This window comes from Coregonus clupeaformis, chromosome 17, assembly GCF_020615455.1.
Source record: "Coregonus clupeaformis isolate EN_2021a chromosome 17, ASM2061545v1, whole genome shotgun sequence".
Taxonomy (NCBI): Eukaryota; Metazoa; Chordata; class Actinopteri; order Salmoniformes; family Salmonidae; genus Coregonus; species Coregonus clupeaformis.
Window position 1 is genome coordinate 70306503 of NC_059208.1, and position 143488 is coordinate 70449990.

General features: G+C 45.0%; 4 protein-coding genes, 1 long non-coding RNA gene and 1 pseudogene across 10 annotated transcripts in view; 1 reads left to right on the plus strand and 5 right to left on the minus strand.

Annotated features, from left to right (window-relative positions):
* Positions 1 to 15051: 15051 nt before the first annotated feature.
* Positions 15052 to 17202, plus strand: LOC121542928. Its single transcript, XR_005995971.1, has 3 exons — positions 15052 to 15429; positions 16975 to 17013; positions 17113 to 17202. It is a non-coding gene; the product is annotated as an uncharacterized LOC121542928 (long non-coding RNA).
* An 11189-nt stretch (positions 17203 to 28391) lies between these two features.
* LOC121542926 lies at positions 28392 to 32005 on the minus strand (annotated as a pseudogene).
* Positions 32006 to 41943: 9938 nt separating this feature from the next.
* On the minus strand, positions 41944 to 47418 carry LOC121542925 (L-rhamnose-binding lectin CSL2). Its single transcript, XM_041852555.2, has 10 exons — positions 47331 to 47418; positions 43880 to 43982; positions 43589 to 43624; positions 43460 to 43513; positions 43242 to 43377; positions 42900 to 43009; positions 42726 to 42770; positions 42426 to 42564; positions 42219 to 42326; positions 41944 to 42158 (listed from the first exon to the last, which is right to left on the minus strand). Exons 2-9 carry the CDS (start codon positions 43908 to 43910, stop codon positions 42221 to 42223), a joined length of 657 nt encoding a protein of 218 aa, XP_041708489.1. The 5' UTR covers positions 43911 to 43982; positions 47331 to 47418; the 3' UTR covers positions 41944 to 42158; positions 42219 to 42220.
* A 4020-nt stretch (positions 47419 to 51438) lies between these two features.
* LOC121542923 (myocardin-like) lies at positions 51439 to 115724 on the minus strand. Of its 2 annotated transcripts, none has more exons than XM_045226486.1 (15): positions 115391 to 115724; positions 113899 to 114071; positions 110200 to 110247; positions 103851 to 103876; positions 103435 to 103501; positions 100833 to 100958; positions 100518 to 100714; positions 100121 to 100261; positions 96543 to 96711; positions 96214 to 96385; positions 95896 to 96040; positions 95058 to 95702; positions 52991 to 53128; positions 52805 to 52859; positions 51439 to 52634 (listed from the first exon to the last, which is right to left on the minus strand). In XM_045226486.1, exons 2-15 carry the CDS (start codon positions 113951 to 113953, stop codon positions 52207 to 52209), a joined length of 2412 nt encoding a protein of 803 aa, XP_045082421.1. In that variant the 5' UTR covers positions 113954 to 114071; positions 115391 to 115724; the 3' UTR covers positions 51439 to 52206. The 2 variants fall into 2 exon arrangements, with proteins under 2 accessions (XP_045082421.1, XP_041708486.2); XM_041852552.2 differs by having other exon boundaries at positions 52985 to 53128.
* A 15188-nt stretch (positions 115725 to 130912) lies between these two features.
* Positions 130913 to 138239, minus strand: LOC121542920 (zinc finger protein 581). Of its 5 annotated transcripts, none has more exons than XM_045226490.1 (4): positions 138034 to 138239; positions 134906 to 135062; positions 132285 to 132992; positions 130913 to 132058 (listed from the first exon to the last, which is right to left on the minus strand). In XM_045226490.1, the coding sequence occupies exons 3-4, from the start codon at positions 132708 to 132710 to the stop codon at positions 131711 to 131713; spliced, it is 774 nt and encodes a 257-aa protein (XP_045082425.1). In that variant the 5' UTR covers positions 132711 to 132992; positions 134906 to 135062; positions 138034 to 138239; the 3' UTR covers positions 130913 to 131710. The 5 variants fall into 5 exon arrangements, with proteins under 5 accessions (XP_045082425.1, XP_045082422.1, XP_045082423.1 ...); XM_045226487.1 differs by having other exon boundaries at positions 132285 to 133190; XM_045226488.1 differs by having other exon boundaries at positions 132285 to 133190; positions 138011 to 138239.
* A 320-nt stretch (positions 138240 to 138559) lies between these two features.
* The window catches only part of LOC121542922 (beta-2-glycoprotein 1-like), an 18791-nt gene continuing 13862 nt past the window's right edge, over positions 138560 to 143488 (minus strand). Inside the window, exons 4-9 of the mRNA XM_045226599.1 lie at positions 141907 to 142018; positions 141188 to 141261; positions 140607 to 140786; positions 139375 to 139572; positions 139119 to 139197; positions 138560 to 138690 (exon numbers count right to left, since the gene is read on the minus strand). Coding sequence (XP_045082534.1) covers positions 138603 to 138690; positions 139119 to 139197; positions 139375 to 139572; positions 140607 to 140786; positions 141188 to 141261; positions 141907 to 142018 — 731 coding nt within the window. The 3' untranslated portion in view covers positions 138560 to 138602. The remainder of the gene's footprint in view (positions 138691 to 139118; positions 139198 to 139374; positions 139573 to 140606; positions 140787 to 141187; positions 141262 to 141906; positions 142019 to 143488) is intronic.

A 143488-nucleotide genomic window follows, 5' to 3' on the forward strand; every position in this document is an offset into this window, starting at 1 on the left:
ATATCCCGTCGGATAAAAGATGAGCAGTAACCACAATCAAATAAATTCCATCAACCCGAGTCCCCAGAACCCCTTAGAACCCACCTAATACACATCTAACGCGCAGAAGGTTTTTCGGCCCATCCTGGATGGCCCCCCTGGGGTCTTTACACGATGCAATGCCCTAATGTATACGTATATCTGCCTTTAATATCTGCCTTGTATCTGCCTTGTATCTGCCTTGTATCTGCCTTGTATCTGCCTTGTATCTGCGCCGTATTCACTACCATCGATTGCTCTAAAATTTTAGAATAATTATGACAGAACCTTAGTCGACAGCAATAACACCACTTCAGCACACACCCAAGTAATTTTACATGGTACACCTTCACCAGCGCACATCCATAAGCCAAACAACTAACGGCCAAACTTTGTGAGGAATCTCACCTTATAGCGGGAGTCACCTCGTGGCTCATGAATGAAACAAAAGGAAGTTGCAGACCAATCCCGGACGAGCCCCCATTTGTAGTGTATCTTGTCGCTGCTGGTGCTCCTTGCTGTCAAACAAAGGAGTCCGCTCATACTGAACCTTTGATCATAAGTTTTATTCATATCACAAGATTTCAGCATAAGTGACGGATGTCATGACCACCCGGAGAGCGACTTCCCAGATTGCAATGGTCGCTCTAACCTCTTCTTCGCTTTTTACCCAGTATATATAATCTTCCCAAGATGTGGGTGGCTCCCTCTACTGTCCAATCCCCTGTCTACAACACACAGACTTCTCTGTCCTATCCGGGGTGTCACATTAAAACCATTCCCTCTGACACTAAAATAAACGTCCTCTCCGGTTCCACTTAAAAACATTAACAACGTCATAATCTTCATATACGACAATAGCCCTATTTGGTAAAAGACCAAGTCCATATTATGGCAAGAACAGCTCAAATAAGCAAAGCGAAATGACAGTCCATCATTACTTTAAGACATGAAGGTCAGTCAATATGGAACATTTCAAGAACTTTTAAAGTTTCTTCAAATGCAGTCGGAAAAACCATCAAGCGCTATGATGAAGCTGGCTCTCATGAGGACCGCCACAAGAAAGGAAGACCCAGAGTTACCTCTTCTGCAGAGCATAAGTTCATTAGAGTTACCAGCCTCAGAAATTGCAGCCCAAATAAATGCTTCACAGAGTTCAAGTAACAGACACATCTCAACATCAACTGTTCAGAGGAGACTGCGTGAATCAGGCCTTCATTGTCAAATTGCTGCAAAGAAACCACTACGAAAGGACACCAAGAAGAAGAAGAGACTTGCTTGGGCCAAGAAACACGAGCAATAGACATTAGACCGGTGGAAATCTGTCCTTTGGTCTGAGGAGTCCAAATTTGAGATTTTGGGTTCCAACCGCCGTGTCTTTGTGAGACGCAGAGTAGGTGAACGGATGATCTCCGCATGTGTGGTTCCCACCGTGAAGCATGGAGGAGGAGGTGTGATGGTGTGGGGGTGCTTTGCTGGTGACACTGTCTGTGATTTATTTAGAATTCAAGGCACTCTTAACCAGCATGGCTACCACAGCATTCTGCAGCGATACGCCATCTCATCTGGTTTGCGCTTAGCAGCACTATCATTTGTTTTTCAACAGGACAATGACCCAACACACCTCCAGGCTGTGTAAGGGTTATTTGACCAAGAAGGAGAGTGATGGAATGCTGCATCAGATGACCTGGCCTCCATAATCACCCGACCTCAACCCAATTGAGATGGTTTGGGATGAGTTGGACCGCAGAGTGAAGGAAAAGCAGCCAACAAGTGCTCAGCATATGTGGGAACTCCTTCAAGACCATTGGAAAAGCATTCCAGGTGAAGCTGGTTGAGAGAATGCCAAGAGTGTACAAAGCTGTCATCATGGCAAAGGGTGGCTACTTTGAAGAATCTAAAATCTAAAATCTATTTTCATTTGTTTAACACTTTTTTGGTTACTACATGATTCCATATGTGTTATTTCATAGTTTTGATGTCTTCAATATTATTCTACAATGTAGAAAATAGTAAAAATAGAAAAACCCTGGAACAAGTAGGTGTGTCCAAACTGTTGACTGGTACTGTATGTTCGAACTGTTTCAACAATGAAGCATGCGACAGGCATAATGCTTTCACCTCATGTACATGGTGAGGTACAGGGGTGTGACTGACAGTGCAGTATCAAACACACACACACATACACACATGCACACGCACACTCTCCTGCTCTCACCCTCTATACACACACACGCACACATCTACCTGCTGAAGTCAATCTCATCTCTCTCTGTCCATGGTCGTATAGAGAGAGCATACAGGATAAGGATGCAGGGGGTAGTTAGTTCATCCCGATAGGACAGAGTGACCTTGTAGAGACAGGATAGGCTTTGTACATTAACATGTATGAAGGGCTGAAGGAGGGCCAGAGGCACACACACACAGCATCTATTTTTCCTTGTTACAAAGCATTCAGCTGGAGGCAAGGTTACTTCATTACTAGTCTGAGGGTGGTGGTGGTGAGGTGGGCTACCTGACTAGGCCTCGGACACTAACTATGGCCTGTAGGCTGGCTCTTGTCCTGACTGAGAAATATAGCTTACACAGTATTACTTACAGTAAACCAACCAATCCGCTTACTAAAAGTCTACATCCAGTATAGCCAATACAGACAGATTTCTATAAGGAAACTTTATGAGGATGCCGACTTGAGCATTTCCTCGTAGGCCCAGGCATATTTTTTGTTAAGCATGTAATTAAAGTTGCCTATTTATTCATGCTCAGATGAGAACTTGCATGTTTAGGACTATGTCTTAGCGATTGTGCTTCTTTAAATTCATGCTTAGACAAAGTAATTATCTTGCTTATCCCCCCAAAAAAAAACGGTCAAAATAAGGTGCCTGTCTCATACACGACTTTACCTCTGCAGTGCGCGCACAATGTTTGGGATAATCCATTCTAAAATGCCAGTGACATAATATTACGTTTTGTGCTACTTAAAATTAAAATTAGAATATTTCCAATTACCTTGAAATGTGTTAGTTTCAAATAAATGTGTATTGTATCTTATTTTGAGGTGTAGGCTATTTTTGTTTAATGTGTGGATCCCATTGATTTCCACCTGTCATGGGTATGGGACCATTTCCGGTTTCAGGCAGTTTGCTCGTTAATCAGGAGGTCTGGTGGTGTGTAAACAGCATGCTGTTCATGTAGCTCTCATGTATTAGCCAGAATTGTGCCAGTCTTTCATTTTTGGGGGAGTTTGGGTGTTTTGGCTTGTAGCTGTTAAGTTACTGAAGTAGCCTACTTTAGATCCTGTTTTTCCTGTGCTGTTTTTTCAATAGAAACCTCTTTGAAGTACAACTATACTTTGCCCTTGAATTACTGGACTGTGCATTTGTAAATACCTTCATCATCACTGCTGCACTGTGGGCCTAAAACACTGTAAATCAAACCATATGTTGTCCAACTATGTGCCCAAAATCCAAAGAACTATGCTGCTGGATCCGCCATTCCACTATTGAACTGAGTAGCAGGTTAGATTCTCCCATGGCCTTAAACAACCCCAGGCCTCATTTGAATGACTTAGCATGGAGTAATATTTTACCTGTGTTCTGTTATAGCACACAGTCCTTGGCTATGTTATCAAAATATTCCACGAGGACACCTGTTACATTCCCATGTATTGGTTCAAGAACAGCAGTGTGTATATAAAGACGGGGACTGAGCCCAGTAGACTACATTAGTTCTGAAGAGACATTGTTTCAGAATGAGGGGTGCTGTAGCTCTGCTGGTGTTGCTGTTCTGTCTGTCTGGGACATGGGGTCAGGGAGAGAGAGGAGGGGTCAGAGAGAATGATATCACTGAACAGGGTCACAGTGAAGGATGAAAGAGTGATGCTGAACAGTTGACCACCTAGCCTGACATCTGGACTGAGCTGAAGGTGCTGACAGACATGGTGGTGGAGCAGAGAGTGGAGCTGAGGAACATGGGGGCCAGAGAGACAGCTAGTGTGAGCCAGGTGGACAAGTTGAAAGGAGAGGTGGAGGGGCTGAAGAGAGAGTATGCAGGTAAAGTTGCTGTACTAAATGACTGCATAAAGGTATTTTATTTTTCTTACCTGGTCCATTTAAGTGTTGGCATCTGAACATGAAAGAGCATTTCCTGTAATTCCAGCCCACGCAGCTGAACTGTCAGCCATGGGGGCTACACTCTAAGAATTAGGGGTTCAACAAGGGTTCTTCTAAGATCCTCAAAGTTATTTGAAGAACCTTAGGGTTCTTGGCACTGAAAATTGCCCCCAAAAGGTTCTTCCAAGAACCCCATAGGAGATGGGGTTCATCGAGGAACCTCCTTAGTTGGTGGGGGTTCTTGCAGGAACCTAACTGCCCAATTGAAACATTTTGGATTAGAATTTGAAAGGACAGCAGATGCAGGCACTTAACTGAAAAATGTAAAGATCTCCTCAATTTAAGATAAGGTTTGTCCCTTATATGATTTAAATTGATATTGTTTTGTGATGATACCATTTATCTTTTCAAATTTGTGCAAATCTTTCTAAAACATAAAATGAACACAATTGAATGGATATCAATCAACAAAGAGGTAAGAATATGTACTGTATGCTATAAGAACATGTTGAAGGCTAGCTGTATTGGGTGCAGATGACTGAACTGCTCACTTTTGTGTCTGTGTCTGCAGGTTTACAGACGAGGAGGCATACAAAGGTATGTCAATTGGTATTGGTATGTTATGCAGATCACATGTACCATCCTCCCCCCTTACCTCTTCAATGAATATCCCATAGGCCTCTACATTATGGACAAGGTACGTGTATGAAAACCATCAACAAAACAGTTTTTTCCATTCACATTTACCACAAAAACCAAGGTATGAATACTGTTGTGTGCATGTTTTGTTAAACATCTGTATAATTACTATTTTTTGGATTCACAGACTTCACACTCCCTACACCTCTGATGAATATAACAGGAAACCTGTTCAATCACCATGCACTGCAAAATCATTCTGGCTATGGATACGGAGAACATCAACACATCAACATTAACATGCCAGACTTGGGGCTCTGCTGGGAGTTTACCTCATATTTTGATTTTTTTATTCTGCTTTGCCACTAAAATCATAATAAACATTGACAACTAAAATATTGGGTTATTGTTATGCGTATTATTAATAATAACAATAATAATGGGGGGGGGTAGTTAAAAAATTTACGACAAAAGGTTATTCGAGGATCCATTAAAAGGGGTTCACCACAGTTTCAGTTTGAAGAACCCCTAAAGGATACTCCAGGAACCTTTTATTTTTAGAGTGTAGACTGAGCGCCAGTGAGAACCAGGTGGAGGAGCTGCAGAAAGATGTGGTGAACCAGAGAGTGGAGATGAGTGTCACTAAGACTGAACTGCAGTTCCACAAGAACAAGGTGGAGGAACTGGAGAGAGAGAAGACATGTAAAGCCCAGAAGTCACATCTAGCCTTATTACTTTGATGTAGAAAGAAACTGTGTGTTTAAATTCATCAACACTAATTTCTATTTTCTTTACATGACATTTTAGCACTAGAGGCCAGATTGACAGCCAGTGAGAGCCAGGTGGAGGAGCTGAAGACAGAGAACAAGGGTAAAGTAAGACAGCTACATGTCATTTGATTACTTTGATCAACAAAGACCTGATTTGTTGAAGTCCTCAACAGTTTATTTGTATTGTTACATGATATCCTAGGAATGGGGACCAGAGTGACAGTCAGTGGAGGAGCTGAAGAGAGAGAATACAGATAAGACATGGATATTGATATACTTATAAAGGGATTTGAAGGCTGTTTATTTGAACAATTTACAACAAGTTTTTGTGTTTCATTCAATATGGGCAGAGTGACAGCCAGTGAGAGAGAGGTGGAGGAACTGAAAACAGTACATTCAGGTAAGACGAACACAGTCTTGCAGAACAAGTGGTGTTACTATTTTCTGTTATTTTCTTCATCATTTTATTAACAATGTTGTCATTTTTTATGTAATATTTTTGTGTATGATGGTGAAAATCATTAACACGTTCCTGTGTTCAAAGAGAGACCAAAGGTGCATTCTCTGCTGCTTTAGGTAGTACACTCTAAAAAGAAAAGGTTCCTGGAGTATCCTTTAGGGGTTCTTCAAATTGAAACTGTGGGGGAACCCCTATATTTTCAAAGAACCCCTTTTAATGGATCCTCAAAGAACATTTTGAAGAACCTTTTGGGGTTCATTTTTGATCTACCCCCCATCCCCTATTAATATTATTATTATTAATAATAATAATAATAATAATAATAATAATAATAATATGCATAACAATAACACAATATTTTAGTTAGTGCATAACAATAACACTCAGTGTTTATTATGATTTTAGTGGCAAAGCAGAATTAAAAAATCTAAATATGAGGTAAACTCCCAGCAGAGCCCCAAGTCCAATGGGTATATCCTCTGGCATGTTGATGTTAATGTTGTCACACCCTGATCTGTTTCACATGTCTTTGTGCTTGTCTCCACCCCCCTCCAGGTGTTGCCCATCTTCCCCAGGGTATCCCCTGTGTTCTCTGTTTGTCTGTTGCCAGTTTGTCTTGTCTCGCCAAGCCTAACAGCGGTTTTCCCGTACGCCTGTTTTTCTGTAGTTACTGGTTTCCTGGCTTTGTCCATTCTGCTTGCCCTGACCCTGCCTGCCATTCTGTACTTTCTGGACTCTGTTCTGGATTACTGACCTCTGCCTGCCCTGAGCCTGCCTGCCGATCTGTACCTTCTGGACTCTGTTCTGGATTACTGACCTCTGCCTGCCCTTTACCTGTCGTTTGCCTACCCCCCTGTTTTTGTAATAAACTTTTGTTACTTCGAAACTGTCTGCATCTAGGTCTTCTCCTGAGCCATGATAAATGTGTTGATGTTCTCCTTATCAATAGTCAGAATGATTTTGCAGTGCATGGTGATCAAACCGGTTTCCTGTTATATTCATCAGAGGTGTAGGGAGGGTGAAGTCTGTGATTCCCAAAAATAGTAATTATACAGATAATTAACAAAACATGCACACGACAGTGTTTAAACCTTGGTTTTTGTGGTGAATGTGAATGAAAAAAACTGTTTTGATAATGGTTTTCATACACGTACCTTGTCTATAATGTAGAGGCCTATGGGATATTCATTGAAGAGGTAAGGGAGGAGGATGGTAAATGGGATCTGCATAACATACCAATAAGAATAGCTTTGTATGCCTCCTCATCTGTATACCTGTAGACACAGACACAAAAGTGAGCAGTTCAGCCATCTGCACGCAATACAGCTAGCCTTCAACATATTCTTATAGCATACATATTCTTACCTCTTTGTTGATTGATATCCATTGAATTGTGTCCATTTTCTGTTTTAGAAAGATTGGCACAAATATGAAAAGATAGATGGTATCATCATAAAACAATATCAATGTAGATCATACAAGAGACAAACCTTACCTTAAATTGAAGAGATCTTTAGATGTTTCAGTTAAGTGCCTGCACCTGCTGTCCTTTCAAATTGAAATGTTTCAGTTGGGCAGTTTATGTTCCTGCTAGAACCCCCACCAACTAAGGAGGTTCCTCGATGAACCCCACCTCCTATGGGGTTCTTGGAAGAACCTTTTGGGGGCCATTTTCAGTGCCAAGAACCCTAAGGTTCTTCGAAGAACTTTGAGGATCTTAGAATATCCCTTGTTGAACCCTTCATTTTTAGAGTGTAGGCCTACATTATGCTCAAATAGCCACAATAGCCTGTAAGGGTACAGCCTCGGTGTTCACTGTAAACTAAATTCTCACAATGTTCAGGTTTCCGCTCACAATACCTAAACTTAGCTCAGTGCCCCAAAAGGGATCATTGGTAATTAGTAATGAAATATAAATTACTTAATTGAGCCATGATACTGTGTGAGATACTGTGTATTCAGCCACTCTTGGAGGACAATGGAGGTTAAATAGAAAATGCCTCTTTGTTATTATAAACTAACCCGTGTCCTTGTTGCAGTATATTAGGGTATTTTCTGCTCTGTCATTCAATCTTTATTGAATTAATTCCCATCAACACAGAATAAATCAACTGTTCTGTTGTGTGATTCCGTCAGAGGGAAGACTGTTTCTCTGAACACCTTCCCTTGGGTTTGTTCACACACAATCAGCAGGCTAAGTGAAATGGATATGTATGCCTGTATAAACCACACGCACGCACACACACGCACACACACACATACACACACATACACGCACACACGCACGCACGCACCCACACACACACACACACACACCAATCCACCCAGGCAGGAGAGGACACTGCAGTCACAGATGGTATAGAGTGTGTGCTATGAATCTCAATCAGCTGAGGTTGGTACCTATAGGGACAGTAAGGGGTTACATTTATCAGAATCGCATTAGGGGAAAGAGAGATCTTCAAGCAATTGAATATAAAACTGCCAATTAAAATCGGCATTAGAATCTCAAGCATATTAGAAGGCCGCTCCAACAACCTGCATCCCAATTCAACCTAGGTTACATACATTTACTCCTAATGAGAAGCTGTTTCATTATGTTAATCCCAGTGGACTAGTTTAACAGGAAATAATACATTGAAAAAAGGTTATAAAACATAAGTCAGGCCTACTTAAAAGAAGGTGTCATAACAAACCATTTAAAATTATGCCATAACAAATGTCTGGCAATTTGGATATAGAACTTGTGGAAAATGTGAAGTTTTTCGTAGCTCTAAGAACTAGCCAATCACAAAAATAAGAAGATTGTCAGTGCCAGAACTTCCCATTCCACTGTCTGTGTGTCACGGTTTCGGCCGAGGCGGCTCCTCCTCCTTGTTCGGGCAGGTTTCGCCGGTCGTCGTCTCCGGAGTTCTAGCTGCCACCGCTCGATGTTTCTTGTTTGTTTGGTTTTGTCTGTTAGTCACACCTGTTTTGTGTTAGGTCTCATTTAGCACCCTATTTAGTTTCCTTGTTGTTAGGTTTGTGTTGTGTGTAATTGTTCGTGTCGTGGTTGCGCTACCCGTGTCGGTACGCTATTTTTCCTGAGCTTCCTCCTTGTTGTGTGAGGAGAGATTTACGCACCTGTGTGTGCGCTTGTAGTGACGCCTGTGTGCGTCTTTTTGCCTCCGGGCTGTTTTGGATTACTTTTCGTGCTCAGTAAAGTATTGTTGGACTTACCCTCTGCTGCCTGCGCCTGATTCTACACCACACCCATACACAGCACCGTGACAGAATTACACACCATAGAATGGAATCAGCAGGAGCACCCGTCGACCCCATGGAGGAGCGTCTCCTTGGACACGAGCACCGGATCAACCGTATCGGGCACGCCTTGGAGGGCGTCATGGACACCCCTTCGTCGATGGGAGACCAGCGGGGTTCCCATAGCCCCACCTATCGCACCATCACCTTCACCACCGGACAACCAGCCCGTCCATCGACCGGAACCCAGTGGGATTCGGCTCTCGCTCCCGAGGGCGTACGACGGCACCGCTGCCGGGTGTCAGGGGTTCCTCCTACAAGTGGAGCTCTACATTGCCACCATACACCCGGCGCCCTCGGGATACGAGAGCGTTTCCGCCCTCATCTCCTGTCTCACCGGCAAGGCGTTGGAGTGGGCCAACGCCGAGTGGAGGGGAATAGACGCCGCCACAGTCACCTATGCGGAGTTCTCCCGTCGCTTCCGTGCGGTCTTCGACCATCCACCAGAGGGGAGAGCGGCGGGGGAACGTCTATTCCACCTCCGACAGGGGATGAGGAGCGCTCAGGCGTTTGCGCTGGAGTTCCGGACTCTAGCGGCTGATGCGGGGTGGAATGAGAGGGCCCTCATAGACCACTTCAGATGTAGCCTTCGGGAGGACGTCCGCAGGGGAGTTAGCCTGCAGGGACACTACACTAACATTTGACCAGCTGGTGGACATGGCCATTCGACTGGACAACCTGCTGGCGACCCGCGGGACGTCCCCAGGTGGGGGCCTCCCATTCCACCCTCCAGCGCCTCCGAGCAGTGTCCGATGGAGCTTGGAGGTGCTGGCGCTAGAGGGAGAAGAGGTAGGAGCCCGAGGGGGGCAGTCTCCTGCACCAAGTGTGGGCGCGGAGGGCACACCGCGGCTAGGTGCTGGGGAGGGTCCCCTGGTGAGGGAGAGAGCAGGTCATACAGTGGGGAGTCCACCCAGGTGAGTAGGCGCCCTACTTACCCAGAGCTTTCTGTCGTTCACATTACCTTACCTGTTTGTTTCCCACAGGTTGCACCTCGGTCCCAGCATAAGGCGCTAGTCGATTCAGGCGCAGCTGGGAATTTTGTAGACCGGAGATTCTGTGTTAAGTTAGGGATTCCCCTCCTTCCAGTCGAAAAACCCTTTCCTGTACATGCCCTAGATAGTCGTCCGTTAGGGATCTGGGTTGATTGGGGAGGTCACAGCGCCACTTAGGATGATGACGCAGGGGGGTCATGAGGAGACGATTCAACTCTATCTTATCGACTCTCCTGCGTATCCGGTGGTACTGGGGCTTCCCTGGTTGATGACCCATGATCCTACTATTTCGTGGCGAGAGAAAGCTCTTAAAGGGTGGTCTGCTCAGTGTGAGGGGTTATGTCTGGGTGTTTCCGTAGGGGCGACCTCGGTGGAGAGTCCGAACCAGATGCCAGCACTGCACATTCCTCCTGAGTATGAGGATTTGGCGCTCGTGTTCAGTAAGACCAGAGCGGCACAGTTGCCACCTCATAGACAAGGGGATTGTGCGATAGACCTCCAGGCAGGAGCAGCGCTTCCGCGGAGCCATGTGTATTCTTTGTCACAGGAGGAGAAAAGGGCAATGGAGACTTACATTGCCGAGTCTCTGAGACAGGGATACATACGGGCCTCCACTTCTCCCGCGTCCTCGAGCTTCTTTTTTGTGAAGAAAAAGGATGGAGGTTTGCGTCCGTGTATTGATTACCGCGGTCTCAATCAGGTGACGGTGAAGTACAGCTATCCACTTCCTCTGATTGGGACCATGACGGAGTCCTTACACGGGGCAAGGTTCTTCACAAAATTGGATCTCAGGAGCGCATATAACTTGGTGCGCATTAGGGAGGGCGATGAGTGGAAGACAGCATTTAGTACTACATCCGGCCATTACGAGTATCTCGTCATGCCATATGGGTTAATGAATGCTCCATCAGTCTTCCAATCGTTTGTAGACAAACTTTTCCGGGACATGCAGGCGCAGGGAGTAGTGGTGTACATAGATGATATTCTTGTGTACAGTGCTACTCGGGCCGAGCATGTAGCCCTGGTGCGCAGGGTATTGAGGAGACTGTTGGAGCATGACCTGTATGTCAAAGCTGAGAAATGTCTGTTCTTCCAGGAGTCAGTTTCCTTTTTGGGTTACCAGTTGTCTGCGTCAGGGGTGAGAATGGAGGTGGACCGAGTGTCCGCCGTGCGTAATTGGCAAACCCCAACTACGATTAAAGAGGTGCAGCGGTTCTTGGGTTTTGCGAATTACTACCGGAGGTTTATCCGGGGTTTTGGACAGGTGGCAGCTCCCATAACGTCTCTTCTGAAGGGGGTCCGGTGCGCTTGCAGTGGTCAGCTGAGGCGGACAGGGCCTTTGGGAGACTGAAGGACCTGTTTACCTCGGCCCCGGTGTTGGCGCACCCGGATCCCACTTTACCCTTCCAAGTTGAGGTGGACGCGTCTGAGGCCGGTATCGGGGCAGTTCTTTCTCAACGATCCGGTACACCACCTAAGCTCCGCCCCTGTGCTTTTTATTCTAAGAAGCTCAGTCCGGCGGAGCGGAATTATGACGTAGGGGACAGGGAGCTGTTAGCCGTAGTACAGGCCCTAAAGGTGTGGAGGCATTGGCTTGAGGGGGCTCAGCACCCTTTCCTCATTCTGACCGACCATCGTAACCTGGAGTACATTCGGGCAGCTAGGAGACTGAATCCTCGCCAGGCTCGATGGACTATGTTTCTCGCCCGGTTTGTGTTCAAGATCACTTACATCCCTGGGTCCCAGAACGGGAAGGCAGATGCTCTGTCCCGTCGGTATGACACGGAGGAGAGGTGCGTGGAGTCCATTCCCATACTACCGGAGTCTTGTCTGGTGGCACCGGTGGTGTGGGAGGTCGATGCGGAGATCGAGCGGGCGTTACGCACCGAGCCTAGTCCTCCACAGTGTCCGGTGGGTCGGGTGTACGTCCCGCTCGAGGTCCGGGATCGGCTGATTTATTGGGCTCACACGTCCCCCTCCTCTGGACATCCGGGTATTGGCCGGACGGTGCACTGCCTTAGTACGAAGTACTGGTGGCCAACGTTAGCCAGGGATGTGAGGGTTTATGTCTCCTCCTGCTCAGTGTGTGCCCAGTGTAAGGCGCCCAGACACTTGCCCAGGGTAAATTACAGCCCCTGCCCGTTCCACAACGACCCTGGTCTCACCTCTCGGTGGATTTTGTTACCGATCTTCCCTCCTCACAGGGGAATACCACCATCCTGGTCGTTGTGGATCGGTTCTCGAAGGCCTGTCGTCTCCTTCCCATGCCGGGTCTTCCTACGGCCCTACAGACCGCTGAGGCTCTATTTACTCACGTCTTCCGGCATTACGGGGTGCCCGAGGATATAGTGTCCGATCGAGGCCCCCAGTTTACCTCCAGAGTCTGGGGAGCATTTATGGAACGTTTGGGGGTCTCGGTGAGCCTTACCTCGGGTTACCACCCGGAGAGTAATGGGCAGGTTGAACGAGTCAACCAGGATGTGGGTAGGTTTCTGAGGTCATATTGTCAGGGCCGGCCGGAGGAGTGGGCGAGATATGTGCCCTGGGCCGAGATGGCACAGAACTCTCTCCGCCACTCCTCCACCCAACTAACCCCTTTTCAGTGTGTATTAGGGTACCAGCCGGTTCTGGCACCATGGCATGAGAGCCAGATCGAGGCCCCTGCTGTGGATGAGTGGGTGCGGCGCTCGGAGGAGACGTGGGACGCTGCACACGTCCATCTGCAGCGTGCCATACGTCGACAGAAGACGAGCGCCGACCTACACCGCAGTGAGGGGCCAGTGTACGCACCTGGAGATCGAGTCTGGCTCTCAACCAGAAACCTGCCCCTCCGCCTGCCCTGCCAGAAGCTGGGTCGGCGGTTTGTGGGGCCTTTTAAAGTCCTGAGGAGATTGAACGAGGTGAGTTACAGGTTAGAACTACCTATTGATTACAAGAATATTAACCCCTCGTTCCATGTGTCTCTCCTCAGGCCGGTGGTAGCTGGTCCACTCCAGGACTTTGAGATTGAGGAGACTCCTCCGCCCCCGTTGGACATCGAGGGGGCTCCGGCGTACACGGTTCGGACCATCCTGGATTCGAGACGCCGGATGGGGGGTCTCCAATATCTCGTGGAGTGGGAGGGGTACGGTCCGGAGGAGCGGTGCTGGGTGCCAAGGAGGGACATTCTGGATCCGTCCCTGATGACCGAATTCCATCGTGGTCATCCTACGCGCCCTGCTCCGCGTCGTCCCCGAGGCCGGAGGCGGCGCGCGGCTGGGGCCGCGCGTCAAGGGGGGGGTACTGTCACGGATTCGGCCGAGGCGGCTCCTCCTCCTTGTTCGGGCAGGTTTCGCCGGTCGTCGTCTCCGGAGTTCTAGCTGCCACCGCTCGATGTTTCTTGTTTGTTTGGTTTTGTCTGTTAGTCACACCTGTTTTGTGTTAGGTCTCATTTAGCACCCTATTTAGTTTCCTTGTTGTTAGGTTTGTGTTGTGTGTAATTGTTCGTGTCGTGGTTGCGCTACCCGTGTCGGTACGCTATTTTTCCTGAGCTTCCTCCTTGTTGTGTGAGGAGAGATTTACGCACCTGTGTGTGCGCTTGTAGTGACGCCTGTGTGCGTCTTTTTGCCTCCGGGCTGTTTTGGATTACTTTTCGTGCTCAGTAAAGTCTTGTTGGACTTACCCTCTGCTGCCTGCGCCTGATTCTACACCACACCCATACACAGCACCGTGACACTGTGCTATACCTCCTCTTTCTTTTGTCATGTCCCTGAGTGAAACAGAGCCATAGGCTGCTTACTTTAACAGCCAGAATAAACAAGGAGGGAGGGTGAGGAGACATTCTTAATTTCCCCCGAAGGCAAATGTGGCCGGGGACAGCTGGATGGCGGGCGCATGGTTGGTGCATGGCGGAGCTTCAGGATGTCCGAATGCATCAATGCGGCTAGCTACAGGTGATTCTATTCCCCTAGGTTCTCTCCATCTGTCTACTTCTCTGTTGGTCCACAACAGGTGGTTACAGTCTTGGCAGCTCCACTCACACTTACATGCATGTTTTACTCACTTATAGTCACTGTTGTAACGAGAGCCCACGAGAGAAATCACACATCCTACAGAACAACATTTACAGTTTTTTATTGACAAAGGCCCCTCAGTTGTGGGTGTTGGAGAACAGATATTCCCTGTGCCCGCATTAAATGGGGGGAGAGGGGGGTCAGCCCTTCCTTTCACGGAGTAGCTTACGCCCTATCACAAGGAAAAAATTAACTCCTCTCCCTTCCCCGTTTTACGACTCTGAGTGTTGCCTGAGGAGGTCGAAGAGACAAAAGACAGACACTCTCAGCCGATCAGCCGACCATCTTTTCTGACTCACGTGTTACGGGGGATTATCAGCAAGTCTTTCAGGTGCCAGGGATGTGAATTCCAGGACAAGGGGAGTGAGGCTATTATACCCCTTTGTAACAAAGGAAAGTGGTGCCAATAGCCCAGTGACAAACACATTTCTGAACACTGTATCAAACTGAAGAATTCATGACGTGTTGGTATAACTTGAAGCATACAGTGAAATGTATCTCCTGATAATTCTATGTCATTAAAAGGGGTATAATGTGTATTTGCTGTAACATGGAATGCATGTATTTCACCCAAGCCATATTTAGAACCTACTAGCTACGTATTTTATCCTAGGGACTGTTGAAGTGTTTTCTGTACAGTAGAAACATTCGGTGAACACTTATGGGGAAATCTCAGATTTATCTCAAGGGACATGACTGTGCTGAGTTCTCAGAATCAACGGGGTGCTCCCGTCGGATCAAGGATCTTCGCGGTGCGGCCACGCCATGAGGAACAAATGACCTAATTCAGCAAACTCCTATCGACTAAGCACCTATTGACTTTTCCTATCCTACTCAGACAGAACCAATCATCCCAGAGTTGATCCTGTGGAATGCACTGTTTGTGTTCGAGACTAACTGACTGAGTTCGTAATCCATCCCAGCTGGGATCAGAGGAAGAATTCACTGCTTGGAAGAACTCTCATTGACTTTGCTTTCCTGGACTGAGCGAGAGAGAGACTTGGACAAGACGCCCCTTTTCCCGGCTCCATCCCGGCTTCATCTATCCTAACGGAATCCAACTGGGCAGGCAACATCGACATACAAGTAATATTTTTCATTTCCTCTGAAAGTGGTGCTGTGTGTGTGTAAAGTGGTGGAAGTCATTCAGTATTGTAAGACGGCAGGTCTCATTTACAAGCTCATTTTGAGCTCCAGAGCTTATCGGTTATTCAGAATGAGAATATAGTCAAATTGACTGGATTATATTGTTCATATAGTAATTAATGGTATAACGTTTAATGATAACTACTGATAGAGTTAATTCAAGGGTTTCTCTAAATCCAACCCTTAATGGATAGGATAACCAAATTAATCAAATAAATCAGATCAATTAATTATTCCAGTAATTAATCAGTAAATTATCTTGAATATTATTTAGCCAAAAGTCCCAACATAACTGCGTATTATGGTGTTTGTGTTGCATATATGCCTATTGTATGTTATTACTGAGTGAGCATCTGTCAGTGGGGGTTTTCGTAAAGGTTGTGTAAGTTAAACCATAGTGCTACAGAACAAAATGTTACTAAGCTTTATGGCAGAGGAGGATGGTGGGAGGAGCTATAGGAGGTAGGGCTCCTTGTAATGGCTGTAATGGAATTAATGGAACAGTATCAAACACATCAAACATATGGAATTAACATTTTTGACTCCGTTCCATAAATTCCATTCCAGCCATTCCAGTGAGCCCGTCCTCTTTTAGCTCCTCCCACCAGCTTCCTCTGTATTATGGGAAACAGAAAATAGAAACATTGCAGAGCATTGTGATCCTGAATATAGCCCAGGCCTGTGTGTGTGTCATGGTGCAGCTGCTCACCACAGAGGGACAGCGCTACATCTGAAGGACACAGCTGAGCTCTTGCATTACAAATCTGCCTCCCTCCTCTCTCTCTCTCTCTCTCTCTCTCTTTCTTTTTCTCTATTTCTTCAAAAGTGCAAACTCAAAATACCCTCCCCTCCCTTACTCAACACCATTCATCAGATGTGTAGAATTAGAAGAATGTGCAGATATTTTCCTTAACGACAGTAAATTACACAAAAATACTTTTTGCCGTTTTTGGTCTGTATTTTTGTATACAGAAAATTGGAGCTCAGAGTACCCCATGCCTAGATATCATTTTGCATCATTACATAGGGAAGACCAGGAATCCACTGAAGATATTGTGGTTTTTTGAGTCATCATGTAATCTGTAAGTAGAGTAGAGGTCTGTGTACACCAAATCCCTTTCCTCCAGCTCTAGAGTTACTGCACTGGATACATACTGATCCCATACATGGTACTGATGTACCTGCACTCTAAAAATTAGGGGTTCAACAAGGGTTCTTCTAAGATCCTCAAAGTTCTTTGAAGAACCTTAGGGTTCTTGGCACTGAAAATGGCCCCCAAAAGGTTCTTCCAAGAACCCCATAGGAGGTGGGGTTCATCAAGGAACCTCCTTAGTTGGTGGGGGTTCTTGCAGGTCCAGGCACTTAACTGAAAAATGTAAAGATCTCTTCAATTTAAGGTAAGGTTTGTCCCTTGTATGATCTAAATTGATATTGTTTTATGATACCATCTATCTTTTCATATTTGTGCCAATCTTTCTAAAACAGAAAATGGACACAATTCAATGGATATCAATCAACAAAGAGGTAAGAATATGTAGGCTATAAGAATATGTTGAAGGCTAGCTGTATTGCGTGCAGATGACTGAACTGCTCACTTTTGTGTCTGTGTCTGCGGGTATACAGATGAGGAGGCATACAAATCTATTCTTATTGGTATGTTATGCAGATCCCATTTACCATCCTCCTCCCTTACCTCTTCAATGAAAATCCCATAGGCCTCTACATTATGGACAAGGTACGTGTATGAAAACCATTATCAAAACAGTTTGTTTCATTCACATTCACCACAAAAACCAAGGTTTGAATACTGTTGTGTGCATGTTTTGTTAATTTTCTGTATAATTACTATTTTGGGGATTCACAGACTTCACCCTCCCTACACCTCTGATGAATATAACAGGAAACCTGTTCGATCACCATGCACTGCGAAATCATTCTGGCTATGGATATGGAGAACATCAACACATTAACATCAACACACCAGAGGACGTACCCATTGGACTTGGGGCTCTACTGAGAGTTTACTTAATATTTTGATTTTTTTATTCTGCTTTGCCACTAAAATCATAATAAACACTGAGAACTAAAATATTGTGTTATTGTTGTTATTGTTATGCGTATTATTATTAATAATAATAATAGGGGGGGTAGTTCAAAAACGAACCCCAAAAGGTTCTTCAAAAGGTTCTTTGAGGATCCATTAAAAGGAGTTCTTTGAAGAACCCTTGTAAAGGGTTCTTCGAATAACTTATTGGGGTTCCCCCACAGTTTCAATTTGAAGAACCCCTAAAGGATACTCCAGGAAACTTTTCTTTTTAGAGTGTACCAACAACACCAATGGAGTAAATCCCATAACATTTTCACATGGAAATAGCTTTTGATTTCTATGATATAGCCTACAGTAGCCTATATGTGGTGTTCAATGCAGGGCTACATTGCATGAGACTTTTAAAAACGTTTTTACATTATGACGGGCTTGACATTAATTAATGATTGTAAATTGCATTGTATTGTGTTGTATGATGCAAGAAACTACTTTACAAAATAAAATGTATTATTATTACCATACAGAGAATTAGACAATGTAGGCTACCCCTCTGCCTATTGGCATATTTGCATATTCAAGCCTGTCTCAAAAGACAACACTGCCCCTTTAATTAAGACATAAGCTTTTTACCTGACTGGCTTTTCAAAGACATCTTGAAATGTAGCCTACACGTTTTGTGCTCTTGCAGGAAGCAGTAACTCCTCATTGCTGACCTATACGTATTGTAATGACCCAGCTGGGTCATAAAGTAAAAGAGAGACGGGCACCAGGTGTACAGGCAGAACACAGGTTTATTCCTGAATGGGCTATTGTTCAGGCCACAGCCCACGCCGCTAAACCTCGAATGTACACAAATATAACATGTCAAGTCAAGGGTCCCGAACAGAAGAGAGAGAGAGATGAGACCGTAATCCCTATTTAAGCATTCCAAAACCCAGCGGGATTACCCATCATACCCCCCCAACCTTTCCATCTGTCCTGGCATATTTAACCCCTGCTAGCACCCATGAGAATGCTTCGGTCCACTGAAAAACAGTGTCCTTCTTGAGAAGGTGGTTCAAAGGAGCTGCTATCCCCGCAAACCCTTTCACAAACCTACGATAGTAGGATGCCAGACCCAGGAAGCTCTTAACCTATTTTTTTCCCCTTGGAACTGGCCACCCCCTCACAGCCTCCACTTTGTCTGGCATCGTGCTGATGCCCTCACCACCCAGCTGATGACCCAGGAACGCCACCTCCCTTTGCATGAAATGGCACTTTTCCGGGTGTAATTTTAGCCCCGCCCCCGAGATCCTCTCCAACACTCGCCTAAGTGCCCCCAGTGCCCCCTCAAACGATGTGCCGTGCACCAATATGTCGTCTAGGTACACGACACACTCGTCTCTCGGAACCCCCGCCAGCACTCTGTCCATGAGCCTCTCAAAGGTGGCAGGAGCATTACAAAGCCCGAAGCACAGCACCTTGAACTGCCAATGGCCCCTATCCGTGGAGAAGGCTGTTTTTTCACGTGCCCCAGGCGAGAGGGGCACCTGCCAGTAGCCACTGCGCAGATCAAGGGAAGAGAACCACGAGGACCCTCTGACGTGGTCTAGCGACTCATCGATCCTCGGTATGGGGTAAGAGTCTTTAGTGGTGACAGAATTTAGGCCCCTGTAGTCCGCACAAAACCTAAGTTTACCCCCTTTCTTAGGCACCATGACGACCGGCGCGGACCATGGGCTCAGCAATAGCTGTGGCTGCTGCTTCCCTCTTGGCAAAGGGAATGCGACAGGGCCGAATTTTAATGGGTTGGTTGTCCCCAGTGTCGATGTCGTGCTGAACCAGGTGCGTTTGCCCTACCTCATCTTCCCCCCAAGCGAAGCTATCTTTAAAGTCAAACAGCAGCTGCTTTAACTGTCTCTGTTGTCTCTCATCCAGACCTTGACAGTTTTTCAGCCACACAGCCTCAACGGCGTCGATAACTTCCTCCTTCCCCCCGTTGGGCTGATGGGGTGAAGGAGCCAGTGTGTTTTGGGCTACTGGGCTGCCTGTGCTTGCACCATTATGGGGAGTGAAGGTCGTTGCCGCCGGAGACAGCTGCTGGGATGGCACAACGACCAAGGGAGCAGCCGGGACGACTAGTGGAGTTTCGGCAAGCTTGGAGGAAGACGGAGGGACAGCCCTGCCCCCTGCTGGCCCTCCCGAAGGCGACATTCCCACTGTGGGCCCCCCCGACAGCCTCAAAGAGTCCCACAGTTTTTCAAAAAGTCCATTCCCAGTATACAGGGGTCCTGTACCGCTGCTACCCACACCGGACACCCCACAGTTCTCCCCCCCACAGTCACAGACAACCGACACTTCCCTAACATGGGGGCTAGCTCCCCTGTGACAGTCCATAGCTGGACAAGGGTCGGCTCCACCCGCACCCCAACAGGTAGTATGTCTGGTCTCACCAGGGTTACTGTAGAGCCCGTGTCGACCAGGGCCAAACATTCCACCCCCTCTACCTTGACGATGACATTGCAGAAGTCCCCAATGGTGGTACGTTCCACCACAACTACCGGACTAGGAAACACGGTGGCAGCTACACCTTGGGGAAGCAGGTCCCCACCCTCTTGCCTGCGCTGCTGGGTACCTCTTCTGCTTACTGTGGGTTCGGGGGCGGAGGGGTGGGCCCGTGCTGCCCCCTGCGCGAGAACCCGCTGTCGTTTCCCTGGTGACGGGAGAATCTGCCACACTCCCGCTGAATGTGGCCAGGCTGGCCACAACCCCAGCAGACAATGGGAGTTGAGCTGACACTGCGATGTTGTCTGGAGCCCCTCTCAATGACAAGCGAAGCGGTCTTGACTAACCCGCCCAACTCGTCGACCCACTCTGGTTTGGTGACCCCCGGCACCCCGGCCGCCGCTGCTCTCACCTCTGGTTGACTGGCAACCTCCACTCTCACTCCCTCACCCCAGATCAGCTCCCTCTTCCTGGCTATCTCCACTGCAGCCCACAGAGATGCTGGGTCTGACATCTGAACATGCTTACCCACTTCGGTGGGGGAGAGCGCTCTAATAAAACTGTCCCGTGCCAGCTCGTCTTGCACCCCAATCGGCATAGTTGCATAAGCCCGCCTGGTCAGGCTCAGAATACCACTTGCCAACGCCTTTAATGATTCCCCCTGAAGTCTATTTTTGTTACTCAGTTCAATCCGCAGCATGTTGGGCTGTGCATCGTTGCCGAAACGGCCCCCCAATGCCTCCACTATCGCACCGTAGTCGCCCCTCTCGTCCGGGGCTAGCGTTAGCAGGCATTCCGACGCCTCCTCTGCCAGGCTCAGGGCAAGCTGTAACCCTTTCGTCTCGTCAGACCACCTCCCGGCTCTAGCCAACAACTCGAATTGAGTGAAAAAAACTTCCCATTTACCTTGTCCATTGAACTTTGGAAGTTTAGCGGCTACCGTGGCCAATGGCAATAGGGCGCTGCCATCTCTGTTTACATAAGGAGGCCCAGCCATTTCCGCACGCGGTGACGTCGATATCTCCGTCGCCGTGACGTCTGTTCTGGTCGAGCGGTGTGAAGGAAAACCCGCCCGTTCTGCCATCTTGCTGACTGACAATTTAACTTCCGCCATGTGGCTCTGCAGCTCTTCTACAGCCGTCGTCGCCTGACCCTCCCGACCGGGTACACCCGAGCCCACAACGGACACTTTGTCCGACTCTTCCTTAATTTTCTGCCTCGCCCCGATCATCATGAACGTAGATGCGAGTCACGCTAAAGCCAACCACGGCCTATACTGAAACAGCTAACTCGCCTAATCTCGATCTATCCCGTCGGTCGAAATCACTTCTGACACCAATGTAATGACCCAGCTGGGTCATAAAGTAAAAGAGAGACGGGCACCAGGTGTACAGGCAGAACACAGGTTTATTCCTGAATGGGCTATTGTTCAGGCCACAGCCCACGCCGCTAAACCTCGAACGTACACAAATATAACATGTCAAGTCAAGGGTCCCGAACAGAAGAGAGAGAGAGATGAGACCGTAACCCCTATTTAAGCATTCCAAAACCCTGCGGGATTACCCATCATACCCCCCCAACCTTTCCATCTGTCCTGGCATATTTAACCCCTGCTAGCACCCATGAGAACGATAACACACCCACGAACACAGAACACAATACCGGGTCGTTACAGTATCTTTAACTGGGCTAATAACTCGCTAACTAGCAAAGAATATATAAAAATGTGCAGACGCGCTGCTCTGTGCACTGATCTGAATAGCGCTCGTGAAAGACTGCTCGTGGGCTACCCCAACCAATATAATTATACTCCGTTGCGCTCTGGCTCTGCCTACAACAAAATCACAGACTCAATCTTGCAAAATTAGATTTGTTTTGGTTTGTTGCATTGAAAAGGGGCTGTTATAATTTTGATTCAATAACAGAGAAAACGTTGCTCTATTAGTGCAAATTAATGGGGCGAACTCTCTGTAGCTCAATTGGTGGCGCATGGCGCTTCTAACGCCAGGGTAGTGGGTTCGATCCCCGGGACCACCCATACGTAAAAATGTATGCACACATGACTGTAAGTCGCTTTGCATAAAAGCGTCTGCTAAATGGCATATTATTATTTTTATTATAACTCAGTGAAGTTCAATCTCTTGCATCTCTGCGCTGCATGGCATTTCTTCTGTGCGGCAGTCCTGGAGGAAGCACACACGCAGTTTAGAGGGAACATCACTAATTAGCCTAATTAGCCTTTGCCTCTTAGCCGCATTTACACAAAAAGCATCCCATAGAGTAGCCTACCTGTATCTCACACATAACTAATGTTTAATTATAGATAACCTGATGCTAGTGAGATGCTCAAGGGCAGAGCTGGAGACCTGGAGCCCTCTGGTCACAAACCCAGACCCAGACGTCAGCTGTTTTGGGGCAGGCTAGAGCCTTATTTTTATGCTGGCCTATCGTTTCTTAAAATTCTCCCAAGTACAGTTTCTGCCCTTACAGTTTCAGAGGTGTGGTCTTTCCTCCCCAAGATCAGAACAGAAGGATGTTTAAAGGTCTTTCCTCCCCAAGATCAGAACAGAAGAATGTTTAAAGGTCTTTCCTCCCCAAGATCAGAACAGAAGAAAGTTTAAAGGTGTGGTCTTTCCTCCCCAAAGGTCAGGAGAAAAACACTCCAGGATCCAACATGTGGAAGAGGCCTTCAGGATATTGAATAAATCATTATTTATATGCAGTGCTAAAAGACATGTAGTCTAGTTAGTGGGGACAGCGCTGCAGAGTGTGATATTCCAGTCGACGCCGGAGCCAGGGCAGGGTGAGCTCCCTCTGTCTCTGTTCTTTCAGTCAGCTCAGCATTTTCCTCCTCTGCCACAGCTGGTCAGGCCAAGCAGAAGGTCAGGGGTCAGACAGACGGCCATTCCAAAGGCAACTCTCCCCTCAGAACAGCTGTTTTATGCCCCGCCGCTTACAATGATACAGTATGGGTTTTCAATATGGCTAAGGCTGTACCATGTACAAACTAAGGGTCAGGAACGTCATTCAGAGCCCTGAAGAGTAATCCATATTAGTCTTGAATGGTTCCATATGGACTAAAGGCCATGACATAGCAACTAGAGAGGATCTGGTCCATTAGACCATAAGACACATGCTACTGTAGTAGTGAGCCGCCATTCTGTGTGTTAAAGAGTATTTATGTGGACTGTTTCTATCCCATAAGGCCATATGATACAGGCTACACGGCTACTGATCCGCCATTCTGTACCCTATAGAGTAAAGAGTATTGATGTTGGCTGGCTATAAGATACAGGCTAGTACAACTGTGGCTTTGAGCAATTAGCCATCCTCTTGCTTCTCCTCTCAGTGATTATAATTGCACAGCAAACCTCTCGCTGGAGCGCCACAGAAATCAAACCTTTCCCTGGAGCGCAACAGAAATCGAACCGCAGCGGCCTTCTGCCAATGATCAAAGCCTGAGCCCACATCTCACCAGTCCCCCAAGAGAAGGAGAGAGAGAACGAAGAGAGAAGAGAGAAACGGAGAGAGGGAGGGAATCCACGCGGTCCATCTCCCATCTCGGCAGCGCTGGCTGCTTTACATATGAAGCACCTTTCTCCTTTTAATTCCCGTGACAGGAAACGGTTATCGCAGGGTGCCCAGAGGGAGAGCAAAGACGAGAGAGGCCATTACCCAAGATCCTTCAATATCCTTCATTACACCCTGGTCACGGCTTTGGTCTTACCCATATGAATACACACACTCCCTCACACGCTTGCACGTGCACGCACGCACACACACACACACACTTTTTACCCCTGGGTGGATTAGGTGTTGTCTAATTTCATTTATTTCTCGATAGGTCTTCTTTCTAGATGCTTCTAGGGTATGGTTGAGTTGCAGTGGCGGTCAGTGCCGTTTAAAATGAAGGAGGACAATATTTATTTTCATAAACATAGCCTTATTTCTATTACAGCATATTGGATGACTGTCATTCATATTCCATTCACCCAGTTCAATGTAACAGCGATAGGTTTAGGCTACTACTAGATACTCAAATTTAACCTATACCCATCATGAGGTTGCTACAACCTTGCCTATGAATTAAAGTTTACAACGTAGGTGTACACAGGTTGAGAGAAAAATTTGAGGTGACAGACATTGACAAATGGACAGACAGCGACACATTCAATGTCGCCTTGCACACTCTTGCCTGCATCTAGCTGATATAGGGTGTAATCATTAGTCCAACAGTTGCAAACAAGAGTTTCTATTGGACAAATTCAGGTATGTTTATCCCCGTTTTGTTCCGTTTGCTTCCGTTTGAGAAATGTTTTTCAACAGAATTGGCAGAATGAATACACCCCTGATCACGCGTAAACACAGTTCACTTTCATAGCAGCCACATTGTATTCCTTCTCGCATCTATGCGCTCTCCTCCTCTCACCTTTCCCCTTCGCTTGTGGACTTCAATGCACAACACATCAGCTGTACAGTATGTGACCAGGCGAAAAAACCTTTCCAAGCCAAACCATATCACAACCGCTACACAGCCTACATTGTTGTCACCATATTAGCTAAAGTAACGTCATAGTCAACATAGCTAATAGAACTAATGCGTTAGTAACCCACTACAGTCATGCAGTAACGTTACAGTGAATAGTCAGTAAGCAGTTTAGCACTTACACTGGCAGGCCCCGGTGGCAATAAATTAGTAAAACCAAAGGTTTACCATGACTTGGAAGAGTTCTAGTGTTGTGTTGGATAGTCATAGCCAGCTAGCTAACATAGCATCTCTCTGTTTGAGCAGGGTGTTTGAGTAGGGTAAACTAGCTAGCTGCATTTTCTAGCTAAGTAAGTGAAACTGAAAAAAAAAAAAAAACGAAATCTCTATCTCTCTCTTGCTTCTCTCATTTTGGAAGAAATGAATTCGTCCAAAACTGTTCAACTATTGTATTTCTCTCTCTTTGAGTGAACTACTCAACTAGCTAGCTGTAGCTTGTGCTTTCAGTACTAGATTGGGTGGACAACATGTCAGTTCATGCTGCAAGAGCTCTGATAGGTTGGAGGACGTCCTCCGGAAGTTGTCATAATTACTGTGTAAGTATATGGAAGGGGGTGAGAACCATGAGCGTCCTAGGTTTTGTATTGAAGTCAATGTACCCAGAGGAGGATGGAAGTTAGCTGTCCTCCGGCTACACCATGGTGCTACCCTACAGAGTGCCGTTGAGACTACTGTAGACCTTCATTGTGAAATAGTGGGGTTTTATCAATTATTTGGTGACGTGGTTATATTTTGTATAGTTTTATCTAAAAATGATAACTTTTTTAATGTTTTACAATTTTTACAATTCACTGAGGAGGATGGTCCTCCCCTTCCTCCTCTGAGGAGCCTCCACTGTTGAGCTGGACTTATCAACAAAAGGCTTTGACATGTTAATGATTTAGAAGTGGTGTGTGTGATACAACAGATGGTGGTGTTAGCCTGTGATCTGCAAGCCTGTGAATGAGTCTATGGCTTTGATGGTTACAACTAGAATAGTGATGGATCTGCATTAGTGATGTGCAGTTCGCGAACGATTTGTTCTTTTTACTGACTCGCGAGTCATGATTAGTTTTTCTGTGTGACTTGTTCATTTTAGTCATTCATTTGACCTGCTGGCCGCAATGATACCTACAGCAGGATTTATACACACTCCTCAGGCTCAGCGGCTCAAGAGACGTGTTCTGACCAACAACTGTCTGTCATATATTCGCGCAGGAAAATAGATTATGAGAGAATATTTTATATTTTTTAGAACTGATCATTGATCGCATGGTGCAAGAATAAATGCAATTAATTGATTATGGAATGTTATGATGGACACAGCTTTATAGAACCAAAATGATCTTATTTGTATGCCTAGCAATCAACAAGTGTGCTCACCATTGGAGCTGTCATTTGTGACTGAGACTTGTAACAGTGTGCTTTAAACAATGTGAATGACATGTGAAGAGAGGCTTGTTGAATCATGACTCTTTCGTCGGTAGGGGGTCCTGCTTGCTCACTGCATTACTGACTCAAATTAACGAAATTGGTTGAAAGATTGTTATTTTGACTGAACGGGTTGAAAAGATCAGAGTCAATAAAAAGAGCCGAACTTCCCATCACTGAGGGAGTTCTATTAACCTGAGCCGCGGTGCACCCGCTGCATAAAATATATGTTTGAATTATCAGCCTAGTTTTCATTGGGAAGGCAGATCACTTTTGCATGTGATAACACAGAATCCTACCCATTACTTAATTTAGGCTACATCACTTTTGTTTTGAGCCGACTTCACCGTGGACTTTGAACAGGCACTTGGCTCACGCCCAAGAGGCAGCCCGGTTCTAAAACGAATGCAATCACTTTTCACCCGGTGCAAACTCCTCTCACCGGGGTAAACCAGGCCAGATAATCGAATCCCCTCATTAGAAGTTGGATTAAAACAAAATTCACATAGGTTGAGTAGGATTCTGTGTTTTCACATGCAAAAGTGATTGTTTTTGATAAAAACACTTGGTATGCCTTCCCAATGAAAACTAGTTTGAAAATGTGAACATATTTTATGGAAAAGAGATGCATGTTTCTGAAACGATGCACTATGCTGCCTTGTTGACAACATGACCGAGCGGCACAGATTTCTGTTCCGTTTGAGGATGGCGCTCCTCCCTCACTGCTTTTGCCCGGTCTCGTCACAGGCCATAGACCTGTGCACCGCGACTCAGGTTAATAGAACTCCCTCCTTGAGCGGATGTTCGTGGGGCCGGTACACAGTTATAAATAATTAGTACACTGCGATTTGACCGCAAGAGTCACAAACATATATTATTTGATAAAAACAGAATAATTTCAAACCTTGAGTACAGTGGGATAAGATCACATATGCCTCTCTATTTATGTGTGGGAATACTTTGGAACAGATTTCCTCAATTAAAATCACGTTGAGCTGATTTCCTGGTGATTTTACAGTATTTTATGTCCAGCAACGAAAATTATTATTTTACTCAGAAAACTTGGGAGGGGGCCAAATAAAATCACCCTTGGGCGGTATTTGTCCCATGGGCAGCCTATTGGGGAACCCTTTTCTATGGGGTGCATTCATTGTTCACTGGTGTTCCGCTAGCGTTACATGTTGATGTATGGCCGCATCTAATGTTCTTTGTATAACATTGTTTTGTTTATGTCTGTTTCCTTTTTGTGAGTTGAAGGTGATGCATGAAGTTGTGTTTTGGCTGTTTACATTTAATATTAATTTACCGTCCAACATCCCTGTGTTTTTGCTTTGTTGGTATAGCCAAGGTTTGTGAAGGGAAACTTTTCTATTCAAGCGGATTGGTCTGTCGCATGACGGGCTGTAAATGGAACAGTAACTGTTTGCGCTGTCCTCCTAGTTGTGTGGGAGTGTTGAACGTTTTCTTCCTCTTCTGTTCATGCTGCTGGGTTGGCCAGTGAGGTAGTGACAGATGCTACAGTAACTCAGGTCTCAGTGTGGAAACGTGCTGCTCTGAGGCCAGTGCTTATTTTGGAAGTGTGCTGCTTATTTGACTGTTACAAGGAGCAGGCTTTTGCTGACAAGCCTCTAAATTACCAGCCCCTCATATCACACGTGGACAGCCTTGGATATAAGTTAGTAACACTGATATTTGGCAGTATGGGCCACATAGACTTACAGTACCTGGCTTCAGATTGCAGGCCTGCCTAAGACTAAAACAAAGTAACTAGTGAGGTACTGCGCCATTTCAGCTGTGATCGGCAGCCTAGCTGTATGAAGAAGAATGTGCTTTCTGTATCATTGAGTGTCCATGTATCCAAGACCTTTGATACATGAATCCTTCTTGATGTAATGTATGATAAAACATATTTAAGGTTTGTGTGATGTCATATTGAACAAAAGACAGTCATCTTTATGCTGTTTAGTTTAATTCAGACCAACCACCTCAGTTCAGAAAATCAACATTGTTTTGAAGAAACGCTTCAGTACACAAAATATGTCACAATGTTATTAAAATAAGAGTTTATTTAGGGGGTTAATGTCTTATTTCTCCATGCGTCCTCCTGACTGCACCTTGCTTTTAGATAATGTTCCTACACAGATTTGATTGTAAATTATGCCTATGACAAAATACAGAATCAATGTGATTGACAAATCTTGAACTTTACATGGAAACTACATAGATTTTGCTCAATTTTGAGATTTGAGGAAGAGGAGAGGACAGGAAAGAGATCCACCCGATGAAGAGGAAGATATCCCAGAAGTCTCTGGTCTTTATGGTCCCCAGAGAAGATCTTCTGCAAGACAAAAACAGTCAGCCCCAGCATTCTACTTCCCAGTCGTGTGTGCGTGCATTAGCATGTGCGCCTCACGTTTAGCCACAGGTGTAAGCCACATCCAGGTACTTGTAGGTTCCTACACAGGGATCTCCATACAGAGAACTGGATGCTGGGACGTCACACTGGCTCTTCCCATCACACCTGTGTCAACAACAGGTACAGGTTAACACTAGTCATGTATTTCTACAGGTACAGGTTAACACTACAATATTTCTAATAGTACACACTGCAGGTTTCAGTACCTCTCTGACAGCTTACTGGCGGTGGTGGATTGGTTGAGGCAGTTGGTGTTGGCTAGTTGGTTATCGGGGCGATTAAAGGAACACACTAGCTGGTCACGGCGACCATAGTTGGCACTGTGGATCTGGATCGTACCTTCATCTGAGGGAGATGAGGAGGAGAGGTAAGGCTGGAGGTCTTTGGTGTGTGCTAGTGACTAAGATAAATAGTATGTAATACTGTGCTCTCATATATATATATATATATATATATATATATATATATATATATATATATATATATATATATATATATATATATATATATGAAATAGGAGAATATACTGTAGAGCAGAGTGTTGACAAGCTTAGCCCATTCTAATAGGGCATCAGAGCCTTCACACGTGATGCTGCGTGCTGCAAAGAGTGGACAAACAGGAGTTACACACCACACTGGCCACTGCTGGGCAGACATAAATAAAGACACCTTTTCATAGCAGACACACATTAGCCTGGTGTATCATTATTATATAGAGACCGACTGACTTGCTAGGATGCAGGTGTAGGTGGTTTCCAGGTATTTGTAGATTCCGACACAGGGGTCAGAAGTACGGAAGACTTCAGTGTTCACTTCACACACCCGTTTCCCATTGCACCTGGGGATATCAGGAGGTAAGATGAGCGATGGCTGGGATTTAATCAAAAGAGTGGTCAACAAGCATGAAGCGCTTGACATTTAAAGCAGACATCTGCAGTGTTGGCTTTAAGAAAATTAAATTGGCTTTAAAAAGGGACATTGGCGATACTGCGATGTGCTTTTCAATAATGCACCCCTGACTGAATCCCAGCCTGTCTATCAAATAAACACTTGGTGTGTGAGTACCTCTGTGAGAGGACCTCAAGGGCGCCCGTCTGTGAACACTGTGTTAGTCAGCTGGTTGGCAGGTCGTCCTTCTCTGCAGGTGGTTCCGTCAGTACAGAGCTCTCTCAATGAAGATCACTCCAGAATCTAGCAGGGAAAGAAAAAGAACAGGTAAAAAGACAGACAGCACTACAGAGAGACCATCAGGGTAGAGTGGGTGTGTTCGTACCACAGCTCAGGAACTGGACGTTGTCTCCATTGTCACAGGTGACCACTCTAGTTGCTGAGTGAGAAACAATTATCACATTAACTGAACAAAAATATAAAAGCAACAAAGTGTTGGTCCCATGTTTCATGAGCTGAAATAAATCGCATACATTTTCCATATGCACAAAAAGCTTATTTCTCTCAAATGGTTGTGCACAAATGCATCTACATCCTTGTTAGTGAGCATTTCTCCTTTGCCAAGATAATCCATTGTTAAGAGAATTTCTATCTCTAATTCAACCTAAGCTTGAATCATTACCAGAGGTTGTAAGGCTCTGGTTTTAATCATAAATGATTCAAGGTCCACAACCAGCAAGAATGATCTGTATTTTTATTCATGGAGAGCTCTGGCGCCAAAACCCATACACTCCTGTTTTATACCTCTTGACACACAAAGGCACTTTGCTCCGCCCACCTTTAGGAGGCTTTCTTAAACAGTTTCCACCTTTCTCCTTCACCCTGGAATGTTTAGTCCCACCCCCCTCTGTTAGTGGGTTGATAATTCTAACACAGTTTACACATTTATACTGTATTTGGGGTGAAATCCTTTAGTCATTATTCTTAAAATACAAATTAATCTAACATCCATCCACCTTACAGGTATTTCTGTCTGTAATAAATCCCTTTTGTGGGGAAAACCTCATTCTGATTGGCTGGGCCTGGCTCCCCAATGGCCTGGCTCCCCTTGCCCAGTGATGTGAAATCCATAGATTAGGGCCTAATTTATTTATTTCAAGTTACCGATTTCTTTATATTAACTGTAACTCAGTAAAATCTTGTTGCGTTTATATTTTTATTCAATGTAGACGCGCACACACACACTATTACCCACACGTACCTGCAGCCGGTAGTGTACAGCAAGCTGCAGCCAGCACTGAAAAACATCACAGCTAGTTCAGCTTTTCTAACCTTGGTCAGTCTCTTCTTTGCAATTCTTTACAGGAGAAGTAGTGTACAGCATATACAGTAAGTATAGTGTACAGTATATAGTATGGTACAGAGTATAGACAGACATGGAACAGCACCTAGTCCCCAGATAATACAGGATGCTGTATACTAGACCTGGGTCATACTGTTTATATTGGACTTCAATTACTTTCAAATACAAACTGACAAATTTAGAAACATCTGGAAATGTTGTGGGAAATAATCACTATATTAAAAATCAAAGTTCTCTTGGCTAGCCACCTGCCCGTTCAGTCCTCTGGAGTGCTAACCCTAGCGCTCCACAGCAGTACCACAGGATTTAACTTAATGACACTTAACAATAACATTGCATGAATGCTTATTTCTCATTCCAACAAAAACTCTGTACTTTTCCTAAATTTGGTCCTTGATGCTGGAGAGAACACTTCCGTACCCCACCCTCAGATTCAGCTTGATCGAATCACAGTTCTATGCTAATAGTAAGTACGTCGCTTACCTTTATTTAACAGTGGCCACTGATTCTGTGTGATTCGTCAAAACCTCCTCCGATGGCAAAGCACTCAAAGATCTCTAACAGGTCCCTTCGTGGTCGCCAATTATGTTGTGGAAAATAATCACTATACTTTGATTTTTAATAAAGTTCTTCCAGAGTTTTTGTGGAATCAATAATGACTTTATAAAAATTTCAACAAAGCCAGGCTAATCTGCAGATTAGGCCCCCTCTCTCTTCCCTAGCTATATAGTCTCCTTCACACACACCGAGTTTAAAATCCCTCCCTCTTCAGTTTCCCGCTCTTTATTGCTCCGCCCACTTCCTTTGTCTATGATGGCGGCTAAATTCAACTTTCATTCAGTTCAGAATCAATAGTAATACAATCAATCCCTTATCTTGCAAAAACACTCATGTTTAGTTTAAACTCTGTTCAACCCCGGCTCTCCCGGGCTTGACCTGAAGACTGATTGTTGAACATGACAGGTCCATACTTAAATCTTTCAAACCCCACCCCATCATGCTGTAATCAATCAAGAAGATAGCCCAGGAGAGAAAGGTTTAGCCTGAACTCTGTCCACTTTGTTTGAGGAGAGAGGCAAAAGGCCACAGTCTGGTTTCAGTCTCTGATAAAGTAGGACAGCCATGGATTTAAGTAAGAGTGAGCAATTCAACCCTAGTTCAGATTCCCACTTCACCCACACAGTGAAATGACCCAATTAACTTATTTGCCTAGCAACAAAGAATTCTAACTATGTTCGTGATTAAACCAGTTTTATCTCATAGTCCACTAAAGAATCTCCATCAGAAAATACTGGAATGCAAATACATATGTTACAATTCAGTATACTCACAGGTGAACGCAGTCAGTCTTAAAAGGAGCATGATTCTGTATACAGGTGTGGTAGTAGCTGGTTCAGGTGTGGTAGTAACAGGTAAGATGCTACGGATGGTCACCTGGCCAAATACACCTGATTAACATTTGATACTCGCCAAGAACAGATCCTTGTTTGCAAAGCATCAACCAGGAACACAAAGCACAGCAGATTAGCAGTCATATTGGCAACACACAACTAAACGCTCACGCCAGCTCAAACCAGAAGTTGTGTGTGATGTGCTGTCCTCCCTTTATGCAATCACCATGGCATGAAACCCATTTTAGTTATCGTTGTGTTTTATTTTCACTGGGTGTAAATGTACCCGTGATTATGTAACTCAATACTGATTGTGTCCATAAATAATATAATAATAATAAGCCATTGAGCAGACGCTTTTATCCAAAGCGACTTACAGTCATGCGTGCATACATTTTTTTTTTGTGTATGGGTGGTCCCGTGGATCGAACACACTACCTTGGCGTTACAAGCGCCGTGCTCTACCAGCTGAGCTACAGAGGACCACAAACATTTAGTTAATTCTCAGATAGTGAGAGAATTTAACCAGTGCTTAATTTGAGCCCGATGGCATCGTTCAGTTTTGGACTGTTTCATTCAGGAACCTATTTCCAGTACCTCCTGGCAAGAACAATTATTCACTTTTTGCAATGTAAAAATGAGTGCTGAGCAATTAACCGAAATGTCTGTTATTTTTCAGTTTTCAAACTAATAGACCCGTGTCAGTGCCATTATTTGAATTCCATTTTCAGTTTTTTTCTGTGAGCTCAATGCGGACATCGCACAGTTTCTCTGGAGATAAATCAGATCCAACCTGAACTGTGAAATGTAGTAGGGAGTTGTAGTTTCCAACAGGCCAATATTCTACATAGCTTAGCGCATAAAACATAGTAAATAACTACAATGACCATAATCCATTGCGCATCTACGGTATGCGTTTCTTTTATTCCTGTTACAGAAGAGGCAGAAGAATGCTTGATCTTGAGGGGATATAGAGAGCCGCTGTTGCTTCGCTAGGTATCTCAACCTAAAAATACATGAGCTAAGTGATTGATAGTTGTTATTCAGCAGTCAAAAGTATGCCTTAATTACTTTAAAGAAATACAAAATAGTGATTTTGTCAGACAGCATATGCAGCAGCTCTATAGAGATGAGTTGACTTGGAATGAAATAAAGTGAAATAAACCAAATGTAATATACAACTGAAAAAGTGAAGTAATGTGAATAAATTAGGGTTAGTTACTTGATCATCTGTAATGGGCAGTCACTACCATCATGGGAATGTTAGTTTTATTTGTAATACTGTATTCAACCCAAATAACTACTTCAAAAATAATTAGCACTACCAAAAAGTGTAATAAAAGCGATCAAAGTTCATTTGAGTTGCCTCTTATGAGTCAGCAACTCCTTTCCGGCGTTGCACTTAATCATGCATTTCCTTATAGAATAATAGCCGCGCGAAGGGTTCTGTAGGAGCTGCAGCACCCGTGATAAATTGAAGTAAATCTGTCAAATTTAGAGTTACTGCTGTCTGTTCAGAAATAAATTAAATAATTCCGAATAGCCTACTACACCATGAGCCTAGAATTTAGCCAGAGGATCAATAGTATCTTTTTTTTTATAGCCTAGCTGTGGATTGTGTGTAGCCCAATAACAAGGCATAGCATAAATTCAGCAAGGCATAGCATAAAGTCAGGAACGCGCTGCAAATCTGTCAGTTAACAGCATACAGGACTTTCCCAATATGTCAAATACAATCGCGGGAAAACACTGGTTGAAAGCCAATGGCTCTTGCTGAAAAAAAGAGAACACTGCAGGCCACAAAAATATTTGATCGACAACCCCCAAATATTGTTTTACAAAGTAAAACAAGACCGATAGGCTTTTAGGCACGAACATATCCGCCATCACCGGCGAGTGAACTGCCCGTCAATGGGTGAGCCACTGAAACTAAAGCATTTTTAGGACAACTTTCCTCATATTGTAGCCTACAATGTGCGTGTCTCCACACACCTAGGCCTGCTATTGATGGATTCAAGACAATACCGTTTTATTGATCTCAGATTCAGTTTGTCATTGCCAAAGTATCCTGTCAAATGCGATGATATGCATGCAATACTTAAATTATAACGGGGAACCCCCGGCCTGCCCCAGTTTTCATGCGCCTGTCTTCCCATAGCCTATGTGGGTGAATCGCAAGACGGTATTGCCATTTCAATACTGCAATCGCCAGTTATCATATTTCAACATAATTTACACTATTGACTATGTCCTTTGTTGTTTCTTTACTGGACCTATTACAGGTGTAAACTTCGATTATTTCAAGTTGTTTGATCATCTCACCTTGAGCTGGCTTGTTTCTCTAAAAGGAGCGTACTCTGGTATAAATGCGCATTATATCCTATGCCAGGGGTCCCCAATTACTTTCAGCCGTGGGCTGATTTTTGCTTGAGGGAATTCTATTAATGGCCCAGGTGAACCGGGTAAGCATTGATTGCATTCGTTTTGGAAACGGGCCGCCTCCCGGGCATGAGCTGGGTGCCACAAATTTGGCCGACGACGAAGTGTACATGCCATGCTTACATCACTGGGACCCTAATCAATCAAACACACTTTATTGGTATGGTAATATTTACCTAAAATGTCACAAGGTTTTTAACGACAATCATCTAAGCGGTAATTTTGAGGATGGAAAAACAGTTTCAGTGTCAACTTAAACGACCAAAACCAGATAGAAAGCATGCAGAAAACATATTTCAGAACGAACAATCAAATAAAAGCTACACAGTCAGGAAGAATCAGAAGAAAAAAACGGCATTCATGGTACGTGCCTCTTAATTGACTTTTGTTATAATGTTTGAGCAGAGGAACACAGCATTAGCCATGGCAAAATGCATAGAATTGCAGGTAATTAGCTTTAAAACTGAAAAATTGTCTCTCAGCTCCATGCCAAACTGTATAGAATTGCTGGAAATTAACTTTAAAACAGCAACATTTTCTCTCTGCTGCTAAGATACTGTTTACTCTTTCTCTTCCAATGAACTGTGGGGAGGTCAAAATAACTAAACTATCTACCAAATCTATTCATTTTTTTTTTGCTAATATATTACATTTACATTACATTTTAGTCATTTAGCAGACGCTCTTATCCAGAGCGACTTACAGTTAGTGAGTGCATACATTCTTTTTTAATTTTTCATACTGGCCCCCCATGGGAATCGAACCCACAACCTTGGCGCTGCAAACGCCATGCTCTACCAACTGAGCTACATCCCTGCCGGCCATTCCCTCCCCTACCCTGGACGACGCAGGGCCAATTGTGCGCCGCCCCATGGGTCTCCCGGTCGCGGCAGGCTACGACAGAGCCTGGATAATATATGATGGGGATCCCTTGGTTGCCGGTTTGCCTGGGTGGGGGTCCTTTGGCAAGAAAAGTTTTTAAAAACCCTGCATTAGATGATATAGGCTACTTTCAGTCATTCACGTCTTAGCAATAGGCTACAAGCCGCCTTGATGAGTTCATTACCTTACACATACGTTTATGTGAGTACAAGATGACTGATAATATTCTGGAAACTCTCAATCAAGACATGTGGAAGTTATAAATGTTTCATGGTTATTTAAACAGCATTTATTAGTATCAATGAATATTTGATTAATCCATTACTATAAATAGTTAATAATGCGATATATTGAATTTGGGGTCAGATTTTGTGACTTAGTAAGTAGTCCTACTCCTGAACTCACCAAAATAAATCCTCTGTTTGGCTTCAACCTCATAATCAACTCTAAATTTAGATGATCCACTTACCTGGGTGAGCTTTAGTAGGAGTAATGTACGTGTGTGGAAGCTACATTGAAATGTCCAGAAATATTCTTAACTTTTTGTATTACCAGCAGGGGTGTAAAGTACTTAGGTAAAAATACTTTAAAGTACTACTTAAGTACTGTACTGTACTTTACTATTTATATTTTGGACAACTTTTACTTCACTACATTCCTAAAGAAAATTATGTACTTTTTTCTCCGACATTTTTCCCTGACACCCAAAAGTACTCGTTACATTTTGAATGCTTAGCAGGCCAGAAAATGGTTCAATTCACACACTTATCAAGAGAACATCCCTGGTCATCCCTAACGCCTCTGATCTGGCGGACTCACTAAACACAAATGCTTTGTTTGTAAATTATGTTGGAGTGTTGGAGTGTGACCCTGGCTATCCATAAATAAATAATTTTTTTGCCGTCTGGTTTGCTTAATATAAGGAATTTTAAATTACTAATACCTTTACTTTTGATACTTAAGTATATTTAAAAACAAATACTTTGACTGAAGTAGTATTTTACTGGGTGACATTTTCTGTTAAGGTATCTTTACTTTGACTCAAGTATGAGATTTGGGTACTTTTTCCACCACTGATTACCAGTCATATTGCAACTAATGGAGAATGAGCAAATTATTAAGTTAATGTTCCCTTCTCCTGAGCAATGTAGCTTTCATTGGTTGCAATGTATGATCCCTTTTTCTTAACAATGATTTTCATTTGCTGTCAAAATCACCTCCAGTAAGGACATTTACTGGAAGATCCTGATCAGACACAAGACAACGAGACAGTGGATGGGAAATCTATTAAGACGTTCAATTTCTTAATGTTTTTTTACAATACAATTTGAACATGGATTGATAACATTTTGCCTGAATAAGTTACATAATAAATAAATCAATGATGCAAATTAAAAACAGATTGTATTTTTGCCTTTGGGTCGTCCCCAAACTTTCTGGTTACAGAGCTAGAATGAGATGAAGGATTAGACAGTGATGTCATCAATCTGAAGATTATCCAGGAAGTATATCGGCATTGGAAGCCAAATTGAACTCCCAATGAATGGATCTGACGGAAACAATGGCAACAGTCCAATTTTATTTGCCACATGCGCCGAATACAACAGGTGTAGACATTACAGTGAAATGCTTACTTACAAGCCCTTAACCAACAATGCAAAGTACAAAAAAAGTGTTAAGCAAAAACAAATAAAAGCAAATAACTAAAGAGCAGCAGTAAAATAAAATAACAGTAGGGAGGCTATATACAGGGGGGTACCGGTGCAGAGTCAATGTGCGGGGGCACCGGCTAGTCGAGGTAATGTGGGTAGAGTTAAAGTAACTATGCATAAATAATAAACAGAGTAGCAGCAGAGTAAAAAAAGGGGGACAGGGTGGGGGTGGGGGGGGGGGGCAGTGCAAATTGTCCGGGTAGCCATGATTAGCTGTTCAGGAGTCTTATGGCTTGGGGGTAGAAGCTGTTGAGAAGCCTTTTGGACCTAGACTTGGCGCTCCGGTACCGCTTGCCGTGCGGTAGCAGAGAGAAGTCTATGACTAGAGTGGCTGGAGTCTTTGACGATTTTGAGGGCCTTCCTCTGACACCGCCTGGTATAGAGGTCCTGGATGGCAGGAAGCTTGGCCCCAGTGATGTACTGGGCTGTACACACTACCCTCTGTAGTGCCTTGCGGTCGGAGGCCGAGCAGTTGCCAGACCAGGCAGTGATGCAACCAGTCAGGATGCTCTCGATGGTGCAGCTGTAGAACTTTTTGAGGATCTGAGGACCCATGCCAAATCTTTTCAGTCTCCTGAGGGGGAATATGCTTTGTCGTGCCCTCTTCACGACTGTCTTGGTGTGTTTGGACCATGATAGTTTGTTGGTGATGTGGACACCAAGGAACTTGAAGTTCTCAACCTGTTCCACTACAGCCCCGTCGTTGAGAATGGGGGCGTGCTCAGTTGACTCTGATATTTCCTGGTCTCGTTTATGACATCTCAGTCTAATCCCTCTTTCTCTCATTCTGGCTTCAGAAAGCCTAAAGGGGGACAGAAATACCTTCACAACGTAGACAGACAGACAGACAGGAATGGATCAGGCATTTGCTGCATAGCTTCGCCTAGTCTCCTGTTGCTTTCCCTGGAATAACCTAGCGTAGACAGTTCTCCCAACCAACCAACCTCTTCACTGATTCTGAAAGTGATACACTCCTCACACACAGTGCATTCGGAAAGTATTCAGACCCTTTGACTTTTTCCACATTTTGTTAGGTTACAACTTTATTTTAAAATTGATTACATTGTTTTTCCCCCCTCATCAACCTACACACAATACCCCATAATGGAAAAGCAAAAAACAGGTTTAGACATTTTTGCTAATCCATTTGTTATTTTTAAATACTGAAATCATAGTTACATAAGTATTCAGACCCTTTACTCAGTACTTTGTTGAAGCACCTTACAGCCTCAAGTCTTCTTGGGTATGACGCTACAAGCTTGGCACACCTATATTTGGGGAGTTTCTCCCATTGTTCTCTGCAGATCCTCTCAAGCTCTGTCAGGTTGGATGGGGAGTGTTGCCGCACAGCTATTTTCAGGTCTCTCCAGAGATGTTAGATCGGGTTCAAGTCCGGCCTCTAGCTGGGCCACCCAAGGACATTGAGACTTGTCCCGAACCCAGTCCTGCGTTGTCTTGGCTGTGTGCTTAGGGTTGTTGTCCTGTTGGAAGGTGAACCCTCGCCCCAGTCTGAGTTCCTGAGGGCTCTGGAGCAGTTTTTCATCAAGATTCTCTCTGTACTTTGCTCCGTTCATCTTTCCCTCGATCCTGACTAGTCTCCCAGTCCCTGCCGCTGAAAAACATCCCCACAGCATGATGCTGCCACCACGATGCTTACTGTAGGGATGGTGCCAGGTTTCCTCCAGATGTGACGCTTGGCATTCAGGCCAAAGAGTTCGATCTTGGTTTCATCAGACCAGAGAATCTTGTTTCTCATGGTCTGAAAGTCTTTAGGTGGCTTTTGGCAAACTTCAAGCGGGCTGTCATGTGCCTTTTACTGAGATGTGGCTTCTGTCTGGCCACTCTACCATAAAGGCCTGATTGGTGGAGTGCTGCAGAGATGGTTGTTCTTCTGGAAGGTTCTCCCATCTCCACAGAGGTACTCTAGAGCTTTGTCAGCGTGACCATCGGGTTCTTGGTCACCTTCCTGACCAAGGCCCTTCTCCCTGGTTCCAAACTTCTTCCATTTAAGAATGATGGAGGCCACTGTGTTCTTGGGGACCTCCAATGCCGCAGAAATGTTTTGGTACCCTTCCCCAGATCTGTGCCTCGACACAATCCTGTCTCTGAGCTCTACGGACAATTCCTGCGACCTCATGGCTTTGTTTTTGTTCTGACATGTACTGTCAACTGTGAGACCTTTTATAGACAAGTGTGTGCCTTTCCAAATCAAGTTGTAGAAACATCTCAAGGATGATCAAAGGAAACAGGATGCACCTGAGCTCAATTTCGAGTCTCATAGCAAAGGGTCTGAATACTTATGTAAATAAGGTATTTCTGTTTTATTTTATTTTATAAATTTGCCAAAAATTCTAAAAACCTGTTTTCACTTTGTCATTATGGGGTATTGTGTGTAGATTGCTGAGGATTTTTAAAATGTAAATCCATTTTAGATTAAGGCTGTAACGTAACAAAGTGGAATACTTTCCGAAGGAATTGTAAGTCAGGTGATATCAGAACAGATTTAGGGGAAGAGCTTTTATAGATTCAGATGAAAACCAGCTTTCACAGTAGTTTTCCTGTTACAAAATTTGATTTATCGCCACATCTAATATTCTTTGTGTACCGTTTGGTTTTGTGAGTTGAAGGTAATGCGTGAAGTGATGTTTATTGCCTGTTTACATTGAATAATAATTTACCGTCCAACATCCCTGTGTTTTGGCTTTGATGGTATACCCCAGGTTTGTGGAGGGAAACCTTTCTATTCAAGCAGGCTGGTCTGTCTCATGGCGGTCTGTGAATGGAACTGTTATGTATGGTACGACGTGCTGTACGTCGTACTGTACGTTGTTATGGTTTACGACAGTGTGCTGCTTTACGGATGAATGGGTTGTCAGAATGTGTGGCACATGTCATTAAATGACAGAGTGATGTACAATGTGAAACTGTGCAGATGTCCGTTCTTCTACAGCTAGGCTAGATATAACAGGAACAGTGACTGCTTGCCCTGTCCTCTTAGTTGTGTGGGAGTCAATTTGAGCATTTCATTGTGTTTTGGCCTGATTTTGGCTACATTCAGTTCTGATCTAAAGTGGGATGAAGTTTATGAATGTATATATTGTTGTCCACTGTAAATAGGAGCACTCCACTGCTTTTGCAATTGCACTTTTGCCCTTGAAGTCCTGTGTCCACGTGTATGTGTGGACTACCATCTCCTGTGGACGCCAAGTCCCGGTCAATTCTGAATGGACAACTGGAAAGAGTTGCTGAACATTTTCTTCCTCTTCAGTTTGCGCTTCTGTTCATACTGCTGGGTTGGACAGTGAGTTAGTGACAGATGCTACAATAACTCAGGTCTCAGTGTGTACAGTGCCACGCCCTGGCTCTGGGGACACTGTTATGTTGAGCCAGGGTGTGTAGATCTATGTATTCTATTTCTATGTTGGGAGTTCTAGTTTGTTTATTTCTATGTTGGCCTGAGTGACTCCCAATCAGAGGCAACGAGTGTCAGCTGTGGCTGGTTGTCTCTGATTGGGAGCCATATTTAAACTGTCTGTTTTTCCCTTTGTGTTTGTGGGTTCTTGTTCGTGTTGGTTTGTGTTTGACCATTGACTGTCACGTTATCGTTTTGTTGTTTTTTGATCGTGTTTCATAAATAAAGAGTATGTTCGTCTGCAACGCTGCGCCTTGGTCCTCATCTCTTACCGGCGACCGTGACATTCAGAAAGCATTCGTATACCTTGATTTATTCCACTGGGTTAGCCTGAATTCAAAATGGATTTCTTAAAAATCTCACCTATCTACACTTTTTTTGCAAATGTATTAAATGAAATACTGAAATATCTAACTTACATAAGTATTCACACCCCTGAGTCAATACATGGTAGAATCACCTTTGGCAGCGATTACAGCGGTGAGCCTTTCTGGGTAAGTCAGAGCTTTGCATACCTGGATTGTACAATATTTGCGCACTACTTTTAAAATTCTTCAACCTCTGTCAAATTGGTTGTTGACCATTGCTAGACAGCCATTTAAGTCTTGCCATAGTTTTGACTTAAATCGACTTGAAAAACTAACTAGGCCACTCAGGAACCAACGTCGTCTTGGTAAGCAACTCGTGTATATTTGGCCTTGTTTTAGGTTATTGTACTGCTGAAAGGCGAATTTGTCTCCCTGAACCAGGTTTTCCTCTAGGATTTTGCCTGTGCTTAGCTATTCCATTAATTTGTATCCTAAAAAAACCTCCATAGTCCTTGCCGATGACAAGCATACCCACAACATGAAGCAGCCACCACCATGCTTGAAAATATGAAGACTGGTACTCAGTAATGTGTTGTGTTTGCCCTAAACCTAACACTTTGTATTCAGGACAAAGTTTATTTCTTTGCCATATTTTATGCAGAAGAATGTGCTTATTGTTTCCTTAAGTGCCCATGTATCCAAGACCTTTGAAATGTTTAACATAATGTAATTTGTGGATTCAAATAAAGCATTAAGTGTGTGGCATTGTTTCGTAATATTGAAGAAGACACACCAAGTCTTGTCTTTTGCTGCTTAGTTTAATCCAGACCCACAACCTCAATTCAGAAAAATCAACATTGTTTTGAAGAAATACTTTAGTGCACATTTTTTACATTTTAGTCATTTCGCAGACGCTCTTATCCAGAGCGACTTAGTGAGTGCATACATTTTCATACAGGCCCCCCGTGGGAAACGAACCCACAACCCTGTCGTAGCAAGCGCCATGCTCTACCAACTGAGCTACATTACACAAAATGCAGAGTATTATGGTAATGTTATTTGAAATGAAGTTAATTTTTTGGGTTAATGTTTCATTTCTCCATGAGTCCTCCTGACCGTGCCTTGCTGCAGCACGAGGAATAAAGCTCCAGAAGGCCTCATTTAGTATTTTTTTACTACACACAAATTATGCCTATGACAAAATACATTTGATTTACAAATCTTGAACTTTACGTGGAAACATGCAGTTTACATATGTTTTACACTCAATTGAGACTTAAAAAAGGAGGAGAGGCCAGGAAAGACACATCCAGCCAATGAAGAGGAAGATATCCCAGAAGTCTCTGGTCTTTGTTCCTCAGAGAAGATCTCCTGCAAGACAAAACAGTCAGTCCCAGCATTCTACTTCCCAGTCGTGTGTGCGTGCCTCACGTTTAGCCACAGGTGTAAGCCACATCCAGGTACTTGTAGGTTCCTATACAGGGATCGCCATACAGAGAACTGGACGCCGGGACGTTACACTCGCTCTTCCCATCACACCTGTGTCAACGACAGGTACAGGTTAACGCTAGTCATGTTTCTACAGGTAGAGGTTAACACTACAGTATTTCTAATAGTACACACTGCAGGTTTCAGTACCTCTTTTCCACCTTACTGGCAGTGGTGGATTGGCTGAGGCAGTTGGTGTTGGCTAGTTGGTTAGCGAGCCGATTAAAGGAACACACTAGCTGGTCACGGCGACCATAGTTGGCACTGTGGATCTGGATCGTACCTTCATCTGAGGAGGAGGGAGGAACAGGAGGTAAGGCTGGAGGTCTTTGGTGTGCAAGTGACAGTAATATAAACCGTGAATAATACATAATCATATGAGATGTGAGTATACTGTAGAGCAGAGTGTTGACAAGCTTAGCCCATTCTAATAGGGCATCAGAGCCTCACCACATTTTAATAGGGCATCAGAGCCTTCACACGTGATGCTGCGTGCTGCAAGGAGTGGACAAACAGGAGTTACACACCACACTGGCCACTGCTGGGCAGACATAAATAAAGACACCTTTTCATAGCAGACACACATTAGCCTGGTGTATCATTATTATATAGAGACCGACTGACTTGCTAGGATGCAGGTGTAGGTGGTTTCCAGGTATTTGTAGATTCCGACACAGGGGTCAGAAGTACGGAAGACTTCAGTGTTCACTTCACACACCCGTTTCCCATTGCACCTGGGGGTTATCAGGAGGTAAGATGAGCTATGGCTGGGATTTAATCAAAGGCGTTGTCAACAAGCATGCAGTGCTTGACATTTAAAGCAAACATCTGCAGTGTTTACCGGGAACGTCAGGAAAAATGGCTTTAAAAAGGCACATTGACTTTACTGCGATGTGCTTTTCAACAACACACCTCTGACAATCCCAGCCTTTCTTTATCAAATAAACACTGTGTGACTGAGTGTACCTCTGTGAGAGGACCTCCATGGTGCCCGTCTGTGAACACTGTGTGTTGGTCAGCTGGTTGGCAGTTCGTCCTTCTTTGCAGGTGGTTCCGTCAGTCCGTCCGTACAGAGCTCTCTCAATGAGGATCACTCCAGAATCTAGCAGGGAAAGAAAAATAACAGGTAAAAAGACAGACAGCACTACAGAGAGACCATCAGGGTAGAGTGGGTGTGTTCGTACCACAGCTCAGGAACTGGACGTTGTCTCCATTGTCACAGGTGACCACTCTAGTTGCTGAGGAAGAAACATAATTACCATCACTTTAGAGATGTAGATGCGCGCACACACACACACACACCACCCACGTACCTGCAGCCGGTAGTGTACAGCAAGCTGCAGCCAGCACTGAAAAACATCACAGCTAATTCAGCTTTTCTAACCTCGGTCAGTCCCTTCTCTTTGCAATTCTTTACAGGAGAAGTAGTGTACAGCATATACAGTAAGTATATAAATATGGTACAGAGTATAGACATACATGGAACAGCACCTAGTCCTCAGATCATACTGTTAATATTGGACTTCAACTACAAATTGACACATTTAGAAACATCTGGAAAATACTGGAATGCAAATACATATGTTACAATTCAGTATACTCACAGGTGAACGCAGTCAGTCTTAAAAGGAGCATGATGCTGTGTACAGGTGTGGTAGTAGCTGGTTGAGCTGTGGTTGTAACAGGTAAGAGGCTACAGATGGTCACCTGGCCAAATACACCTTTAATTAACATATATTGATACTCGTCAAGAACAGATCATTGTTTGCAAACCATCAACCAGGAACACAAAGCACAGCGGATTAGCGGTCATTTTGGCAACACAGAACTAAAATCTCACGCCAGCTCAAACCACAAGTAATGTGTGAAGTGCCGTCCTCACTTTACGCATTCACCACGGAATAAAGGCCATTTTAGTTATCGTTGGGTTTTATTTTCTCTGGGTGTCGATTTACCCATGATATTATAACTTCATACTCAACGTTTCAGTAAACATTTAGTTATTTCTCCATTAGTGAGGGAAAAAAAATCAACCAGTGCTTAATTTGAGCCGGATGGCACCTCCATTTTGGACCGTTTAGTTCCGGAACCTATTTTGGTCGGATCCGGTACTTTTTTACCCCCGTCACCTTTTGCAATGTTAAAGTTATAATAAAAGCGATCAAAGTTCATTCGAGTTGCCTCCTTCTCAATTCTTTGTAAATTCTTCAAACACTTAAATGTGAGAAACGTCTAATTCTGATGTGAGAGAGCTGGTTGCATATATTTCCTTATAGAATCATAGTGTCCTGGACTGCAAAGTGTTCTGGAGGATCTGCAGCACCCATGATGAATTGAAATAAATTTGCCAAAGTTATAGAATTACTGCTGTCTGTTTAGAATAGCCTACTATACCATAAGAATACCTATAATTTAGCCACAGATGATCAATAGCTTTTTATTGCCTGGCTGTGGATTGTTTGTAGTCCAATAACAAGGCATAGCCTACAGTCGGGAGCGCGCGGCAAATCTGTCAGTGAACAGCATGCAGACAACAGGCCTTTCCCAATATTTCAAATACAAATCGCAGGAAAATACAGGTTGGAAAGCAAATGGCCCCTGCTGAACAGAGAAGACATCGGTCTGCTGTAGACTATCAAAATATATTTGATCAACTTCCAAATATTGTTTTACAAAGTAAAGCAAGAGAGAACGCGAGATAGGCTTTTGCCACGAACATCACTGGCGAGTGAGCTGCGCATCATTGGGCGAGTCAGTGAAACTGGAAAGCATTTTTAGGACTATAATTTCCTCCTCATATTGTAGCCTACAATGTGCGTGTCTCCACACACCTAGTCCTAGGCTATTGATGGATTCAAGACAAGGTGGTTTTTATTGATCTCAGATTCAGTTTGTCAGTGTCAAAGTAGCCAGTCATTTCAATCATTTGTGCGGTATTAAAGATTCTGCCAAAGTCTCCAGTCATGTAAAATTTTGCAGCATTGCATTAAAATGAGCTTATAAAAAAAATGCAAAATTTTTCCTAGACCCTAAGCTACAAAAAAATGTTTCCCCATGTGTGCAACTTCCTTAAGCACCTCTATGCCACTATGCAATCTGATCTCAGAGCATTTTGTATTACTCTATACCTAAATCCGTAACACTCCATTTAGTATGAAATGTTACGAATTAGCAAAACGTATGATTAACTCAGAAAAAAGAAAGAGTATTTCAAAGATAATTCGTAAAAATCCAAATAACTTGACAGATCTTCATTGAAAAGGGTTTAAACACCGTTTCCCATGCTTGTTCAATGAACCATAAACAATTAATGAAGATGCACCTGTGGAACGGTCGTTAAGACACTAACAGCTTACAGACAGTAGGAAATTAAGGTCACAGTTATGAAAACTTAAGACACTAAAAGTGGCCTTTCTACTGACTCTGAAAAACACCAAAATAAATATGCCCAGGGTCCCTGCTCATCTGTGTGAACGTGCCTTAGGCATGCTGCAAGGAGGCATAAGGACTGCAGATGTGGCCAGGGAAATAAATTGCAATGTCCGTACTGTTTTTTTTTTGCCTTAAGTAACCATCTGTCTTATGTAACCATACATAATAATATAATATAATATGCCATTTAGCAGACGCTTTTATCCAAAGCGACTTAGTCATGCGTGCATACATTTTAGTTTATGGGTGGTCCCGGGGATCGAAACCACTACCTTGGCGTTACAAGCGCCGTGCTCTACCAGCTGAGCTACAGAGGACCACATAACATACGGTTCATACTAATTTGAGTGTTACGGATTTACTTTTACTATGTTACGTCTAGTCTGAGACCAGGCTGTAATACGATGATATGCATTCAATGCTTTATTATTACAAAAAAAAAAAATCCTAATGCGCTCTGGTACCTCAGAGCTCCCCAGGTCACCCCCCTCTCACGCTCACTTTGTGTTCTGGCACCTCCTGATTTACCAATTAAGCGCTGAATTTAACTACGTTTTCATGCGCCGGTCTTCCCATATTCACATAGATGACTACACCATATGTGAGTGAATCGCAAGACAGCGTTTTCTTGGTTTTTCATTTCAATACTACAATCGCCAGTTATCATAGATTTCAACATAATTTCCGCTATGACTTCTTCGATGGGGTTTAACGGTGGATGGCATCCAATGTTAATGGTGCATTACCGCCACCAGCTGGATGGGGTATGAATAAGGTCGTGGTGGCTCTACTACCATTGTTTCTTCCCCGCCACTCATTCCTTCCAATCTTCTCACCGCCTCCTGCGCCTTACCCTTGCCACCTCATTCTCCTTCACCCTAACAGGTCACCTCCACAGTTGCAGCATTTACCTTCATCTGGCATACAATACTCTTCTGCACACACTTGACACATGACCAAATCTTTTACATTTATGACACTGAAGGGGCTTGTGCACAAAAGCTCTTAGAGGGTATCTCATGAATCATAACGTTATATGATAAGGGAGAGACTCTTCATCAAAGAACAGTAACATGGATTAAGTTCATTTATTTTCTCCATCCACCATACAGGTCAGTCGACGTGCACCAACCACTCCATCGATGTCTTCAGTAATATCCTCTGCCTTTATTTCTTGCGCCACTCCGATCTTTGAGTCTTAAAACACGCTTCTTCTGTTCCGCAGACACACAGATTTTCCTGGAGACGTTAAACAGATTTCCCAAGTAGTATTGACTACTTGGGAAATCTGTTTAACGTCTCCAGGAAAATCTATGTGTCCGCTATGACTACACCATATGTGAGTGAATCGACTAAAAATGAGTCGTGGTTTCTTATTTTCCAACACAGCTTTACTTCTCGTTTCCCTTTTTCTTCGCCACTGTAACCCACTCACTCACTTTCTGTACTATTAGTTTCACCCGACTCACTAGCGGTTTCAAACAAAACCTCAGTTTCCGCCATCTTCTCCACCGGACTATCAACCTTCTGCTATGACTATGTCCTTTGTAGTTTCGTTATTGGACCCATTACACGTGTAAACTTTGATTATTTCAAGTTGTTTGTATTGTTTGATCATCTCACCTTGAGCTGGCTTGTTTCTCCTGCTTCTCTACAAGGAGCGTGCTCTGGTATCAATCTTCAATTCTCAATTACATTCAACCGTGAGACGAGTTTTGCTTGAGGGGATTATATTAATGGGCCTGGCCTGCCCCAGGTGAACCGGATAAGCGTTGATTGCATTCGTTTTGGAATTGGGCAGCCTCCGGGGCATGAGCTGGGTGCCCCAACTACGAAGTGTACACGCCATGCTTACATCACTGGGCCAATAATCAATCAAACAAACTTTATTGGTATGGTAATAAAAAAAAATGTTATAATGTTTGTGCAGAAGAACACAGCATTAGCCATGGCAAAATGCATAGAATTGCAGGAAATGTGCTTTAAAACTGCAAAATTGTCTCTCAGGTCAATGAGAAAATGTGTAGAATTGCAGAAAATGTGCTTTACAACAGCAACATTTTCTCTCCGCTGCTAAGATACTGTACCTTTCTAGCTAATAGGTTGTTAGAGTTTACACTTTCTCTTCCAATGAACTGTGGGGAGGACAAAATAATGAAACTATCTACCAAATCTATTCATTTTAAAATGTTGATTACTTCTACTTTCCATTATCATTCACCTGACGATAAGACAATACATTACTTTTTTTTTTGCTAATATATGATGGGGATCCCTGGTTTGCGAGTTTGCCTGGATGGGGGTCCCTGGGCAAGAAAAGTTTGAAAACCCCTGCATTAGATGATATAGGCTACTTTCAGTCATTCATGTCTTAGCAATATATACAGAAGGCTACAAACCGCCTTGTTGAGTTCATTACCTTACACATCCGTTTATATGAGTACATGATGACTGATAATATTCTGGAAACTCTCAATCAAGACATGTGGAAGTCATAAATGTTTCATGGTTATTTAAACAGCATTTATTAGTATCAATTCATATTTGATTAATACATTACTATAAATAGTTAATGACGGGATATATTGAATTTGGGGTCAGATTTTGTGACTTAGTAAGCAGTCCTACTCCTGAACTCACCAAAATAAATTATCTGTTTGAAATATCCAGAAATGTTAAAACTTTTTTGTATTACCAGTCACATTGTGACTAATGGAGAATGAGCTAATTATTAAGTTCATATTCCCTTCTCCTGAGCAATGTAGCTTTCATTGGTTACAATTCATGATCCCTTTTCCTTTCCTTTTCAATGATTTTAATTTTCCTTCAAAATCACCTCCAGTAAGGACATTTACTGGAACACCCTGGTCAGACACAAGACAACGAGACAGTGGATGGGAAATCTATTAAGACTTTTAATTTCTTAATGTTTTTTTACAATACAATTTGAACATGGATTGATAACATTTTGCCTGAATAAGTTAAATGATCAATGAATAAATCAAATTAAATACAGATTGTATTTTTGCCATTGGGTCGTCCCCACTCTTCCTGGTTACAGTACTAGAATGAGATGAAGAAGGATTAGACAGTGATGTCATTAATCTGAAGACTATCCAGGAAGTATATCGGCATTGGAAGCCAAATTGAACTCCCAAAGAATGGAGCTGACTGAAACAATGGCAACAGTTGGCTCTGATACTTCCTGGTCTCGTTTATGACAACATCTCAGTCTAATCCCTCTTTGTCTCATTCTGGCAACAGAAAGCCTAAAGGGGGGACAGAAAAACCTTCACAACACAGACAGACAGACAGGAAGGGGGAGGGATCAGGCATTTGGAGCATAGCTTCGCCTAGTCTCCTGTTGCTTTCCCTGGACTAACCTAGTGTAGTCAGTTCTCCCAACCAACCAACCTCTCCACTGATTCTGAAAGTGAAACACTCCTAACAATTCAGGTGATATCAGCACAGATTTAGGGGAAGAGACTGGTTCAAATGAAAACCAGAATACACAGTGGTTGTCCAGGACCAGACAGAATACAGCAGGCCTAAAGCATTTCCATCCACAAGAGGCAGCATGTTACTCTCCGGTGTCTCTCTCGCTCTTCATCCTAAGTGCAGCAGACAGACAACGTCTTTGACCACTGTGATTATCACGGTCGTCAGTCTGTCCCATTCTCACCATTCAACATGGTTTTCTACAGTTCTACGATGAAAGCTGCTCGTGAAATGCTTCAACATGAAAGCTTGGCAGATGATTGGTAACCCTGATTAGAAGCACCAGCTGCTAATCGGTTGTGCCCTACAAATGCTGTTTTGAAATAAAATAAATTTGTACCAACACACTGAAGAAGGCTGTAAAGCCAAAACATCTGTGTATACTATCCCTGATGCATTGAGGAAAAAAAAGTGTATAATGAAGTAAGCTTTATGCGACATCTTTTTGAGTGCGGACCCATTACACCATTTTGTTTAGAGTAACGACAAGACAGAGATATGGTGGCCTGGTATTTCCCAATGGCTGTGCCCTTCACATACAGCATATTGCACTTAGCGCAGTGGTTATTATTCAGAGACTGGGTGGGGAACATCAGAGCCATATATATGGATATAAATAAATATGTCTCTGGGGAACATTAGTAAGATCACAGTTTGTTGTTCACACAATGGTCTTTAAGAAGGGTGTCGAGTCAGCTAGGAGGTTAGAAGGCACACTATGTGGTGTATTCTCCCAATGAACATAACACAGGCCTGGTCCAAAAACAACCCCTACCCCCTACACCCTTTTGGTTTTCTAATCTACATGAACCAGATAGGCAGAAGTTATTTGGCAGAAGTTCCCCTAAGCCTATTGGAAGGCTAGGTGGAGCCGTCGCCATACTGCTAACAGAGGTTGTGGGTTGCTCTCAGACCAGGCCATTATCAGTGCTCGCATACTTCACTAATTGACAGGCCATACAACTAATCGGAATCACAACAGCTGAATTAAGTCTGTCATGACCTCGAAACCATTGGATCTGGTAGAACATCATGTGGAGTAGAGAATAATATCTGCTCTGTAAATACTGAACATTCTGACCCTGTGAATAAGCCCTTGGACTGCCTTGTCAATCACTGATAGTACGGAAACACAGACAACTTCATCATGATCCATGTTAGGAAGAAGTACAGTATTCACCTCCTCAGCTCTTTACTGATGGGACACCCCTGGTGGTCATTTAACATTAATATGGCCAATCCCATACTGACCTCTAGCCTCTAGCCCCTCGCCCCAGGGCACTACTTCCAGTAGGCTGGATAGCAGTGAGCAATATGGGGAAAGTTCCACATAGCCTATCAGGGGAATGGTGGCACTATTACCATATTGATTATATCTATCCAGTTCTATCCTCCTCAAGTGCCTAGGGGGTAGGGGCTAGGGGTCAATTTGGAACTGGCCAAGATAGAGATTGTGGTCTCAGGGAACACCTGTGTCACTTCCTGCAATCAGAAAAGCCTCTCTTTCGGATAGATTTACTTCCTGTTTATACCTGTTTTAACAGCTAAAATCATGAAATTGTTTCATAAAATTAATTGACATTATTATCCTGCACTTAACCTTTATTTGACCTTTTATTCTCCATAACAACAGGTGTAAACAGTAACTGTGGCCCTTACAGTGTGTAGAGCACCAAACTGTTTCCTCCAAACACTGTGGGAGGTCCTCATAAAACATAGTGACCACCTGTTCTCATACACTGATGAGAACATTCACTCTGGTAGTATGGTCGTGTAGCAGGCGCTGAAGCCTCTCAGAGTGAATGATTGCTATTTATCTCTTGGATTAATAGGATGTTTACCTCTTTTCTTCTCTTAGAGAAAAAAAAGATGAGCAATGAATTGAACATAGTGGTTGATTAGGTTTTAGTGACCCCCTCACAGTGTTACATATTGCAGCAACAGACCATCAGTGTTGAGACCACAATTAAAATAGGCACAAAATGTAGAAGCAGAGTCTCTCTCTCTCTCTCCTCTCTCTCTCTCTCTCTCCTCTCTCTCTCTCTCTTACAGATCAACCGTAGTAAATAATTACTTAGAGACATTGCACACTTAGTGTACACAAACAAGTAGCTACAAGTATATTTGGCAACAATTCAGATAAATATACAATGGGGGTGTGCGTGAATATCACACACACACACACACACCTACACAAACAGAAGCAGCCAGGTGTGCACAAACACACACACACACACACACACACACACACACACACACACACACATACACACACACACACACACACACATACACACAGAGACACACGTACACTTCCCTGTAAGGGTTGTGTAGTGTCTGCCAGCTCTCTCTCTCCACATGCCGACTGTGTGTCTGGCACTAGGGGAAAGGTCTGGAGACATGGACAAGCTGTATGCCCTGTCTGTCTGCCCAGTCTGGCTTTAATGGCCTTTAATGACTAGGACTCAATGACTGTGGCTGGGGGAACACTAGGGGCCCTGTTCAAGCCAACCCAGCACCAGGTCTCTGAGATACCGTGTAAGTCAGATACAACATACTAGTCCCTGCACAGCGAGAAGGCATGTCGGAATTAATATGCAACTTGGTTTCTTTGTGTTTCCCACTGTAAACAATGTGTTGTATTGTGTGTGACTCCAAATATGCATTGTTCATTTGTTGTATTTGCCTATTTTTAATTGAACAGGACCCAATGTTTGTGTGTGTGTGTGTGTGTGTATGTGTGTGATTCACTCTGCCAGTTATTGTTCCACCAATGCAACTCAGTCTTTTTTCATCTCTTCCAATGCAGTAGCATCTGTCTCTCGACATTGCGTGGAGTACAGACCTGCAGTCACCTCTCTCAAACAGACTATTCACTCAAAGTGGACAGATGGATTGATGGATGGACATTCACAAATCTGTTCCCTTTGTTTGGGAGGTGTATGTTGATGTCTGACTAACACACACACACACACACTGACGCTCAGTCCACCTAAGACCTTCACCACTGCTCCACCATGAGATCCAATGCTCGGTTGACATTCAGATCCGAATTGAGGCCAAAGTCGGTCTCAACGAATGGGGCGGATGGAGGACTGAGAGGTCGTTGTCCAGAGGTCAGCGACTCCAACCAATCACCAGGGTCAAAGGTTGCCTGAGCCCGCCTCTTCCGTGAGGTCACAGTGGGAGGCGGGGGGGAAGTACAGATGGAGGGAGGGAGAGGGGGTGGGGCGGCTTGGCGGGGACCCATTGTCGAAGGCGACGGCGGGAGCTCCAGCAGGAGGGAGGAGCAGAGAGGAGAGGAGAGGAAGTTGTCATCCTTTGAATGACAACGGAAGGGCTGGGATTGGTCTGTTTGGGGAGGAGGGGAGGGGCTAGGGAGGATAGTGACAGGGGATTGGAGCTCTGAGACAGAGGAGGAGTGGGAGTCTAGAAGAGACGGGGAAGGCAATATTGATCAGTAGACAAATCATCAATATCTTAGATGTTAGTATTTAGTGCTGGGCTGGAACAAAAGCCTGTCATTATCCATGACCAGTCTTGGTGAATTCGGAACTGTAAAGTGTCATTGTTAAGAGGCCAGAGAGCTATCCACTCACCCACACAGATGGTAGGTTCATCCAGAATGTCATCTATTGACTGACTGGGGTCCATCTAAGGAGGGCAGGACAGAGACAGGGAATTCACTCAACGGTTTACTTGACAGGGTCACCTTTTACACAATACAATGAATGTCAGCAGTGACTCTAATTTACACACACACACTCACACACACTCACACTGACCAGTACTCTGTTAATGGCCTCCTGCAGCTCCTCCTCCAGACTGCGGACGCTGGGTGAGGCTTGTATGGGACTGGCTGTGATCTGCATGGGCAGCTCAAAGTCCTGGCCAATCACGTCACACGGCTGGCAGCAGAACGACTGATTGGAAAGTGGAGGAGGATAATTGTAAATACTGTATGAAGCTATACTGTATTTACCGGTGAATAGTGTAAATAGTAAGCTAAAATCACAGTGATGTGGTGCACTGTCTCAGTTCAATCTTGTGGATGATATAGTACTGTACCTATATGAAGTTTATTGTGGTGTGGTGAGTCAAGTATAGGAGAGACTGGTGTATCTGTCTACCTGAGTCAGGTATAGGAGAGACTGGTGTATCTGTCTGTCTGAGTCAGGTATAGGAGAGACTGGTGTATCTGTATGTCTGAGTCAGGTATAGGAGAGACTGGTGTATCTGTCTGAGTCAGGTATAGGAGAGACTGGTGTATCTGTCTGTCTGAGTCAGGTATAGGAGAGACTGGTGTATCTGTCTGTCTGAGTCAGGCATAGGAGAGACTGGTGTTTCTGTCTGTCGGAGTCAGGTATAGGAGAGACTGGTGTATCTGTCTGTCTGAGTCAGGTATAGGAGAGACTGGTGTATATGTCTGTCTGATTCAAGTATAGGAGAGACTGGGGTATCTGTCTGTCTGAGTCAGGTATAGGAGAGACTGGTGTATCTGTCTGTCTAAGTCAGGTATAGGAGAGACTGTTATTTCTGTCTGTCTGAGTCAGGTATAGGAGAGACTGGTGTATCTGTCTGTCTGAGTCAGGTATAGGAGAGACTGGTGTATCTGTCTGTCTGAGTGAGGTATCGGAGAGACTGGTGTATCTGTCTGTCTGATTCAAGTATAGGAGAGACTGGTGTATCTGTCTGTCTGAGTCAGGTATAGGAGAGACTGGTGTATCTGTCTGTCTGAGTTAGGTATATGAGAGACTGTTGTTTCTGTCTGTCTGAGTCAGGTATAGGAGAGACTGGTGTATCTGTCTGTCTGAGTCAGGTATAGGAGAGACTGGTGTATCTGTCTGTCTGAGTCAGGTATAGGAGAGACTGGTGTATCTGTCTGTCTGAGTCAGGTATAGGAGAGACTGGTGTATATGTCTGTCTGAGTCAGGTATAGGAGATACTGGTGTATCTGTCTGTCTGAGTCAGGTATAGGAGAGACTGGTGTATCTGTCTGTCTGAGTCAGGTATATGAGAGACTGTTGTATATGTCTGTCTGAGTCAGGTATAGGAGAGACTGGTGTATATGTCTGTCTGAGTCAGGTATAGGAGAGACTGGTGTATCTGTCTGAGTCAGGTATAGGAGAGACTGTTGTATCTGTCTGTCTGAGTCAGGAATAGGAGAGACTGGTGTATCTGTCTGTCTGAGTCAGGCATAGGAGAGACTGGTGTATCTGTCTGTTTGAGTCATGTATAGGAGAGACAGGTGTATCTGTCTGTCTGAGTACGGTATAGGAGAGACTGGTGTATATGTCTGTCTGAGTCAGGCATAGGAGAGACTGGTGTATCTGTCTGTCTGAGTCAGGTATAGGAGAGACTGGTGTATCTGTCTGTCTGAGTCAGGTATAGGAGAGACTGGTGTATCTGTCTGTGTGAGTCAAGCATAGGAGAGACTGGTGTATCTGTCTGTCTGAGTCAGGTATAGGAGAGACAGGTGTATATGTCTGTCTGAGTCAAGCATAGGAGAGACTGGTGTATCTGTCTGAGTCAGGTATAGGAGAGACTGGTGTATCTGTCTGTCTGAGTCAGGTATAGGAGAGACAGGTGTATATGTCAGTCTGAGTCATGTATAGGAGAGACTGGTGTATCTGTCTGAGTCAGGTATAGGAGAGACAGGTGTATCTGTCTGTCTGTGTCAGGTATAGGAGAGACTGGTGTATCTGTCTGAGTCAGGTATAGGAGAGACTGGTGTATCTGTCTGTCTGACTCAGGCATAGGAGAGACTGGTGTATCTGTCTGTCTGAGTCAGGTATAGGAAATACTGGTGTATCTGTGTTTGAGTCAGGTATAGGAGAGACTGGTGTATCTGTCTGTCTGAGTCAGGTATAGGAGAGACTGGTGTATCTGTCTGTCTGAGTCAGGTATAAGAGAGACTGGTGTATCTGTCTGTGTGAGTCAAGCATAGGAGAGACTGGTGTATCTGTCTGAGTCAGGTATAGGAGAGACTGGTGTATCTGTCTGTCTGAGTCAGGTATAGGAGAGACAGGTGTATATGTCAGTCTGAGTCATGTATAGGAGAGACTGGTGTATCTGTCTGAGTCAGGTATAGGAGAGACTGGTGTATCTGTCTGTCTGTGTCAGGTATAGGAGAGACTGGTGTATCTGTCTGAGTCAGGTATAGGAGAGACTGGTATATCTGTCTGTCTGAGTCAGGTATAGGAGAGACTGGTGTATCTGTCTGTCTGACTCAGGCATAGGAGAGACTGGTGTATCTGTCTGTCTGAGTCAGGTATAGGAAAGACTGGTGTATCTGTGTTTGAGTCAGGTATAGGAGAGACTGGTGTATCTGTCTGTCTGAGTCAGGTATAGGAGAGACTGGTGTATCTGTCTGTCTGAGTCAGGTATATGAGAGACTGGTGTATATGTCTGTCTGAGTCAGGTATAGGAGAGACTGGTGTATATGTCTGTCTGAGTCAGGTATAGGAGACACTGGTGTATCTGTCAGTCTGAGTCAGGCATAGGAGAGACTGGTGTATCTGTCTGAGTCAGGTATAAGAGAGACTGGTGTATCTGTCTGAGTCAGGTATAAGAGAGACTGGTGTATCTGTCTGTCTGTGTCAGGTATAGGAGAGACTGGTGTATCTGTCTGAGTCAGGTATAGGAGAGACTGGTGTATCTGTCTGTCTGACTCAGGCATAGGAGAGACTGGTGTATCTGTCTGTCTAAGTCAGATATAGGAAAGACTGGTGTATCTGTCTGTTTGAGTCAGGTATAGGAGAGACTGGTGTATCTGTGTGAGTCAGGTATAGGTGAGACTGGTGTATCTGTCTGAGTCAGGTATAGGAGAGACTGATGTATCTGTCTGTCTGAGTCAGGTATAGGAGAGACTGGTGTATATGTCTGTCTGAGTCAGGTATAGGAGAGCCTGGTGTATATGTCTGTCTGAGTCAGGTATAGGAGAGACTGATGTATCCGTCCTAGTCAGGTATAGGAGAGACTGGTGTATCTGTCTGTCTGAGTCAGGTATAGGAGAGACTGGTGTATCTGTCTCTCTGAGTCAGGTATAGGAGAGTCTGGTGTATCTCTCTGAGTCAGGTATAGGAGAGACTTGTGTATCTGTCTGTCTGAGTCAGGTATAGGAGATACTGGTGTATCTGTCTGAGTCAGGTATAGGAGATACTAGTGTATCTGTCTGTCTGAGTCAGGTATAGGAAAGACTGGTGTATCTGTCTGAGTCAGGTATAGGAGAGACTGGTAATTCTGTCTGTCTGAGTCAGGTATAGGAGAGACTGTTGTATCTGTCTGAGTCAGGTATAGGAGAGACTGGTGTATCTCTCTGTCTGAGTCAGGTATAGGAGAGACTGGTGTATATGTCCGTCTGATACAGGTATAGGAGAGACTGGTGTATATGTCTGTCTGAGTCAGGTATGGGAGAGACTGGTGTATCAGTCTGAGTCAGGTATAGGAGAGACTGGTGTAGCTGTCTGTCTGAGTCAGGTATAGGAGAGACTGGTGTATCTGTCTGAGTCAGGTATAGGAGAGACTTGTGTATCTGTCTGAGTCAGGTATAGGAGAGACTGGTGTATCTGTCTGAGTCAGATATAGGAGAGACTGGTGTATCTGTCTGTCTGAGTCAGGTATAGGTGAGACTGGTGTATCTGTCTGAGTCAGGTATAGGAGAGACTGGTGTATCTGTCTGTCTGAGTCAGGTATAGGAGAGACTGGTGTATATGTCTGTCTGAGTCAGGTATAGGAGAGACTGATGTATATGTCTGTCTGAGTCAGCTATAGGAGAGACTGGTGTATCCGTCCTAGTCAGGTATAAGAGAGACTGGTGTATCTGTCTGTCTGAGTCAGGTATAGGAGAGACTGGTGTATCTGTCTGTCTGAGTCAGGTATAGGTGAGACTGTTGTATCTGTCTGAGTCAGGTATAGGAGAGACTGGTGTATCTGTCTGTCTGAGTCAGGTATAGGAGAGACTGGTGTATATGTCTGTCTGAGTCAGGTATAGGAGAGACTGGTGTATCTGTCTGAGTCAGGTATAGGAGAGACTGGTATATCTGTCTGTCTGAGTCAGGTACAAGAGAGACTGGTGTATCTGTCTGTTCGAGTCAGGCATAGGAGAGACTAGTTTATCTGTCTGAGACAGGTATAGGAGAGACTGGTGTATCTGTCTGTCTGAGTCAGGTATAGGAGAGACAGGTGTATATGTCTGTCTGAGTCAGGCATAGGAGAGACTGGTGTATATGTCTGTCTGAGTCAGTTATAGGAGAGACTGGTGTATCCGTCCTAGTCAGGTATAGGAGAGACTGGTGTATCTCTCTGTCTGAGTCAGGTATAGGAGAGTCTGGTGTATCTGTCTGTCTGAGTCAGGTATAGGAGAGTCTGGTGTATCTGTCTGAGTCAGGTATAGGAGAGACTTGTGTATCTGTCTGTCTGAGTCAGGTATAGGAGAGACTGGTGTATCTGTCTGAGTCAGGTATATGAGAGAATGGTGTATATGTCTGTCTGAGTCAGGTATAGGAGAGACTAGTGTATCCGTCTGAGTTAGGTATATGAGAGACTGTTGTATCTGTCTGTCTGAGTCAGGCATAGGAGAGTCTGGTGTATCTGTCTGAGTCAGGTATAGGAGAGACTGGTGTATCTGTTTGAGTCAGGTATAGGAGAGACTGGTGTATCTGTCTGTCTGAGTCAGGTATAGGAGAGACTAGTGTATCCGTCTGAGTCAGGTATAGGAGAGACAGTTGTATCTGTCTGTCTGAGTCAGGCATAGGAGAGTCTAGTGTATCTGTCTGAGTCAGGTATAGGAGAGACTGGTGTATCTGTCTGAGTCAGGTATAGGAGAGACTTGTGTATCTGTCTGTCTGAGTCAGGTATAGGAGAGACTGGTGTATATGTCTGTCTGACTCAGGCATAGGAGAGACTTGTGTATCTGTCTGTCTGAGTCAGGTATAGGAAAGACTGGTGTATCTGTCTGTTTGAGTCAGGTATAGGAGAGACTGGTGTATCTGTCTGAGTCAGGTATAGGAGAAACTGGTGTATCTGTCTTTCTGAGTCAGGTATAGGAGAGACTGGTGTAAATGTCTGTCTGAGTCACGCATAGGAGAGTCTGGTGTATCTGTCTGAGTCAGGTGTAGGAGAGACTGGTGTATCTGTTTGTCTGAGTCTGGTATAGGAGAGACTGGAGTATCTGTCTGTCTGAGTCAGGTATAGGAGAGACTGGTGTATCTGTCTGTCTGAGTCAGGTATAGGAGAGACTGGTGTATCTGTCTGTCTGAGTCAGGTATTGGAGAGACTGGTGTATCTGTCTGTCTGAGTCAGGTATAGGAGAGACTGGTTTATATGTTTGTCTGAGTCAGGTATAGGAGAGACTGGTGTATCTGTCTGAGTCAGGTATAGGAGAGACTGGTGTATCTGTCTGTCTGAGTCAGGTATAGGAGAGACTGGTGTATCTGTCTGTCTGAGTCAGGTATTGGAGAGACTGGTGTATCTGTCTGTCTGAGTCAGGTATAGGAGAGACTGGTGTATCTGTCTGTCTGAGTCAGGTATAGGAGAGACTGGTGTATATGTCTGTCTGCCTCAGGCATAGGAGAGACTGGTGTATCTGTCTGTCTGAGTCAGGTATAGGAAAGACGGGTGTATCTGTCTGTCTGAGTCAGGTATAGGAGAGACTGGTGTATCTGTCTGTCTGAGTCAGGTATAGGAGAGACTGGTGTATCTGTCTGTCTGAGTCAGTTATATGAGAGACTGGTGTATATGTCTGTCTAAGTCAGGTATAGGAGAGACTGGTGTATATGTATGTCTGAATCAGGTATAGGAGAGACTGGTGTATCTGTCTGAGACAGGTATAGGAGAGACTGGTGTATCTGTCTGTCTGAGTCAGGTATAGGAGAGACAGTTGTATATGTCTGTCTGAGTCAGACATAGGAGAGACTGGTGTATATGTCTGTCTGAGTCAGTTATAGGAGAGACTGGTGTATCCGTCCTAGTCAGGTATAGGAGAGACTGGTGTATCTGTCTCTCTGAGTCAGGTATAGGAGAGACTGGTGTATCTGTCTGTTTGAGTCAGGTATAGGAGAGTCATGTGTATCTGTCAAGTCAGGTATAGGAGAGACTTGTGTATCTGTCTGTCTGAGTCAGGTATAGGAGAGACTGGTGTATCTGTCTGAGTCAGGTATATGAGAGACTGGTGTATCTGTCTGTCTGAGTCAGGTATAGGAGAGACTGGTGTATATGTCTGTCTGAGTCAGGTATAGGAGAGACTGGTGTATCTGTCTGAGTCAGGTATATGAGAGACTGGTATATCTGTCTGTCTGAGTCAGGTATAGGAGAGACTGGTGTATCTGTCTGTCTGAGTCAGGTATAGGAGAGACTAGTGTATCCGTCTGAGTCAGATATAGGAGAGACTGTTGTATCTGTCTGTCTGAGTCAGGCATAGGAGAGTCTGGTGTATCTGTCTGAGTCAGGTATAGGAGAGACTGGTGTATCTGTCTGAGTCAGGTATAGGAGAGACTGGTGTATCTGTCTGTCTGTGTCAGGTATAGGAGAGACTGGTGTATTTGTCTGAGTCAGGTATAGGAGAGACTGGTGTATCTGTCTGTCTGAGTCAGGTATAGGAGAGACTGGTGTTTATGTCTGTCTGACTCAGGCATAGGAGAGACTTGTGTATCTGTCTGTCTGAGTCAGGTATAGGAAAGACTGGTGTATCTGTCTGTTTGAGTCAGGTATGGGAGAGACTGGTGTATCTGTCTGTCTGAGTCAGGCATAGGAGAGTCTAGTGTATCTGTCTGAGTCAGGTATATGAGAGACTGGTGTATCTGTCTGAGTCAGGTATAGGAGAGACTTGTGTATCTGTCTGTCTGAGTCAGGTATAGGAGAGACTGGTGTATATGTCTGTCTGACTCAGGCATAGGAGAGACTTGTGTATATGTCTGTCTGAGTCAGGTATAGGAAAGACTGGTGTATCTGTCTGTTTGAGTCAGGTATAGGAGAGACTTGTGTATCTGTCTGAGTCAGGTATAGGAGAGACTGGTGTATCTGTCTGTCTGTGTCAGGTATAGGAGAGACTGGTGTATTTGTCTGAGTCAGGTATAGGAGAGACTGGTGTATCTGTCTGTCTGAGTCAGGTATAGGAGAGACTGGTGTTTATGTCTGTCTGACTCAGGCATAGGAGAGACTTGTGTATCTGTCTGTCTGAGTCAGGTATAGGAAAGACTGGTATATCTGTCTGTCTGAGTCAGGTATAGGAGAGACTGGTGTATCTGTCTGTCTGAGTCAGGTATAGGAGAGACTAGTGTATCCGTCTGAGTCAGGTATAGGAGAGACTGTTGTATCTGTCTGTCTGAGTCAGGCATAGGAGAGTCTGGTGTATCTGTCTGAGTCAGGTATAGGAGAGACTGGTGTATCTGTCTGAGTCAGGTATAGGAGAGACTTGTGTATCTGTCTGTCTGAGTCAGGTATAGGAGAGACTGGTGTATATGTCTGTCTGACTCAGGCATAGGAGAGACTTGTGTATATGTCTGTCTGAGTCAGATATAGGAAAGACTGGTGTATCTGTCTGTTTGAGTCAGGTATAGGAGAGACTTGTGTATCTGTCTGAGTCAGGTATAGGAGAAACTGGTGTATCTGTCTTTCTGAGTCAGGTATAGGAGAGACTGGTGTATCCGTCTGAGTCCGGTATAGGAGAGACTGGTGTAACTGTCTGTCTGAGTCAGGTATAGGAGAGACTGGTGTATCTGTCTGTCTGAGTCACGCATAGGAGAGTCTGGTGTATCTGTCTGAGTCAGGTGTAGGAGAGATTGGTGTATCTGTTTGTCTGAGTCAGGTATAGGAGAGACTGGTGTATCTGTCTGTCTGAGTCAGGTATAGGAGAGACTGGTGTATCTGTCTGTCTGAGTCAGGTATAGGAGAGACTGGTGTATCTGTCTGTCTGAGTCAGGTATAGGAGAGACTGGTGTATATGTCTGTCTGAGTCAGGTATAGGAGAGACTGCTGTATATGTCTTTCTGAGTCAGGTATAGGAGAGACTGGTGTATATGTCTGTCTGACTCAGGCATAGGAGAGACTGGTGTATCTGTCTGTCTGAGTCAGGTATAGGAAAGACGGGTGTATCTGTCGGAGTCAGGTATAGGAGAGACTGGTGTATCTGTCTGTCTGAGTCAGGTATAGGAGAGACTGGTGTATATGTCTGTCTGAGTCAGGTATAGGAGAGACTGGTGTATCTGTCTGAGTCAGGTATATGAGAGACTGGTATATCTGTCTGTCTGAGTCAGGTATAGGAGAGACTGGTGTATCTGTCTGTCTGAGTCAGGTATAGGAGAGACTGTTGTATCTGTCTGTCTGAGTCTGGCATAGGAGAGTCTGGTGTATCTGTCTGAGTCAGGTATAGGAGAGACTGGTGTATCTGTCTGAGTCAGGTATAGGAGAGACTGGTGTATCTGTCTGTCTGTGTCAGGTATAGGAGAGACTGGTGTATTTGTCTGAGTCAGGTATAGGAGAGACTGGTGTATCTGTCTGTCCGAGTCAGGTATAGGAGAGACTGGTGTTTATGTCTGTCTGACTCAGGCATAGGAGAGACTTGTGTATCTGTCTGTCTGAGTCAGGTATAGGAAAGACTGGTGTATCTGTCTGTTTGAGTCAGGTATAGGAGAGACTGGTGTATCTGTCTGTCTGAGTCAGGCATAGGAGAGTCTAGTGTATCTGTCTGAGTCAGGTATAGGAGAGACTGGTGTATCTGTCTGAGTCAGGTATAGGGAAAGACTTGTGTATCTGTCTGTCTGAGTCAGGTATAGGAGAGACTGGTGTATATGTCTGTCTGACTCAGGCATAGGAGAGACTTGTGTATATGTCTGTCTGAGTCAGGTATAGGAAAGACTGGTGTATCTGTCTGTTTGAGTCAGGTATAGGAGAGACTTGTGTATCTGTCTGAGTCAGGTATAGGAGAGACTGGTGTATCTGTCTGTCTGTGTCAGGTATAGGAGAGACTGGTGTATTTGTCTGAGTCAGGTATAGGAGAGACTGGTGTATCTGTCTGTCTGAGTCAGGTATAGGAGAGACTGGTGTTTATGTCTGTCTGACTCAGGCATAGGAGAGACTTGTGTATCTGTCTGTCTGAGTCAGGTATAGGAAAGACTGGTGTATCTGTCTGTTTGAGTCAGGTATAGGAGAGACTGGTGTATCTGTCTGTCTGAGTCAGGCATAGGAGAGTCTAGTGTATCTGTCTGAGTCAGGTATAGAAGAGACTGGTGTATCTGTCTGTCTGAGTCAGGTATAGGAGAGACTAGTGTATCCGTCTGAGTCAGGTATAGGAGAGACTGTTGTATCTGTCTGTCTGAGTCAGGCAACGGAGAGTCTGGTGTATCTGTCTGAGTCAGGTATAGGAGAGACTGGTGTATCTGTCTGAGTCAGGTATAGGAGAGACTGGTGTATCTGTCTGTCTGTGTCAGGTATAGGAGAGACTGGTGTATTTGTCTGAGTCAGGTATAGGAGAGACTGGTGTATCTGTCTGTCTGAGTCAGGTATAGGAGAGACTGGTGTTTATGTCTGTCTGACTCAGGCATAGGAGAGACTTGTGTATCTGTCTGTCTGAGTCAGGTATAGGAAAGACTGGTGTATCTGTCTGTTTGAGTCAGGTATAGGAGAGACTAGTGTATCCGTCTGAGTCAGGTATAGGAGAGACTGTTGTATCTGTCTGTCTGAGTCAGGCATAGGAGAGTCTGGTGTATCTGTCTGAGTCAGGTATAGGAGAGACTGGTGTATCTGTCTGAGTCAGGTATAGGAGATACTGGTGTATCTGTCTGTCTGTGTCAGGTATAGGAGAGACTGGTGTATTTGTCTGAGTCAGGTATAGGAGAGACTGGTGTATCTGTCTGTCTGAGTCAGGTATAGGAGAGACTGGTGTTTATGTCTGTCTGACTCAGGCATAGGAGAGACTTGTGTATTTGTCTGTCTGAGTCAGGTATAGGAAAGACTGGTGTATCTGTCTGTTTGAGTCAGGTATAGGAGAGACTGGTGTATCTGTCTGTCTGAGTCAGGCATAGGAGAGTCTAGTGTATCTGTCTGAGTCAGGTATAGGAGAGACTGGTGTATCTGTCTGAGTCAGGTATAGGAAAGACTTGTGTATCTGTCTGTCTGAGTCAGGTATAGGAGAGACTGGTGTATATGTCTGTCTGACTCAGGCATAGGAGAGACTTGTGTATATGTCTGTCTGAGTCAGGTATAGGAAAGACTGGTGTATCTGTCTGTTTGAGTCAGGTATAGGAGAGACTTGTGTATCTGTCTGAGTCAGGTATAGGAGAGACTGGTGTATCTGTCTGTCTGTGTCAGGTATAGGAGAGACTGGTGTATTTGTCTGAGTCAGGTATAGGAGAGACTGGTGTAACTGTCTGTCTGAGTCAGGTATAGGAGAGACTGGTGTTTATGTCTGTCTGACTCAGGCATAGGAGAGACTTGTGTATCTGTCTGTCTGAGTCAGGTATAGGAAAGACTGGTGTATCTGTCTGTTTGAGTCAGGTATAGGAGAGACTGGTGTATCTGTCTGTCTGAGTCAGGCATAGGAGAGTCTAGTGTATCTGTCTGAGTCAGGTATAGGAGAGACTGGTGTATCTGTCTGTCTGAGTCAGGTATAGGAGAGACTAGTGTATCCGTCTGAGTCAGGTATAGGAGAGACTGTTGTATCTGTCTGTCTGAGTCAGGCAAAGGAGAGTCTGGTGTATCTGTCTGAGTCAGGTATAGGAGAGACTGGTGTATCTGTCTGAGTCAGGTATAGGAGAGACTGGTGTATCTGTCTGTCTGTGTCAGGTATAGGAGAGACTGGTGTATTTGTCTGAGTCAGGTATAGGAGAGACTGGTGTATCTGTCTGTCTGAGTCAGGTATAGGAGAGACTGGTGTTTATGTCTGTCTGACTCAGGCATAGGAGAGACTGGTGTATCTGTCTGTCTGAGTCAGGTATAGGAAAGACGGGTGTATCTGTCGGAGTCAGGTATAGGAGAGACTGGTGTATCTGTCTGTCTGAGTCAGGTATAGGAGAGACTGGTGTATATGTCTGTCTGAGTCAGGTATAGGAGAGACTGGTGTATCTGTCTGAGTCAGGTATAGGAGAGACTGGTATATCTGTCTGTCTGAGTCAGGTATAGGAGAGACTGGTGTATCTGTCTGTCTGAGTCAGGTATAGGAGAGACTGTTGTATCTGTCTGTCTGAGTCAGGCATAGGAGAGTCTGGTGTATCTGTCTGAGTCAGGTATAGGAGAGACTGGTGTATCTGTCTGAGTCAGGTATAGGAGAGACTGGTGTATCTGTCGGTCTGTGTCAGGTATAGGAGAGACTGGTGTATTTGTCTGAGTCAGGTATAGGAGAGACTGGTGTATCTGTCTGTCTGAGTCAGGTATAGGAGAGACTGGTGTTTATGTCTGTCTGACTCAGGCATAGGAGAGACTTGTGTATCTGTCTGTCTGAGTCAGGTATAGGAAAGACTGGTGTATCTGTCTGTTTGAGTCAGGTATAGGAGAGACTGGTGTATCTGTCTGTCTGAGTCAGGCATAGGAGAGTCTAGTGTATCTGTCTGAGTCAGGTATAGGAGAGACTGGTGTATCTGTCTGAGTCAGGTATAGGAAAGACTTGTGTATCTGTCTGTCTGAGTCAGGTATAGGAGAGACTGGTGTATATGTCTGTCTGACTCAGGCATAGGAGAGACTTGTGTATATGTCTGTCTGAGTCAGGTATAGGAAAGACTGGTGTATCTGTCTGTTTGAGTCAGGTATAGGAGAGACTTGTGTATCTGTCTGAGTCAGGTATAGGAGAGACTGGTGTATCTGTCTGTCTGTGTCAGGTATAGGAGAGACTGGTGTATTTGTCTGAGTCAGGTATAGGAGAGACTGGTGTATCTGTCTGTCTGAGTCAGGTATAGGAGAGACTGGTGTTTATGTCTGTCTGACTCAGGCATAGGAGAGACTTGTGTATCTGTCTGTCTGAGTCAGGTATAGGAAAGACTGGTGTATCTGTCTGTTTGAGTCAGGTATAGGAGAGACTGGTGTATCTGTCTGTCTGAGTCAGGCTTAGGAGAGTCTAGTGTATCTGTCTGAGTCAGGTATAGGAGAGACTGGTGTATCTGTCTGAGTCAGGTATAGGAGAGACTTGTGTATCTGTCTGTCTGAGTCAGGTATAGGAGAGACTGGTGTATATGTCTGTCTGACTCAGGCATAGGAGAGACTTGTGTATATGTCTGTCTGAGTCAGATATAGGAAAGACTGGTGTATCTGTCTGTTTGAGTCAGGTATAGGAGAGACTTGTGTATCTGTCTGAGTCAGGTATAGGAGAAACTGGTGTATCTGTCTGTCTGAGTCAGGTATATGAGAGACTGGTGTATCCGTCTGAGTCCGGTATAGGAGAGACTGGTGTAACTGTCTGTCTGAGTCAGGTATAGGAGAGACTGGTGTATCTGTCTGTCTGAGTCACGCATAGGAGAGTCTGGTGTATCTGTCTGAGTCAGGTGTAGGAGAGATTGGTGTATCTGTTTGTCTGAGTCAGGTATAGGAGAGACTGGTGTATCTGTCTGTCTGAGTCAGGTATAGGAGAGACTGGTGTATCTGTCTGTCTGAGTCAGGTATAGGAGAGACTGGTGTATCTGTCTGTCTGAGTCAGGTATAGGAGAGACTGGTGTATCTGTCTGTCTGAGTCAGGTATAGGAGAGACTGGTGTATATGGCTCTCTGAGTCAGGTATAGGAGAGACTGGTGTATATGTCTGTCTGACTCAGGCATAGGAGAGACTGGTGTATCTGTCTGTCTGAGTCAGGTATAGGAAAGACGGGTGTATCTGTCTGAGTCAGGTATAGGAGAGACTGGTGTATCTGTCTGTCTGTCAGGTATTGGAGAGACTGGTGTATATGTCTGTCTGAGTCAGGTATAGGAGAGACTGGTGTATCTGTCTGAGTCAGGTATATGAGAGACTGGTATATCTGTCTGTCTGAGTCAGGTATAGGAGAGACTGGTGTATCTGTCTGTCTGAGTCAGGTATAGGAGAGACTGTTGTATCTGTCTGTCTGAGTCAGGCATAGGAGAGTCTGGTGTATCTGTCTGAGTCAGGTATAGGAGAGACTGGTGTATCTGTCTGAGTCAGGTATAGGAGAGACTGGTGTATCTGTCGGTCTGTGTCAGGTATAGGAGAGACTGGTGTATTTGTCTGAGTCAGGTATAGGAGAGACTGGTGTATCTGTCTGTCTGAGTCAGGTATAGGAGAGACTGGTGTTTATGTCTGTCTGACTCAGGCATAGGAGAGACTTGTGTATCTGTCTGTCTGAGTCAGGTATAGGAAAGACTGGTGTATCTGTCTGTTTGAGTCAGGTATAGGAGAGACTGGTGTATCTGTCTGTCTGAGTCAGGCATAGGAGAGTCTAGTGTATCTGTCTGAGTCAGGTATAGGAGAGACTGGTGTATCTGTCTGAGTCAGGTATAGGAAAGACTTGTGTATCTGTCTGTCTGAGTCAGGTATAGGAGAGACTGGTGTATATGTCTGTCTGACTCAGGCATAGGAGAGACTTGTGTATATGTCTGTCTGAGTCAGGTATAGGAAAGACTGGTGTATCTGTCTGTTTGAGTCAGGTATAGGAGAGACTTGTGTATCTGTCTGAGTCAGGTATAGGAGAGACTGGTGTATCTGTCTGTCTGTGTCAGGTATAGGAGAGACTGGTGTATTTGTCTGAGTCAGGTATAGGAGAGACTGGTGTATCTGTCTGTCTGAGTCAGGTATAGGAGAGACTGGTGTTTATGTCTGTCTGACTCAGGCATAGGAGAGACTTGTGTATCTGTCTGTCTGAGTCAGGTATAGGAAAGACTGGTGTATCTGTCTGTTTGAGTCAGGTATAGGAGAGACTGGTGTATCTGTCTGTCTGAGTCAGGCTTAGGAGAGTCTAGTGTATCTGTCTGAGTCAGGTATAGGAGAGACTGGTGTATCTGTCTGTCTGAGTCAGGTATAGGAGAGACTAGTGTATCCGTCTGAGTCAGGTATAGGAGAGACTGTTGTATCTGTCTGTCTGAGTCAGGCAACGGAGAGTCTGGTGTATCTGTCTGAGTCAGGTATAGGAGAGACTGGTGTATCTGTCTGAGTCAGGTATAGGAGAGACTGGTGTATCTGTCTGTCTGTGTCAGGTATAGGAGAGACTGGTGTATTTGTCTGAGTCAGGAATAGGAGAGACTGGTGTATCTGTCTGTCTGAGTCAGGTATAGGAGAGACTGGTGTTTATGTCTGTTTGACTCAGGCATAGGAGAGACTTGTGTATCTGTCTGTCTGAGTCAGGTATAGGAAAGACTGGTGTATCTGTCTGTTTGAGTCAGGTATAGGAGAGACTAGTGTATCCGTCTGAGTCAGGTATAGGAGAGACTGTTGTATCTGTCTCTCTGAGTCAGGCATAGGAGAGTCTGGTGTATCTGTCTGAGTCAGGTATAGGAGAGACTGGTGTATCTGTCTGAGTCAGGTATAGGAGAGACTGGTGTATCTGTCTGTCTGTGTCAGGTATAGGAGAGACTGGTGTATTTGTCTGAGTCAGGTATAGGAGAGACTGGTGTATCTGTCTGTCTGAGTCAGGTATAGGAGAGACTGGTGTTTATGTCTGTCTGACTCAGGCATAGGAGAGACTTGTGTATCTGTCTGTCTGAGTCAGGTATAGGAAAGACTGGTGTATCTGTCTGTTTGAGTCAGGTATAGGAGAGACTGGTGTATCTGTCTGTCTGAGTCAGGCATAGGAGAGTCTAGTGTATCTGTCTGAGTCAGGTATAGGAGAGACTGGTGTATCTGTCTGAGTCAGGTATAGGAAAGACTTGTGTATCTGTCTGTCTGAGTCAGGTATAGGAGAGACTGGTGTATATGTCTGTCTGACTCAGGCATAGGAGAGACTTGTGTATATGTCTGTCTGAGTCAGGTATAGGAAAGACTGGTGTATCTGTCTGTCTGAGTCAGGTATAGGAGAGACTTGTGTATCTGTCTGAGTCAGGTATAGGAGAGACTGGTGTATCTGTCTGTCTGTGTCAGGTATAGGAGAGACTGGTGTATTTGTCTGAGTCAGGTATAGGAGAGACTGGTGTATCTGTCTGTCTGAGTCAGGTATAGGAGAGACTGGTGTTTATGTCTGTCTGACTCAGGCATAGGAGAGACTTGTGTATCTGTCTGTCTGAGTCAGGTATAGGAAAGACTGGTGTATCTGTCTGTTTGAGTCAGGTATAGGAAAGACTGGTGTATCTGTCTGTCTGAGTCAGGCATAGGAGAGTCTAGTGTATCTGTCTGAGTCAGGTATAGGAGAGACTGGTGTATCTGTCTGTCTGAGTCAGGTATAGGAGAGAATAGTGTATCCGTCTGAGTCAGGTATAGGAGTGACTGTTGTATCTGTCTGTCTGAGTCAGGCAAAGGAGAGTCTGGTGTATCTGTCTGAGTCAGGTATAGGAGAGACTGGTGTATCTGTCTGAGTCAGGTATAGGAGAGACTGGTGTATCTGTCTGTCTGTGTCAGGTATAGGAGAGACTGGTGTATTTGTCTGAGTCAGGTATAGGAGAGACTGCTGTATATGTCTTTCTGAGTCAGGTATAGGAGAGACTGGTGTATATGTCTGTCTGACTCAGGCATAGGAGAGACTGGTGTATCTGTCTGTCTGAGTCAGGTATAGTAAAGACGGGTGTATCTGTCGGAGTCAGGTATAGGAGAGACTGGTGTATCTGTCTGTCTGAGTCAGGTATAGGAGAGACTGGTGTATCTGTCTGTCTGTCAGGTATTGGAGAGACTGGTGTATATGTCTGTCTGAGTCAGGTATAGGAGAGACTGGTTTATCTGTCTGTCTGAGTCAGGTATAGGAGAGACTGGTGTATCTGTCTGTCTGCGTCAGGTATAGGAGAGACTGGTGTATCTGTCTGTCTGAGTCAGGTATAGGAGAGACTGGTGTATCTGTCTGTCTGAGTCAGGTATAGGAGAGACTGGTGTATCTGTCTGTCTGAGTCAGTTATATGAGAGACTGGTGTATATGTCTGTCTAAGTCAGGTATAGGAGAGACTGGTGTATATGTATGTCTGAATTAGGTATAGGAGAGACTGGTGTATCTGTCTGAGACAGGTATAGGAGAGACTGGTGTATCTGTCTGTCTGAGTCAGGTATAGGAGAGACAGTTGTATATGTCTGTCTGAGTCAGACATAGGAGAGACTGGTGTATATGTCTGTCTGAGTCAGTTATAGGAGAGACTGGTGTATCCGTCCTAGTCAGGTATAGGAGAGACTGGTGTATCTGTCTCTCTGAGTCAGGTATAGGAGAGACTGGTGTATCTGTCTGTTTGAGTCAGGTATAGGAGAGTCATGTGTATCTGTCAAGTCAGGTATAGGAGAGACTTGTGTATCTGTCTGTCTGAGTCAGGTATAGGAGAGACTGGTGTATCTGTCTGAGTCAGGTATATGAGAGACTGGTGTATCTGTCTGTCTGAGTCAGGTATAGGAGAGACTGGTGTATATGTCTGTCTGAGTCAGGTATAGGAGAGACTGGTGTATCTGTCTGAGTCAGGTATATGAGAGACTGGTATATCTGTCTGTCTGAGTCAGGTATAGGAGAGACTGGTGTATCTGTCTGTCTGAGTCAGGTATAGGAGAGACTAGTGTATCCGTCTGAGTCAGATATAGGAGAGACTGTTGTATCTGTCTGTCTGAGTCAGGCATAGGAGAGTCTGGTGTATCTGTCTGAGTCAGGTATAGGAGAGACTGGTGTATCTGTCTGAGTCAGGTATAGGAGAGACTGGTGTATCTGTCTGTCTGTGTCAGGTATAGGAGAGACTGGTGTATTTGTCTGAGTCAGGTATAGGAGAGACTGGTGTATCTGTCTGTCTGAGTCAGGTATAGGAGAGACTGGTGTTTATGTCTGTCTGACTCAGGCATAGGAGAGACTTGTGTATCTGTCTGTCTGAGTCAGGTATAGGAAAGACTGGTGTATCTGTCTGTTTGAGTCAGGTATAGGAGAGACTGGTGTATCTGTCTGTCTGAGTCAGGCATAGGAGAGTCTAGTGTATCTGTCTGAGTCAGGTATATGAGAGACTGGTGTATCTGTCTGAGTCAGGTATAGGAGAGACTTGTGTATCTGTCTGTCTGAGTCAGGTATAGGAGAGACTGGTGTATATGTCTGTCTGACTCAGGCATATGAGAGACTTGTGTATATGTCTGTCTGAGTCAGGTATAGGAAAGACTGGTGTATCTGTCTGTTTGAGTCAGGTATAGGAGAGACTTGTGTATCTGTCTGAGTCAGGTATAGGAGAGACTGGTGTATCTGTCTGTCTGTGTCAGGTATAGGAGAGACTGGTGTATTTGTCTGAGTCAGGTATAGGAGAGACTGGTGTATCTGTCTGTCTGAGTCAGGTATAGGAGAGACTGGTGTTTATGTCTGTCTGACTCAGGCATAGGAGAGACTTGTGTATCTGTCTGTCTGAGTCAGGTATAGGAAAGACTGGTGTATCTGTCTGTTTGAGTCAGGTATAGGAGAGACTGGTGTATCTGTCTGTCTGAGTCAGGCATAGGAGAGTCTAGTGTATCTGTCTGAGTCAGGTATAGGAGAGACTGGTGTATCTGTCTGAGTCAGGTATAGGAGAGACTTGTGTATCTGTCTGTCTGAGTCAGGTATAGGAGAGACTGGTGTATATGTCTGTCTGACTCAGGCATAGGAGAGACTTGTGTATATGTCTGTCTGAGTCAGATATAGGAAAGACTGGTGTATCTGTCTGTTTGAGTCAGGTATAGGAGAGACTTGTGTATCTGTCTGAGTCAGGTATAGGAGAAACTGGTGTATCTGTCTGTCTGAGTCAGGTATAGGAGAAACTGGTGTATCTGTCTGTCTGAGTCCGGTATAGGAGAGACTGGTGTAACTGTCTGTCTGAGTCAGGTATAGGAGAGACTGGTGTATCTGTCTGTCTGAGTCACGCGTAGGAGAGTCTGGTGTATCTGTCTGAGTCAGGTGTAGGAGAGATTGGTGTATCTGTTTGTCTGAGTCAGGTATAGGAGAGACTGGTGTATCTGTCTGTCTGAGTCAGGTATAGGAGAGACTGGTGTATCTGTCTGTCTGAGTCAGGTATAGGAGAGACTGGTGTATCTGTCTGTCTGAGTCAGGTATAGGAGAGACTGGTGTATATGTCTGTCTGAGTCAGGTATAGGAGAGACTGCTGTATATGTCTTTCTGAGTCAGGTATAGGAGAGACTGGTTTATATGTCTGTCTGACTCAGGCATAGGAGAGACTGGTGTATCTGTCTGTCTGAGTCAGGTATAGGAAAGACGGGTGTATCTGTCGGAGTCAGGTATAGGAGAGACTGGTGTATCTGTCTGTCTGAGTCAGGTATAGGAGAGACTGGCGTATATGTCTGTCTGAGTCAGGTATAGGAGAGACTGGTGTATCTGTCTGAGTCAGGTATATGAGAGACTGGTATATCTGTCTGTCTGAGTCAGGTATAGGAGAGACTGGTGTATCTGTCTGTCTGAGTCAGGTATAGGAGAGACTGTTGTATCTGTCTGTCTGAGTCAGGCATAGGAGAGTCTGGTGTATCTGTCTGAGTCAGGTATAGGAGAGACTGGTGTATCTGTCTGAGTCAGGTATAGGAGAGACTGGTGTATCTGTCTGTCTGTGTCAGGTATAGGAGAGACTGGTGTATTTGTCTGAGTCAGGTATAGGAGAGACTGGTGTATCTGTCTGTCTGAGTCAGGTATAGGAGAGACTGGTGTTTATGTCTGTCTGACTCAGGCATAGGAGAGACTTGTGTATCTGTCTGTCTGAGTCAGGTATAGGAAAGACTGGTGTATCTGTCTGTTTGAGTCAGGTATAGGAGAGACTGGTGTATCTGTCTGTCTGAGTCAGGCATAGGAGAGTCTAGTGTATCTGTCTGAGTCAGGTATAGGAGAGACTGGTGTATCTGTCTGAGTCAGGTATAGGAAAGACTTGTGTATCTGTCTGTCTGAGTCAGGTATAGGAGAGACTGGTGTATATGTCTGTCTGACTCAGGCATAGGAGAGACTTGTGTATATGTCTGTCTGAGTCAGGTATAGGAAAGACTGGTGTATCTGTCTGTTTGAGTCAGGTATAGGAGAGACTTGTGTATCTGTCTGAGTCAGGTATAGGAGAGACTGGTGTATCTGTCTGTCTGTGTCAGGTATAGGAGAGACTGGTGTATTTGTCTGGAGTCAGGTATAGGAGAGACTGGTGTATCTGTCTGTCTGAGTCAGGTATAGGAGAGACTGGTGTTTATGTCTGTCTGACTCAGGCATAGGAGAGACTTGTGTATCTGTCTGTCTGAGTCAGGTATAGGAAAGACTGGTGTATCTGTCTGTTTGAGTCAGGTATAGGAGAGACTGGTGTATCTGTCTGTCTGAGTCAGGCATAGGAGAGTCTAGTGTATCTGTCTGAGTCAGGTATAGGAGAGACTGGTGTATCTGTCTGTCTGAGTCAGGTATAGGAGAGACTAGTGTATCCGTCTGAGTCAGGTATAGGAGAGACTGTTGTATCTGTCTGTCTGAGTCAGGCAACGGAGAGTCTGGTGTATCTGTCTGAGTCAGGTATAGGAGAGAGTGGTGTATCTGTCTGAGTCAGGTATAGGAGAGACTGGTGTATCTGTCTGTCTGTGTCAGGTATAGGAGAGACTGGTGTATTTGTCTGAGTCAGGTATAGGAGAGACTGGTGTATCTGTCTGTCTGAGTCAGGTATAGGAGAGACTGGTGTTTATGTCTGTCTGACTCAGGCATAGGAGAGACTTGTGTATCTGTCTGTCTGAGTCAGGTATAGGAAAGACTGGTGTATCTGTCTGTTTGAGTCAGGTATAGGAGAGACTAGTGTATCCGTCTGAGTCAGGTATAGGAGAGACTGTTGTATCTGTCTGTCTGAGTCAGGCATAGGAGAGTCTGGTGTATCTGTCTGAGTCAGGTATAGGAGAGACTGGTGTATCTGTCTGAGTCAGGTATAGGAGAGACTGGTGTATCTGTCTGTCTGTGTCAGGTATAGGAGAGACTGGTGTATTTGTCTGAGTCAGGTATAGGAGAGACTAGTGTATCTGTCTGTCTGAGTCAGGTATAGGAGAGACTGGTGTTTATGTCTGTCTGACTCAGGCATAGGAGAGACTTGTGTATCTGTCTGTCTGAGTCAGGTATAGGAAAGACTGGTGTATCTGTCTGTTTGAGTCAGGTATAGGAGAGACTGGTGTATCTGTCTGTCTGAGTCAGGCATAGGAGAGTCTAGTGTATCTGTCTGAGTCAGGTATAGGAGAGACTGGTGTATCTGTCTGAGTCAGGTATAGGAAAGACTTGTGTATCTGTCTGTCTGAGTCAGGTATAGGAGAGACTGGTGTATATGTCTGTCTGACTCAGGCATAGGAGAGACTTGTGTATATGTCTGTCTGAGTCAGGTATAGGAAAGACTGGTGTATCTGTCTGTTTGAGTCAGGTATAGGAGAGACTTGTGTATCTGTCTGAGTCAGGTATAGGAGAGACTGGTGTATCTGTCTGTCTGTGTCAGGTATAGGAGAGACTGGTGTATTTGTCTGAGTCAGGTATAGGAGAGACTGGTGTATCTGTCTGTCTGAGTCAGGTATAGGAGAGACTGGTGTTTATGTCTGTCTGACTCAGGCATAGGAGAGACTTGTGTATCTGTCTGTCTGAGTCAGGTATAGGAAAGACTGGTGTATCTGTCTGTTTGAGTCAGGTATAGGAGAGACTGGTGTATCTGTCTGTCTGAGTCAGGCATAGGAGAGTCTAGTGTATCTGTCTGAGTCAGGTATAGGAGAGACTGGTGTATCTGTCTGTCTGAGTCAGGTATAGGAGAGACTAGTGTATCCGTCTGAGTCAGGTATAGGAGAGACTGTTGTATCTGTCTGTCTGAGTCAGGCAAAGGAGAGTCTGGTGTATCTGTCTGAGTCAGGTATAGGAGAGACTGGTGTATCTGTCTGAGTCAGGTATAGGAGAGACTGGTGTATCTGTCTGTCTGTGTCAGGTATAGGAGAGACTGGTGTATTTGTCTGAGTCAGGTATAGGAGAGACTGGTGTATCTGTCTGTCTGAGTCAGGTATAGGAGAGACTGGTGTTTATGTCTGTCTGACTCAGGCATAGGAGAGACTTGTGTATCTGTCTGTCTGAGTCAGGTATAGGAAAGACTGGTGTATCTGTCTGTTTGAGTCAGGTATAGGAGAGACTGGTGTATCTGTCTGTCTGAGTCAGGCATAGGAGAGTCTAGTGTATCTGTCTGAGTCAGGTATAGGAGAGACTGGTGTATCTGTCTGAGTCAGGTATAGGAGAGACTTGTGTATCTGTCTGTCTGAGTCAGGTATAGGAGAGACTGGTGTATATGTCTGTCTGACTCAGGCATAGGAGAGACTTGTGTATATGTCTGTCTGAGTCAGGTATAGGAAAGACTGGTGTATCTGTCTGTTTGAGTCAGGTATAGGAGAGACTTGTGTATCTGTCTGAGTCAGGTATAGGAGAAACTGGTGTATCTGTCTGTCTGAGTCAGGTATATGAGAGACTGGTGTATCCGTCTGAGTCCGGTATAGGAGAGACTGGTGTAACTGTCTGTCTGAGTCAGGTATAGGAGAGACTGGTGTATCTGTCTGTCTGAGTCACGCGTAGGAGAGTCTGGTGTATCTGTCTGAGTCAGGTGTAGGAGAGATTGGTGTATCTGTTTGTCTGAGTCAGGTATAGGAGAGACTGGTGTATCTGTCTGTCTGAGTCAGGTATAGGAGAGACTGGTGTATCTGTCTGTCTGAGTCAGGTATAGGAGAGACTGGTGTATCTGTCTGTCTGAGTCAGGTATAGGAGAGACTGGTGTATCTGTCTGTCTGAGTCAGGTATAGGAGAGACTGCTGTATATGTCTTTCTGAGTCAGGTATAGGAGAGACTGGTGTATATGTCTGTCTGACTCAGGCATAGGAGAGACTGGTGTATCTGTCTGTCTGAGTTAGGTATAGTAAAGACGGGGTGTATCTGTCGGAGTCAGGTATAGGAGAGACTGGTGTATCTGTCTGTCTGAGTCAGGTATAGGAGAGACTGGTGTATCTGTCTGTCTGTCAGGTATTGGAGAGACTGGTGTATATGTCTGTCTGAGTCAGGTATAGGAGAGACTGGTTTATCTGTCTGTCTGAGTCAGGTATAGGAGAGACTGGTGTATCTGTCTGTCTGCGTCAGGTATAGGAGAGACTGGTGTATCTGTCTGTCTGAGTCAGGTATAGGAGAGACTGGTGTATATGTCTGTCTGACTCAGGCATAGGAGAGACTGGTGTGTCTGTCTGTCTGAGTCAGGTATAGGAGAGACTGGTGTATATGTATGTCTAAGTCAGGTATAGGAGAGACTGATGTATATGTCTGTCTGAGTCAGGTATAGGAGAGAATGGTGTTTCTGTCTTTCTGAGTCAGGTATAGGAGAGACTGTTGTATCTGTCTGTCTGAGTCAGGTATAGGAGAGACTGGTGTATCTGTCTGTCTGAGTCAGGTATAGGAGAGACTGGTGTATCTGTCCGTCTGAGTCAGGTATAGGAGAGACTGTTGTATCTGTCTGTCTGAGTCAGGCATAGGAGAGTCTGGTGTATCTGTCTGAGTCAGGTATAGGAGAGACTGGTGTATCTGTCTGAGTCAGGCATAGGAGAGACTGGTGTATCTGTCTGTCTGAGTCAGGTATAGGAGAGACTGGTGTATCTGTCTGTCTGAGTCAGGTATAGGAGAGACTGGTGTATCTGTCCGTCTGAGTCAGGTATAGGAGAGACTGTTGTATCTGTCTGTCTGAGTCAGGCATAGGAGAGTCTGGTGTATCTGTCTGAGTCAGGTATAGGAGAGACTGGTGTATCTGTCTGAGTCAGGCATAGGAGAGACTGGTGTATCTGTCTGTCTGTGTCAGGTATAGGAGAGACTGGTGTATCTGTCTGAGTCAGGTATAGGAGAGACTGGTGTATCTGTCTGTCTGAGTCAGGTATAGGAGAGACTGGTGTATATGTCTGTCTGACTCAGGCATAGGAGAGACTTGTGTATCTGTCTGTCTGAGTCAGGTATAGGAAAGACTGGTGTATCTGTCTGTTTGAGTCAGGTATAGGAGAGACTGGTGTATCTGTCTGTCTGAGTCAGGCATAGGAGAGTCTAGTGTATCTGTCTGAGTCAGGTATAGGAGAGACTGGTGTATCTGTCTGAGTCAGGTATAGGAGAGACTGGTGTATCTGTCTGTCTGAGTCAGGTATAGGAGAGACTGGTGTATATGTCTGTCTTACTCAGGCATAGGAGAGACTTGTGTATATGTCTGTCTGAGTCAGGTATAGGAAAGACTGGTGTATCTGACTGTTTGAGTCAGGTATAGGAGAGACTGGTGTATCTGTCTGAGTCAGGTATAGGAGAGACTGGTGTATATGTCTGTCTGAGTCAGGTATAGGAGAGACTGCTGTATATGTCTTTCTGAGTCAGGTATAGGAGAGACTGGTTTATATGTCTGTCTGACTCAGGCATAGGAGAGACTGGTGTATCTGTCTGTCTGAGTCAGGTATAGGAAAGACGGGTGTATCTGTCGGAGTCAGGTATAGGAGAGACTGGTGTATCTGTCTGTCTGAGTCAGGTATAGGAGAGACTGGTGTATATGTCTGTCTGAGTCAGGTATAGGAGAGACTGGTGTTTATGTCTGTCTGACTCAGGCATAGGAGAGACTTGTGTATCTGTCTGTCTGAGTCAGGTATAGGAAAGACTGGTGTATCTGTCTGTTTGAGTCAGGTATAGGAGAGACTGGTGTATCTGTCTGTCTGAGTCAGGCATAGGAGAGTCTAGTGTATCTGTCTGAGTCAGGTATAGGAGAGACTGGTGTATCTGTCTGAGTCAGGTATAGGAGAGACTTGTGTATCTGTCTGTCTGAGTCAGGTATAGGAGAGACTGGTGTATATGTCTGTCTGACTCAGGCATAGGAGAGACTTGTGTATATGTCTGTCTGAGTCAGATATAGGAAAGACTGGTGTATCTGTCTGTTTGAGTCAGGTATAGGAGAGACTTGTGTATCTGTCTGAGTCAGGTATAGGAGAAACTGGTGTATCTGTCTGTCTGAGTCAGGTATATGAGAGACTGGTGTATCCGTCTGAGTCCGGTATAGGAGAGACTGGTGTAACTGTCTGTCTGAGTCAGGTATAGGAGAGACTGGTGTATCTGTCTGTCTGAGTCACGCGTAGGAGAGTCTGGTGTATCTGTCTGAGTCAGGTGTAGGAGAGATTGGTGTATCTGTTTGTCTGAGTCAGGTATAGGAGAGACTGGTGTATCTGTCTGTCTGAGTCAGGTATAGGAGAGACTGGTGTATCTGTCTGTCTGAGTCAGGTATAGGAGAGACTGGTGTATCTGTCTGTCTGAGTCAGGTATAGGAGAGACTGGTGTATATGTCTGTCTGAGTCAGGTATAGGAGAGACTGCTGTATATGTCTTTCTGAGTCAGGTATAGGAGAGACTGGTTTATATGTCTGTCTGACTCAGGCATAGGAGAGACTGGTGTATCTGTCTGTCTGAGTCAGGTATAGGAAAGACGGGGTGTATCTGTCGGAGTCAGGTATAGGAGAGACTGGTGTATCTGTCTGTCTGAGTCAGGTATAGGAGAGACTGGTGTATATGTCTGTCTGAGTCAGGTATAGGAGAGACTGGTGTATCTGTCTGAGTCAGGTATATGAGAGACTGGTATATCTGTCTGTCTGAGTCAGGTATAGGAGAGACTGGTGTATCTGTCTGTCTGAGTCAGGTATAGGAGAGACTGTTGTATCTGTCTGTCTGAGTCAGGCATAGGAGAGTCTGGTGTATCTGTCTGAGTCAGGTATAGGAGAGACTGGTGTATCTGTCTGAGTCAGGTATAGGAGAGACTGGTGTATCTGTCTGTCTGTGTCAGGTATAGGAGAGACTGGTGTATTTGTCTGAGTCAGGTATAGGAGAGACTGGTGTATCTGTCTGTCTGAGTCAGGTATAGGAGAGACTGGTGTTTATGTCTGTCTGACTCAGGCATAGGAGAGACTTGTGTATCTGTCTGTCTGAGTCAGGTATAGGAAAGACTGGTGTATCTGTCTGTTTGAGTCAGGTATAGGAGAGACTGGTGTATCTGTCTGTCTGAGTCAGGCATAGGAGAGTCTAGTGTATCTGTCTGAGTCAGGTATAGGAGAGACTGGTGTATCTGTCTGAGTCAGGTATAGGAAAGACTTGTGTATCTGTCTGTCTGAGTCAGGTATAGGAGAGACTGGTGTATATGTCTGTCTGACTCAGGCATAGGAGAGACTTGTGTATATGTCTGTCTGAGTCAGGTATAGGAAAGACTGGTGTATCTGTCTGTTTGAGTCAGGTATAGGAGAGACTTGTGTATCTGTCTGAGTCAGGTATAGGAGAGACTGGTGTATCTGTCTGTCTGAGTCAGGTATAGGAGAGACTGGTGTATCTGTCTGTCTGTGTCAGGTATAGGAGAGACTGGTGTATTTGTCTGAGTCAGGTATAGGAGAGACTGGTGTATCTGTCTGTCTGAGTCAGGTATAGGAGAGACTGGTGTTTATGTCTGTCTGACTCAGGCATAGGAGAGACTTGTGTATCTGTCTGTCTGAGTCAGGTATAGGAAAGACTGGTGTATCTGTCTGTTTGAGTCAGGTATAGGAGAGACTGGTGTATCTGTCTGTCTGAGTCAGGCATAGGAGAGTCTAGTGTATCTGTCTGAGTCAGGTATAGGAGAGACTGTTGTATCTGTCTGTCTGAGTCAGGCAACGGAGAGTCTGGCGTATCTGTCTGAGTCAGGTATAGGAGAGACTGGTGTATCTGTCTGAGTCAGGTATAGGAGAGACTGGTGTATCTGTCTGTCTGTGTCAGGTATAGGAGAGACTGGTGTATTTGTCTGAGTCAGGTATAGGAGAGACTGGTGTATCTGTCTGTCTGAGTCAGGTATAGGAGAGACTGGTGTTTATGTCTGTCTGACTCAGGCATAGGAGAGACTTGTGTATCTGTCTGTCTGAGTCAGGTATAGGAAAGACTGGTGTATCTGTCTGTTTGAGTCAGGTATAGGAGAGACTAGTGTATCCGTCTGAGTCAGGTATAGGAGAGACTGTTGTATCTGTCTGTCTGAGTCAGGCATAGGAGAGTCTGGTGTATCTGTCTGAGTCAGGTATAGGAGAGACTGGTGTATCTGTCTGAGTCAGGTATAGGAGAGACTGGTGTATCTGTCTGTCTGTGTCAGGTATAGGAGAGACTGGTGTATTTGTCTGGAGTCAGGTATAGGAGAGACTGGTGTATCTGTCTGTCTGAGTCAGGTATAGGAGAGACTGGTGTTTATGTCTGTCTGACTCAGGCATAGGAGAGACTTGTGTATCTGTCTGTCTGAGTCAGGTATAGGAAAGACTGGTGTATCTGTCTGTTTGAGTCAGGTATAGGAGAGACTGGTGTATATGTCTGTCTGAGTCAGGCATAGGAGAGTCTAGTGTATCTGTCTGAGTCAGGTATAGGAGAGACTGGTGTATCTGTCTGAGTCAGGTATAGGAAAGACTTGTGTATCTGTCTGTCTGAGTCAGGTATAGGAGAGACTGGTGTATATGTCTGTCTGACTCAGGCATAGGAGAGACTTGTGTATATGTCTGTCTGAGTCAGGTATAGGAAAGACTGGTGTATCTGTCTGTTTGAGTCAGGTATAGGAGAGACTTGTGTATCTGTCTGAGTCAGGTATAGGAGAGACTGGTGTATCTGTCTGTCTGTGTCAGGTATAGGAGAGACTGGTGTATTTGTCTGAGTCAGGTATAGGAGAGACTGGTGTATCTGTCTGTCTGAGTCAGGTATAGGAGAGACTGGTGTTTATGTCTGTCTGACTCAGGCATAGGAGAGACTTGTGTATCTGTCTGTCTGAGTCAGGTATAGGAAAGACTGGTGTATCTGTCTGTTTGAGTCAGGTATAGGAGAGACTGGTGTATCTGTCTGTCTGAGTCGGGCAAAGGAGAGTCTGGTGTATCTGTCTGAGTCAGGTATAGGAGAGACTGGTGTATCTGTCTGAGTCAGGTATAGGAGAGACTGGTGTATCTGTCTGTCTGTGTCAGGTATAGGAGAGACTGGTGTATTTGTCTGAGTCAGGTATAGGAGAGACTGGTGTATCTGTCTGTCTGAGTCAGGTATAGGAGAGACTGGTGTTTATGTCTGTCTGACTCAGGCATAGGAGAGACTTGTGTATCTGTCTGTCTGAGTCAGGTATAGGAAAGACTGGTGTATCTGTCTGTTTGAGTCAGGTATAGGAGAGACTGGTGTATCTGTCTGTCTGAGTCAGGCATAGGAGAGTCTAGTGTATCTGTCTGAGTCAGGTATAGGAGAGACTGGTGTATCTGTCTGAGTCAGGTATAGGAGAGACTTGTGTATCTGTCTGTCTGAGTCAGGTATAGGAGAGACTGGTGTATATGTCTGTTTGAGTCAGGTATAGGAGAGACTTGTGTATCTGTCTGAGTCAGGTATAGGAGAAACTGGTGTATCTGTCTGTCTGAGTCAGGTATATGAGAGACTGGTGTATCCGTCTGAGTCCGGTATAGGAGAGACTGGTGTAACTGTCTGTCTGAGTCAGGTATAGGAGAAACTGGTGTATCTGTCTGTCTGAGTCACGCATAGGAGAGTCTGGTGTATCTGTCTGAGTCAGGTGTAGGAGAGATTGGTGTATCTGTTTGTCTGAGTCAGGTATAGGAGAGACTGGTGTATCTGTCTGTCTGAGTCAGGTATAGGAGAGACTGGTGTATCTGTCTGTCTGAGTCAGGTATAGGAGAGACTGGTGTATCTGTCTGTCTGAGTCAGGTATAGGAGAGACTGGTGTATCTGTCTGTCTGAGTCAGGTATAGGAGAGACTGGTGTATATGTCTCTCTGAGTCAGGTATAGGAGAGACTGGTGTATATGTCTGTCTGACTCAGGCATAGGAGAGACTGGTGTATCTGTCTGTCTGAGTTAGGTATAGTAAAGACGGGTGTATCTGTCGGAGTCAGGTATAGGAGAGACTGGTGTATCTGTCTGTCTGAGTCAGGTATAGGAGAGACTGGTGTATCTGTCTGTCTGTCAGGTATTGGAGAGACTGGTGTATCTGTCTGTCTGTGTCAGGTATAGGAGAGACTGGTGTATTTGTCTGAGTCAGGTATAGGAGAGACTGGTGTATCTGTCTGTCTGAGTCAGGTATAGGAGAGACTGGTGTTTATGTCTGTCTGACTCAGGCATAGGAGAGACTTGTGTATCTGTCTGTCTGAGTCAGGTATAGGAGAGACTGGTGTATCTGTCTGTTTGAGTCAGGTATAGGAGAGACTGGTGTATCTGTCTGTCTGAGTCAGGCATAGGAGAGTCTAGTGTATCTGTCTGAGTCAGGTATAGGAGAGACTGGTGTATCTGTCTGTCTGAGTCAGGTATAGGAGAGACTAGTGTATCCGTCTGAGTCAGGTATAGGAGAGACTGTTGTATCTGTCTGTCTGAGTCGGGCAAAGGAGAGTCTGGTGTATCTGTCTGAGTCAGGTATAGGAGAGACTGGTGTATCTGTCTGTCTGTGTCAGGTATAGGAGAGACTGGTGTATTTGTCTGAGTCAGGTATAGGAGAGACTGGTGTATCTGTCTGTCTGAGTCAGGTATAGGAGAGACTGGTGTTTATGTCTGTCTGACTCAGGCATAGGAGAGACTTGTGTATCTGTCTGTCTGAGTCAGGTATAGGAAAGACTGGTGTATCTGTCTGTTTGAGTCAGGTATAGGAGAGACTGGTGTATCTGTCTGTCTGAGTCAGGCATAGGAGAGTCTAGTGTATCTGTCTGAGTCAGGTATAGGAGAGACTGGTGTATCTGTCTGAGTCAGGTATAGGAGAGACTTGTGTATCTGTCTGTCTGAGTCAGGTATAGGAGAGACTGGTGTATATGTCTGTCTGAATCAGGCATAGGAGAGACTTGTGTATATGTCTGTCTGAGTCAGGTATAGGAAAGACTGGTGTATCTGTCTGTTTGAGTCAGGTATAGGAGAGACTTGTGTATCTGTCTGAGTCAGGTATAGGAGAAACTGGTGTATCTGTCTGTCTGAGTCAGGTATATGAGAGACTGGTGTATCCGTCTGAGTCCGGTATAGGAGAGACTGGTGTAACTGTCTGTCTGAGTCAGGTATAGGAGAGACTGGTGTATCTGTCTGTCTGAGTCACGCATAGGAGAGTCTGGTGTATCTGTCTGGAGTCAGGTGTAGGAGAGACTGGTGTATTTGTTTGTCTGAGTCAGGTATAGGAGAGACTGGTGTATCTGTCTGTCTGAGTCAGGTATAGGAGAGACTGGTGTATCTGTCTGTCTGAGTCAGGTATAGGAGAGACTGGTGTATCTGTCTGTCTGAGTCAGGTATAGGAGAGACTGGTGTATCTGTCTGTCTGAGTCAGGTATAGGAGAGACTGCTGTATATGTCTTTCTGAGTCAGGTATAGGAGAGACTGGTGTATATGTCTGTCTGACTCAGGCATAGGAGAGACTGGTGTATCTGTCTGTCTGAGTTAGGTATAGTAAAGACGGGTGTATCTGTCGGAGTCAGGTATAGGAGAGACTGGTGTATCTGTCTGTCTGAGTCAGGTATAGGAGAGACTGGTGTATCTGTCTGTCTGTCAGGTATTGGAGAGACTGGTGTATATGTCTGTCTGAGTCAGGTATAGGAGAGACTGGTGTATCTGTCTGTCTGAGTCAGGTATAGGAGAGACTGGTGTATCTGTCTGTCTGAGTCAGGTATAGGAGAGACTGGTGTATCTGTCTGTCTGAGTCAGGTATAGGAGAGACTGGTGTATATGTCTGTCTGACTCAGGCATAGGAGAGACTGGTGTATCTGTCTGTCTGAGTCAGGTATAGGAGAGACTGGTGTATCTGTCTGTCTGAGTCAGGTATATGAGAGACTGGTGTATATGTATGTCTAAGTCAGGTATAGGAGAGACTGGTGTATATGTCTGTCTGAGTCAGGTATAGGAGAGACTGGTGTTTCTGTCTTTCTGAGTCAGGTATAGGAAAGACTGTTGTATCTGTCTGTCTGAGTCAGGTATAGGAGAGACTGGTGTATCTGTCTGTCTGAGTCAGGTATAGGAGAGACTGGTGTATCTGTCTGTCTGAGTCAGGTATAGGAGAGACTGTTGTATCTGTCTGTCTGAGTCAGGCATAGGAGAGTCTGGTGTATCTGTCTGAGTCAGGTATAGGAGAGACTGGTGTATCTGTCTGAGTCAGGCATAGGAGAGACTGGTGTATATGTCTGTCTGTGTCAGGTATAGGAGAGACTGGTGTATCTGTCTGAGTCAGGTATAGGAGAGACTGGTGTATCTGTCTGTCTGAGTCAGGTATAGGAGAGACTGGTGTATATGTCTGTCTGACTCAGGCATAGGAGAGACTTGTGTATCTGTCTGTCTGAGTCAGGTATAGGAAAGACTGGTGTATCTGTCTGTTTGAGTCAGGTATAGGAGAGACTGGTGTATCTGTCTGTCTGAGTCAGGCATAGGAGAGTCTAGTGTATCTGTCTGAGTCAGGTATAGGAGAGACTGGTGTATCTGTCTGAGTCAGGTATAGGAGAGACTGGTGTATCTGTCTGTCTGAGTCAGGTATAGGAGAGACTGGTGTATATGTCTGTCTTACTCAGGCATAGGAGAGACTTGTGTATATGTCTGTCTGAGTCAGGTATAGGAAAGACTGGTGTATCTGACTGTTTGAGTCAGGTATAGGAGAGACTGGTGTATCTGTCTGAGTCATGTATAGGAGAGACTGGTGTATATGTCTGTCTGAGTCAGGTATAGGAGAGACTGGTGTATCTGTCTGAGTCAGGTATAGGAGAGACTGGTTTATATGTCTGTCTGACTCAGGTATAGGAGAGACTGGTGTATCTGTCTGTCTGAGTCAGGTATAGGAAAGACGGGTGTATCTGTCGGAGTCAGGTATAGGAGAGACTGGTGTATCTGTCTGTCTGAGTCAGGTATAGGAGAGACTGGTGTATCTGTCTGTCTGAGTCAGGTATAGGAGAGACTGGTGTATCTGTCTGAGTCAGGTATATGAGAGACTGGTGTATCTGTCTGTCTGAGTCAGGTATAGGAGAGACTGGTGTATCTGTCTGTCTGAGTCAGGTATAGGAGAGACTGGTGTATTTGTCTGTCTGAGTCAAGCATAGGAGAGTCTGGTGTATGTCTGTCTGAGTCAGGTATAGGAGAGACTGGTGTATCTGTCTGAGTCAGGTATAGGAGAGACTGGTGTATCTGTCTGTCTGTGTCAGGTATAGGAGAGACTGGTGTATTTGTCTGAGTCAGGTATAGGAGAGACTGGTGTATCTGTCTGTCTGAGTCAGGTATAGGAGAGACTGGTGTTTATGTCTGTCTGACTCAGGCATAGGAGAGACTTGTGTATCTGTCTGTCTGAGTCAGGTATAGGAAAGACTGGTGTATCTGTCTGTTTGAGTCAGGTATAGGAGAGACTGGTGTATCTGTCTGTCTGAGTCAGGCATAGGAGAGTCTAGTGTATCTGTCTGAGTCAGGTATAGGAGAGACTGGTGTATCTGTCTGAGTCAGGTATAGGAAAGACTTGTGTATCTGTCTGTCTGAGTCAGGTATAGGAGAGACTGGTGTATATGTCTGTCTGACTCAGGCATAGGAGAGACTGGTGTATATGTCTGTCTGAGTCAGGTATAGGAGAGACTGGTGTATCTGTCTGTTTGAGTCAGGTATAGGAGAGACTTGTGTATCTGTCTGAGTCAGGTATAGGAGAGACTGGTGTATCTGTCTGTCTGTGTCAGGTATAGGAGAGACTGGTGTATTTGTCTGAGTCAGGTATAGGAGAGACTAGTGTATCTGTCTGTCTGAGTCAGGTATAGGAGAGACTGGTGTTTATGTCTGTCTGACTCAGGCATAGGAGAGACTTGTGTATCTGTCTGTCTGAGTCAGGTATAGGAAAGACTGGTGTATCTGTCTGTCTGAGTCAGGTATAGGAGAGACTGGTGTATCTGTCTGTCTGAGTCAGGCATAGGAGAGTCTAGTGTATCTGTCTGAGTCAGGTATAGGAGAGACTGGTGTATCTGTCTGTCTGAGTCAGGTATAGGAGAGACTAGTGTATCTGTCTGAGTCAGGTATAGGAGAGACTGGTGTATCTGTCTGTCTGAGTCAGGCATAGGAGAGTCTAGTGTATCTGTCTGAGTCAGGTATAGGAGAGACTGGTGTATCTGTCTGTCTGAGTCAGGTATAGGAGAGACTGGTGTATCCGTCTGAGTCAGGTATAGGAGAGACTGGTGTATCTGTCTGTCTGAGTCGGGCAAAGGAGAGACTGGTGTATCTGTCTGAGTCAGGTATAGGAGAGACTGGTGTATCTGTCTGTCTGTGTCAGGTATAGGAGAGACTGGTGTATCTGTCTGAGTCAGGTATAGGAGAGACTGGTGTATCTGTCTGTCTGAGTCAGGTATAGGAGAGACTGGTGTTTATGTCTGTCTGACTCAGGCATAGGAGAGACTTGTGTATCTGTCTGTCTGAGTCAGGTATAGGAAAGACTGGTGTATCTGTCTGTTTGAGTCAGGTATAGGAGAGACTGGTGTATCTGTCTGTCTGAGTCAGGCATAGGAGAGTCTAGTGTATCTGTCTGAGTCAGGTATAGGAGAGACTGGTGTATCTGTCTGAGTCAGGTATAGGAGAGACTGGTGTATCTGTCTGTCTGAGTCAGGTATAGGAGAGACTGGTGTATATGTCTGTCTGACTCAGGCATAGGAGAGACTTGTGTATATGTCTGTCTGAGTCAGGTATAGGAAAGACTGGTGTATCTGTCTGTTTGAGTCAGGTATAGGAGAGACTGGTGTATCTGTCTGAGTCAGGTATAGGAGAAACTGGTGTATCTGTCTGAGTCAGGTATAGGAGAGACTGGTGTATCCGTCTGAGTCAGGTATAGGAGAGACTGGTGTAACTGTCTGTCTGAGTCAGGTATAGGAGAGACTGGTGTATCTGTCTGTCTGAGTCACGAATAGGAGAGTCTGGTGTATCTGTCTGAGTCAGGTGTAGGAGAGACTGGTGTATTTGTTTGTCTGAGTCAGGTATAGGAGAGACTGGTGTATCTGTCTGTCTGAGTCAGGTATATCTGTCTGTCTGAGTCATGTATATGAGAGACTGGTGTATCTGTCTGTCTGAGTCAGGTATAGGAGAGACTGGTGTATCTGTCTGTCTGAGTCAGGTATAGGAGAGACTGCTGTATATGTCTTTCTGAGTCAGGTATAGGAGAGACTGGTGTATATGTCTGTCTGACTCAGGCATAGGAGAGACTGGTGTATCTGTCTGTCTGAGTCAGGTATAGTAAAGACGGGTGTATCTGTCGGAGTCAGGTATAGGAGAGACTGGTGTATCTGTCTGTCTGAGTCAGGTATAGGAGAGACTGGTGTATCTGTCTGTCTGTCAGGTATTGGAGAGACTGGTGTATATGTCTGTCTGAGTCAGGTATAGGAGAGACTGGTTTATCTGTCTGTCTGAGTCAGGTATAGGAGAGACTGGTGTATCTGTCTGTCTGCGTCAGGTATAGGAGAGACTGGTGTATCTGTCTGTCTGAGTCAGGTATAGGAGAGACTGGTGTATATGTCTGTCTGACTCAGGCATAGGAGAGACTGGTGTGTCTGTCTGTCTGAGTCAGGTATAGGAGAGACTGGTGTATCTGTCTGTCTGAGTCAGGTATATGAGAGACTGGTGTATATGTATGTCTAAGTCAGGTATAGGAGAGACTGATGTATATGTCTGTCTGAGTCAGGTATAGGAGAGAATGGTGTTTCTGTCTTTCTGAGTCAGGTATAGGAGAGACTGTTGTATCTGTCTGTCTGAGTCAGGTATAGGAGAGACTGGTGTATCTGTCTGTCTGAGTCAGGTATAGGAGAGACTGGTGTATCTGTCCGTCTGAGTCAGGTATAGGAGAGACTGTTGTATCTGTCTGTCTGAGTCAGGCATAGGAGAGTCTGGTGTATCTGTCTGAGTCAGGTATAGGAGAGACTGGTGTATCTGTCTGAGTCAGGCATAGGAGAGACTGGTGTATATGTCTGTCTGTGTCAGGTATAGGAGAGACTGGTGTATCTGTCTGAGTCAGGTATAGGAGAGACTGGTGTATCTGTCTGTCTGAGTCAGGTATAGGAGAGACTGGTGTATATGTCTGTCTGAGTCAGGTATAGGAGAGACTTGTGTATCTGTCTGTCTGAGTCAGGTATAGGAAAGACTGGTGTATCTGTCTGTTTGAGTCAGGTATAGGAGAGACTGGTGTATCTGTCTGTCTGAGTCAGGTATAGGAGAGTCTAGTGTATCTGTCTGAGTCAGGTATAGGAGAGACTGGTGTATCTGTCTGAGTCAGGTATAGGAGAGACTGGTGTATCTGTCTGTCTGAGTCAGGTATAGGAGAGACTGGTGTATATGTCTGTCTTACTCAGGCATAGGGAGAGACTTGTGTATATGTCTGTCTGAGTCAGGTATAGGAAAGACTGGTGTATCTGACTGTTTGAGTCAGGTATAGGAGAGACTGGTGTATCTGTCTGAGTCAGGTATAGGAGAGACTGGTGTATATGTCTGTCTGAGTCAGGTATAGGAGAGACTGGTGTATATGTCTGTCTGAGTCAGGTATAGGAGAGACTGGTTTATATGTCTGTCTGACTCAGGCATAGGAGAGACTGGTGTATCTGTCTGTCTGAGTCAGGTATAGGAAAGACGGGGTGTATCTGTCGGAGTCAGGTATAGGAGAGACTGGTGTATCTGTCTGTCTGAGTCAGGTATAGGAGAGACTGGTGTATCTGTCTGTCTGAGTCAGGTATAGGAGAGACTGGTGTATCTGTCTGAGTCAGGTATATGAGAGACTGGTGTATCTGTCTGTCTGAGTCAGGTATAGGAGAGACTGGTGTATCTGTCTGTCTGAGTCTGGTATAGGAGAGACTGGTGTATCTGTCTGTCTGAGTCAGGCATAGGAGAGTCTGGTGTAGTCTGTCTGAGTCAGGTATAGGAGAGACTGGTGTAGTCTGTCTGAGTCAGGTATAGGAGAGACTGGTGTATCTGTCTGTCTGTGTCAGGTATAGGAGAGACTGGTGTATTCTGTCTGAGTCAGGTATAGGAGAGACTGGTGTATCTGTCTGTCTGAGTCAGGTATAGGAGAGACTGGTGTTTATGTCTGTCTGACTCAGGCATAGGAGAGACTTGTGTATCTGTCTGTCTGAGTCAGGTATAGGAAAGACTGGTGTATCTGTCTGTTTGAGTCAGGTATAGGAGAGACTGGTGTATCTGTCTGTCTGAGTCAGGTATAGGAGAGTGGTGTATCTGTCTGTCTGAGTCAGGTATAGGAGAGACTGGTGTATCTGTCTGAGTCAGGTATAGGAGAGACTTGTGTATCTGTCTGTCTGAGTCAGGTATAGGAGAGACTGGTGTATATGTCTGTCTGACTCAGGTATAGGAGAGACTTGTGTATATGTCTGTCTGAGTCAGGTATAGGAGAGACTGGTGTATCTGTCTGTTTGAGTCAGGTATAGGAGAGACTTGTGTATGTCTGTCTGAGTCAGGTATAGGAGAGACTGGTGTATCTGTCTGTCTGTGTCAGGTATAGGAGAGACTGGTGTATTTGTCTGAGTCAGGTATAGGAGAGACTGGTGTATCTGTCTGTCTGAGTCAGGTATAGGAGAGACTGGTGTTTATGTCTGTCTGACTCAGGCATAGGAGAGACTTGTGTATCTGTCTGTCTGAGTCAGGTATAGGAAAGACTGGTGTATCTGTCTGTCTGAGTCAGGTATAGGAGAGACTGGTGTATCTGTCTGTCTGAGTCAGGCATAGGAGAGTCTAGTGTATCTGTCTGAGTCAGGTATAGGAGAGACTGGTGTATCTGTCTGTCTGAGTCAGGTATAGGAGAGACTAGTGTATCCGTCTGAGTCAGGTATAGGAGAGACTGTTGTATCTGTCTGTCTGAGTCAGGCAACGGAGAGTCTGGTGTATCTGTCTGAGTCAGGTATAGGAGAGACTGGTGTATTTGTCTGTCTGAGTCAGGTATAGGAGAGACTGGTGTATCTGTCTGTCTGTGTCAGGTATAGGAGAGACTGGGTGTATCTGTCTGAGTCAGGTATAGGAGAGACTGGTGTATCTGTCTGTCTGAGTCAGGTATAGGAGAGACTGGTGTATCTGTCTGTCTGACTCAGGCATAGGAGAGACTTGTGTATCTGTCTGTCTGAGTCAGGTATAGGAGAGACTGGTGTATCTGTCTGTTTGAGTCAGGTATAGGAGAGACTAGTGTATCGTCGTCTGAGTCAGGTATAGGAGAGACTGGTGTATCTGTCTGTCTGAGTCAGGCATAGGAGAGTCTGGTGTATTTCTGTCTGAGTCAGGTATAGGAGAGACTGGTGTATCTGTCTGAGTCAGGTATAGGAGAGACTGGTGTATCTGTCTGTCTGTGTCAGGTATAGGAGAGACTGGTGTATCTGTCTGAGTCAGGTATAGGAGAGACTGGTGTATCTGTCTGTCTGAGTCAGGTATAGGAGAGACTGGTGTATATGTCTGTCTTACTCAGGCATAGGAGAGACTTGTGTATATGTCTGTCTGAGTCAGGTATAGGAGAGACTGGTGTATCTGTCTGTCTGAGTCAGGTATAGGAGAGACTGGTGTATCTGTCTGTCTGAGTCAGGCATAGGAGAGACTAGTGTATCTGTCTGAGTCAGGTATAGGAGAGACTGGTGTATTGTCTGTCTGAGTCAGGTATAGGAGAGACTTGTGTATCTGTCTGTCTGAGTCAGGTATAGGAGAGACTGGTGTGTCTGTCTGTCTGACTCAGGCATAGGAGAGACTGGTGTATATGTCTGTCTGAGTCAGGTATAGGAAAGACTGGTGTATCTGTCTGTTTGAGTCAGGTATAGGAGAGACTTGTGTATCTGTCTGAGTCAGGTATAGGAGAGACTGGTGTATCTGTCTGTCTGAGTCAGGTATAGGAGAGACTGGTGTATCTGTTGTCTGAGTCAGGTATAGGAGAGACTGGTGTATATGTCTGTCTGAGTCAGGTATAGGAGAGACTGGTGTATCTGTCTGTCTGAGTCAGGTATAGGAGAGACTGGTGTATCTGTCTGTCTGAGTCAGGCTTAGGAGAGACTGGTGTATCTGTCTGTCTGAGTCAGGTATAGGAAAGACGGGTGTATCTGTCTGAGTCAGGTATAGGAGAGACTGGTGTATCTGTCTGTCTGAGTCAGGTATAGGAGAGACTTGTGTATCTGTCTGTCTGAGTCAGTTATAGGAGAGACTGGTGTGTCTGTCTGTCTGAGTCAGGTATAGGAGAGACTGGTGTATCTGTCTGTCTGAGTCAGGTATAGGAGAGACTGGTGTATCTGTCTGTCTGAGTCAGGTATAGGAGAGACTGGTGTATATGTCTGTCTGAGTCAGGCATAGGAGAGTCTGGTGTATCTGTCTGAGTCAGGTATAGGAGAGACTGGTGTATGTCTGTCTGAGTCAGGTATAGGAGAGACTGGTGTATCTGTCTGTTTGAGTCAGGTATAGGAGAGACTTGTGTATCTGTCTGAGTCAGGTATAGGAGAGACTGGTGTATCTGTCTGTCTGAGTCAGGTATAGGAGAGACTGGTGTATCTGTCTGAGTCAGGTATAGGAGAGACTGGTGTATCTGTCTGTCTGAGTCAGGTATAGGAGAGACTGGTGTATCTGTCTGAGTCAGGTATAGGAGAGACTGGTGTATCTGTCTGTCTGAGTCAGGTATAGGAGAGACTGGTGTATATGTCTGTCTGACTCAGGCATAGGAGAGACTGGTGTATCTGTCTGTCTGAGTCAGGTATAGGAAAGACTGGTGTATCTGTCTGTGTGAGTCAGGTATAGGAGAGACTGGTGTATCTGTCTGTCTGAGTCAGGTATAGGAGAGACTAGTGTATCTGTCTGAGTCAGGTATAGGAGAGACTGGTGTGTCTGTCTGTCTGAGTCAGGTATAGGAGAGACTAGTGTATCCGTCTGAGTCAGGTATAGGAGAGACTGGTGTATCTGTCTGTCTGAGTCAGGCAACGGAGAGACTGGTGTATCTGTCTGAGTCAGGTATAGGAGAGACTGGTGTAGTCTGTCTGAGTCAGGTATAGGAGAGACTGGTGTATCTGTCTGTCTGAGTCAGGTATAGGAGAGACTGGTGTATTGTCTGTCTGTGTCAGGTATAGGAGAGACTGGTGTATCTGTCTGTCTGAGTCAGGTATAGGAGAGACTGGTGTTTATGTCTGTCTGAGTCAGGTATAGGAGAGACTGGTGTATCTGTCTGTCTGAGTCAGGTATAGTAATGACTGGTGTATCTGTCTGTCTGAGTCAGGTATAGGAGAGACTAGTGTATCTGTCTGTGAGTCAGGTATAGGAGAGACTGGTGTATCTGTCTGTCTGAGTCAGGTATAGGAGAGACTGGTGTATCTGTCTGAGTCAGGTATAGGAGAGACTGGTGTATCTGTCTGAGTCAGGTATAGGAGAGACTGGTGTATCTGTGTCTGAGTCAGGTATAGGAGAGACTGGTGTGTCTGTCTGAGTCAGGTATAGGAGAGACTGGTGTATCTGTCTGTCTGAGTCAGGTATAGGAGAGACTGGTGTTTATGTCTGTCTGACTCAGGCATAGGAGAGACTTGTGTATCTGTCTGTCTGAGTCAGGTATAGGGAAAGACTGGTGTATCTGTCTGTCTGAGTCAGGTATAGGAGAGACTGGTGTATCTGTCTGTCTGAGTCAGGTATAGGAGAGACTAGTGTATCTGTCTGAGTCAGGTATAGGAGAGACTGGTGTATCTGTCTGAGTCAGGTATAGGAGAGACTTGTGTATCTGTCTGTCTGAGTCAGGTATAGGAGAGACTGGTGTATATGTCTGTCTGACTCAGGCATAGGAGAGACTGGTGTATCTGTCTGTCTGAGTCAAGTATAGGAGAGACTGGTGTATCTGTCTGTTTGAGTCAGGTATAGGAGAGACTGGTGTATCTGTCTGAGTCAGGTATAGGAGAGACTGGTGTATCTGTCTGTCTGAGTCAGGTATAGGAGAGACTGGTGTATCTGTCTGAGTCAGGTATAGGAGAGACTGGTGTATATGTCTGTCTGAGTCAGGTATAGGAGAGACTGGTGTATCTGTCTGTCTGAGTCAGGTATAGGAGAGACTGGTGTATATGTCTGTCTGACTCAGGTATAGGAGAGACTGGTGTATCTGTCTGTCTGAGTCAGGTATAGGAAAGACGGGTGTATCTGTCGGAGTCAGGTATAGGAGAGACTGGTGTATCTGTCTGTCTGAGTCAGGTATAGGAGAGACTGGTGTATCTGTCTGTCTGAGTCAGGTATAGGAGAGACTGGTGTATTTCTGTCTGAGTCAGGTATAGGAGAGACTGGTGTATCTGTCTGTCTGAGTCAGGTATAGGAGAGACTGGTGTATCTGTCTGTCTGAGTCAGGTATAGGAGAGACTGTTGTATCTGTCTGTCTGAGTCAGGCATAGGAGAGTCTGGTGTATCTGTCTGAGTCAGGTATAGGAGAGACTGGTGTATCTGTCTGAGTCAGGTATAGGAGAGACTGGTGTATCTGTCTGTCTGAGTCAGGTATAGGAGAGACTGGTGTATCTGTCTGAGTCAGGTATAGGAGAGACTGGTGTATCTGTCTGTCTGAGTCAGGTATAGGAGAGACTGGTGTTTCTGTCTGTCTGAGTCAGGTATAGGAGAGACTGGTGTATCTGTCTGTCTGAGTCAGGTATAGGAGAGACTGGTGTATCTGTCTGTCTGAGTCAGGTATAGGAGAGACTGGTGTATCTGTCTGTCTGAGTCAGGCATAGGAGAGACTGGTGTATCTGTCTGTCTGAGTCAGGTATAGGAGAGACTGGTGTATGTCTGTCTGAGTCAGGTATAGGAGAGACTGGTGTATCTGTCTGTCTGAGTCAGGTATAGGAGAGACTGGTGTATATGTCTGTCTGACTCAGGCATAGGAGAGACTGGTGTATCTGTCTGTCTGAGTCAAGTATAGGAGAGACTGGTGTATCTGTCTGTGTGAGTCAGTTATAGGAGAGACGGGTGTATCTGTCTGAGTCAGGTATAGGAGAAACTGGTGTATCTGTTTGAGTCAGGTATAGGAGAGACTGGTGTATCTGTCTGAGTCAGGTATAGGAGAGACTGGTGTATCTGTCTGTCTGAGTCAGGTATAGGAGAGACTGGTGTGTCTGTCTGAGTCAGGTATAGGAGAGACTTGTGTATCTGTCTGTCTGAGTCAGGTATAGGAGAGACTGGTGTATCTGTCTGTCTGAGTCAGGTATAGGAGAGACTGGTGTATCTGTCTGTCTGAGTCAGGTATAGGAGAGACTGGTGTATCTGTCTGTCTGAGTCAGGTATAGGAGAGACTGGTGTATCTGTCTGTCTGAGTCAGGTATAGGAGAGACTAGTGTATCCGTCTGAGTCAGGTATAGGAGAGACTGTTGTATCTGTCTGTCTGAGTCAGGTAACGGAGAGTCTGGTGTATCTGTCTGTCTGAGTCAGGTATAGGAGAGACTGGTGTACTGTCTGTCTGAGTCAGGTATAGGAGAGACTGGTGTATCTGTCTGTCTGAGTCAGGTATAGGAGAGACTGGTGTATCGTGTCTGAGTCAGGTATAGGAGAGACTGGTGTATCTGTCTGTCTGAGTCAGGTATAGGAGAGACTGGTGTATATGTCTGTCTGACTCAGGCATAGGAGAGACTGGTGTATCTGTCTGTCTGAGTCAGGTATAGGAAAGACTGGTGTATCTGTCTGTTTGAGTCAGGTATAGGAGAGACTGGTGTATCCGTCTGAGTCAGGTATAGGAGAGACTGTTGTATCTGTCTGTCTGAGTCAGGCATAGGAGAGACTGGTGTATCTGTCTGAGTCAGTTATAGGAGAGACTGGTGTATCTGTCTGTCTGAGTCAGGTATAGGAGAGACTGGTGTATCTGTCTGTCTGAGTCAGGTATAGGAGAGACTGGTGTATCTGTCTGAGTCAGGTATAGGAGAGACTGGTGTATCTGTCTGTCTGAGTCAGGTATAGGAGAGACTGGTGTATCTGTCTGTCTGACTCAGGTATAGGAGAGACTGGTGTATCTGTCTGTCTGAGTCAGGTATAGGAGAGACTGGTGTATCTGTCTGTCTGAGTCAGGTATAGGAGAGACTGGTGTATCTGTCTGTCTGAGTCAGGTATAGGAGAGACTAGTGTATCTGTCTGTCTGAGTCAGGTATAGGAGAGACTGGTGTATGTCTGTCTGAGTCAGGTATAGGAGAGACTTGTGTATCTGTCTGTCTGAGTCAGGTATAGGAGAGACTGGTGTATCTGTCTGAGTCAGGTATAGGAGAGACTGGTGTATCTGTCTGTCTGAGTCAGGTATAGGAGAGACTGGTGTATCTGTCTGTCTGAGTCAGGTATAGGAGAGACTGGTGTATCTGTCTGAGTCAGGTATAGGAGAGACTGGTGTATCTGTCTGTCTGAGTCAGGTATAGGAGAGACTGGTGTATCTGTCTGAGTCAGGTATAGGAGAGACTGGTGTATCTGTCTGTCTGAGTCAGGTATAGGAGAGACTGGTGTATCTGTCTGTCTGAGTCAGGCATAGGAGAGACTGGTGTATCTGTCTGTCTGAGTCAGGTATAGGAGAGACTGGTGTATCTGTCTGTCTGAGTCAGGTATAGGAGAGACTGGTGTATCTGTCTGTCTGAGTCAGGTATAGGAGGCTGTGTATCGTCAGTCTATAGGAGAGACTGGTGTATCTGTGTCTGTGTCAGGTATAGGAGAGACTGGTGTATCTGTCTGTCTGAGTCAGGTATAGGAGAGACTGGTGTATCTGTCTGAGTCAGGTATAGGAGAGACTGGTGTATCTGTCTGTCTGAGTCAGGTATAGGAAAGACTGGTGTGTCTGTCTGAGTCAGGTATAGGAGAGACTGGTGTATCTGTCTGTCTGAATCAGGTATGCGTTAGTTTACCTGTGTGAACAGAATCTCTGTCTGTCCGTCCGTCTCTGGTGTCCCTCTGGGCCATCCTGGATCCTGTTGCAGGAAGGGATGGAGGGAACCTCCACAGGACAGAGACAGAGGAGGAGATAGCCTTTCCCTGGGCCTGCTCCTCATCCTCTCCCTCATCTCCAGCTCCAGGCTCAGCTCCTGCTGCTCCTGCTCCGACCTCCAGGAAGCGGCAGTCAACAGGGGCGAAGAGGAGCAGGGGGGGAGGCCGGGGCTGGGAGTCGACGATGGGGTCAACGCAGGGGCCAGGAAGCCACACTGCTCCCCCACCACACTGACCACTATTCCATTAGGAATACCGTTTGGAATGCCATTAACAATTCCGTTTCGAACCCCACTCAGAATTCCAGTGGACTGGATGTAGACCTGATGGTTAGGGCTGTTGGTGGGGGAATCAGGCCCAGAGCCGGGGCTGGAGCTGGGGTTGTGGGTGGGGGTGAGCAAGGAGGAGGGGGTGAGGGGTTCCAGGCTCGTACCCAGCTGGCAGAGGGGCACAGGGGTCAAGCAGAGGTGGGGCAGCTGGAAAGGGCGGAGCCTCTGGAGGAGGGAGGGCTTGGTGCCAGAGACAGGGAGACCTCGCTTACGCAGCTGCTGTCGCAACTCAGACACCTGAGAGAGAAGGAGGACGGTGTGTGAGAGAGGAGAGAGTCAGGGACAGCAAATAGAGAGGGATGACAGAAATAGGTCAGAGAATGATGAGAAGCAAGCAAGGACCAAAGAAGGAAGAGGAGGTACAGATAAATAGGAAGTGAGAAGTGCTATAAACATTCAAATGTTCAAGTTATTATTCTGCCCATTTTACCGTGAGGTCGACCAGGTTAGGTGGGAGGAGCTCAGACGTGTGGGAGGGACTTGTGTCCACAGGGGTGGGGTTTGTTGCCTTGGATACAGGCTGAGGGTTCTGGGGTGTGGCTCCAGAGAACCTCATGATTTGGTTGGTGTCTCCACTTTGATAAAAACAAAACATTCATGCTCATTAGTTGCCAGCGCCCATGTAATGGTTAACCAACTTTAAATGGTCTGATGAACAGTATAACATCTGAATGAAACCACAGTTCTTGTGAGAAGGCCCAGGGGGAGGGAGGTTTTGTGTGGTGTGTGTGTGTGTAGTGGTACCTACCTGGGTGTGACGGTGAGCTGCTGCTGTTGCTGCTGGTCCTGTTGCTGCTGCTGTTGTTGTTGGTTCTGGAGGATCTGCAGCTGGAGGAACACCTGCTGTTGCTGCAGGAGGCTGGGGTAGGCGGGGTCTATGGGCTGGGCCGGGATGGGGCTCCTCTGACTGGCCCCTCCCCCTGAGCACAATGTTAATAATGATCAACTTCCCTGCTATGTAGTGGACTCATTTTGACAACATTTGTCATGTAAAGCACATTGGACTGAAAGTATTGTATGAAAGGTAAAATATACATAAAATACAATAATGTTTTTAAAAATTGTAAAGAGTATTACCGGCAGTTCCGGTTGTGCCTCTCTGGTCGGGGGGAATGTACTGGTGGTATTTGAGTTTCTTCATCTTGGGCTGTGAGTCCCGTGTTTTCCGCGGGCGGGGGGGACGAGAGGAAGTCAGGGAGGGAGTGAGGGAGGAAGAGTCGGCGGGAGGTGTGAGAGACCGGGCTGTCTGAGAAACGTGGAGAAAGAAAGAGGAAGAGAGGGAGAGACGAAGAATGAATCAAAGTAATATTTCTCAAATCCCATATTCTTATTAGAAATATATTATTCAAGCATTGTCAAAATACAGTACATAAACGATATAACCTGAGAGAGGTCAGATCAATTCTGATGAGTACTGCCAGTTCTGAAAGTACTACCATGTTATGAGTTCCTAAGGCAAAGTTAACAGCAGGAGTGTATACAATATGTCATGTAACATATGTGATCCTTTCAGGTTGAACAGTCAGAATCAAGGGCTGAATCTTAGCATGAGGCGCATTGAGGAGTACACCACATCAGCCACTGGCTTCATCAATAAGTGCATCGATAACGTCGTCCCCACAGTGACCGTACGTACATACCCCAACCAGAAGCCATGGATTACAGGCAACATCCGCACTGAGCTAAAGGGTAGAGCTGCCGCTTTCAAGGAGCGGGACTCTAACCCGGACGCTTATAAGATGCCCTCTGACGAACCATCAAACAGGCAAAGAGTCAATACAGGACTAAGATTGAATCGTACTACACCGGCTCTGACGCTCGTCGGATGTGGCAGGGCTTGAAAACTATTACAGACTACAAAGGGAAGCACAGCCGCGAGCTGCCCAGTGACACAAGACTTCCAGACGAGCTAAACCACTTCTATGCTCGCATCGGTGCAAGCAACACTGAAGCATGCATGAGAGCACCAGCTGTTCCGGATGACTATGTGATCACGCTCTCCGTAGCCAATGTGAGTAAGACTTTTAAGCAGGTCAACATACAGACGGATTACCAGGACGTGTACTCCGAGCATGTGCTGACCAACTGACAAGTGTCTTCACTGACATTTTCATTTCAGTCCCTGACTGAGTCTGTAATACCAACATGTTTCAAGCAGACCACCATAGTCCCCGTACCCAATGACACTAAGATAACCTGCCTAAATGACTACCGACCCGTAGCACTGACGTCTGTAGCCATGAAGTGCTTTGAAAGGCTGGTCATGGCTCACATCAACACCATTATCCCAGAAACCCTAGACCCATTCCAATTTGCATACCGCCCCAACAGATCCACCGATGATGCAATCTCTATTGCACTCCACACTGCCCTTTCCCACCTGGACAAGAGGAACACCTACGTGAGAATGCTATTCATTGACTACAGCTCAGCATTCAACACCATAGTGCCCTCAAAGCTCATCACTAAGCTAAGGATCCTGGGACTAAACACCTCCCTCTCAACTGGATCCTGGACTTCCTGACGGGCCACCCCCAGGTGGTAAGGGTAGGTAACAACATTTACATTTTTTTACATTTACGTCATTTAGCAGACGCTCTTATCCAGAGCGACTTACAAATTGGTGCATTCACCTTATAACCAGTGGGATAACCACTTTACAATGTTTTTTTTTTCTTTCTTTGGGGTGGGGTAAGGGGGGGTAGAAGGATTACTTTATCCTATCCCAGGTGTTCCTTAAAGAGGTGGGGTTTCAAATGTCTCCGGAAGGTGGTGAGTGACTCCGCTGTCCTGGCGTCGTGAGGGAGCTTGTTCCACCATTGGGGTGCCAGAGCAGCAAACAGTTTTGACTCGGCTGAGCGGGAACTGTGCTTCAGCAGAGGTAGGGGAGCCAGCAGGCCAGAGGTGGATGAATGCAATGCCCTCGTTTTGGTGAAGGGACTGATCAGAGCCTGAAGGTACGGAGGTGCCGTTCCCCTCACAGCTCCGTAGGCAAGCACCATGGTCTTGTAGCAACACATCTGCAACACTAATCCTCAACACGGGGGCCCCTCAGGGGTGCGTGCTCAGTCCCCTCCTGTACTCCCTGTTCACCCATGACTGCATGGCCAGGCATGACTCCAACACCATCATTAAGTTTGCCGACAACACAACAGTGGTAGGCCTGATCACCGACAATGATGAGACAGCCTATAGGGAGGAGGTCAGAGACCTGGCTGTGTGGTGCCAGGATAACAACCTCTCCCTCAACGTGACCAAGACAAAGGAGATGATTGTGGACTACAGGAAAAAAAAGAGGACTGAGCACGCCCCCATTCTCAACGCACGGGCTGTAGTGGAACAGGTTGAGAGCTTCAAGTTCCTTGGTGTCCACATCACCAACAAACTATCATGGTCCAAACACACCAAGACAGTCGTGAAGAGGGCACGACAAAGCCTATTCCCCCTCAGGAGACTGAAAAGATTTGGCATGGGTCCTCAGATCCTCAAAGAATTCTACAGCTGCACCATCGAGAGCATCCTGACTGGTTGCATCACCGCCTGGTATGGCAACTGCTCGGCCTTCCGACCGCAAGGCACTACAGAGTGTAGTGCGTACGGCCCAGTACATCACTGGGGCCAAGCTTCCTGCCATCCAGGACCTCTATACCAGGCGATGTCAGAGGAAGGCCCTCAAAATTGTCAAAGACTCCAGCCACCCTAGTCATAGACTGTTCTCTCTGCTACCGCACGGCAAGCGGTACCGGAGTGCCAAGTCTAGGTCCAAAAGACTTCTCAACAGCTTCTACCCCCAAGCCATAAGACTCCTGAACAGCTAATCATGACTACCCGGACTATTTGCACTGCCCCCCCACCCCCACCCCATCTTTTTATGCTGCTGCTACTCTGTTAATTATTTATGCATAGTCACTTTAACTCTACCCACATGTACATATTACCACAACTACCTCAACTAGCCGGTGCCCCCGCACATTGACTCTGCTCTGGTATCCCCCTGTATATATAGCCTCCCTACTGTTATTTTATTTTACTTATGCTCTTTTTTTCTCAACACTTTATTGTTGTTGTTTTATTTTACTTTTTTATTAAAAAAGAAATGCATTGTTGGTTAAGGGCTGTAAGTAAGCATTTCACTGTAATGTCTACACCTGTTGTATTCGGCGCATGTGGCCAATAAAATTTGATTTGATTTGATGTGTGAAACCGTGACAACTGACAATCCAGTCAGTTGTGACATCTAGCAGGTGTGTGTGTGTGTGTGTGTGTTAAGCCATAGGGCATAGTTCCGTTGGTAGTGACTGTTGACACTAATGAATGCGTAACACCAGAGTGAGTGTGTACATTATGCTATGTGGTTGAATAACTATACAGGAGAAGAAGAGTCCCTACTGATCTACTGTACCTGACCCTCAGTCAAAACATGTATTTCTCTCTATGCAGACAATACATTAACATCGGGGATACTGTAATACTGTAATACTGCATATGCATGGGATTATGTTTGATTGACTTTACCACCAATCAATAAATCAATTAATCCATTGTTAATGCTTCTATCAATCTATTCTTAATTTCTATCATGCTTTTTACAGATGCATTTCCACATTATTCTAGATGTGTGTTTGATCTATTTCTGAGTAACCCTGTTCCAGTACCTTTGGCAGCAGGGGCGTGGCATGGGAGGTCAGATACATCCCCTTTAGTGTCCCGGTCGTTGCCATGGAGTTGGAGTCGCCCACAGTCATGCACATTGGCTGCCTGATGCCCTCAGTTGCTGGGAGCAACGCCAAGATAGACTGCAGGAAAGCAGGACAGAAATATAAACAGGTTATAGTAGATGCTTTAACCCAAGCATGACTTGCAGTTCTAAAGGCAGTTTTGTGTTTTCCCTGCTGATGGTTGAGGTTAGGATTTAGGGGAAGTTAATCTCACCCAATGGTTGAGGTTAGGATTTAGGGGAAGGTAATCTCACTTGATGGTTGAGGTTAAGATTTAGGGGAAGGTCATCTCACCTGATTGTTGAGGTTAGGATTTAGGGGAAGTTCATCTCACCTGAGCATGGGCGGTACTGTGGGTAAGGGGCGAGACCCCAGGCGACAGGTCACTCAGTGATTGGTCGTCTGAGAGCCCCGGCGATGAGGAGAGTGCAGGTGATTGGAGGACCCTGAGTTGCTCGGGAGACAAGGAGGAGGAGCAGGAAGAGATGTCATCTTGGAAGACATCTGAGGAGAGAGAGAAGGAGACGGGGCCTAAGGGAAGAGTGGGAGAAGGAAGGCAGGGGAAGAAGGAAAAGGTTTATTAGTAATGACATCTGGACTGTTTGAAAACGTCTATAGTTATTTTGTGCGTGTGTGTGTGTTAACTCACGGTTCTCCGGAGGCAGTATGTGTTTGTGCAGTAGCTCAAGAGGTCCTGGCCGACGCTGGATCTTCTCTCCGAGGTCGTCAGCCAGCCGAGCCTTCTTCTGCCTCCCGGCCCCACACACACTCCTGTCTGTTAGAGAGAGAAGCAACACACTCCTGTCTGTTAGAGAGAGAAGCAACACAAGCCTGTCTGTTAGAGAGAGAAGCAACACACTCTAGTCTGTTAGAGAGAGAAGCAATACACTCCTGTCTGTTAGAGAGAGAAGCAACACACTCTAGTCTGTTAGAGAGAGAAGCAACACACTCCTGTCTGTTAGAGAGAGAAGCAACACACTCTAGTCTGTTAGAGAGAGAAGCAACACACTCCTGTCTGTTAGAGAGAGAAGCAACACACTCCTGTATGTTAGAGAGAGAAGCAACACACTCCTGTCTGTTAGAGACAGAAGCAACAGGAGCTGAGAGCAGATGTGTGTTTGCGTATGCATAACTGTGTTACAGTAGTCACTCAATCCCAGTTCAACCCAGCAGGGGTACCCAAAATGTCTGCCTTAAAGGAAACACATACCCCTGGAGACACACAAAACAACAACAATAACAACAACAACACTCCTGTCTGTTAGAGAGAGAAGCAATACACTCCTGTCTGTTAGAGAGAGAAGCAACACACTCTAGTCTGTTAGAGAGAGAAGCAACACACTCCTGTCTGTTAGAGAGAGAAGCAATACACTCCTGTCTGTTAGAGAGAGAAGCAACACACTCTAGTCTGTTAGAGAGAGAAGCAACACACTCCTGTCTGTTAGAGAGAGAAGCAACACACTCTAGTCTGTTAGAGAGAGAAGCAACACACTCCTGTCTGTTAGAGAGAGAAGCAACACACTCCTGTATGTTAGAGAGAGAAGCAACACACTCCTGTCTGTTAGAGACAGAAGCAACAGGAGCTGAGAGCAGATGTGTGTTTGCGTATGCATAACTGTGTTACTGTAGGCACTCAATCCCAGTTCAACCCAGCAGGGGTACCCAAAATGTCTGCCTTAAAGGAAACACATACCCCTGGAGACACACAAAACAACAACAATAACAACAACAACAACAACAACAACACCAGAAATGCAACATTAATAGTGGTCTTTTAATCACAATGGACAAGGGAATAAATACAAGGGGAAAGGTTACAGAGAAGAAGAAGGGGAGAGGATAGAAAGGAGAAGAGAGAGGAGGAGAGGATAGAGGAGAAGAGAGGATAGTGAGGAGAAGAGAGGATAGTGAGGATAGTGAGGAAAAGAGAGGAGGAGAGGAGAAGAGAGGATAGTGAGAAGAGAGGATAGTGAGGAGAAGAGAGAGGAGAAGAGAGGATAGTGAGGAGAAGAGAGGATAGAGAGGATAGTGAGGAGAAGAGAGGAGGAGAGAGGAGAAGAGAGGATAGTGAGAAGAGAGGATAGTGAGGAGAAGAGAGAGGAGAAGAGAGGATAGTGAGGAGAAGAGAGGATAGAGAGGAGAAGAGAGGATAGTGAGGAGAAGAGAGGATAGTGAGGAGAAGAGAGGAGGAGAGAGGATAAGAGAGGATAGTGAAGAGAAGAGATGATAGTCAGGAGAAGAGAGGAGGAGAGTGGAGAAGAGAGGATAGTGAGGAGAAGAGAATATAGTGAAGAGAAGAGAGGAGGAGAGAGGAGAAGAGAGGATAGTGAGGAGAAGAGAGGAGGAGAGAGGAGAAGAGAGGATAGTGAGGAGAAGAGGGAGGAGAAGAGGGTACAGAGGAGGAGAGGAGGAGAGGATAGAGAGAAGAAAAGAGAGGAAGAGAGAGAGGAGGAGATGTAACAGAGGAGGGGAGAGAGAGATGTGAGTGATGGAGAAAACGACAGTTCTCCATCCCTCGATGGGTGGGGTTTTGTGTTCTGTCCATCATTGCTTGGCTGACTTGTTTAATCCAATGAAACCTGCCTGTTATGGAGAGCAACATGGTTCATATCTACGTGTGATTGACAGCTAATGGAATTCCAATTCCATCATAGGGCTCTGAACCTTCATTTCCTCATCACTCTACAGGTAAAGAGGAGTGGAGGAATTAGAGTAGATAAGAGAAAATGGATTGAGACAGAGAGAAAGAAACACAGAGAGAGGTAGTGAGAGAGTGATAGAGGGAGAGTGAGAGAGAGAGCCAGAGAGAGCAAGAAACAAAGAGAGGTAGTGATAATGTTACAGAGAGAGAGAGAGAGAGAGAGAGAGAGAGAGAGAGAGAGAGAGAGAGCTAGTGCGACAGAGAGAGAGAGCTAGTGCGACAGAGAGAGAGAGCTAGTGCAACAGAGAGAGAGAGAGAGAGAGAGAGAGAGCTAGTGCGACAGAGAGAGAGAGCTAGTGCGACAGAGAGAGAGAGCTAGTGCAACAGAGAGAGAGAGCTAGTGCAACAGAGAGAGAGAGAGAGAGAGAGAGAGAGAGAGAGAGAGAGAGAGAGAGAGAGAGAGAGAGGGGTAGTTAGAGGGGAAGAGAAAGACAGAGTGACAGAGACAGAGATAGATGATGAAGAGTGTTATGTTTTGCTGGGAGCATACTAAATGAGTCAGACAATAGACAGCAGGAATACAGTGGACAGACAGACGGGGCATCATCACCTTGTGCAGTTTTAGTGTTCAGACCACACCGGCGCGACTTCTGAGTGGCACCATTGTCAGTTAGACGCTACATTGGGAGATAGCAGGTCAAACCAGCAAAACAGTTTTGGGGTCAGTTCCATTTCAATTCAATTCATTCAATTTAGACCACATATTAAAAATGATATGGCCTAAATTATCATTATTTCTTTATTAAATTGATTTTCTGTTTAAATGGAATTGACCCATCAACAATAGCAGTAGAGACTCTGTCATGAATACATAGGGTTTTCTTATCGTTGAACAATATCTGTATTTATACTACTTGCATTTACTTTAGCCTACTGTCGGATGTATTGTCAGCGACTTGTCTAAGAGGTGAAGAAAGGAGACAACAAGTATCGTCTTTAGGTTGAGAGAAACAGTGAGCTACTCACCAGAGCTTTACTCTGATCTTTATCTCCTTTGTGAGAGGGAGAGAGAGAGAGAGAGAGAGAGAGAGAGAGAGAGAGAGGAGAGAGAGAGAGAGAGAGAGAGAGAGAGAGAGGAGAGAGAGAGGGGAGAGAGAGAGAGAGAGAGAGAGAGAGAGAGAGAGAGAGAGAGAGAGAGAGAGAGAGAGAGAGAGAGAGAGAGAGAGAGAGAGAGAGAGAGTTTTGAGTTTTAAATAATCTTTATTGGGTCTGGGAGCCCACCACACAAATACTCATACAAAACCGTATTTACACATCAATTAAAAACACAACTCCAATTCCTCCTCCACAGTAACTGAACACAACAGCGTCTGAATGCCCCATATACTCATGAACAGATCAATATTGTTGACCAGTTTGTAATAGGCAAACTCAATTCTCAATCTTGCTGCCACCATTCCCTCCAGCATTCCCACCACATCCACAGACCCCTGTCCCCGAATACTGTTCTTTCGGGTCTTCCATATGGCTAATTTTGCTGCCCCTAACACAAAATTAAGCAACAAAACTACAGCTTTCTGACTAAACCTGTACTTTGGCCCCAATATGTACAGTTGGGAAGAGAAAACCTCTCCCAGCGCTGAGAACCAGTTAGTGATCAGGTCAATCATCCCGACCAACCTGGGACACTGTAAAAACAGATGTGCCAGAGTTTCAGGTTCAGCACAGAATGGACACTCCTCCCCAACAGTAGGATCCAGGTGTACCAGATACATGTTGGTGGCTATGGCTCCATGTATTATCCTCCATTGGAGGTCAGCTGTCCTCTTATCAATAGGCAGTTTGTATAGTGTTCGCCAGCGGCCTTTTGGGGAGGCACCTGGACCAAGCACACCCGCCCACCTCGTCGATTTTACCCCTTCCAGGGAAGAGGCATGGGACACCTTTACACATGTTCTGTACATGGCCTTCTTTCCCACCTCCTTGAACTCCCCCAGCTCCGGGGTATCGAAGGAAAGCAGCATCCCCACGTCCTCCTCGAATGCCCCCGCCGCAGCACTAACAATCAGTGCAGGGAACACATAATCCAGACCCTCCTTCCACCGATCAGAATTGGAGGTGTCAGTCACATACTGCAGATGAAGTACTGGCAAGGAATCACAGACCTCAGCGACGACCTTCCTCAGTAGGCGAGACGATCGGATCCCCGCTCTTTCTCCCAGCTCCTCCAACGACCTATTCCTGTTCCACATCAGATGACCCAGCTTAGTACACCCCACGCCTAACAGGCATGAACGTAGGCTAGCTGAACCCAGAACACGGGACTGGATGGCAGTGTTGTGAAAAAGAGGCTCTTCAAAAAGCCACATCCCTGGTGGCGTGCAGGCCTTACGGGACTTGACCAGAACTCTCCAAGCCTGCATAACAGACTCATAGAATGGAGTCAGGCCAGGCAACTCACCCCCCTCCAGCTTTAAGAGGAAAAGATGCTTGTCTAAGCCCAAACAGCCCGCTCTCCTCATCAATGCGTAGGCTGTGTCAACCCAGCTAGAACCGTCACTGTACAACAGTCTCTGGGCTGCTTGAAGCCGGAAAGCCATGATCCTGGAAGAAATGTCCACCAGGCCTTGCCCACCCTCGTGCAGTGGCAGGTACAGGGCTGAAGCTTTAATCCAATGTTGTCCAGACCAGAAGAAGTTGACAAGGGTCCTCTGAAGCTCTTGTATCAGACCCTTTGGTGGCTGTAAAATCATTAGTCTGTGCCACAGGGTAGAGGCAGCTAGGTTATTAGCTACCAGTACCCTTCCCCTATAAGACAGCTGGGGCAGCACCCATTTCCATCTTGACAGTCTGGCACACACTTTCTCCACTACACCCTCCCAGTTCTTTTTCTGAAAGACATCGGAGCCTAGAAAAACCCCCAAAGTCTTCATCCCATCTCTGCCCCACTGAAGCCCCCTGGTAACCGTGGAGCGGACCCCATCTGAAGCTGGCCTGCCCACAGCGCTTCACTCTTTCCCCAATTGACTCTAGCTGAGGAGGCCCCCTCATACACCTTTAAGGCGTCTGAGAGAACCTTAACATCCTCATCCCCTGTAATAAAAACTGTCACGTCATCTGCATACGCAGACAGTGCTATCGTGGGACCCTTCATTACACCTGGCACAGAGAAACCAGTAAGCTTCGCTCTTAAAAAGCAAAGCATTGGTTCAATCGCCAGACTGTATAACTGCCCTGAAATTGGGCATCCCTGCCTGATGCCCCTTTGGACAGGGATGGGACAACTCAAACCACCCCCCCACCTTCACCATACACGAGGCCCCAGCATACAGTAACTTCATCCAAGACAAAAAAACATCCCCAACCCCAAAGGCTTTCATTGTTTAAAACAAGTACTGGTGGTCCACACGATCAAAAGCCTTCTCCTGATCCAAAGAAAGTAAACCCACATTTACATCAGACAGTTTACAAATGTCCAAAACATCTCTTATTAGAAACAAGTTGTCAACAATAGAGCGATCAGGTACACAGTAGGACTGGTCCTTGTGGACCAACAATCCCAGATACTCTTTCAACCTGTTTGAGAGACATTTAGAAACAATTTTATATTCTGCACACAGCAAAGCAACAGGTCTCCAATTTTTTATGAGAGCCAAATCCCCCTTTTTTGGCAACAGTGAAAGTACCGCACGTTGACAAGATACAGGAAGAGAGCCCTCATGAAAAGATTCACACACCACTTCATAAAAATCCTCCCCAATAGACCCCCCAAAAGTGCTTGTAAAACTCAGATGGTAAACCATCAATGCCAGGGGCTCGGCCTGTTGAGAGCTGCATAACTGCTGTGGACAGCTCTTGCAGTGTAATGTCAGAGTCCAATGCGACTCTTTGCTCAGGTCCCAATTGAGGAAGACCGTGTAACAACTGTTCAGTACACAGAGAGTCACAATCCTCCGCCTTATAGAGGGCAGAATAGAAATCCACGGCATGTTGACGCATTTCACTGTCGTCCGTGGTCACCTTCCCATCAGGGAGACGAAGGCAGACCATCTGTTTACGTTGCAATGTCGACTGTCCTAGGTTAAAAAAAAAAGCACTAGGAGCATCCATATCCTTGAGGGAAGCGAAACGAGACCTAATCAAGGCACCCTTCACTCTTTCATGCAGAAACGACCTCAATTCATGTTTCTTGTCCTGTAAGTTCATGACTAGTCCGGGGTCATTCTGAGTGAGCAACTTCAATTCAATAGATTTAATGTTCTGCTCAAGGGCCCTGATAGTCTCTTTAACTTCAATTCGAGACAGAGCAGTATACTGTTGACAAAATAATCGTATTTGGGCCTTCCCAACCTCCCACCATTGTCTCAAGGACTCAAAATTCCCTTTTGTAACCCTCCATTTTTCCCAAAACAACAAAAACCTTTCACAAAACATGACATCATGTAACAATTTAACATTAAAATACCAATAAGATGATGACCTTCGTGGACAGGACAAGTGAATATCAACAGTGACAATATGGTGATCAGAGAAACCCACAGGAGTAATGTCACACCTTCCAACCCTACTACAGTATTGCTCAGATACATACAACCTGTCTAACCTTGCTGCACTGACATGACCTTCATTAACTTTTAGCCATGTGTACTGCCTAACTTTTGCATTCCTTACTCTCCACACATCAGAAAGCTCAAACTCAGTTAATAGACCAGACAGACAAATTGCTGACCGCAGGTGAGGTTCTTCAGCGGTGCGATCAACAGTAAAATCCACTGTACAGTTCCAGTCCCCCCTAAAACCATACACCCCTCTTGGTCACACTGTCTTAAGGTTTCCTTTATTTTATCAAAAACAACAATACGCTCTGTACCCTCATTAGGAGCATAAACATTCAAAAAAACAAACAAAAACCCCATAACATTCACCTTGACCAATAAAACCCGACCCTTGACAATCTCTGTTGTAGATACCACAGTCACCCCTAAGCCTGAAGAAAACAAGATTGCCACCCCAGCACTGAAATTAGTACCATGACTGAGTATATGCTGCCCCTCCCACCACATACCCCAGTCAGCCGCATTTTCCTCATCACTATGTGTCTCCTGTAGGAAAACTACATTAAGCCTTTTCTGTTTTATTACTTCTAATACCCAAGCCCTCTTATTCCTGTCCCTTCCTCCATTAATGTTGAGAGAACCTACCCTTAGTACCTCCATATAGAAAAGACAAAGGAAAAGCAGAAGATACCACAGAGAAACCAGACAAAGAGAATAGAACACCCTATGAGGCATAATCATCATCATTATTTAAATTTTCTCTTAACCTGACCACGTTTCCCACCACCCTTTGCTGCTGCAACAGCAGTAACAAATTTCCTCAAGCGAAACCGCTTCTTCTCACTCAACTGGTCTAACCCCACCGTCTTCTGTAACATCACCGCTGACCTCACAAACTTATCAACATCAAAATAATCTGCCAATTTGACAGATTTCCCAAAAGTCTGATCCAGAAACCCTTTTACCTCCTCTAGATCGTAAATTGAGTCCTCACCAGCTGATACCGTATCAAGAGAGATATCCATATCCATATCCTTCTCCTGATCCTCCTCAACTGAGGCCACAGACCACTGACTCCCCTCTACCACATCCCTTTCAACACTCCCCCACTTGCACCCCATCACTCGTACCAGGCATCTCCTCCACTACCTGGGAGACTAGCCCCACCTGAACCCCATTACTCGTAGTGGGCATCTCCTCCACTACCTGGGAGACTAGCCCCACCTGAACCCCATTACTCGTAGTGGGCATCTCCTCCACTACCTGGGAGACTAGCCCCACCTGAACCCCATTACTCTTAGTGGGCATCTCCTCCACTACCTGGGAGACTAGCCCCCCTGTAACCCAGCACTCATAGTGGGCATCTCCTCCACTACCTGGGAGACTAGCCCCCCCTGTACCCCAGCACTCATAGTGGGCATCTCCTCCACTACCTGGGAAACTAGCCCCCCTGTACCCCAGCACTCATAGTGGGCATCTCCTCCACTACCTGGGAGATTAGCTCCACATGAACCCTCTCCTGTAACCCATTACTTTTAGTGGGCATCTCCTCCACTACCTGGGAGATTAGCTCCACATGTACCCCCCTCCTGTACCACAGCACTCGTACTGGGCACCTCCTCACCAGTCTGAGGAAATGGCCCTTCAGATCCATCCTTACCTTCTACAACCATTTTTTTCTGCTGCATAACATTTCCCTCTGGTACAAGTTGCACCTCTGTGCCCTCAACACGGACAACTTGTTCCTCAGCAACAGATGCGTGTGGCTGTTCTACCACTGTCAGCCCACCTCTTCCTACATCAGTGGGCCCAGGCGTTACGAGGACCACCTGCGCCCCTCCCTCTGCCTTCTCCCTTTTCGGGCAAGCATGTCGCTTATGACCAACATCCCCACACTCAAAACACCGTTGACTACCCGTACTAGCATAAGCCATATACAGTCTATTGTCATACTTGACTTTAAACGCTAACTCCAAAGTCTGCTCCGGTGAGTCCAAAAACAAACACCTGTCGCCGAAACGACATTACCTGTTTCAACGCCGGGTGTTTGCAACCCAATGGGACAACCTTAATTGAACTTGCAAACTTCCCAAAGCGCAATAACTCGCGCTCCAATAGCTCATTTGGAATGAACGGCGGTACATTTGAAATCGTTACCCTTGTTGACGGAGAAAAAAGCGGCGTAACTTGAATAAACATTCCTTTAAGAAGTATGCCATGCTCAACCATACGATCAACAAGGCGCTCTTCTTTAAGAAATACCACCACCGCTTTATTCATCCGTGACGCATAAGCAACATTCTCATATCCTACCTTCTCTCCTACGGCGACCAAAACCTCTTCCACCGTGACAGTAGCTTCAGTAACACACCTAAAGCCGTGTCGAAGTGACAGGGACGGCGTCCCGATTCGGGCCGCCATCCCCACCAAAATCAGGGTAATTTCGACACGAAAAACAATATACTTAATTCTACCACAACAAAAAAAAATAGAAATAATAATCTTAATCATGCATAGAAGAAAAAAGGATATCACCAAGAAAAGGAAAACCCAGGATATCTAACTCTACACAACACTCGCACTTAGCACTCACTCAAACAATTCCCAGCACGCACCAAACACTCCCAGCATGCAGAGAGAGAGAGAGAGAGAGAGAGAGAGAGAGAGAGAGAGAGAGAGAGAGAGAGAGAGAGAGAGAGAGAGAGAGAGAGAGAGAGAGAGAGAGAGAGAGAGAGAGAGAGAGCAGTCGTTAGAAGGCAATGTAAAGAAGAGAGAAGACCCCAACCCTGTCAGTAGACATAAACAGTAACTCCACTCACCAGAGTCGATTTCATTTTGCCTTCGGTTCTGAATCCTCAACTGCAAGACTGAAAGACAAGCAGTAGAAATGTGGTGAATTGGATGTATGAGAATACCTGGAATAACCTGCAAGGTAACTATAGGTAAAAGGTTAACTATTGTTATATGTTCTGTAGTACCATATTGCTCTGGAATAGTATAGTAACATGTGACTTAGCAATCTTAGTACATCTCTGCACACACTCCATCATAAAGTAATGTGTCACATATGGCAGCAAACACACAGTCATGAAGTCATACACACACACACACACATACACTGCACACACGTCTTCACACTAAGAGGTTTATTGGGGGAGGGGCCGATAGGTTGGGTGACATTTCCCACAATGCATTTCAGTGCTGAGTTTTGAGATCTGGGAGGGAGGGAGGGAGGGGACAGCAGGATGAGAGGGGTTTGGGGGGGCTGTAACTATTTATCTGTCAGTATGTCTATTTCTGTCGCCCCCATCCCCCCTTCAGCTGTCCTTCTCTCTTCAGCACTCTCCACCTCCCTCCCTTCGTCACTGTCATGCACGCTAAGTAAATTCTTCCTCCCCTCTTTTCTGTCAGCTGACCGCTACTCGAAAAGAGACCCCATTACATTACTTCAGTAAAAACACCACTTAGCCTGGTTCTACAGTAACAGCTATATCTTAGCCTGGTAACAGCTACCTCTTGGTGCAGTATTGGACTGGGCACCCTGATTGACTCACATAAGCCTCCATGCTCACTCGGTCATGGTCCTGTATGTGGAATGGATTGTGAGGTGGAATAATGGATTGGACTCTCAGAGGTGAGATTACAGGACCCACCTAAAGTTACAGATAGGCCCTTGACCCGCTCCAGGTAACTAACACATTTAATAATCATTTAAAAGGTACCCATAAGAGTTGATTGACTACTTATAAACCATTTATAAGCCATATACAGATGGTAGCTCAATTCAGTTTACCGTTAACAATTAACAGTCTGTAACTGAGTGGAAACAAATGAAGCAAGAATCTTGATGACAGATAAGAGCAGGAAGGTGACAGTGTAAGCTACTGAAGGTATGAATGGATTTAGCTCAGTGAGATTATCTTCCTGCTTTGGGCAAGCATTCATGGACAGAGAGAGATAACAGAGATTGGATGGAGATTATAATTGTCTCCTCAACTGTCTATAATGTGAAGTAATCTCATACTGAACCTTACAGGTTATCAACGATAATTTATCATTTAGCAGCTACCAAATGCAGTATTATCATTATTATGATTTCACAGCTGAAGTACATATGTAAAATCTTAATTTGATCACCCTGTTGTTGCATGAAATGTCCTGCACAACAGGAAATGCAAATTTGTAGTGTATTCAAGGTTTAAAAAGGCTTCTAAAGTTTGTAATTTCCACTTTAAAATGTCAGACTTGATTTGCCCTAACAAAAAATGTATCAACCCCTACAAAAATGTCAATGTATTATCATCCACACAATAACACACATTTCCTTTTACTGCAGGATTATTTTCCTGCCGTGAGAAACTGGTCAAATTAAGATCCTTGACTAACACCACCACTGTCCACAGGCACAGCACATCCTACCACTTTTCTTCTTGAACACAAGTTACACAACCCATATTGCCATCCTTCCATCCATAGGCTATTAATTAAACATCAACCAATCAGACAACATTCACCTATAGACAAAAGTATTGATTGGTCGATTGGTCCTTCATAGCCTACAACCATTTCCTCCATAGCTGAATAGAGAGTAGGTTCAAAGCAGCAGGGCAGCTGATACTTAGTTAGCGAGTCTAACTCATTTAAATGTCTCTTCTAATGAATCCAATCTGGAAACCTCAAAACACTTCCTGGTATTTAAATAAATAAATAAACTCATCAAATCTAATCTGAACCTCCAGCTGCCCAAGAAAGGCCTGGTAATGAACAGCTGGTGGAAAAAAACAACAGCAGGAATGTCTCTATGACCTAATTTCCTGTCCCTACCAAGCCTCTTTATGACAGCAGCAGACCGATAACAACAGCGGCGGCCATTTTTAAGGAGACACGTTCCAATTCTAGAACACAACTGCTGCTAGTTAAAGGACAGTAGCCTATGGCTGATGGCCCAACACAAAACATTGTAAAGAAATCCAACGTGCAAAAGGATTCAGTAGCTTTACACATTTCTTGCTACAGATGTAGGATCTTAATTTGAGCCATTTTGCTACACCAGGAAAATAATCCTGCAGCAACAGAAAATGTGAATTGTTATGTGGATTAAAATTTGTAGAGGTTGATACATTTTTCTTTAGGGCAAATCAAGTCAGAAATGTTTTAAGTGGAAATTGCAAACTTTAGAAGCCTTTTTAAAACTGCAACTACAGGATGATCAAATTTAAGATACGGCATCTGTATAATGTCATCCAAATATTTTCCAATCTTATAACTGTACCTCCAATGCTGTTTTACATTTTACATTTACGTCATTTAGCAGACGCTCTTATCCAGAGCGACTTACAGTTAGTGAATACATATTTTTTTATTTTTTATACTGGCCCCCCGTGGGAATCAAACCCACAACCCTGGCGTTGCAAACGCCATGCTCTATCAACTGAGCTACATCCCTGCCGGCCATTCCCTCCCCTACCCTGGACGACGCTGGGCCAATTGTGCGCCGCCCATGAGTCTCCCGGTCGCGGCCGGCTGCGACAGAGCCTGGATTCGAACCAGGATCTCTAGTGGAACAGTTAGCACTGCGATGCAGTGCCTTAGACCACTGCGCCACTCAGGAGACATTAATTTGTTATATGTTTGAATTTGCCAGAAGCCCTAAGAGTTTTTAGTTCACTGTGTACTGAGCCCTCAGTGTAAACAAACAGAACTTCACATCATTATGGTTGGAAATAGAGACAGAAAGTAGCTATATTCCATTTATCTCTCATGACAGATTAAAACATAGCTAGCTGTAAAACTTGGTTCTGGGTTCTGAGATTAATATGCTACAAATACTGTCATTGGGAGATTAAAAGGTTTGTGGTGAAGCTTCTGGTATGTCTATTCAGGAGAGCTCTGTGGTATCAATCAATAAATAGATATACAACGATCAATATGTTTACCCAGGGGCGCAACTTTCACTGGTCCCCCCCACATTCTGAAATTGCATTTTTGTCCCCCCCCCCAGTTTTACCATTGGAATGTGATACAAAACGAGGCAACGGTGTGCTTTAGGACCATGCGTACGCCTCCGAGCGGTTGTGTAGGCTGTTTGGAGTGTTTATCTGACTGAAGAAAAAAATATATACATATATTATGTCGCCCCCAACCTCTAAAACCAAAGTTGCGCCCCTGTGTTTACCTGATTAATCATCCTCATGATTAATGTAACCAAGACTAGACTTATCTGCCAATATCCTTCACAATCATTCCAGAATAACTTCTATGCTAATGTTATAGTCATCAATCATTACTAGTTATCATAGTTTCAGCAATGGGCTCGGGTGACTGAGAGAAACAAGAGGCTGAGTGACACTTTATGACTTAATACAGACAGTACTGTATATATGACCCAAGATCAGCCTAAGGGCAACTTAGTCCCACACCCCAGGCCTAAGTACCCTCCCTTCCCTTCCCTGCCAGCCCCACCCCACCCGGCCCGGCCCGATCTATCCCCACTCCAACCGGCCCGGCCCGATCCTCACCTGAGCGGAATTTGTTCCGGATGAGAAGCGACCTCTCAGAGGCCAGCAACGTCATGACGGAGAGGAGGGGAACGAGGGATGAGAGGAGGAGCAGAAAGAAAGATTGGAATCCTGTTTTTATTCCCACTTGGGTGGGAATCAGGAGGAATGGACTCTTCCGATTCTGTCTCTCTCTGTGTGGAAAACAGAGAAGAACAGAGAGAGGGAGAGAGGGAGAGAGGAACAGGGGAAATTAATGCTTTTGCTTATCCCTTGAGAAAAATATACTGACACTTAGTACAGAACACAGAGACCAGAGCAGTAGAAAGAAGAGAGAGATAGAGTGGACAGCAGTGAAGAGACACAAACTATCTGACACACACAGGATAGAGTGGACAGCAGTGCAGAAACACAAACTATCTGACACACACAGGATAGAGTGGACAGCAGTGCAGAGGCACAAACTATCTGACACACACAGGATAGAGTGGACAGTAGTGCAGAGGCACAAACTATCTGACACACACAGGATAGAGTGGACAGTAGTGCAGAGACACACTATCTGACACACACAGGCACAAACAGTCTCATGAGAAACATCGACATTGACTTGACCAAACTTCTCGCGGCAGGCTGCCACAATCAGAGAGAGAGAGGAGGGACTCACACACAGACACACACTGAGATATAAGGAGAAAGAAAGAGGAAGAGACAGAGTAGGAAGCATTTAGAACGACAGAGGAAAAGGAGGAGAGGCGAGGAGAGGAGAGAGACAGGGTGAGTCAGGCCATATGAGTGACAGAGACAGAGGTAGTGACAGACACCCAGACTCCAAACAGTGAATGCACAGGGGACACTGATTATAATGGACACGTAATGAGCCACAACACCTATCACAGAGGACACAACTATGCAGAGGAACGTGCTCTGATGGCTGGATGCACAGATTTAGAAGTGAAAGAAAGAGAAAACTGCCACAGAGAAATAAATGGTTTTATCTACACACAGAGAACTGGGGGGAGAGAGACAAAGAGGTTATTACTACTAATTCACACACACTTCATTAATGCACACACACCATTTATTGACTATATTGACTATGCCGCTAGCCACCCATAAGACAAATTGGGAACGCCTAAACAGCATGAAAGTGGACACACACAGAGTGACTGAGATTATTTACACAAAATCACTGAACAGGTGTTCATTAACACACAATCACACATTCACACACACACACACACACACACACACACACACACACACACACCACACACACACATTTATTTAAAAACTATATTAGAGCACTACCCATACAGTAGGACATTGATGAGTCCTCATATCACACAGTAGGGCACGGAGACGCAGAAAGAGAGAGAGAAAGAGAGCGAGGAAGAGAAACAGAGGAAGAGAGAGAGAGAGAGAGAGAGAGAGAGAGAGAGAGAGAGAGAGAGAGTGAGAGAGAGGGTGAGAGAGGGAGAGTAAATGAGGGAGAATTAAAGAGAATACTTACTGAAACAGAGAGAAGTCCCTCTGGGGAACTTGGAGTGGGTTTAAGATTAAATTAGAGAGAGGTGCGAGAAGGAAGAGATAACTTCAAGTACGTCTAATGATGATTTCTTTCATGTTCCTTTTCTTGTCATAAAAAAAAAAAAATCTCTCTCTTCGCACTCGTTAATCCCCTGGAAAAGGGTTCTAAAGGTGAACTTGGGGAGGAATAGATCTGATGTTCCTTCCTTCCTTATCATAGAACTAACCTTATCCTTCTCTCTCGTTTTCTCTAACCCTCTCTCGCTCTTTCTCTCTGGCCCTCTCCTGTCCAGCCTAAAGCGTCCTGGATCCTTGGTGCCAACTGTGGGGGACTGTCAAAGTTGTCACTCCTCCTCTCCCCTGTCTCTCTCTCTCCCCCTCCCTCACCCCTCTCCCCCTCCTTCAACCGTCCCAGCAACATACTGTACAGTCGTGGTCAAAAGTTTTGAGAATGACACAAGTATTGGTCTTCACAAAGTTCGCTGCTTCAGTGTTATGAGATATTTTTGTCAGATGTTACTATGGTATACTGAAGTATAATTACAAGCATTCCATAAGTGTCAAAGGCTTTTATTGACAATTACATTAAGTTTATGCAAAGAGTCAATATTTGCAGTGTTGACCCTTCTTTTCAAGACCTCTGCAATCCGCCCTGGCATGCTGTCAATTAACTTCTGGGCCACATCCTGACTGATGGCAGCCCATTCTTGCATAATCAATGCTTGGAGTTTGTCAGAATTTGTGGGTTTTTGTTTGTCCACCCGCCTCTTGAGGATTGACCACAAGTTCTCAATGGGATCAAGGTCTGGGGAGTTTCCTGGCCATGGACCCAAAATGTCGATGTTTTGTTCCCAGAGCCACTTAGTTATCACTTTTGCCTTATGGCAAGGTGCTCCATCATGCTGGAAAAGGCATTGGTCGTCACCAAACTGTTCTTGGATGGTTGAGAGAAGTTGCTCTCAGAGGATGTGTTGGTACCATTCTTTATTCATGGCTGTGTTCTTAGGCAAAAATGTGAGTGAGCCCACTCCCTTGGCTGAGAAGCAACGCCACACATGAATGGTCTCAGGGTGCTTTACTGTTGGCATGACACAGGACTGATGGTAGCGCTCACCTTATCTTCTCCGGACAAGGTGTTTTCCGGATGCCCCAAACAATCGGAAAGGGGATTCAGAGAAAACGACTTTACCCCAGTCCTCAGCAGTCCAATCCCTGTACCTTTTGCAGAATATCAGTCTGTCCCTGATGTTTTTCCTGGAGAGAAGTGGCTTCTTTGCTGCCCTTCTTGACACCAGGCCATCCTCCAAAAGTCTTTGCCTCACTGTGCGAGCAGATGCACTCACACCTGCCTGCTGCCATTCCTGAGCAAGCTCTGCACTGGTGGTGCCCCGATCCCGCAGCTGAGACGGTCCTGGTGCTTGCTGGACTTTTTTGGGCGCCCTGAAGCCTTCTTCACAACAATTGAACCTCTCTCCTTGAAGTTCTTCATGATCTTATAAATGGTTGATTTAGGTGCAATCTTACTAGCAGCAATATCATTGCCTGTGAAGCCCTTTTTGTGCAAAGCAATGATGACAGCATGTGTTTCCTTGCAGGGAACCATGGTTAACAGAGGAAGAACAATGATTTCAAGCACCATCCTCCTTTTAAAGCTTCCAGTCTGTTATTCTAACTCAATCAGCATGACAGAGTGATCTCCAGCCTTGTCCTCGTCAACACTCTCACCTGTGTTAACGAGAGAATGACTGACATGATGTCAGCTGGTCCTTTTGTGGCAGGGCTGAAATGCAATGGAAATGTTTTTGGGGGGATTAAGTTCATTTTCATGGCAAAGAGGGACTTTGAAATTAATTGCAATTCATCTGATCACTCTTCATGACATTCTGGAGTATATGCAAATTGCCATCATCAAAACTGAGGCAGCAGACTTTGTGAAAATTAGTATTTGTGTCATTCTCAAAACTTTTGACCACGACTGTACATCTGTTGACTGATTTGCTGATTAGTGGAGAGATCGAGTGACAATAAGTGGTCGTGTGTTTATGTGTCTTTGTCAAAAGTCCCCACAAAATGGATGACTCATGTCAACATGCACTTGGCATTGTTACCAACTTTGGACAGATACACTACACTAGTTTGAGGCCTATACTTTTTTGTCCCTTATGTTTTTTAAAGCAAATAATGATTTGGGATATTGGATATTGCGTAGGTGTGTTCTGGTGTGGTAGGTAGGTATTACTGTATGACTGTGCGGTAAGTACTACTGTATGATTTGATGTGTAGAGTTTCATCTGACAATGTTTTGTGTAAATCAAGGAATGCAACTTTAGTAAGTCAGCGTCCCTGTCTAAATACCTACGTCATCCTCTTACACGTGATGTACTCTGTGTGTGTGTGTGTGCGCGTGTGCGTGTATGAAACATGTGGCAGGCACAGAAACCCAGGCCAAGTCAGTTTACACCAGTGTATATATCCGAATATGAGGTGATACTCTACCTGACTGTTTCCAATCCATTTTATAAACTGGCAGTATGCTAGAAAACAGTGTGTGTGTGTGTGTGTGTGTGTGTGTGTGTGTGTGTGTGTGTGTGTGTGTGTGTGTGTGTGTGTGTGTGTGTGTGTGTGTGTGTGTGTGTGTGTGTGTGAGAGAGTGGACTTAGCAGGGGGAGAGGGGGACATGGGGAAGGGGAAAAGTGGTCTTTGCAGGAGCACCTGTTCTGTTAGTTTGACAGACAGGCCGGTGTGTGCTGGTTCAGCAGGTCAGAAAGAGAGAGAGAGGGGGGAGAAGGAGAAAGGGGGAAGGAGAGAGATAGAATGATGGAGTGGTGGGAAGAGAGGGAAGTAGGGGGAGAGAGTGGACGAGAGAGAGGTAGCGAGAGAGAGGGAGAGAGAGAGATGTAAGAAGTCAGGACTACAGGAATAGAGGGGGAGAGGAATGGAAGAGAGGAAGGGAAGACAGGAGAGGAAGTTACAGCTAATTAATTATGTTATCTGTACGGTAGATCCAGCTATAGGCTATATGCCTCAGTCCCTTTAATTATTTTTTCATTGGCAAGATTCGCAAACTTAGGCATGACATGCCAGCAACAAATTCTAAACCTAAAAATCCATGCATAACTGACCAAATTATGAAAGACAAGCATTGTAATTTTGAATTCCGTAAAGTGAGTGTGGAAGACGTGAAACAATTATGGTTGTCTATCAACAATGACAAGCCACCTGGGTCTGACAACTTGGATGGAAAATTACTGCGGATGATATTGCCACTCCTATTTGCCATCTCTTTGATCTAAGCCTACAGGAAAATGTGTGCCCTCAGGCCTGGAGGGAAGAAAAAGTAATTCCGCTACCCAAGAATAACAAAGCACCCTTTACTGGCTCAAACAGCCAACCAATCAGCCTGTTACCAGCCCTTAGTAATCTTTTGGAAGAAATTGTGATTGACCAGATACAATGCTATAATTAACAACAGATTTTCCGCATGCTTATAGGGAAGCGCATTCAACATGCACGGCACTTACACAATTGACTAATGATTGGCTGAGAGAAATTGATAATACAAAGATTGTGGGAGCTGTTTTGTTAGACTTCAGTGCAGCTTTTGACATTATCGATCATAATCTTCTGCTGGAAAAACATGTGTTATGGACTTACATCCCCTGCTATATTGTGGATCAAGAGTTACCCGTCTAACAGAACACAGAGGGTGTTCATTAATGGAAGCCTCTCCAACATAATTCAGGTAGAGTCAGGCATTCCCCAGGGCAGCTGTCTAGGCCCCTTACTTTTTTCAATCTTTACTAATGACCTGCCACTGGCTCTGAGTAAAGCCTGTGTGTCTATATATGCGGATGACACTATACACATCGCTACTACAGCGAGTGAAATTACTGCAACACTTAACAAAGAGCTGCAGTCAGTTTCAGAATGGGTGGCAAGAAATAAGTTAGTCCTAAATAATTCAAAAACTAAAAGCATTGTATTTGGGACAAATCATTCACTAAACCCTAAACCTTAACTAAATCTTGTAATGAATAATGTGGAAATTTAGCAAGTTGAGGAGACTAAACTGCTTGGTGTAACCCTGGATTGTAAACTGTCATGGTCAAAACATATTGATGCAACAGTAGCTAAGATGGGGAGAGGTCTGTCCATAATAATGCGCTATTCTGCCTTCTTAACAACAATATCAACAAGGCAGGTCCTACAGGCCCTAGTTGTGCCACACCTGGACTACTGCCCAGTCATGTGGTCATGTGCCACAAAGAGTGTCACGATCGTTCATGAACGAGAAGGACCAAGGCGCAGCGTGATATGCATTCATATTTATTTCACGAATAAACGCACAACCAAAACAACAAACGAAACGTGACGTCCAAGGTAGACAAATAACATACCTCACACGGAACAAGATCCCACACCCCACTAGTGCCAACAGGCTACCTAAGTATGGTCCCCAATCAGAGACAACGAGCTACAGCTGCCTCTGATTGGGAACCACCCTAGCCAACATAGATCTAAACGATCTAGAACAAAACCCATAGAAAACTAAACATAACAAGTCCACACCCTGGCTCAACATTTAAGAGTCCCCAGAGCCAGGGCGTGACACAGGAAGAGCAGCTGCTGCCTTGACAGGAAGAGTAGCTGCAGCCTTGACAGGAAGAGTAGCTGCTGCCTTGACAGGAAGAGTTTTTTTATTATTTCACCTTTATTTAACCAGGTAAGCCAGTTGAGAACAAGTTCTCATTTACAACTGCCACCTGGCCAAGATAAAGCAAAGCAGTGCGATAAAAACAACAACACAGAGTTACATATGGGGTAAAACAAAACATACAGTCAAAAATACCCCAGAAAATATATATACAGTGTGTGCAAATGTAGCAAGTTATGGAGGTAAGGCAATAAATAGGCATAGTGCAAAAATACTTACAATTAGTATTAACACTGGAATGATAGATGTGCACGAGATGATGTGCAAATAGAGATACTGGGGTGCAAATGAGCAAAATAAATAACAATATAGGGATGAGGTAATTGGGTGGGCTAATTTCAGATGGGCTGTGTACAGGTGCAGTGATCGGTAAGGTGCTCTGACAACTGATGCTTAAAGTTAGTGAGGGAGATAAGAGTCTCCATCTTCAGAGATTTTTGCAATTCGTTCCAGTCATTGGCAGCAGAGAACTGGAATGAATGGCGGCCAAAGGAGGTGTTGGCTTTGGGGATGACCAGTGAGATATACCTGCTGGAGCGCATACTACGGGTGGGTGTTGCTATGGTGACCAATGAGCTAAGATAAGGCAGGGATTTGCCTAGCAGTGATTTATAGATGGCCTGGAGCCAGTGGGTTTGGCGACGAATATGTATTGAGGACCAGCCAACAAGAGCGTACAGGTCACAGTGGTGGGTAGTATATGGGGCTTTGGTGACAAAACGGATGGCACTGTGATAGACTACATCCAATTTTCTGAGTAGAGTGTTGGAGGCTATTTTGTAAATGACATCGCCGAAGTCAAGGATCGGTAGGAAAGTCAGTTTTACGGGGGCATGTTTGGCAGCATGAGTGAAGGAGGCTTTGTTGCGAAATAGGAAGCCGATTCTAGGTTTAACTTTGGATTGGAGATTCTTAATGTGAGTCTGGAAGGAGAGTTTACAGTCTAACCAGACACCTAGGTATTTGTAGTTGTCCACATACTCTAAGTCAGACCCGTCGAGAGTAGTGATTCTTGTTGACAGGAAGAGTAGCTGCTGCCTTGACAGGAAGAGTAGCTGCTGCCTTGACAGGAAGAGTAGCTGCTGGGGAGCCATAATAAACACAAAAACAAATGGAAAAAAAAAGGCATGGTCTAAGTTGCACCATTTTAATGATCACTTTCATGTTCAAGAAAGCATGTCAGAGTGCTCTGGTCTGTCTCTCTTTATCACTCACTGTCAATCCTGTGACAAACACACACACACACACACACACACACACACACACACACACACACACACACACACACACACACACACACACACACACACATACACACACACACACATACACACACACACACACACACACACACACACTGATGGCATTGGAAGAGAGATTATGTAATCGTTGTTTCCTCTGGTTGCCCCCTCCCCCCGTCCGGGACTCCCTTTCTGATTAGCACCTGTTACCCTCCTTCTTTTTCTCACTCCCTCGCTCCCTCCCTCTCTCTCACATTCTGAGTGTTAATCCTATACTGTGTCTGGTGCAGGCTTGGTGCAGGACGTAACCTTTCTCTGTTACTGGTGACGTGAACCTTCTCTCACACACACTAACACACACACTGACACACTGACACACACTGACACACACTGACACACTGACACACACACTGACACACACTGACACACACACACACACACACACACATACACACACACACACATACACACACACACACACATACACACACACACACACACACACACACACACACACACACACACTGATGGCATTGGAAGAGAGATTATGTAATCGTTGTTTCCTCTGGTTGCCCCCTCCCCCCGTCCGGGACTCCCTTTCTGATTAGCACCTGTTACCCTCCTTCTTTTTCTCACTCCCTCGCTCCCTCCCTCTCTCTCACATTCTGAGTGTTAATCCTATACTGTGTCTGGTGCAGGCTTGGTGCAGGACGTAACCTTTCTCTGTTACTGGTGACGTGAACCTTCTCTCACACACACTAACACACACACTGACACACTGACACACACTGACACACACTGACACACTGACACACACTGACACACACACTGACACACACTGACACACACACTGACACACACTGACACACGCACTGACACACACTGACACACGCACTGACACACACTGACACACACACTGACACCACACAGACACACAATCAGAATCACACACACTTAATCAGACATGCATGTGCACAGACCTAATTGTGCACTGTGGCAACCTTGTCGTGCCTCTGCATACAGAAAGGCCTTCTCCACCGTCCCCCCCCCCTCACACACACACACACACACACACACAGTCTGCAGATGTAAAGGAATCCTGTCCTGAAGCCCTCACTGTCCTTAGCAGAGTAATGCATAATGTGGGTACAGCACAGTGCAGTATCAGAATAATTGTCTTCTACACAGTGCAGTATCAGAATAAGTGTGCCCACAAGTGGCCACAGTCTGCAATGACAGGTATTGCCAATATGCTATCACTGTGGCAACCTAGACCAATTCTGAAGGCACTGAGTAGAAGACAATCAGCTAAACCTTGCCCATTCTAACCTCAACCACATGGCCGTTAGTGGACTTTAATACATAGTAACAGACAACCTTCCATCCTGTGAGTTCTATCCATAGAGCCTGGTCCTTCTGTTCATATATTTCATGTGGAAGAAGATAAAGTAACAGTCAGAGGAGGCTGGTGGGAGGAGCTATAGGAGGATGGGCTCATTGTAATGGCTGGCATGGAATCAATGGAACGGAGTCAAACACGTTGTTTCCATGTATTTTATGTGTTTGGTACAATTCCATTTATTCCATTACAGCCATTACAATGAGCCCGTCCTCCTATAGCTCCTCCCACCAGCCTCTTCTGGTAACAGTGTATGTGCTGCTGCTAAATCTTTTAAATGCTATTTTGTTTGAGTTTGTGAGTGGTAACATAAAGAGCTTTAAAAGGCAACTCTTTCATCCTCCTCTTCCGCCATGTCTACCTCTTCAATCGCTTGGCTTTGAGCCCTGGGCCACTCAGAGGCCACAGCCTGTGCCACTTCACACTCCCTCCCTCCCTCTCTCCCTCTCTCTCTCTCTCTCTGTCGCACACACACACACACACACACACACACTAACAAAGACACACACACACACCACCCCCTCAGCTCTCTGTGTCCATCAGTCCATCTGTCTGTCACTTCTCTTTGAAGCTCTGTCCAAACTGGATGTGGGGACCAGACGCACACACACCCACGTGCGCGCATGTGCATGCACGCACATGCACACAGCTGCACTGAGGCTTTCACACACCCACCCAGCAAAAAAATAATCTTCATCATCTCCATCATCATCATCATCATCAGACTTTATAAACTGTCTGATTAATTCAAAAGCGTTGCAACAGCCCAGTGGCATCAACAAAGGGAAAGAGACTATTTTGAATTAATTAGTCATTTTTATGGTAGAGTCACATTGAATTAATGACCACATATGACCTCAGTTACTGTACCTCACAGTGGCCTAACATCAGAGAAACTGCAGTACAGCGTGTCTCCAAAATGGAGGGTCAGGAGTCAGGACCCATCATTGGCTCGTGCCTTGTGGGTAAATACAGGGTCATGACTCGAACAACATTGATTCTGTACATTGTACATTTGGTGAATCACCAGAAAGGTTAAGGTGGATCGCAGAACAGAACACACATCAAAAGAACACTGCTGTAATGTAATAATCTAGTAGTAATACAGTATTGGAGAACAGTACTGTAGTATAATAATCTAGCAGTAATACAATATTGGAGAACAGTACTGTAGTGTAATAATCTAGCAGTAATACAGTATTGGAGAACAGTGCTGTAGTGTAATAATCTAGCAGTAATACAGTATTGGAGAACAGTGCTGTAGTGTAATAATCTAGCACTAATACAGTATTGGGGAACAGTGCTGTAGTGTAATAATCTAGCAGCAATACAGTATTGGAGAACAGTGCTGTAGTGTAATAATCTAGCAGTAATACAGTATTGGGGAACAGTGATGTAGTGTAATAATCTAGCAGTAATACAGTATTAGAGAACAGTGCTGTAGTGTAATAATCTAGCAGTAATACAGTATTGGGGAACAGTGCTGTAGTGTAATAATCTAGCAGTAATACAGTATTGGAGAACAGTGCTGTAGTGTAATAATCTAGCAGTAATACAGTATTGGAGAACAGTACTGTAGTGTAATAATCTAGCAGTAATACAGTATTGGAGAACAGTGCTGTAGTGTAATAAGTATTGGAGAACAGTGCTGTAGTGTAATAATCTATCAGTTATACAGTATTGGAGAACAGTGTTGTAGTGTAATAATCTAGCACTAATACAGTATTGGTATTAATAATGAACCAGTAGCTAGCACTGTAACTTGCTACTAAGGCCATTCATATGGCAGGTTCCATACTCACATACAGGACTCTGGCCTCTGGCCTCTCCTCTCTCTCCCTTTTCTTCTCCTGCACAAGAGTGTTAGGGAGATCAGTGAGATCAGCCTAGAGATCAGTGGCAGCGGCCAACCCTGGGCCTGGAAGGCTGCCATGTGTGCAGGTTTTTGTTCTGGCCAAGCTCTAACTTACCTGTTAGTGCTGGGCTGGAACAAAAACCTGCACAAGTGGCAGCCCTCCAGGATTGAGATTGCTAGCCCCTGCTACAGAGCAATGCATTATACATCCAGAGCCTGTCAGACTGTCATATGATATCCAGTAACACTGTGGTATGTCTAGTCAGCAGTAATGGTATGGTCCTGGTCAGTAGTAATAGTATGGTCCTGGTGAGTAGTAATGGTATGGTCCTGGTCAGTAGTAATGGTATGGTCCAGGTCAGCAGTAATGGTATGGTCCTGGTCAGCAGTAATGGTATGGTCCTGGTAAGTAGTAATGGTATGATCCTGGTCAGTAGTAATGGTATGGTCCTGGTCAGTAGTAATGGTATGGTCCAGGTCAGCAGTAATGGTATGGTCCTGGTCAGCAGTAATGGTATGGTCCTGGTAAGTAGTAATGGTATGGTCCAGGTCAGCAGTAATGGTATGGTCCTGGTCAGTAGTAATGGTATGGTCCAGGTCAGCAGTAATGGTATGGTCTTGATCAGTAGTAATGGTATGGTCCTGGTCAGTAGTAATGGTATGGTCCTGGTCAGTAGTAATGGTATGGTCCTGGTCAGTAGTAATGGTATGGTCCAGGTCAGCAGTAATGGTATGGTCTTGATCAGTAGTAATGGTATGGTCCTGGTCAGTAGTAATGGTATGGTCCTGGTAAGTAGTAATGGTTTGGTCCTGGTCAGCAATAATGGTATGGTCCTGGTAAGTAATAATGGTATGGTCCTGGTCAGTATTAATGGTATGGTCCTGGTAAGTAGTAATGGTATGGTCCTGGTCAGCAGTAATGGTATGGTCCTAGTAAGTAGTAATGATATGGTCCTGGTCAGTAGTAATGGTATGGTCCTGGTCAGTAGTAATGGTATGGTCCTGGTCAGTAGTAATGGTATGGTCCAGGTAAGTAGTAATGGTATGGTCCTGGTCAGTAGTAATAGTATGGTCCTGGTGAGTAGTAATGGTATGGTCCAGGTCAGCAGTAATGGTATGGTCTTGATCAGTAGTAATGGTATGGTCCTGGTCAGTAGTAATGGTATGGTCCTGGTAAGTAGTAATGGTTTGGTCCTGGTCAGCAATAATGGTATGGTCCTGGTAAGTAATAATGGTATGGTCCTGGTCAGTATTAATGGTATGGTCCTGGTAAGTAGTAATGGTATGGTCCTGGTCAGCAGTAATGGTATGGTCCTAGTAAGTAGTAATGATATGGTCCTGGTCAGTAGTAATGGTATGGTCCTGGTCAGTAGTAATGGTATGGTCCTGGTCAGTAGTAATGGTATGGTCCAGGTAAGTAGTAATGGTATGGTCCTGGTCAGTAGTAATAGTATGGTCCTGGTGAGTAGTAATGGTATGGTCCTGGTCAGTAGTAATGGTATGGTCCAGGTCAGCAGTAATGGTATGGTCCTGGTCAGCAGTAATGGTATGGTCCTGGTAAGTAGTAATGGTATGATCCTGGTCAGTAGTAATGGTATGGTCCTGGTCAGTAGTAATGGTATGGTCCAGGTCAGCAGTAATGGTATGGTCCTGGTCAGCAGTAATGGTATGGTCCTGGTAAGTAGTAATGGTATGGTCCAGGTCAGCAGTAATGGTATGGTCCTGGTCAGTAGTAATGGTATGGTCCAGGTCAGCAGTAATGGTATGGTCTTGATCAGTAGTAATGGTATGGTCCTGGTCAGTAGTAATGGTATGGTCCTGGTAAGTAGTAATGGTTTCGTCCTGGTCAGCAATAATGGTATGGTCCTGGTAAGTAATAATGGTATGGTCCTGGTCAGTATTAATGGTATGGTCCTGGTAAGTAGTAATGGTATGGTCCTGGTCAGCAGTAATGGTATGGTCCTAGTAAGTAGTAATGATATGGTCCTGGTCAGTAGTAATGGTATGGTCCTGGTCAGTAGTAATGGTATGGTCCTGGTCAGTAGTAATGGTATGGTCCAGGTAAGTAGTAATGGTATGGTCCTGGTAAGTAATAAGGGTATGGTCCCGGTCAGTAATAATGGTATGGTCCTAGTCAGTAGTAATGGTATGGTCCTGGTCAGTAGTCATGGTATGGTCCTGGTCAGTAGTAATGGTATAGTCCTGGTCCGTAGTAATGGTATAGTCCTGGTCAGTAGTAATGGTATGGTTCTGGTCAGTAGTAATGGTATGGTCCTGGTCAGTAGTAATGGAATGGTCCTGGTCAGTAGTAATGGTATGGTCCTGGTCAGCAGTAATGGTATGGTCCTGGTCAGTGGTAATGGTATGGTCCTGGTCAGTAGTAATGGTATGGTCCTGGTCAGTAGTAATGGTATGGTCCTGGTCAGTAGTAATGGTATGGTCCTGGTCAGTAGTAATGGTATGGTCCTGGTCAGTAGTAATGGTATGGTCGTAGTCAGTAATAATGGTATGGTCCTGGTCAGTAGTAATGGTATGGTCCTGGTCAGTAGTAATGGTATGGTCCTGGTCAGTAGTAATGGTATGGTCGTAGTCAGTAATAATGATATGGTCCTGGTCAGTAGTAATGGTATGGTCCTGGTCAGTAGTAATGGTATGGTCCTGGTCAGTAGTAATGGTATGGCCCTGGTCAGTAGTAATGGTCCTGATCAGTAGTAATGGTATGGTCCTGGTCAGTAGTAATGGTATGGTCGTAGTCAGTAGGAATGCTATGGTCCTGGTCAGTAGTAATGGTATGGTCCTGGTCAGTATTAATGGTATGGTCCTGGTAAGTAGTAATGGTATGGTCCTGGTCAGTATTAATGGTATGGTCCTGGTCAGTAGTAATGGTATAGTCCTGGTCAGTAGTAATGGTATGGTCCTAGTCAGTATTAATGGTATGGTCCTGGTAAGTAGTAATGGTATGGTCCTGGTCAGTAGTAATGGTATGGTCCTGGTCAGTAGTAATGGTATGGTCGTAGTCAGTAATAATGAACATTACCCTGATGATGCAGAGTACAGAGCCAGGCAGTTCATTTAGGAGATGCACTATTTAATGATGTATCATCAGCAAGGTTCTGCTGGCCTAAAGAAGGCTTCATGGGACAGAAAATGGTTGAAAGGAGAAAAAAACTGAAGCCTGCCTTACAAACCCAATTAGACCCTGGAGACATTCCAACTCCGCAGGTCACAAACCTAGCACATATATCAGCTACCATAGAGACCAGGACAGAAAGACCTGAGTGGATTTCACTGTGAATGATGTCAACGTCATAAAAAAATAAAATGCATTATCTTAATAGATTGACAATTGGCCTGAAAGTATTCAAGTTAATCAAGTTTTAAACTTGTATTTAACTTGATTAACTTTATGACCTTGTTTCCATTTCTCCATGACCACTGATCTGACGGGCTTGATTGATAGTCCTGAAGGAAAGGAGACTAGTGAAGGATGCCAGAAGGATGCCAGGCACACCATGTACAAATCTTGTAATATACAGTGTAGGTACAGTGCATTCAGGAAGTATTCACACCCTTTCACTTTTTCCACATTTTGTTGTGTTACAGCCTGAATTTAAAATTGATTAAATTGAGATTTTGTGTCACTGGCCTACACACAATACCCCATAATGTCAAAGTGGAATTGTGTTTTTAGATTTTTTAAAAAGTAATTAAAAATTAAAAGCTGAAATGTCTTGAGTCAATAAGTATTCAACCCCTTTGTTATGGCAAGCCTGTCACACCCGGATCTGTTTCACCTGTCTTGTGCTTATCTCCACCCCCCACCAGGTGTCTCCCATTTTTCCCATTATCCCCTGTGTATTTATACCTGCGTTTTCTGTTTGTCTGTTGCCAGTTCATCTTGTATTGTCAGGTAGTCCCAGCGTGTTTCCTGTTTTTCCCTGCACTTCTGCCTGCCCTGACCCTGAGCCTGCCTGCCATTCTGTACCTGCCTGATTCTGACCTGGTTTATGAACTTCTGCCTGCCCTGACCCTGAGCCTGTCTGTCGTCCTGTACCTGTCCAACTCTGATCTGGTTACGAACCTCTGCCTGTCCTCGACCTGCCCTTTTGCCTATTCCCCGTGTTATAATAAATGATCTGAGAACTGAACCATCCTCCTCTGGGTCATATCCTGAGTCGTGATAAAGCCTACGTTCAGGAGTAGAAATTTGCTTAGCAGGTCACTAAATAAGTTGCATGGACTTACTCTATGTGCAATAATAGTGTTTTACATGATTTTTGAATGACTACCTCATCTCTGTACCCCATACATACAATTATCTGTAAGGTCCCTGAGTCGAGCAGTGAATTTCAAACACAGATTCAACCACAAAGACCAGGGAGGTTTTCCAATGCCTCACAAAGAAGGGCACCTATTGGTAGATGGGTAAAGCAGACATTGAATATACCTTTGAGCATGGTGAAGTTATTAATTACACTTTGGATGGTGTATTAATACACCCAGTCACTACAAAGATACAGGCGTCCTTCCTAACTCAGTTGCCTGAGAGGAAGGAAACCGCTCAGGGATTTCACCATGAGGCCAATCGTGACTTTAAAACAGTTACAGAGTTGAATGGCTGTGATAGGAGAAAACTGAGGATGGCTCAAGAACGTTGTAGTTACTCAGCCTGGTCTCATAGACTAGACGTAACATAGTGAATGTATATCCGGGACACTCACAATAGTATGATATGTTACGTTTGGTATGGTTACATAAGACAGAAGGTTACTGAAGGCAAAACCAAAAGGAGGGTGGTTGGTCGGGGTGGATGGGTAGGCATACAATGCGAACGTCTAGCAACCCAAACGTTTCGGTTTCGAATCTCATCACGGACAACTTTAGCATTTTAGTAACTTTTCAACTACTTACTACTTTTTAGCTACTTTGCAACTACTTAGCATGTTAGCTAACTCTTCCCCTAACCCTAACCTTAACTCTTTAACCTAACTCCTAAACTTAACCTTAACCCTAACCCCTAGCCTAGCTAACGTTAGCCACAACAAATTAGAATTCGTAACATATACGTTTTGCAAATTAGTAACATATTGTACGTTTGCAAATCCGTAACATATTGTACATTTGTAAATTCGTAACATATTATACGAATTGTAATTCGTAACATATCATACGAAATGGATGATGGACATCCACAAATGTATACATACCATACGAAACGTAACATATGATACTAAATGAGAGGGGCAGATTTACGTACATAATAATACGAAATGCTCTGAGACCGGGTTGTCTAAATGAGTGGGAGAAAAGGAAGCCTGTACAGAATAAAAATATTCCAAACATGCATCCTGTTCGCAAATAAGGCACTAAAGTAACATTTTAAAAAATGTGGCAAAGAAATTAACTTTATGTCCTGAATAAGAAATAACTTTATGTTTGGGGCAAATCAAACACAACACATCAGAGTACCACTCTTCATATTTTCAAGCATGGAGGTGGCTGCATCATGTTATGGATATGCTTGTTATCGGCAAGGGCTAGGGAGTTTTTTAGGATCAAAATAAACGGAATAGAGCTCAGCACGGGCAAAATCCTAGAGGAAAATCTGGTTCAGTCTGCTTTCCAACAGATACTGGGAGACAAATTCACCTTTCAGCAGGACAACCTAAAACACAAGGCCAAATTTACATTGGAGTTGCTTACCAAGACAACATTGAATGTTCTTGAGTGGCCTAGTAACCGTTTAGACTTAAATTGGCTTGAAAATCTATGTCAAGACTTGAAAATGGCTATCTAGTAATGATCAACAACCAACTTGACAGAGCTTGAAGAATTTTTAAAAGAATAATGCGCAAATGTTGTACAATCCAGGTGTGCAAAGGTCTTAGAGACCCAGAAAGAGACCCAGAAAGACTCACAGCTGTAATCGCTGCCAAAGGTGATTCTAACATGTATTGACTCAGGTGTGTGAATACTTATGTAACTTAGATATTTATGTTTTCCATTTTCAATAAATTTGCAAACATTTCTCAAAACATGTTTTCACTTTTTCATTATGGGGTATTGTGTGTATGAGAAAAAAAATATATTTAATCAATTTTCAATTCAGGCTGTAACACAACAAAATGTGAAATAAGTCAAGGTGAATAGGCCTCCTGTAGCTCAGTTGGTAGAGCATGGCGCTTGCAACGCCAGGGTTGTGGGTTCGATTCCCACGGGGGGCCAGTATGAAAAATGTATGCACTAACTGTAAGTTGCTCTGGATAAGAGCGTCTGCTAAATGACTAAAATGTAAATGTATGAATACTTTCTGAAGGCACACAGGGAGGTTTAATTGAAATAAATTAACGTTTATCAAAACCTTGAATTGAGTATCATCAATGGTGCAATCAACAACAAAAAATTGATCAGAATTCTGTTGTATGCATTTAACAAATTAGGGCACCTTGTTTTGAAGGCTTAGGCAGCATAAATCACAATGTAAAAACCATGTAAAAAGGACAAATTGGAGGCTATTGTTCTCAAATTTGAACACAAAATCCAAACTACTCACAGTGTCTTTAATAGTAAGAAAGTTAAATTATCTCACTTAATTATAAGTACAGCTCCCACAAGAGAAGAAATAAATGTAGTAATAAAGAACAATGTTACAATAAAACATAGTGACAGCGCTTTTTACAACATCATTTTTAGTACTTTGGTAGTGCTAATCTATTGTTATAGCAGAATGTCAAAGGGTGACCTTTTTAGAATGTCCATGAACATTTTCCGCCCTATAGTTGTGGAAATGACGAAAATCGAAGGAATACTTGATGGGAAATGGTTTGTGAGATCAGTGATCATTTTCGGACCATGTAAGGGAATGGAAATAAAATACATTCAAGAGAAATGTATAAATAAATATAACCAATGTTCTCATTGGAAAGTACCATTCACGTACTTATCATTAAAAAGTCTGTTTCAGTCCCTTTCAGTGTCAGAGTTGTCCAAGTTGGACACAGTGAAGCTACACCACCTTTGCTCTCCTCCTCCTCCTCCTCCTCCTTTCCTCCTCCTCCTTCTCTTCTCCTTCCCTTTATTCAAGAGGATCAGCATCAGGAAATGACCTCAGAATCTGGTTCAGAGTCAGAGTTGTCCAAGTTGGACACATTGGAACTATACCACTCTTCTGTACCCTCATCTTCATCCCCTCCTCCCCCCCCTCCTCCTCCTCCTCTCTCTGTCAGCATCTCCATAGCTGCCTGGTGGTAAGGGTGTTTGCGTTTGGTGTGTCGACGCAGGGTGTTGCGCTCGGCGAAGCGTGTGTGGCACAGCGGGCACTGGTAGGGCTTCTCTCCTGTGTGTACCCTCTGATGGCGCTGCAGCTCGCCCGCCTCCCTGAAGCGCTTGGAGCAGATGGGGCACACAAAGTTCCTCTCGCCCGTGTGAATGTGCTTGTGTCTCTGTTCAGGGTCAAAGGTTGAGGGTCACATTTGTTAGATAATACTATACATTCATGTTCATATATTATGATATGTTTATACCTACTTATTACATAGCAGTCATAACAACATGAAATCTGACACAAAGGACCTAGTTCCACTTCAAACACAATCAAAACAATATGTCATCATGAGCCCACCAAATCACCACACCACAATTCAAACATTTATGAACAACTGAGCTCACCTGCAGATGGCTGGAGCGTTTGAAGGCCTTGCCACACTGCAGGCAGACATGGGGCTTGTTCTGAGAGTGGGTGATGGAGTGACGCTCCAGGTCAGACAGGTAGTAGAAGATCCTGGGGCAGAGAGGGCAGTAGAGGACCCTTCGTGGCCCAGAGGATGGAGAGGAGGCTGGGGACAGGGGGTCCAGAGGGTCCAGGGGGTCCAGGTTACCGGGTCCGCTGGAGGGGAAGATGGGGGCGAGGGGAGGGGAGGGAGGAGCGGTGGAGGAGGAGAAGTAGAGATGGTCGTCCCATGGGAGGGAGGTGTGCTTTGACTCTGGGGCTTTTGATTGGTCGGATGCCTCCAAACTGAAGTCAAAGGACAGAGAAGGGGATTGCGGGTGTGTAAGGGCTTTAGTAGGAGATGACCCATTTGGAACAGACTCCATTTGAGTTTCTTCAGTAGATAGTGACTGATGATCAGGGTTGGGGTCACAACAGTTTGGTTCAATGTGTTTGTGAGGAGGTGAGCTGAGTGGAACTGCTTTAGAACTGCCATCAGCACTGGACTGCTTGTAGGGAAGGGAGGAGACCACAGAGGGGGAGGTCAGGGGGGCGGGAGGGTTTACGCTGGGACTCTCTCTTGATAGGATGGTAGGGGAGTTGTTGGGTGTCAATCTAATAACTGGGTGGGAGGGATTGGAAGGGAGGGATGACCTTGATGTGGCGATCTGACCAGAAGAGAGAGAGAGAGAAAGAGAGGATGAAAGAGAAAGAGAGCATGAAGAGGAGGCAGTGATTTGGGAGAGCTGACCGGTGGAGGGGTCAATGAGAGCGATGGGTGTGGAGGTAGAGAAAGACTGACCGGAGGAAGAGGTAGTGGAGGAGGAGAGGAGGAGTAACATAGAGGTGGAGGTGCTGGGGGAGTTCTGGGTGAGGGAGGGGGGGAGAGAGAAGGCCAGGAGGCCTGGGTTGGTATCAGTCTTGGTTAGGGTAGTGGAGGAGAGCTGGGGGGAGGAGGGGAAGAGGAGGATGGGGGTGTTGGAGGAGGGGTTAGTCAGGATCTGGATGGGCTGAGGGGGTTGGAGGGGTACAGCAGAACTAGAAGGTTGGGAAACAGCAGCACTAGCCTCACTGACAGCTTTCACACCTGAATCTAGAACCTTAGGGGGTTCCACATTCTGTAAGAGTTCTGGGTTCTTTGAGTGTTCTTTATTTTTGAGAAGTTCTGACTTCTGTGAAGGTTTCATAGATGTAACAGGAGCGGGACATGTGTTTTCCTTGTGTGTGTGTGTAGTTTTTACTAAACTTTGGCTGAGGTAAGTGACCCCTGCTGTGGTTATATGAGACAACCTGTCATCCTCTACCGCCAATGAGCTGGACTGCACCATTGGCTGGCTTGAGGGGGGGTTGTCTGGCCTGGAAGAGTCTATTTGGGGCACTTTGTGCCCTTCAGGGGTGAGTGTGTATGGAATACCCTGGTCATCTATCAGGAGAAGACCTTCACTGTCACAGTCTATGGAAGAGAGGGAGGTGAAAACGGAGGTAGAGAAGAACGAGGGAGACAGGAGAGGTCCCCCAAAAATGTCAGCTCCATCCCCTCTCAATATAGAATCCTCTTCATCATCACCATCATCTTCCTCTACTATGTCCCTATCTCCATCCCCCTCTACCTCATCTACCTCCATAAGCAGTGAGCTCTCATGCCAAAGGCTCCTCTCCTTGATCTCTCTCTTTTTAGGCAAGCTCAAATCCAATACTTCTCCCTCCTCTTCCTCTCTTCTCTCCCCTCCTCCTCTCCCTGCCTCTTCCTCTCTTCTCTCCCCTCCTCCTTTCCCTGCCTCTTCCTCTCTTCTCTCCCCTCCTCCTTTCCCTGCCTCTTCCTCTCTTCTCTCCCCTCCTCCTTTCCCTGCCTCTTCCTCTCTTCTCTCCCCTCCTCCTTTCCCTGCCTCTGCTCTCCCTTCTCTATCCTCTCCTGGTCTCTCTTTTCCACCATGACATCGACTAGGGGGCAGGAAAAGAGGGATCACTCTCTCATCCTCTCTATCTTTCCTTTCTTTCTCCCCCCTTATCCCTCCATCCCTCTCTGCCTTGGCTGTGTCGGAGATGAGAGGCGCTTCAGGGACAATGGGACTACCATTCCTGTCCTGTGTTACATCCCTCTCTCCATCTCTCCTCTCATCCCTCTCTTCTGTCTTCATCCTGTGGAGAGGCTCTTCACTGTGTTCTATCTCTTCAACACACACATCCTCCATCTCGCCCGCACCAGTCACCGTAGTGGAGGTTAGGGCATTTGAACTGGTCCCAGACTAAACAGCTCTGGGTTCTAACCTACTCCCTTTAGAATCAGAGTGAAGCACGTCTTTGGTAGAGCTGAGAGCTGCAGAGTCTGTGATTGGCCTGTTGCACAATCCAGGAACGTCTGATTTGATTCTGATTGGTTGATCGCACACACCAGGAAGTCCAGTCTTGACTGCGATTGGTTGGTTGAGCCCGCAGGGTTCAACTGCTTCCTGTAATGCTGGCTGTGTCCCGCCCACATCTGGCGCTCTCCCAGCCCCTCCTCCTTGTTTGGCCTCAAAAGGTTTTGATTGGACACCTGTACTGGAGTACACCTGTTTAAGGGAGCATTATTGGAGGTTACCTGGTGGGCAGGATAAGATCAAGGAGTCCACTGGTTCCTCATGGATCTCTAGCACAGTCCCTGATCTCTTCAAGGATTGGCTGACGCTCCTGTCATCTGAGCCACCATTGGTCAGAACCCCCGTCTGTTGAGAATCCATTTTGGAACATGCCTAAATCTGTAAAATAGGGATGAAATATTGTATAATCTTAACAAGAGATGAATTATTCAAATCAAATAATAAGAGGACTATAGGCTTCATTGATAAGGAAGATGTCCTGAGGTGGGCAGGTGTCTTTATGCTATTTCACAAGATATCAGAGCAGCAACATTAGGAAGTTGATTCAATTAGTGTTATGTTGTTAGAATATCTTCCTTGTTCTTTCATTGTGCATAATGATATATGCCTAGACTCAAACTATTCAAATAGACTAAATAGGCTATTATGAATTTATTAAACTCCTATTCTTGTTTTACTATAAAAACAGTGCCTTCAGAAAGTATTTACACCCTTTGACTTTTTCCACATTTTGTTGTGTTACAGCCTGAATTAAAAATTGATTAAATATTTTTAAAAAGAGTCACTGACCTACACACAATACCCAATAATGTCAAAGTGGAATTTTTTTTTTCGAAATGTTTACGAATTCATTAAAAATGTCTTGAGTCAATAAGTATTCAACCCCTTTGTTATGGCAAGCCTAAATAAGTCCAGGAGTACAGGTCACATAATAAATTGCATGGACTATCTCTGTGTGCAATAATAGTTTTAAACATGATTTTTGAATGACTACCTCATCTCTGTACCCCATACATACAATTATCTGTAAGGTCCCTCAGTCGAGCAGTGAATTTCAAACACAGATTCAACCACAAAGAAAAGGGACATTTTCCCACACCTCGCAAATAATAGCACCTATTGGTAAATGGGTTTTATTTAAAAAATCCCTTTGAGCATGGTGAAGTTATTAATTACACTTTGGATGGTGTATCAATACACCCAGTCACTACAAAGATACAGGCGTCCTTCCTAACTCAGTTGCCAGAGAGGAAGGAAACCGCTCAGGGATTTCACCATGAGGCCAATGGTGACTTTGAAACAGTTACAGAGTTGAATGGCTGTGATAGGAGAAAACTGAGGATGGATCAACAACTATGTAGTTACTCCACAATACTAACCTGATTGACAGAGTGAAAAGAAGGAAGCCTGTATAGAATAAAAAATATTCCTGTTTGCAACAAGGCACTAAGGTAATACTGCAAAAAAATTTAGCAAAGCAATTCACTTTTCGTCCTGAATACAAAGTGTTATGTTTGGGGCAAATCCAATACAACACATTACTGAGTACCACTCCCCATATTTTCAAGCATAGTGGTGGCGGCATCATGTTATGGGTATGCTTGTAATCGTTAAGGACTGGGGAGTTTTTCAGGATAAAAAAGCAACAGAATGGAACTAAGCACAGGCAAATTCCTAGAGGAAAACCTGGTTCAGTCTGCTTTCCACCAGACACTGGAATATGAATTCCCCTTTCAGCAGGACAATAACCTAAAACACAAGGCCAAATCTACACTGGAGTTGCTTACCAAGAAGACAGTGAATGTTCCTGAGTAGCCGAGTTACAGTTTTGACTTAAATCTGCTTGGAAATCTATGGCAAGATCTGAAAATAGTTGTCTAGCAATGATCAACAACCAATTTGACAGAGCTTAAAGAATTTTGAAAAGAATAATGGGCAAATGTTTCACAATCCAGGTGTGGAAATCTCTTGGAGATTTACCCAGAAAGACTGTAATCGCTACCAAAGGTGATTTTTAACATGTATTGACTCAGGAGGTTGAATACTTATTTAATCAAGATAGTGTTTTATGTTTCATTAATTTGTAAAAAATAATAATAATACAAAAATGTTAGAATTTTTCTTCCACTTTGACATTACAGAGTATGTAGATTGTTGACCAAAAAAATGACAATTATATCAATTTTAATCCCACTTTGCAACACAACAAAATGTGGAAAAGTCAAGGGGTATGAATACTTTCTAAAGACACTTTAGGTTAAATCATCCTATCCCCTTCATAACATCCCCACCACCACCTTCCACATCATCATCGTCATCATCATCACCATTACATTGTCATCATCATCATCAACATCATCATCATTCAAACGGGTTCCAATTCCTGCTATTATCTCAATAACCTGAGGCGAGATTTTTTTTTAAAGGCTATAGTATGTGGTTTCATGCTCTACAATCAGTGATCACCTGATATGCTTAATTGCTATGATTGTCAATCTTAAAAAGGTAATGCAGCATGAGTAAATGACGCACATATTTGCATTACATTTGCTGTTATTATGGACTTCACTGGTTTTATATAATTTGCTTACCGGGCTCTAAACAAAGTCGCCAATTTAACACAGCATCAACGCGACAGTCTGCAGCGGAGGGTTCAAGAGAGCATGATATCAGCGAAATCAGACTATCCATTTTTCTTTCGATTAAAAAATTTCGTTTGTCTGGCATAGTCTAATACAAAATAAGACATTCGTTAAATATCTGGCAACGGGTTTGGGTCGATATCATATTGACAGTATTTGTTTTCCTCCATTCGAACCTTTATCCACCCTTGTACTGTATTTATGTTGGAATAACAAGTGTCGCTGTTCATGGGAGACGCCATTACGCGCAGTCCGAGGTCCGAATAGCCAAACCCTGTTTCATATCTGTGGATGAACTGCGCATCAATGGACACGACACTCGAACCTGGGACAATGTTTGTTAACGGCATATAATGTAATATATTCAGCTCCCTTATTTTAAAAAGACGCCGCGGTATTTGTCTAAATTATGTTGATATTTTTGACATAATAACTGCCCTTGCTGTCTATGGACCCACAACCAGCCATTTTACAAGTCGAGGGTTCGAGCCCTGTAGGGAGCGCAGCCCGACAGCTGGCAGGAAAAGCAATGTAGGAAACTTTACCGCCATATTGTAATTTATTTCACTAACTTAATTGTATGGACATACGCATGTCAATATAATAGGTGTGGGATGCGTCCGGTATACTGTCCATACATTTAAAACTGGATAATAAACTACATACTCCACCCATAAGACTCACTCGCTGCATAGACACTGGCTTACCCGAGCTGTGGATACTTCCGGAGGACCAAATATGAATGAGAGGCGGAGAAGATAGGAGGCGAGATTCTGCGCTCAGCCTGCTGCGCGAGCAGAGAGAAGGGGGAGCTCATGGCGTCGCAGCATTCTGGGTTGGTTAATGCTATCAAGGATTCTTGGGACGTCCCTACCCTAACTTTAACCCCTACCCATACCATAACCCTTACTAAACCCTAACCTTAACCCTTACCTTAATCAAATGTAAACTTCAATGGGGTAGGGACGTCCCAAGGATTCCGAATAGCAATGACATTCTGGGTCCGACTAGAATCAATCCATGTTGAGTAAACAGTGGACAGCTACTGTATACGGTATGAGATCAGATCAGATCACCATTTAATCCAAAGACATGTAACCTTAGAAAATGTAAAAGATGGATGTGTGTGCGTGCGCGTGCGCGTGCGCGAGCAAGATATCAGGGTGTCCTAATTGTTGTGAGAATCAAGTGTTCATCTCTATTTCATTTCAATTACATGAAATATCACAATCATTACATCACAAAAAAACTTTGTTTTTATTTCAAAACCTTCACATCAATAGAACTTCCAAGCCTCAGAGCTTGGTGTGTCAACAACATAAGGAGGAGGAGTATCCTGAGGGCCACCTTGGGGCAGGGACACACTATGTAAAAACAAAACAACAGGTAAGGTCAGTCAGATCCCACAGTGGGAGGAGTCAGAGTCACACCATAACAACACATGAAGTGAACATTTGAACACAGGAGGCTGCTGAGGGGAGGACGGCTCATAATAATGTCTGGAACCGTGCAAATGGAATGGCATCGAATGGAAACCATGTGTTTGATGTATTTGATACCATTCCACCTATCCGCTCCAATCATTAACATGAGCTTGTTCTCCCCAATTAAGGTGCCACCAACCTCCTGTGCATTTGAACTATATGAATGATTATTATGACTATGTTTTACTTCTGTATTAATGCATGTATTATCATGAACACACATATTATTAAGACATGTAGAGCCTATCATTGGTACAGGCTGAGAGAGAGGGGGACAGGAGATAGGGATAGGGCTGTTGGGGTATTACTCCAGGTCTGCAGGGGAGCAGGCTTCGATCTCCGACACCAGCCGATGAGGGAACAGTTTGTACTGCAGCCAGGTGGGTTCTGGGACACAGAAGGAGGGAGGTGCCAGACATGTTACATCAAATGAAGACAATACAAACATACTGTCTCTGACTGAACCCTGAGGTCTCCTGCCCACTGAACAGTCACATAGAAAGACGAGGAAGGCACCAAGGGTTTACCATAGATAATGGCACCAGTTCTGGGGTCCCAACTCACCCAGGTAGCAGAAGGGGGGGTTGAGCCTGCCGTCGAAGCAGGTCTGTGTGTATGGGAAGCTGCACTGCTTCCTTGAGTGTTTACAGTAGAACGTCACCCTCTCCCCGTGAGGAACAACAGAGTCTGTCACGTCATAGGGCCAACGCTTCAGCCCACCAATCAGAACACGGCTCCGCTCCGCTGGGATTGGACAGCGCGCTAAGAACAGGAAGTACAGGATGAAGAACAAATAAAGAAGAAGAAAGGTCAATATTCTATCTACTCTCTCTCTCTCTCCCTCTCCCTCTCCCTCTCCCTCTCCCTCTCCCTCTCCCTCTCCCTCTCCCTCCCTCCCTCCCTCCCTCTCCCTCCCTCCCTCCCTCCCTCTCTCTCTCTCTCTCTCTCTCTCTCTCTCTCTCTCTCTCTCTCTCTCTCTCTCTCTCTCTCTCTCTCTCTCTCTCTCTCTCTCTCTCTCTCTCTCTCTCTCTCTCTCTCTCTCTCTCTCTCTCTCTCTCTCTCTCAATTCAATTCAATTCAATTCAATTTAAGGGCTTTATTGGCATGGGAAACGTGTGTTAACATTGCCAAAGCAAGTGAAGTAGATAGTAAACAAAAGTGAAATAAACAATAAATATTAACAGTAAACATTACACTCAGAAGTTTCAAAAGAATAAAGACATTTCAAATGTCATATTATGTATATATACAGTGTTGTAACAATCTCTCTAACAACCTCTCTCTCTCTCTCACTCTCTCTCTCTCTCTCTCTCTCTCCCCCCTCTCTCTCTCTCTCTCTCTCTCTCTCTCTCTCTCTCTCTCTCTCTCTCTCTCTCTCTCTCTCTCTCTCTCTCTCTCTCTCTCTCTCAATTCAATTCAATTCAATTTAAGGGCTTTATTGGCATGGGAAACGTGTGTTAACATTGCCAAAGCAAGTGAAGTAGATAGTAAACAAAAGTGAAATAAACAATAAATATTAACAGTAAACATTACACTCAGAAGTTTCAAAAGAATAAAGACATTTCAAATGTCATATTATGTATATATACAGTGTTGTAACAATCTCTCTAACAACCCCTCTCTCTCTCTCTCTCTCTCTCTCTCTCTCTCTCTCTCCCCCTCTCTCTCTCTCTCTCTCTCTCTCTCTCTCTCTCTCTCTCTCTCTCTCTCTCTCTCTCTCTCTCTCTCTCTCTCTCTCTCTCTCATACACACACACACACATACAGTGGGCACTGTGTGTATCAGGTAAGTCTCACCTCTGCAGTAGGGCACTGCGCTCCAGGTGCCGTTGGACTGGCAGGTGACCCGGTTGGGTCCATCCAGCAGGTGGTTCTTCTTACAGAGGTAATAAATGGCATCGCCCACATCGTACTCAGTCCTCTGTACCGCCACCAGGTACCCCTGGTTCACCTCCTGGGGGGGCGGGCACCACACCCCTGGAACAGGAGAGAGAAGATCACTGTATATGCACATTTACCAGACCAGGTTTGAAGAACATTGCTGAATGAATTTGCAAGAGATGTTATTCTCTGTTTAGGCCAGAAGGTGGCAGTAAAGTACTATGAAACATAACAACTGACCTTACAGTCTCTCACTCACACACATAAAAAGACACACACACACACACAAAGTAGAACGATTTAGAAGTGCAGAGTACAATAACCTCCTCCGCAAAATACACACACACAAACACACATACACACACTCACACTCAAAAGTCCCAATCCATCCACCCACACGCCAACCATCATTTTCCATGGCTCTGATGCTCTCCCTCTGCTTGCCTGCTCACGCTCTCTCTATCAAACACTATACACTATAAAACACACACACTTACTTTGACAGATGGGGTGAGGGTACTGCCAGGTCTGGTCAATATTACAGAGATTCTCACTGTTTCCCACCAGCTCCCTGGAGAGGGGGGGGGGGGGTGAGCAAGAGAGACAGAGATAGAGGGAGGAAGAGAGAGGGAGAGAGAGAGAGACAGAGAGCAAGGGAGAAAGAGAGAGAGCGAAAGAGAGAGGGAGAAAGAGAGATACAGAGTGAGAGGGAGAGAGGGTGGTTATATGACTAATTGACTGGTAATAAACTAAGTGGTTCACCTCTCTGTTGGCTCTGTCTCAGAAGGTGTGTGTTTTGAATACGATACATGATTCCAACTGACATACGCATTCGGATGTGATACATTATTAGATGTGAGTCAGTAAAAAGTGCATTAATGGCCTAGTTAACAACAGTAATGTAGAAAGCCCAGTCTCGTACATAATGAAGTTCCTCCATTACCACCCATCTCTCTCTCTCCTTTTTCTGCCATCTGTCTTTCCATCTCTCTCTCTCTCTCTCTCTCTCTCTCTCTCTCTCTCTCTCTCTCTCTCTCTCTCTCTCTCTCTCTCTCTCTCTCTCTCTCTCTCTCTCTCTCTCTCTCTCTCTCTCTCTCTCTCTCTCTCTCTGTCTCAAACCTCTCATCCTGTCTCTCGCTCTCCCACCGTGCCTCTTCCAACCGCTCTTGTTCTCATCCCTACCTTCCCTCCCTCCCTCCCTCCCTACCTCTCTCACCCAGACAGACAGGTGTAGCGAATGGTTGTTCCAGCGACTGCGGATCCATGGATGCTGAAGGTGTCGGTCACCTCCTCAGGTAAAGGACATGAGACCTGGGGGGAAGTGGGGGCTACAGAGGGGGCAGATGTAGAAGCACATGAGGGAGGGAGGGGGGAAGAGAAGGGTGGAAGAGAGGGGAAAAGAGGTTAAGAAGAAATGAGAGAGGATCAGAGAGAGGGGGAGGAAAAGGGAGCACAGCATTTTCACATGATTAAGGACAAAACATCTGTAACAAAACACATTTGTACATTCTGTTCAATTGAGTCAATAGGTTCACACACACACACACACTCAGACACACACACCCACTCAGACACACACACACACACACACACACATACACACACACACACACGGTGCTGATGATGTTTTGCAGTGCCTTCAGAAAGTATTCACACCCCTTGACCTCTTATGTTTCAATTTAAAATTTAAAATTGATTAGATTTAGATTTTGTGTCACTGATCTACACACAATACCCCATAATGTCAAAGTGGAATATGTTTTTAGAAATGTTTGCTAATTAATTTTTAAAAATCTAAGCTGAAAGGTCTTAAGTCAATAAGTACTCAACCCCTTTGTTATGGCAAGCCTAAATAACTTCAGGAGTAAACATTTGCTTAACAAGTCACATAATAAGTTGCATGGACTCATTCTGTGTGCAATAATGGTGTTTATTAACATGATTTTTGAATGACTACCTCATCTCTGTACCCCATACATACAATTATCTGTAAGGTCCCTCAGTCGAGCAGTGAATTTCAAACACAGATTCAACCACAAAGACCAAGGAGGTTTTCCAATGCCTCACAAAGAAGGGTACCTATTGGTAGATGGGTAAAAATGAAAAAAGCAGACATTTAATATTCCTTTGAGCATGGTGAAGTTATTAATTACACTTTGGATGGTGTATCAATACACCCAGTAGCTACAAAGATACAGCAGTCCATCCTAACTCAGTTGCCGGAGAGGAAGGAAACCGCTCAGGGATTTCACCATGAGGCCAATGGTGACTTTAAAACAGTTACAGAGTTAAATGGTTGTAATAGGAGGAAACTGAGGATGGCTCAACAACATTGTAGTTACTCCACAATACTAACCTAAATGACAGAGGGAAAATAAGAAAGCCTGTACAGAATCAAAATATTCCAAAACATGCATCCTGTTTGCAATAAGGCACTAAAGTAACACTGCAATAAATGTGGCAAAGAAATTACAATTTTGTTATGAATACAAAGCATTATGTTTGGGGCAAATCCAACACAACACATCACTGAGTACCCCTCTTCATATTTTCAAGCATGGTGGTGGCTGCATCATGTTATGGGTATGCTTGTCATCATCAAGGACTAGGGAGTTTTTTAGAATAAAAATAAAATGAATAGAGCTAAGCACAGGCAAAGTCCGAGAGGAAAACCTGGTTCAATCTGCTTTTCAACAGACACTGGGAGACAAATCCACCTTTCAACTGGACAATAACCTAAAACGCAAGTCCAATTATACACTGGAGTTGCTTACCAAGACGACATTGAATGTTCCTAA

Bases quoted from the DNA above. Each gene is read 5' to 3' on its own strand.
- LOC121542920 (XM_041852549.2), bottom strand. From the start codon at position 133,949: ATGGAGGTAGATGAGGTAGAGGGGGATGGAGATAGGGACATAGTAGAG. The intron at 132,059-132,284 runs GTGAGCTCAGTT...GACCCTGAACAG, and splicing joins AACGCTCCAGCCATCTGCAG to AGACACAAGCACATTCACAC.
- LOC121542923 (XM_041852552.2), bottom strand. From the start codon at position 113,953: ATGACGTTGCTGGCCTCTGAGAGGTCGCTTCTCATCCGGAACAAATTC. The intron at 96,712-100,120 runs GTACTGGAACAG...CACGTTTCTCAG, and splicing joins CCACGCCCCTGCTGCCAAAG to ACAGCCCGGTCTCTCACACC. The intron at 95,703-95,895 runs GTAAAATGGGCA...CTTCTCTCTCAG, and splicing joins CTAACCTGGTCGACCTCACG to GTGTCTGAGTTGCGACAGCA.
- LOC121542925 (XM_041852555.2), bottom strand. From the start codon at position 43,910: ATGCTCCTTTTAAGACTGACTGCGTTCACCT. The intron at 43,625-43,879 runs GTGAGTATACTG...GATGTTTTTCAG, and splicing joins AAGACTGACTGCGTTCACCT to TGCTGGCTGCAGCTTGCTGT. The intron at 43,514-43,588 runs GTACGTGGGTGG...TTTCTTCCTCAG, and splicing joins CTGTACACTACCGGCTGCAG to CAACTAGAGTGGTCACCTGT.